At 43.7% G+C, this 144,179-nt stretch overlaps 5 protein-coding genes and 1 pseudogene across 7 annotated transcripts; 4 read left to right on the top strand and 2 right to left on the bottom strand.

Annotated features, from left to right (window-relative positions):
* Positions 1-17,140: 17,140 nt before the first annotated feature.
* On the top strand, positions 17,141-46,857 carry LOC109873751 (pecanex-like protein 3). Its single transcript, XM_031808794.1, has 34 exons — positions 17,141-19,154; positions 19,744-19,952; positions 20,148-20,253; positions 21,047-21,086; positions 21,209-21,304; positions 21,398-23,092; positions 23,552-23,669; positions 23,779-23,948; positions 24,301-24,358; positions 24,445-24,595; positions 24,735-24,892; positions 25,159-25,312; positions 25,502-25,534; positions 25,649-25,820; positions 25,921-26,031; positions 26,137-26,338; positions 26,485-26,590; positions 26,732-26,824; positions 26,945-27,095; positions 27,201-27,345; positions 28,083-28,260; positions 28,427-28,535; positions 28,720-28,849; positions 30,857-30,915; positions 31,016-31,231; positions 31,443-31,696; positions 31,806-32,036; positions 32,164-32,270; positions 32,656-32,803; positions 32,982-33,212; positions 33,905-34,179; positions 41,986-42,155; positions 42,323-42,705; positions 43,376-46,857. Exons 1-34 carry the CDS (start codon positions 19,002-19,004, stop codon positions 43,514-43,516), a joined length of 6,753 nt encoding a protein of 2,250 aa, XP_031664654.1. The 5' UTR covers positions 17,141-19,001; the 3' UTR covers positions 43,517-46,857.
* A 7,255-nt stretch (positions 46,858-54,112) lies between these two features.
* LOC109873863 (equilibrative nucleoside transporter 2-like) lies at positions 54,113-65,729 on the bottom strand (annotated as a pseudogene).
* Positions 65,717-76,202, top strand: LOC109873985 (complement factor B). 2 transcript variants are annotated; one of them, XM_020465722.2, is made up of 18 exons: positions 65,717-65,840; positions 66,347-66,559; positions 66,658-66,843; positions 67,036-67,218; positions 67,383-67,469; positions 70,714-70,856; positions 71,007-71,154; positions 71,289-71,417; positions 71,555-71,650; positions 72,898-73,035; positions 73,163-73,269; positions 73,720-73,849; positions 74,033-74,174; positions 74,317-74,396; positions 74,488-74,594; positions 74,680-74,815; positions 75,019-75,071; positions 75,290-76,196. In XM_020465722.2, the coding sequence occupies exons 1-18, from the start codon at positions 65,780-65,782 to the stop codon at positions 75,470-75,472; spliced, it is 2,322 nt and encodes a 773-aa protein (XP_020321311.1). In that variant the 5' UTR covers positions 65,717-65,779; the 3' UTR covers positions 75,473-76,196. The 2 variants fall into 2 exon arrangements, with proteins under 2 accessions (XP_020321311.1, XP_020321310.2); XM_020465721.2 differs by having other exon boundaries at positions 65,765-65,840; positions 66,338-66,559; positions 75,290-76,202.
* A 1,252-nt stretch (positions 76,203-77,454) lies between these two features.
* Positions 77,455-84,906, top strand: bbs1 (Bardet-Biedl syndrome 1). 2 transcript variants are annotated; one of them, XM_020465512.2, is made up of 17 exons: positions 77,455-77,640; positions 78,183-78,256; positions 78,411-78,445; positions 78,637-78,909; positions 79,131-79,177; positions 79,404-79,442; positions 79,524-79,596; positions 79,694-79,825; positions 80,066-80,172; positions 81,623-81,743; positions 81,858-82,016; positions 82,253-82,322; positions 82,471-82,629; positions 82,786-82,919; positions 83,030-83,164; positions 83,855-83,941; positions 84,080-84,906. In XM_020465512.2, exons 1-17 carry the CDS (start codon positions 77,612-77,614, stop codon positions 84,164-84,166), a joined length of 1,761 nt encoding a protein of 586 aa, XP_020321101.1. In that variant the 5' UTR covers positions 77,455-77,611; the 3' UTR covers positions 84,167-84,906. The 2 variants fall into 2 exon arrangements, with proteins under 2 accessions (XP_020321101.1, XP_020321102.1); XM_020465513.2 differs by lacking the exon at positions 77,455-77,640 and adding an exon at positions 77,684-78,051 and having other exon boundaries at positions 84,080-84,770.
* On the bottom strand, positions 84,905-92,217 carry LOC109873796 (calpain-1 catalytic subunit). Its single transcript, XM_020465511.2, has 22 exons — positions 91,948-92,217; positions 91,342-91,647; positions 91,171-91,240; positions 90,801-90,919; positions 89,805-89,938; positions 89,517-89,685; positions 88,296-88,379; positions 88,123-88,208; positions 87,884-87,958; positions 87,607-87,767; positions 87,363-87,523; positions 87,252-87,263; positions 86,878-87,089; positions 86,727-86,766; positions 86,550-86,615; positions 86,419-86,476; positions 86,259-86,323; positions 86,089-86,157; positions 85,864-85,942; positions 85,354-85,470; positions 85,200-85,258; positions 84,905-85,004 (listed from the first exon to the last, which is right to left on the bottom strand). The coding sequence occupies exons 2-22, from the start codon at positions 91,615-91,617 to the stop codon at positions 84,978-84,980; spliced, it is 2,139 nt and encodes a 712-aa protein (XP_020321100.1). The 5' UTR covers positions 91,618-91,647; positions 91,948-92,217; the 3' UTR covers positions 84,905-84,977.
* A 7,031-nt stretch (positions 92,218-99,248) lies between these two features.
* pacs1a (phosphofurin acidic cluster sorting protein 1a) lies at positions 99,249-118,428 on the top strand. The gene is made up of 23 exons (XM_020465185.2): positions 99,249-99,824; positions 103,240-103,327; positions 103,698-103,787; positions 103,932-104,057; positions 104,251-104,395; positions 105,254-105,345; positions 106,154-106,237; positions 106,340-106,557; positions 106,658-106,751; positions 107,620-107,697; positions 109,938-110,074; positions 110,674-110,809; positions 111,020-111,124; positions 111,250-111,356; positions 111,494-111,648; positions 111,998-112,108; positions 112,335-112,443; positions 112,530-112,572; positions 112,748-112,790; positions 113,162-113,294; positions 113,430-113,662; positions 116,628-116,747; positions 116,841-118,428. Exons 1-23 carry the CDS (start codon positions 99,670-99,672, stop codon positions 116,957-116,959), a joined length of 2,721 nt encoding a protein of 906 aa, XP_020320774.1. The 5' UTR covers positions 99,249-99,669; the 3' UTR covers positions 116,960-118,428.
* Positions 118,429-144,179: the final 25,751 nt, after the last annotated feature.

Raw genomic sequence — 144,179 nt, 5'->3', positions numbered from 1 at the left:
TTTAATATGACAGACCAGCTCGATCTACTGTCTCTATTATATTATGACAGACCAGCTAGATCTACCTTCTCTATTATATTATGACATAACAGCTATATCTCTGTCTCTATTAGATTATGTCAGACCAGCTAGATCTACTGTCTCTATTATATTATGACAAACCAGCTAGATCTACTGTCTCTATTATATTATGACAGACCTGCTAGATCTAGTGTCTCTATTGTATTAAATCAGACCAGCTAGATCTACTGTCTCTTTTATATTATGACAGACCAGCTAGATCTACTGCCTCTACCGCAATAGATCTAGCGCTGACAGAGATGGCCGCCTCGCTTCGCGTTCCTAGGAAACTATGCAGTTTTTTGCTTTTTTGCGTGTTATTTCTTACATTAGTACCCCAGGTCATCTTAGGTTTAATTACATACAGTCGAGAAGAACTACTGAACATATGAGCAGCGTCAACTCACCATCAGTACGACCAAGAATATGACTTTCGCGAAGCGGATCCTGTGTTCTGCCTTTCACCCAGGACAACGGAATGGATCCCAGCCGGCGACCCAAAAAAACTACTTCGTAAAAGGGGGAAACGGAGCGGTCTTCTGGTCAGACTCCGGAGACGGGCACATCGTGCACCACTCCCTAGTATTCTTCTCGCCAATGTCCAGTCTCTTGACAACAAGGTTGATGAAATCCGAGCAAGGGTAGCATTCCAGAGGGACATCAGAGACTGTAACGTTCTTTGCTTCACGGAAACATGGCTCACTGGAGAGACGCTATCGGAGTCGGTGCAGCCAACTGGTTTCTCCACGCATCGTGCAGACAGAAACAAACATCTTTCTGGTAAGAAGAGGGGCGGTGGCGTATGCTTCATGGTTAACGTGACGTGGTGTGATCATAACAACATACAGGTACTCAAGTCCTTCTGTTCACCTGATTTAGAATTCCTCACAATCAAATGTCGACCGCATTATCTACCAAGGGAATTCTCTTCGATTATAATCACAGCCGTATATATTCCCCCCCAAGTAGACACACCGATGACTCTGAACGAACTTTATTTGACTCTTTGCAAACTGGAATCCATTTATCCAGAGGCTGCATTCATTGTAGCTGGGGATTTTAAAAGGCTAATCTGAAAACAAGACTCCCTAAATTTTATCAGCATATCGATTGCGCAACCAGGGCTGGAAAAACCTTGGATCACTGCTATTCTAACTTCTGCGACGCATATAAGGCCCTACCCCGCCCTCCTTTCGGAAAAGCTGACCACGACTCCATTTTGTTGATCCCTGCCTACAGACAGAAACTAAAACAAGAAGCTCCTGCGCTGAGGTCTGTTCAACGCTGGTCTGACCAATCTGATTCCACACTCCAAGACTGCTTCCATCACGTGGACTGGGATATGTTTCGTATCGCGTCAGACAACAACATTGATGAATACGCTGATTCGGTGAGCGAGTTCATTAGAACGTGCGTTGAAGATGTCGTTCCCATAGCAACGATTAAAACATTCCCAAACCAGAAACCGTGGATTGATGGCAGCATTTGCGTGAAACTGAAAGCCCGAACCATTGCTTTTAATCAGGGCAAGGTGACTGGAAACATGACCGAATACAAACAGTCTAACTATTCCCTCCGCAAGGCAATCAAACAAGCTAAGCGTCAGTATAGAGACAAAGTAGAATCTCAATTCAACGGCTCAGACACAAGAGGTATGTGGCAGGGTCTACAGTCAATCACGGATTACAAAAAGAAAACCAGCCCAGTCACGGACCAGGATGTCTTGCTCCCAGGCAGACTAAATTACTTTTTTGCCCGCTTTGAGGACAATACAGTGCCACTGACACGGCCCGCAACTAAAACATGCGGACTCTCCTTCACTGCAGCCGACGTGAGGAAAACATTTAAACGTGTCAACCCTCGCAAGGCTGCAGGCCCAGACGGCATCCCCAGCCGCGCCCTCAGAACATGCGCAGACCAGCTGGCTGGTGTGTTTACGGACATATTCAATCAATCCCTATCCCAGTCTGTTGTTCCCACATGCTTCAAGAGGGCCACCATTGTTCCTGTTCCCAAGAAAGCTAAGGTAACTGAGCTAAACGACTACCGCCCCGTAGCACTCACTTCCGACATCATGAAGTGCTTTGAGAGACTAGTCAAGGACCATATCACCTCCACCCTACCTGACACCCTAGACTCACTCCAATTTGCTTACCGCCCAAATAGGTCCACAGACGGTCTCGACCCCGCCCTGTGCAACTGGGTACTGGACTTCCTGACGGTCCGCCCCCAGGTGGTGAGGGTAGGCAACAACATTTCCACCCCGCTGATCCTCAACACTGGGGCCCCACAAGGGTGCGTTCTGAGCCCTCTCCTGTACTCCCTGTTCACCCACGACTGCGTGGCCACGCACGCCTCCAACTCAATCATCAAGTTTGCGGACAACACAACAGTGGTAGGCTTGATTACCAACAACGACGAGACGGCCTACAGGGAGGAGGTGAGGGCCCTCGGAGTGTGGTGTCAGGAAAATAACCTCGAACTCAACGTCAACAAAACTAAGGAGATGATTGTGGACTTCAGGAAACAGCAGAGGGAACACCCCCCTATCCACATTGATGGAACAGTAGTGGAGAGGGTAGTAAGTTTTAAGTTCCTCGGCGTACACATCACAGACAAACTGAATTGGTCCACCCACACAGACAGCATTGTGAAGAAGGCGCAGCAGCGCCTCTTCAACCTCAGGAGGCTGAAGAAATTCGGCTTGTCACCAAAAGCACTCACAATCTTCTACAGATGCACAATCGAGAGCATCCTGTCGGACTGTATCACCGCCTGGTACGGCAACTGCTCCGCCCACAACCGTAAGGCTCTCCAGAGTGTAGTGAGGTCTGCACAACGCATCACCGGGGGCAAACTACCTGCCCTCCAGGACACCTACACCACTCGATGTCACAGGAAGGCCATAAAGATCATCAAGGACAACAACCACCCGAGCCACTGCCTGTTCACCCCGCTATCATCCAGAAGGCGAGGTCAGTACAGGTGCATCAAAGCTGGGACCGAGAGACTGAAAAACAGCTTCTATCTCAAGGCCATCAGACTGTTAAACAGCCAACACACTGACTCAACTCCAGCCACTTTAATAATGGGAATTGATGGGAAATGATGTAAAATATATCACTAGCCACTTTAAACAATGCTACCTAATATAATGTTTACATACCCTACATTATTCATCTCATATGTATATGTATATACTGTACTCTATATCATCTACTGCATCTTTATGTAATACATGTATCACTAGCCACTTTAACTATGCCACTTTGTTTACATACTCATCTCATATGTATATACTGCACTCAATACCATCGACTGTATCTTGCCTATGCCGCTCTGTACCATCACTCACTCATATATCTTTATGTACATATTCTTTATCCCCTTACACTTGTGTCTATAAGGTAGTAGTTTTGGAATTGTTAGCTAGATTACTTGTTGGTTATTACTGCATTGTCGGAACTAGAAGCACAAGCATTTCGCTACACTCGCATTAACATCTGCATGTCTACATGTGTATGTGACAAATAAAATTTGTCGCATACACACATGTAAAATTTGATTTGATTTGATTTATGACAGACTAGCTAGATCTACTGTCTCTATTAAATTATGACAGAGCAGCTAAATCTACCGTCTCTATTATATTATGACAGACCAGCGAGATCTGCTGTCTCTATTATATGATGACAACCAGCTAGATCAGCTGTCTTTATTATATTATGACAGACCAGCTAGATCTACTGTCCCTATGTCTCTATTATATTTTGACAGACCAGCTAGATCTACTGTCTCTATTATATTATGACAGACCAGCTAGATCTACTGTCTCTATTATATTAAGACAGACCAGCTAGATCTACTGTCTCTATTATATTATGACAGAACAGATATATATACCGTCTCTATTAGATTATGTCAGACCAGCTAGATCTACTGTCTCTATTATATTATGACAGACCAGCTAGACCTACTGTCTCTATTACAATATGACAGACCAGCTAGATCTACTGTCTCTATTATATTATGACAGACCAGCTAGATCTACTGTCCCTATTATATTATGACAGACCAGCTAGATCTACTGTCTCTATTATATTATGACAGACCAGATAGATCTACTGTGTCTAGGTCTCTATTATATTATGACAGACCAGCTAGATCTACTGTCTCTATTATATTATGACAGACCAGCTAGATCTGCTGTCTCTATTATATTATGACAGACCAGCTTCATCTACAGTCTCTATTATATTATGACAGATAAGCTAGATCTACTGTGTCTAGGTCTTATTATATTATGACAGACCAGCTAGATCTACTGTCCCTATGTCTCTATTATATTATGACAGACCAGCTAGATCTACTGTCTCTATTATATTATGACAGACCAGCTAGATCTACTGTCTCTATTATATTATGACAGACCAGCTTCATCTACAGTCTCTATTATATTATGACAGACCAGCTAGATCTACTGTGTCTAGGTCTTATTATATTATGACAGACCAGCTAGATCTACTGTCCCTATGTCTCTATTATATTTTGACAGACCAGCTAGATCTACTGACTTTATTATATTATGACAGACCAGCTAGATCTACTGTCTCTATTATATTAAGACAGACCAGCTAGATCTACTGTCTCTATTATATTATGACAGAACAGATATATCTACTGTCTCTATTAGATTATGTCAGACCAGCTAGATCTACTGTCTCTATTATATTATGACAGACCAGCTAGACCTACTGTCTCTATTATAATATGACAGACCAGCTAGATCTACTGTCTCTACTATATTATGACAGACCAGCTAGATCTACTGTCCCTATTATATTATGACAGACCAGCTAGATCTACTGTCTCTATTATATTATGACAGACCAGCTAGATCTACTGTTTCTAGGTCTCTATTATATTATGACAGACCAGCTAGATCTACTGTCTCTATTATATTATGACAGACCAGCTAGATTTGCTGTCTCTATTATATTATGACAGACCAGCTTCATCTACAGTCTCTATTATATTATGACAGACCAGCTAGATCTACTGTCTCTATTATATTATGACAGACCAGCTAGATCTACTGTGTCTAGGTCTTATTATATTATGACAGACCAGCTAGATCTACTGTCTCTATTATATTATGACAGACCAGCTAGATCTACTGTCTCTATTATATTATGACAGACCAGCTAGATCTGCTGTCTCTATTATATTATGACAGACCAGCTTCATCTACAGTCTCTATTATATTATGACAGACCAGCTAGATCTACTGTCTCTATTATATTATGACAGACCAGCTAGATCTACTGTCTATATTGTATTATGACAGAACAGCTTGATCTACTGGCTCTATTATATTATGACAGACCATCTAGATCTGCTGTCTATATTAAATTATGACAGACCAGCTAGATCTGCTGGCTCTATTATATTATGACAGACCAGCGAGATTTACTGTCTCTATTATATTATGACAGACCAGCTAGATCTACTGTCTCTATTATATTATGACAGACCAGCTAGATCTACTGTCTCTATTATATTATGACAGAACAGCTAGATCTACTGTCTCTATTGAATTATGACAGACCAGCTTCATCTACTGTCTCTATTAAATTATGACAGACCAGCGAGATTTACTGTCTCTATTATATTATGACAGACAAGCTAGATCTACTGTCTCTATTATATTATGACAGACCAGCTAGATCTACTGTGTCTAGGTCTCTATTATATTATGACAGACCAGCTAGATCTACTGTCTCTATTATATTATGACAGACCAGCTAAATCTACTGTCTCTATTATATTATGACAGACCAGGTAGATCTACTGTCTATATTATATTATGACAGACCTGCTAGATCTACTGTCTCTATTATATTATGACAGACCAGCTAGATCTACTGTCTCTATTATAATATGACAGACCAGCTAGATCTACTGTCTCTATTATATAACGACAGACCAGCTAGATCTTCTGTCTCTATTATATTACGACAGACCAGCTAGATCTGCTGTGTCTATTATATTATGACAGACCAGCTAGATCTACTGTCTCTGTGTCTCTCTTACATTATGACAGGCCAGCTAGATCTACTGTCTCTATTATATTATGACAGGCCAGCGAGATATACTGTCTCTATTATATTATGACAGACCAGCTAGATCTACTGTCTCTATTATATTATGACAGACCAGCTAGATCTACTGTCTCTATTATATTATGACAGACCAGCGATATATACTGTCTCTATTATATTATGACAGACCAGCTAGATCTACTGTCTCTATTATATTATGACAGACCAGCTAGATCTACTGTCTCTATTATATTATGACAGACCAGCTAGATCTACTGTCTCTATTATATTATGACAGACCAGCGAGATATACTGTCTCTTTTATATTATGACAGACCAGCTAGATCTACTGCCTCTATTATATTATGACAGACTAGCTAGATCTACTGTCTCTATTATATTAGCTAGATCTACTGTCTCTATTGTATTTTATCAGACCAGCTAAATCTATTGGCTCTATTATATTATGACACACCAGCTAGTGTCACGCCCTGGTCTTAGTATTTTGTGTTTTCTTTATTATTTTGGTCAGGCCAGGGTGTGACATGGGTTTATTATGTGGTGTGTTTTGTCTTGGGGTTTTGGAGGTATTGGGATTGTGGTTTAGTGGGGTTATCTAGTATAGTCTATGGCTGTCTGGAGTGGTTCTCAATCAGAGGCAGGTGTTTATCGTTGTCTCTGATTGGGAACCATATTTAGGCAGCCATATTCTTTGAGTGTGTCGTGGGTGATTGTTCCCTGTCTCTGTTTATTTTTCTCTCTGAGGTTTTGGCAGATTTGTTTGTTTGTTTATTTATTTATATATATTTTTTGTAATAAAAAAATAATTTAAAAAATGATTTTCCCATGATGTCAAGCAAAGAGGCAGTGAGTTTGAAGGTAGGACTTGAAATACATCCGCAGGTACACTTCCAATTGACCCAAACAATGTCAATTAGCCTATTAGAAGCTTCTAAAGCCATGGCATAATTTTCTGGAATTTTCCAAGCTGTTTAAAGGCAGGGTCAACTTAGTGCATGTAAACTTCTGACCCACTGGAATTGTGATACAGTGAAATAATCTGTCTGTAAACAATGGTTGGAAATATTACTATAATATGCACAAAGTAGATGTCCTAACAGACTTGCCAAAACTATAGTTTGTTAACAAGAAATGTTTGGAGTGGTTGAAAAATGAGGTTAATGACTCCAACCTCAGTGTATGTATATACAGTTGAAGTCGAAAGTTTACAATCTTGAACATGGACTTAAACTTGGATATGAACTCTTACGCTGAGAAATGTACCTGACCACATTTTTAAGTTTGTGCTGTGTATTCAAATCTAACTATAGGTTTCAGTGTGGTGTGCTATTTTTCATTGCGAGGGCAGACTTAATAGAAGTTGAACATGTTCTACTTTCACAGTTAGCAGTTGTGCAGACAGAACCAGTCTTTATGAGAACTCGACACCTCCCCTAATTTGAACACATGATACACATTTCAAGTAGTTATATGATGATTTGATAAAAGATACACAAGAAGAAGGGTTTATGTTCCAGGTCTAATGTTTTCTCCCCCCCCCCAAAAAAGGATCTATCTTGGTCTGGTCCACAGAATTATTACTGACTTAGCCCCCTATCAAATTATTTTACGTACACTACCGGTCAAAAGTTTTAGAACACCTACTCAACACTTTTCGGTTACTACGTGATTCCATATGTGTTACTTCATAGTTTTGAGTCTTCACCATTATTCTACAATGTAGAAAATAGTAAAACATGAAGAGAAAACCTTAAATGAGTGGGTGTGTCCAAACCTTTTGACCGGTAGTGTATGTTAGAGATGTCCACCAATACAACATCAGAGATGGATATTGTATGTTTTAAATGTAAGTATCAATCTGGTAAGAACACCTTTTTCTATATAGCCTTGGTGCTGTAGAGTGGAACAAACTACCACAGACTCAAAGCCATACCGACAATAAATTAATTTGAAAAGAATGTCAAAAGCTGGCTAATGATCAAACAATATAAATTGTTCATGTACGTATCTATGTTGTAAAAAAAAAAAAGGTTGCCCCTCACGTTTCTTCAGTTTCCCTTATTAAGTCCCGTTAGTTTGGCTGCTCAGCCGACCTTAGTTATCCCTCACCCATCATAGCCATGCCATTCCCGACCAATCAGAGTCCTTGTAAATATCCATCTGCACACTGCACCCGCCCACTCGGGTCAGAGTGTTATCGTCGTCCGATTGGAGAAGACTCATGTTTCTGAGGACTGTTTCATTGTCGACAGTAACACAAATGGGCGAGCTTCTAGAGTCATCCCAGACAGTTCTTGGAACTTGCTCATGCGCAGAGTAATTTACGACCCAGGTCTCAGCCTGGCAGATTCTCACACAACGCTGGAGAGTGAGGGTGCCATAAATCTTAGCCCTTTTGTCAATCCAAGTAATTAGATTCTCTCTCTCTCTCCAATAGGTAAATAAAGTTTGTTTATATTGATGCTGTGTTTATAGCCCTTTATAGACATGTTGTAAATGTAATGCCATTTGCCATTTCTTAATGTACATGTATATTCCATAGTTATAGCCCTTAACTAATACTGGTTACATGTGTGCATATCTTTATATTATAGAACCACAACAATAAGATTCCAAATCATTCAGATTACCACAATCATATCAACATCCTCAAATGGAAACACATGTGTGTGTGTGTGTGTGGTGGTGACTATCAAGAGTACAGTGATGGGACTCAACATTGTTTTAACTGGACAGCACTATAGAGGACAGAACCACCACAATCAGTTATAAGTATATAGCGGGTGATATAACCGTTTTTACATGGTCCTTCTAGATGGATTTAGTGACCAATAGTTTTGACATATGTCATGTATCTGTATCACAACCGGCCCTGATTGGGAGTCCCATAGGGCGGCGCACAATTGGCCGGTGTAGGCTGTCATTGTAAATAAGAATTTGTTCTTAACTGACTTGCCTAGTTAAATAAAATGGCATGTATCTGTACAATTCACCAAGAATAGGTGTCTGAACATGTTATTTAAATAAGAAATAATGGCTGTGGTATTTAAGCAAAGAATGGACATGAAAATGTGTCTTTAGGCCTATTCTGAGAATGCAGTATTTCCTAGAGTGAACCTGCAAGTACCCAGTTGATTGTACTGTGTACCATGTGTATTCTCTGCATATGACAAATAAACTTGACTTAAAGCCCCCGTGCAGTCTTTTAAAATCATTGTATGTCTAATATTTTATGAAAATAAAATATTTTGGCCCTTGAAATGCTCAGTGTGATCGTGTAGGTGTCTAAGGGTGCGTTCGTAAAATCACTCTCTCCTCTGATTTCAGAGCACTTCATCTGAGTGTGCCTGAGCGCAGAATAACTGATGAATTTACGAATGCACAACACCCGTTTGAATATGAGTAGCGTCCATGAACGTAGGCAAGTGTTTTATTAAATTGTTTCCAGCAGCACAGTTAGTCACCAATGGTCTGGATAACATGAAAACAGCCTAACCAGCTCTATTAGGGTGAGAAATGGTCAGTGTGAGGTGTTCTCATTTGTGTCTGGAAGTAGCTAGCAAACTTTAGCCAGTTAGCTTGAGTGTTTGGTTTAACCCTACTCCTCCACCAGTGTCCAGTGTGTTCTCTGATTTTACAAAAGGACAATCTGACAACGCTCTCAATTCACTAATGACCCAGAGCGCACTGACACACTGGATGCAATTTACGAACACACCCAAGGATGAAGATGACAAAAGTAAATCAGTCAAATATATTTAGAAAGCCCTTTTTACATCAGCAGATGTCAAAGTGCTATAGAGAAACCCAGCCTAAAACCCCAAACAGCAAGCAATGCTGATGTAGAAGCACGGTGGCTCAGAAAAACTCCCTAGGAAGGCCAGAAACCTAGGAAGAAACCTAGAGGAACCAGGCTCTGAGGGGTGGCCAGTCCTCTTCTGCCTGTGCCAGGTGGGGATTATAACACTACATGACCAAGATGTTACAATGTTCATAGATGACCAACAGGGTCAAATAAAGGGTGCAACATGTCAGTACCTCAGGAGTAAATGTCAGTTGGCTTTTCAGAGACGATTATTCAGAGTTAGCGACAGCAGGTGCGGTAGAGAGAGAGTAGGAAACAGCAGGTCTGGGACAAGTTAGCAAGTCCGGTGAACAGGTCAGGAAGAACAGTTGAAACTGGAGCAGCAGCACGACCAGGTGGAGTGGGGACAGCGATGAGTCATCAGGCCAGATAGGACCATGCCTCAGGACTAGGGCTCAGGTCCTCCGAGAGGGAGATGGGGAGAGAGATAATTAGGGGGAGCATACTTAAATTCACACAGGACACCGGATCAGACAGGAGAATTACTGTAACGGAATTCCTCATCTTCAGAGGAGTAGCAAGGATCAGACTAATGTGCAGCGTGGTAAGTGTCCATAATGATATATTTAATAAATCAACTGAACAAAATAACAAAAGACCGACCGAAACACTCCCGTATGGTGAAAACACTAACACAGGATACAACCACCCACAAAACACAATAGAAAACAGGCTACCTAAATATGGCTCCCAATCAGAGACAACGACTGACACCTGCCTCTGATTGAGAACCATACTAGGCCAAACACATAGAAATATAACAGCAGAAAACATAGAAAAACAACAGAATGCCCACCCCAACTCACGCCCTGACCAACTAAAATAAAGACATGACAAATTACACCAGGTATAACAGACTGACCCTAGCCCCATGACACAAAATATTGCAGCATAGATACTGGAGGCTGAGACAGGAGGGGATTATAATATCCCATTCTTTTTATTATAATTTTTGTACCCCTTTTTGTCACCGATTTCGTGGTATCCAATTGATAGTTACAGTCTTGTCTCATCGCTCCCGTACAGACTCGGGAGAGGCGAAGGTCGAGAGCCATGCGTCCTCCGAAACACAACCCAACCAAGCCGCACAGCTTCTTGACACAATGCCCACTTAACCCGGAAGCCAGCCGCACCAATGTGTTGGAGGAATTACCGTACACCTGGCAACCGTGTCAGCGTGCACTGCGCCCAACCCGCCACAGAAGTCGCTAGTGTGCGATGGGACAAGGATATCTCCGCAAATCTCTAGTGGCACAGCTAGCACTGCGATGCAGTGCCTTAGACCACTGCACCACTCAGGAGATCTCATCATTCTTTGCAACAATGGGACCAGCTATGCTAGTACGCATCGCCGCTGGTCCCAGATTTGTGATGACATTGTCTTAATCTGTATATTTTCGACCTTTAGGAAACAAATGTAAAGATATTTAAATACACAGCATCTGCTGGCCTATTATAATCAGATCACATTGTGACATCATGATGTTGGCCAAAAGTTCCATCCCACCTGAACATGCTGAAATTTCAGGCTTCTTTTTTTCAAACAGCTCTTTCACATAAGTGGTATTATCATTATTTTCACTATTGTAGAGTGTTACCTCAAAGTATGGAAATATCATGAAATAAGCAGAAAAATCGTGTTTGTAACTGCACTACCAAGTAAACATTGGTATGAATGGATCATACACGTACTTATACAGTGCCTTGCGAAAGTATTCGGCCCCCTTGAACTTTGCGACCTTTTGCCACATTTCAGGCTTCAAACATAAAGATATAAAACTGTATTTTTTTGTGAAGAATCAACAACAAGTGGGACACAAAGTTAATACTTTGTAGCGCCACCTTTTGCTGCGATTACAGCTGTAAGTCGCTTGGGGTATGTCTCTATCAGTTTTGCACATCGAGAGACTGACATTTTTTCCCATTCCTCCTTGCAAAACAGCTCGAGCTCAGTGAGGTTGGATGGAGAGCATTTGTGAACAGCAGTTTTCAGTTCTTTCCACAGATTCTCGATTGGATTCAGGTCTGGACTTTGACTTGGCCATTCTAACACCTGGATATGTTTATTTTTGAACCATTCCATTGTAGATTTTGCTTTATGTTTTGGATCATTGTCTTGTTGGAAGACAAATCTCCGTCCCAGTCTCAGGTCTTTTGCAGACTCCATCAGGTTTTCTTCCAGAATGGTCCTGTATTTGGCTCCATCCATCTTCCCATCAATTGTAACCATCTTCCCTGTCCCTGCTGAAGAAAAGAAGGCCCAAACCATGATGCTGCCACCACCATGTTTGACAGTGGGGATGGTGTGTTCAGGGTGATGAGCTGTGTTGCTTTTACGCCAAACATAACGTTTTGCATTGTTGCCAAAAAGTTCAATTTTGGTTTCGTCTGACCAGAGCACCTTCTTCCACATGTTTGGTGTGTCTCCCAGGTGGCTTGTGGCATTCTTTAAACAACACTTTTTATGGATATCTTTAAGAAATGGCTTTCTTCTTGCCACTCTTCCATAAAGGCCAGATTTGTGCAATATACGACTGATTGTTGTCCTATGGACAGAGTCTCCCACCTCAGCTGTAGATCTCTGCAGTTCATCCAGAGTGATCATGGGCCTCTTGGCTGCATCTCTGATCAGTCTTCTCCTTGTATGAGCTGAAAGTTTAGAGGGACGGCCAGGTCTTGGTAGATTTGCAGTGGTCTGATACTCCTTCCATTTCAATATTATCGCTTGCACAGTGCTCCTTGGGATGTTTAAAGCTTGGGAAATCTTTTTGTATCCAAATCCGGCTTTAAACTTCTTCACAACAGTATCTCGGACCTGCCTGGTGTGTTCCTTGTTCTTCATCATGCTCTCTGCGCTTTTAACGGACATCTGAGACTATCACAGTGCAGGTGCATTTATACGGAGACTTGATAACACACAGGTGGATTGTATTTATCATCATTAGTCATTTAGGTCAACATTGGATCATTCAGAGATCCTCACTGAACTTCTGGAGAGAGTTTGCTGCACTGAAAGTAAAGGGGCTGAATAATTTTGCACGCCCAATTCTTCAGTTTTTGATTTGTTAAAAAAGTTTGAATTATCCAATAAATGTCGTTCCACTTCATGATTGTGTCCCACTTGTTGTTTATTCTTCACAAAAAAATACAGTTTTATATCTTTATGTTTGAAGCCTGAAATGTGGCAAAAGGTCGCAAAGTTCAAGGGGGCCGAATACTTTCGCAAGGCACTGTATATATGTACAGTCGTGGCCAAAAGTTTTGAGAATTACACAAATATTAATTTTCACAAAGTCTGCTGCCTCAGTTTGTATGATGGCAATTTGCATATACTCCAGAATGTTATGAAGAGTGATCAGATGAATTGCAATTAATTGCAAAGTCCCTCTTTGCCATGCAAATGAACTGAATCCCCCAAAAAACATTTCCACTGCATTTCATCCCTGCCTCAAAAGGACCAGCTGATATCATGTCAGTGATTCTCTCGTTAGCACAGGTGTGAGTGTTGAGGAGGACAAGGCTGGAGATTACTCTGTCATGCTGATTGAGTTCGAATAATAGACTTGAAGCTTCAAACGGAGGGTGGTGCTTGGAATCATTGTTCTTCCTCTGTCAACCATGGTTACCTGCAATGAAACACGTGCCGTCATCATTGCTTTGCACAAAAGGGCTTCACAGGCAAGGATATTGCTGCCTGTAAGATTGTACCTGAATCAACCATTTATCGGATCATCAAGAACTTCAAGGAGAGCGGTTCAATTGTTGTAAAGAAGGCTTTAGGGCGCCCAAGAAAGTCCAGCCAGCGCCAGGAACGTCTCCTAAAGTTGATTCAGCTGCTGGATCGGGGCACCACCAGTACAGAGTTTGCTCAGGAATGGCAGCAGGCAGGTGTGAGTGCATCTGCACACACAGTGAGGCGAAGACTTTTGGAGGGTGGCCTGGTGTCAAGAAGGGCAGCAAAGAAGCCACTTCTCTCCAGGAAAAACATCAGGGACAGACTGTTATTCTGCAAAAGGTACAGGGATTGAACTGCTGAGGACTGGGGTAATGTCATTTTTTCTGATGAATCCGATTGTTTGGGGCATCTCCAATCAGCGCCAGAATCAGTCCTGTGTCATGCCAACAGTAAAGCATCCTGAGACCATTCATGTGTAGGGTTGCTTCTCAGCCAAGGGAGTGGGCTCACTCACAATTTTGCCTAAGAACACAGCCATGAATAAAGAATGGTACCAACACATCCTCAGAGAGCAACTTCTCCCAACCATCCAGGAACAGTTTGGTGACGAACAATGCCTTTTCCAGCATTATGGAGCACCTTGCCATAAGGCAAAAGGGATAACTAAGTGGTTCGGGGAACAATACATTGATATGTTGGGTCCATGGCCAGGAAACTCCCCAGACCTTAATTCCATTGAGAACTTGTGGTCAATCCTCAGGAGGCGGGTGGACAAACAAACAAACAACCCACAAATTCTGACAAACTCCAAACATTGATTATGCAAGAATGGCTGCCATCAGTCAGGATGTGGCCCAGAAGTAAATTGACAGCATGCCAGGGCGGATTGCAGAGATCTTGAAAAAGAAGGGTCAACACTGCAAATATTGACTCTTTGCATCAACTTCATGTAATTTTCAATAAAAGCCTTATGAAATGCTTGTAATTATACTTCAGTATTCCATAGTAACATCTGACAAAGATATCTAAAGACACTGAGGCAGAAGACTTTGTGAAAATTAATATTTGTCATTCTCAAAACTTTTGGCCACGACTGTATACAGTTTCTCTGTTATGACAGCAATGAAATAAATAAAGAGAAAAACAAAAGCTGCAACTATCTCCTCCTTAGCAGCTTTTGAAAGTAAGTGAATAACGGTAGAGGCAATCTAATTTGTCTATCAAACTAGCTAAACTGAACTGTCACATGACAATGTAACATCCCGTGTCAAGTAAGATTGTGTTGAGTCATTACATAAACTGACGTCAGCTTATGAGGGAATAATCAAATCAAATCAAATGTTATTTGTCACATGAGCCGATTACAACAGGTAGACCTTACCGTGAAATGCTTACTTACAAGCCCTTAACCAACAATGCAGTTCAGGAAATGGAGTTAAGAAAATATTTACGAAATAAACTAAAGTAAAAAATCAAATGGGGCCCCTCAGCAGGGTGACTAGCAGGATGGGTGGGTGACTAGCAGGGTGACTAGCAGACAAGGTGACTAGTGGTCAGGGTGACTAGCAGACAAGGTGACTAGTGGTCAGGGTGACTAGCAGACAAGGTGACTAGCGGGCAGGGTGACTAGCAGGGTGGCTAGCGGGCAGGGTGACTATTAGGGTGACTAGCAGGGTGGCTAGCGGGAAGGGTGGGTTACTAGCAGGGTGACTAGCAGGGAGACTAGCAGGTGACTAGCAGGCAGGGTGACTAGCGGGCAGGGGGACTAGCAGGGTGGCTAGCGGGCAGGGTGAAATATCAGGGTGACTAGCAGGGTGACTATCGGGCAGGGTGACTAGCAGGCAGTGGGCAGAGGGACTAGCAGGGTGACCAGCAGGTTAGTTAGAAGACCATTTTACCTTTAAAATATAACTCTCTAGTCTTTACAAACTAACAGATATAAGCCATTGCATCTGACTTTCAGGCTCAGGACTATAGGGTTGGAAGAGGGCAACCTACTGAAGTTTCTCTGATTGCATTAAAACTATGGATGGTTTGGGAGTGGATCCATTACCCCTGCTTCTCAGGATGTAATCAATCAGCACATAATACACATTATAGGTCTAGTTGAGCCTGCTTTATGTCTAGATACACATCACAGCCAGTGGCATATTGGAATGGGAACAGTGCCATCTGCAGCCCAAAACTGTAGGTTCATCGTCTCTCATTAGTCTCTTACTAGATGGCATGTTTGCAAGTCTGCTCCAATCTATTGTCTACTTCTTGAAGTGAGGCTTCTCAGTAAAGACAATCTCAGTTGACCCTTTATCTATCTCCACCTAATCAGTTATGTTCTAACATAACCATGATCAATGCATTGATACCTCATTTTTAAATTTTGCTGCAATTGTACAGACACTACAGAATATATTTCAGAGAACCATCAGATCAATTTACTGTCGATATAATGTCCTAAATCAACTAACAACATTGCCCATGATATTCAGGCACACGTTGCAGGGTTCACTGTAACACAGGAATCCTAGTAGGTCTATTTCAAAGGTATAGTCACAGAACAGGGGAAAGACAAATGGGGATGAAAGGCATCATGTGCTCAGTCATAGATATAAAGCCTATACGTGGTCTATGTGTGTGTTCACAGCTCAGTAATGTGAGAATAAATCAACAATAACCTTTTGCCCCTAACTTCCAGAGCTTCCAGACCTTTATTGTTGTTGAAAAGCAATAATATACAAATCAGGCAAGAATAAATATATCCAAACCCACGATACACATAAATAACATTAATAACAGAACAAGGAAAAGAGATGACAGATCACATTTCATCATCAACATTTGCATTATAATATTCTACTGTACAGATACTTTTACTATGTAATTTGAGGGAATTTAATCAAGCTAAACGTTCACGCACACTATAGAAGTTTAATTAATTCTTATTATTACATTAAGGCTTGAAATCTGAGGGTCTTTGAAAATGTACACTTGTGAAATTACTCATTAGTATCAAGACATTCACAATGAAATCTGACTTATTATTGTTAACAAAATGTTTTTTTTTTTTTTTGCTAGGTAAAGTTATAAATAGACTTGTTCGAGAAATATACAACAAGATCATCCCAGCATTTGGATATTACATTTACGTTCATAAAAAAAGGTGACACAATGACTCAGATGTATTACTTCAAAAGAGCCATTCTCATCCACATCTGTGAACTTCGTAATAAAGGCATTTGTTGAATATATATGTATATTAATATGAAATCCCTTCAGAATGATGGACCGCTAACCTTGTTTGGTATACAAAACCTTTAATGTATTAACCATGCCTTTTCCCAATCTACTTCCAATTAGTGAATGTCAATAAAACTTCCCTCTTGGGGCGACTCTCTTATCTACATGAGACCCACCCCGTTAGGTAGACCGGAACTTAACATTTTTTCAATGGTAAACGACCTGAGTGAACTATCTTCATTTATCCACCATCTTTGACTGTGGAATGTTGGTTTTTTGCTTTGCGTGTGGATAAGCGAGTGATCGTAGCAGTCGCGCAAACGAGGATTATTTTTTAAAGCTAGCTAACCAGTGGACACATGATAAGGGAAATGACGCAAATATGTACCAACTGCCCGTTTCTCTTAACCAACAAATATATATTCACTGTGTCTTTCAAAAGAAGAAAGACCATAATCATCTGAAAAACAATATTGTTAGCCATCTGTGGTAAGCTAGCAACCCGCTGTGGGAAAAAGGAAAAGGCATAGATTCTTTAGCGAACGTATAAAGAACTGCTCAACACTGAAGAGAAGAGGCAAATCTGGGCAGCATTGATTTAGAATAGTTTACAAACAATTTAATATAGCTATCACGATATCTTCCCAACTTTTTTTAGCTTGCTCTCTAGCCACACTCCGTCCCAAATCTGATAGATAGCGTTGGCTGTTTTATTTTTATGTGGCCTAGCTAGCATGCTAATCGAGCGTTCCTGTTTGTAAGCTGAAGTACTAGTAGCCCGTTTCTGTTCGTAACGTTAGTGGGGATCTTTCTTGATGCGATTGCTACCAAAACTGTCAGCGATTTGGTTTAATCCAACACATTATTTGGGGTTTATAAGTTTTATCTCGAAATTACACGTTTGTCTTGTTTTGGAAGCATAACGTTAAGTAGCTAGCTAACGTTAAATTGGTTAAGTAACAATGGTTCGCAGATAGCCAAATAGCTATAGCTAGTTAACGAACGTAGATGATTTATAAGATACAAACTGACAAGTTTTTCTGTTGACAAATCAGCTAGATAAGTAACGTTAGTTTTCTAATTTATGTCTGCTGGTGAAGTGCATTGGTTGGCAAATAATGTCTGCTGGAAATTGTGATGGCTAGCTAGAATAACATGTAGACAACTGCTAGCTAGCATGACCTAGCCAGCTAACTGTAGAAAACAGTAACGTTACGTTAGATTGTCTATCAATCACTAACTAGGTGACAGGATAGTTGAAGTAGGGTTGGCCTTGAAACTATACAGAGGGATTCATGAAAAATAGGATTCCTATCGAACTTAGCTGGTTTATAACAAGTTAATAGACCTAACTAATTGGTAACTAGCTTTCTGCATTGGCATATTCAGACAGATTATGTTAGTTGCTAGTATACATATCTATGGAGTATTTTTGCAGATGTTTATTTTGAAAATCTATCAGGATGCATAAAGATTCAGATGTCATGAGGTTGAGCACTCCCAATACATATCTGAATAATTTACACTTGGCCACTGAAGTTGGAACAGTCCAACACAGTTACAGCTCCAAGTGAGTAGGAGATGAGCATTATTAAGATTCTCTGTGACGTTAGACAGGTGTACTACAGCGTCTTGCTTTAAATGATGTTATCAGAAACCACTTTAAATTTACTGAAGTGCGACTTGAAATGTGTGAAGAAACCAACCAAATCAGTTGTGATTTTTCTTCAAAATGAATGTTGTTATTTAGTCAGTGGGTCACCACCAGTGTGCCAAAATATCCATCTCCAGATAACAAAGCAGGGATTACTTTTTTGCAAGAACTGCAACGCAAAGCAGCACATCCCTGAAAAAGAGCATGCATCTCCCTTGAGATACACTAAGGATTATAAACCAGAAAGTGAAGAGAACTGTGTTATTAACTTGTTATCCTCAATGGAAGTGCCCTTGTAGACACGTAACAGGGTGGCTACAACTGTGCCATTAGGAGCTCCAGCCTTAGAGGAAGCCTTGCAACCCTGGGTTGGCTGCTCTTAAGGGGACGATGGGTTCCCAAGCACTTCAGATACTGCGGCAGGGGGTGTGGGCTTCAATCACAGGAGGCTGGTATGTGGACCCCCACCAGAGCACATTCTCCAACTGCTTCCACCTGTACCTGTGGATCTTTCTCCTGGCCTTCCCTTTCCTGCTATACATGGTGAGGATTCATGGAGGTGACAATTTGGTTATTTCTAAAGATGGAAGAATTCCTGTTTTCTAGGAATTCTCTTTAAACTGGATGTCAAGTTAGTCAGGCACTTTACATACTGCACTAATAAATGTATATCAGACAGCCATTATTCAGATCAAATGAGAACTGGTTTTATCATAGAACGGAGGAGCAGAACCATGTTGGTAACAAAGTGGAACAGAGTAGGAGAGTACCGTTTTCCCCTCAGCATTAATTCAAAAGCTTATTTTCTTTCACACTTGATGTTGCTTCTCTTTACCTTAATGTTTGCTAGTAGTATTAGTATTTGCTACGCGTTAGTATTTGCTCTAGTGAAGAATGCTGCCTGGAAACCAGGCCTGTTATGTCCTCAAGCTGTCGTGTATGTGGTCCTTCCTGGTCTGTAATATGTCCAATATTCCCACGTGCTTGCCTATCTAGGGGAAGTGTTTGTTATGGTTCTTTTACTGGTATTGAGGACAGGGTGTTGTTTCTGTACCCTTATCAAGGGCTAGCCTACTTAATATTCCTATCTCTGGACTCACTCTTTCTTGTCCCCTCTGGTCATCCTGTCCAGTCTCTCCCCCCCAGCCTGGTTGTGGCAGCTGTTTACTGTGCTGTGGTGGCAGCCTTCTTCACAGCCATAAAGGCAGTGAACTTCCACCTCCATGCCATGTTCGACCTGGGGGAGATGGTGGAGAAGAGGCAGGTCTCGCACATAACCAACGCCCCACGGCTAGAAGAGGGGGATAATGGGTCAGGAGGCCACGATGGGAACCAGCATAGGTACTGACGGAGATTTCTATATCCTACTGGAATCATTTTTTGTCAAACTTTGTTTAAAAAAACGATGTTATTCTATGTACATCCAAGTGAAGAGGCTCATTTGTGTTGATGCTTTGAGGGCTATTATTTCACATGATTGTGGACAGATTTTGAGTCTTATGTTTTTTAATTCTGGTATTTATGCTCCCCTCTCAGGGACAGCAATGTTGGTGTGGAGATGACTGTGTTCAGAAAGGTCAACTCAACGCCTCCAGTTCGCTGCAGCTCCCAGCACTCTCTGTTTGGACTCAACCAGGTGTCGGTGAGAACTGACTTGCATTTACACAGCACACAAACGTACTCTCTCTTAACCCTTACCCTACAATTTCTGCGCCCCTGTGGACATCAAATTAACATAACAAAAAATCCCCATCAAAATCGGTCTGTTTAAGCTAGAGAATATATGTTTTTTCCCATGGGCTGTGTCTCAATACGCTGGTATCGCCCTTCTGCACCTGCGGTGAAAGGTGGCAGAGCTAGAGCGGTGTTTGTCAGACCATGAGACATCCTCAGATGTAGCGTCCAAACTGTTTGGCCTACACACTAATATGACCCCTCTGTGGACAAACACGATTTTGCTCTGACACTCACAAGACTCGTCTGAAGGTCCCTGGTACCAGCAAACATGCTTTATGGAAGTGTATATGGATACAATATATTGCCTAAATAAAGGATAAATGCATGTATAACAAAAACAAATGTTTCCTGATCTTTATTATTTCTCTCAGATATAGGACAGACACTTCAGAACAAACTTCCTTTTGATTTATTTTTGGACAATCTGTTGGTCCATGCTGTGAATCTGTTATTCAATGCATTTCTATTGGCAAATATCAGTAATGCCAAATTTAGTGTTTCATCCAATATTTTTATACATTATATCTTTTTTTATACCTTAAGGGGTCTTGAAATTCAAAATCAATTAGCTAAATGATCCTTGGTATGACCATCTTAAAATAATAGCATATGTTAGCTTAGAACCTCCGTATTCCCATGCAAATGATTTATATTCCTATGATATTCATTCTTAATCTAACAAATGTTTGTTTCCTCAGGAGTTTTTGCCCCAGCTTGATGACAGTAGAGGCTCCAAGGGTATAGTATATCTAATCTAACCTCACTTGTGGTTGGGTAAAGCTGATCTGACTGAAGGATGATCATTTTTTTGTATAACATGGTTAGCAGTCTAATTTAGGGACTGCTTCTTCTCTTCTCAGATATCAAGGATCTGATGCAAGAGCAATGCAGCAACAACTTGATTGTCACGTCAGCTCGCCGGGAGATCTTCTGCCACAGCTCCCAGGACCCCATCCGTAAGCATTACACTGCAAATAGACATCTCATATTTTGTCCATGTTGGTCTTTTCTTTGGCATGTGTGTACTAAGTTTGGGCTTTCACTTACAGATGTTGCCAACATGGTCCCATCCTGCTTGGCTGCTGCTGTAGGGGGAGAGTTCCCTGATCTAAGGGGAGTGGGAACAGGGATAGCAGGGGGATTTGGTAGCTTCCATCCTGGGATGTGCATCTCCATCCCCCCATCCCCCTCCAGTCAGGAAGACGGAGGAGAGAAGGGCCAATTGGAGGAGATTAAGGGCATGCTGGAGCAGCTGTCCCAGCAGAGTCCTAAGGAGCCCTACTCTCCCTTGGGCCCCTCTGCTGAGTCAGAGAGCCTGGGGGATGCTCCCATCAGCCCTCTCATAAAGAGCAGTCTGAGTGAGGAGCTAAGTGAGAACCTGCTTGGGCTGGGCCTTAACCCTGTGGCCTTTGCCCCGGGAACAGAGCACCCAGGCAGCCGCAGTGGGGTGGCCATGACTGCCGGCTCCACAGACAGCTGCTTCAGCGGGGGCGGGGTGACCACAGACCGTGAGACCCTCAGCACAGTCAGCAGCTACCGCAGTGAGAAGACTGACTCCACCCAGCTGGAGAGCCCTTCACTCAGCCTGCCACATAACATAGACTCCGTGGCGCCAACCTCTGCCTCAGCCCTTGGCACCAGTACCCTAGAGCCAGCAGAGGAGCCTGTACTGCAGGGGGGCAGTGATACTGATGATCTGTCGGACAGCGAACTACTGCGCTCCCCCTCCAAAGAGCTCTCTCTGGGCCAGGGGCTTGATAAGACAATAGTGGAAGGGGAAGATTTGCCACCTGTCCCCTCAGATATTACACAGCCCCCCTCCCTTCAGGACTTGTCTCCCTCCAGTAGTGGGCACTCGGAGGCATGTGATCTGGACAGGACGGTCCCCGTTCCCCCCCTCCCCCCTCCGCGGCAGGTTAACACGTTGCCGTCAGGGCTGGCCCTGGGTCTAGTGTCTTCTGAACCTGATCATCCTGTCTCCTCTATCCCCTTCCTGCCCTCTGAGCAGCCCTTTCTGCAGGCCCAGCAGGTGGTGCGCCCCAAAGACTTGAAGCTGCTGCGGACCGGTGGTGGTTGTGTTGGCCACCAGCCTGGCTGCAGGAAAGCCCCTCGCAAGCGAGGTGGCGGGAGAAGCAGCAGCTTTGACTGTGGCTCCTACAGGAGGCACCACGGACAGCACAGAGACTACATCCCAGTGCGCAGTCGGCTGGAGGCTAAGACTTACAGCGAGAGCCTGTTTGAGGACTCCAGTGACGAGGATGATGGCTCCAGTGTGGGCTCCCAGAGACACTACAGCTCTGACGATGATGATTCCAGCTCCTCTACCTCATGCTACTCCCCCGACCTCGCTAACACTGGCGTTACAAACCCGCCCCCCTCCACCCAGCTGCCCATCCCCAGGGAAGGAACGTTGTCTGAGACGTCTGGCCCCATCCTCTCCCAGAGGCCACAGAGGTCAGCCAGCACGGCTAGTGCTAAGACTCATGCCAGGGTGCTCAGTATGGACGAGGCCGGTGGGGGCCACACTAACACTGTGGTCCTTCCCTCCACCATGCTGACCACCTCCACCACCGCCCCACGGCCCCTCACCATCTCCAAGTCAGACCTGGAGGCCCGGACCAGCCACACAGACTGCTTCTCTGGAACTCACCACCATCGCCTGGACTCTCTGGGAGGCTCCTGGGCTGGCAACCAGATGGGCTGGAGGGACGGGGAACTGGTGGAGGAGGGAGCTGTGGGGGGAGGTGAGACACATACTATTCACGCTAACTTTGGCCCTGTATTCATAAAGTGTGCTAATCTAGGAACAGGTCCCCCCGTGTCCTTTCGTTATAATCTAAAAGGCCAAACTGATTCTAGATTAGCACTCCTACTCTGATAGTCCCATTCAAGATGGAAAGAAAGATGAACAAATAATACAACTTTAATTTACCTACTAGCACTGGCTTTGCTGATAACTACCTTATTGCGGAGAAATGTACTTACTACGACTGTGATATGTGTTTGTCTCACCTAACGGTCTTAAGATGAATGCACTAACTGTAAGTTGCTCTGGATAAGAGCGTCAGCTAAATGACTCAAGTGTCATTGAAAGATTGATTGTTTGTTGTATTTACTAGATTAATAAGGGCCAGGTTGGTATTTCTAGAACTCAACAACTGAAATGTACATCCTGGTACTAATGTGAGTATCTGCTGCCTCAGCCCTGGCCCCAGAGGAGGACTCAGTGAGCAGTGTGAAGAGGACCCAGGCCATCCGCAGGCGACACAACGCGGGGAGCAACCCCACACCACCCCCCTCTACCATGGGCTCCCCACCCAGGTTGGTCTGGTGTAACTCTTCCACACCATCCGCTCTAGCCGTGTCCCTTATGCCAATCACCTCTGTATGTCCATGCTACATAAAGGCCATCCCCTGTGTCTTCCTGTAGTCTCCAGGACCTCCAGCGTGCCCGTACCTCCTCACACTCACGGACCCGGACCCTGCCCTCTGCCTTACAGTTCGCCACCTCATTACTGCTGCCCCGCGCTGGGGTCCACGAGGCCTCTACCTTCGACGACACCACAGAGGGGGCTGTGCACTACTTCTATGACGAGGGTGGTGAGTGTTGTGATGTTAGACACTACTATTACGAGGGTGGTGATGTTAGACACTACTATTACGAGGGTGGTGATGTTAGACACTACAATGACGAGGGTGGTGAGTGTGTGGTGATGTTAGACACTACTATGACGAGGGTGGTGAGTGTGTGGTGATAGATTCTACTTCTATGACGAGGGTGGTGAGTGTGTGGTGATGTCAGACACTACTTCTATGACGAGGGTGGTGAGTGTGTGGTGATGTTAGACTGGGGCTAGGTTTAGGGAAGGGAATAGTTAGATTCTTTGGACGGTGATTCTGTACCAGTTTACACTAGTGAATGCTCCCCATTCATTGCTCTTCGTTTTTTCAGGAGTGAAGAGATCGTACACGTTTGGACCTGCAGGAGGCGGTTATGAGGACCCAGTGGTGTAAGTGTCTCTCTGATGAGCCTCAGACTCTTTGTTTGAAAGTGATGTTGATATGTCTTGGCCCCTCCCTCTTTTTCTCCTCTTAGGGAGCGGGAAAGACAGTCCCAGTCCTCCAGCTTCACCTCCAATGATGTCCAGGATGGGGCACCGGTGCTCACAGTGCTCCAGCCCAGGCCTGTGGTTCTGCAGGGCATGCAGGTGCGCAGGGTACCCCTGGAGATGTCAGATATGCCAGAGGTGAGACACCGTTAGAATCTGTTTCAGCAGCATATCATGTATTTTTTACAAATCAACCCGCTGGACATTTCTTGTATATGGCTTTGGTTTTTGTAGAATATTCATGATATTTATCTCAAACCCCCGCCCCTGTGTCTAGTTTGACCTGGACCATGAATCTCTGCATGAGTCCCAGGAGAACACGCTGATGATCGAAGAGAAGGTCAAGCCCAAACACTACTACCGCTTCTGGGTACTGCCAGGCAAGTGGCTGAGGGTGCGTTATGACCGTCTGGCCCTGCTGGCACTACTGGACAGGTGAGGCACAGCAGCTAGCTAGTTTATCTCAGTGGTAGTGTCATCCAATGAGGCACAGCAGCGAGCTAGTTTATCTCAGTGGTAGTGTCACCCAATGTTTGTCATCGTTATTGAGGAGAAAGCCATAGTTCCATTAGAGGTCTATACTGTGGAGAGACATTGTTCGGGTTTCAAAACTTCGGAATTTGGTAAAGTTACTGGAACTTTCCAACCCTAAACACTATAAATGACCTCCTACTGTATCTTCCATTGTGTGTCACCTGTAGGAACCGTGGTGTAGGGGAGAATGTGTTTGCAGTGGTGCTGGCCAGCATGGTGGCCTTCCTGGGGTTCCTGCTCCTCTTGCAGGGTTTCTTCAGGGACATTTGGGTGTTCCAGTTCTGCCTGGTCATCGCCAGCTGTCAGTACTCACTACTAAAGGTACGCAACACAAGTCGTAAGGAATCAAGTCCCTATTCAATTCCTATTCCCTTTTTTTTATTAATACAGGTATCTGGTCCTATTCATCAATTGCCGATGCATTTTAGTTAAAACTGTTATAGACCCGCGTTAACCTAAAGTGAAGTAATGTGTTCGTGTCTGAACTGACACTTTGGTCTCCTTCCTCAGAGTGTTCAACCAGATGCAGCCTCCCCAATGCATGTAGGTAGATGTCATCCAAACATCTGTCTTGGTCATTATCTAGTTTGTAACCGTTCCATTGTTGATTCTTGTTTTGATGGCACAACCTGATGACTGTCTGGTCTAACCCATCAGGGCCATAACTGGGTCATCGTGTACAGTCGGCCCGTCTACTTCTGCCTGTGCTGTGCTCACGTCTGGGTGTTCGACCTTGCTGGGCGCTCGGGCCACCTGCAGCCCTTCTCCCTCTACGGCGTCACCTTCTTCTCCGCTCACTTCCTGCTCTGTGCCAGGGACGTGCTCATAGGTCAGTCCGAGTTAGACTCTTCTAGCTGTGCGCTTTTGCAGATGTATTATGACCAACAGACCCACTCACACACTTTCTCCATCTCTTTCTTTCCCCCCAGTGTTGACCTTGTGCTTCCCCATCATTTTCCTGTTTGGGCTTGTACCTCAGGTCAACACCTTCATCATGTGTCTTCTGGAGCAGGTCGACATGCACATTTTTGGGGGAACGGGTAAGACGGGTCCATAACATTCGCTGTAATTCACAGTTACACACAACATACTGTCATTTGTTGAGTGATGCCTGTTGACCTTGGTGTGTGTGTTCCTCTCCACAGCCACCACTAGCCCCCTGTCGTCCCTGTACAGCCTGTTACGCAGTGTGTTGGTGACCGCGCTGCTCTATGGGTTCTGTCTTGGTGCTATCATTGCTCCCTGGGAACATCCCCATGTGCCAGTAGTGTTCTCTGTGTTCTGTGGTCTGCTCCTGGCCTTCTCCTACCACCTGAGCCGCCAAAGCAGCGACCCCATCATCCTGTGGTCTGTGTACCTCTACTACCTGTATATACCTAGTGGTACCTTGTCGTACATGTAGATAACATTCCCAGATCCTAGCTGTCATTTGAACAACCTCTCTATCCCTCTTCTCTCATGTTCAACATCTCCCTATATGTGTTTTGCTCTAGGTCTCTGGTCCGCTCCAAGTTCTTTCCTGAGCTGCTGGGTCGGACCCCTGAGGAGCCTCCTCTGGAGATCAAAGACCCCCTGCCTGAGAAACTACACAACTCTGTGGTAAGATGCGTCCCAAATGGCTCCATATTCACTATATAGTGCACTACTATTGACCAAGGTCCATTTGGGATGCATACCAAGACATCCCTCCCTGCTGTTGGTGTTCTGAGGTTTTAAAGCCTGTCTCTCTGTGTTTTACAGAAAGAGATGTTCCACTCTGACCTTGTCATGTGTCCCCTCATGGCTGTCATCACGTTTGCCATCAGTGCCAGCACTGTCTTCATCGCTCTGCAGGTCAGTCAACACCTGGTCGACCGGATATGGAAGAAATGGGATGTTTCAATGTATAGAGGGAGTCCTTCTGATTGGTGTGAGTGTGTGATCTCTGAGACCTGTTCCTCATCTCCCCTCCAGCCTGCTCTAAGTTACGTCCTGTACATGGTGGCCGGGGGGGTGGGCTTCCTCACACACTACCTGCTGCCTCAGCTCCGCAAGCAGCTGCCCTGGTTCTGCCTGGCCCACCCTGTCCTCCGTTCTCGAGAGTACAGCCAGTTTGAGGTCCGCGGTGAGTAGTGACCCACCCACCTCTAAACTCACTCACACATCCGTAAGAATTGTGTCAAGGCCTCAGGTTTGTCATAGATTTTTTGCTGTGCCCTGTTCCTCCCAGATGCCGCCCAGCTGATGTGGTTTGAGAAGCTGTATGCGTGGTTGCAGTGTTTGGAGAAGTATTTCATCTACCCGGCGGTGGTGCTCAACTCCCTCACTACAGAAGCCCAGCTTGTCAGCCAGAACCCAATGAAACTGGACATCTAGTAAGCAACCCAGCCCTCCCATACCAACCTCCTCAACATACATACACCCTCCTCTTCTGAATCTCATCCCATTCATCCATCCGTCTAATCAGAGTTCAATGAGAACACGCTTTGTATTTGCATCACATGTATTTTAATGTCTCCCTTCTCCTCACTCTCTCCCTTCTCCTCACTCTCTCCCTTCTCCTCACTCTCTCCCTTCTCCTCACTCTCTCCCTTCTCCTCACTCTCTCCCTTCTCCTCACTCTCTCCCTTCTCCTCACTCTCTCCCTTCCCCTCACTCTCTCCCTTCCCCTCACTCTCTCCCTTCTCCTCACTCTCTCCCTTCTCCTCACTCTCTCCCTTCTCCTCACTCTCTCCCTTCCCCTCACTCTCTCCCTTCCCCTCACTCTCTCCCTTCCCCTCACTCTCTCCCTTCTCCTCACTCTCTCCCTTCCCCTCACTCTCTCCCTTCCCCTCACTCTCTCCCTTCCCCTCACTCTCTCCCTTCCCCTCACTCTCTCCCTTCCCCTCACTCTCTCCCTTCTCCTCACTCTCTCCCTTCTCCTCACTCTCTCCCTTCCCCTCACTCTCTCCCTTCCCCTCACTCTCTCCCTTCTCCTCACTCTCTCCCTTCTCCTCACTCTCTCCCTTCCCCTCACTCTCTCCCTTCTCCTCACTCTCTCCCTTCTCCTCACTCTCTCCCTTCTCCTCACCCTCTCCCTTCTCCTCACTCTCTCTGTCCCCTCCTCCTCCAGTGGCCGTGCTCTGTTCATCTCTCTGGCGGGGATGAAGCTGCTGCGCTTGTCGTTCTGCGCCCCGTCCCTGCAGTACGTCACGTTGTGCTTCACCGCCCTCTTCTTCCTCTTCGACTACCCACACTTCTCAGAGACCTTCCTGCTCGACTATTACCTCATGTCTATCCTCTTCAGCAAGGTACCTGCCACCGCCTAGCTCCATGTACTCCTCCCTGAGACTTTGTTTTAGCACACATTCAACCAGACGAAAGCATCTGCACATACCGAACTGTGTGTAGTTGTAATGCACTGATTTCTGGCTGTGCTTGATTGCTGACATTGGATTGTGTGGTTTCTCTTGACAGCTCTGGGACCTGCTCTACAAGCTGCGTTTTGTTCTCACCTACATCGCTCCCTGGCAGATCACCTGGGGCTCCGCCTTCCACGCCTTCGCCCAGCCCTTCGCTGTGCCCCGTATCCCTTTACCCTGGCACTGTAGAAAACTGTTTGAACTTAACAAGGATGTCGTCTTTCTGCTCTACCACTTGCTCATTTGCCAGTGAAACAAAGTGTGTAATAACAGTAAATGCTGTGTCCATTGGCTGCACTGTGTGTTAGTGGTGTCTGTCAGAACTCCTTAACCCCCTCTGCTTCTCAGACTCAGCCATGCTGTTTGTCCAGGCTGTGTTCTCTGCTCTCTTCTCCACCCCCCTCAACCCTGTCCTGGGCAGTGCTGTGTTCGTCACCTCCTACACCAGGCCTGTCAAGTTCTGGGAGAGAGACTACAAGTGAGTTCTTCCCTTTTCCAGGAGTCAGGGAGATGTAGAGATGTAGCTTCAGGCAGATGTGGGCATTGTCCAGGATACCAGCTGTTGATGGGCTGGTTTTTTTGCAGTTAAGAGGTTAATGTTAACCAGATGAAGGTGATTAATGCCATGTCTATATCCATCTGTTGCAGTGATAGCTAGCTGACTGCATTATCCTTTTACACAGCCGCCACCTGTCTCATGACTAGTACAACAAATGCTGACACTACACTTCCAAGTATATCTGACCAAATTATGAAAGACAAGCATTGTATTTTGAATTCCGTAAAGTAATTGTGGAAGAGCTGAAACTGACAACTGGAAAATGAAAAATTACTGAGGATAATAGCAGACGATATTGCCACTACTATTTGCCATATTTCCAATTTAAGCCTAATATAGAAAGTTTGTGCCCTCAGGCCTGGAGGGAAGCAAAAGTTATTCCCCTACATAAAAATAGTAAAGCCCCCTTAACTGGCTCAAATAGCCGACCAATCAGCCTGTTACCAAAACATTTGCTATTTTTGCTATACAATGCTATTATACAGTAAACAAATTGACAACAGACTTTCAGCACGCTTATAGGGAAGGACATTCAACAAGCACAGCACTAAGACATGACTGATGGAGAAAAAAAAAAGATTGTGGGGGATGTTAGACATCAGTTTGGCTTTTGACATTATTGATCATAATCTGTTGCCGGGAAAATGTATGTGTTGTGGCTTTACACCCCCTGCTATATTGTGGATAAAGATTTAGCTGTCTAATGGAAGCCTCTCCAACAAAATCCAGGTAGAATCAGGAATTCACCAGGACAGCTGTCTAGGCCCCTGACTTAAAAAAAAAACTTTACTAATGACCTGCCACTGGCTTTCAGTAAAGCCAGTGTGTCTATGTATGCGGATGACTCAACACTATACACGTCAGCTATTACAGCAACTGAAATGACTGCAACACTTCATAAAGAGCTGCGGTCAGTTTCAGAATGGCTGGTAAGGAATAAGTTAGTCCTAAACATTTCAAAAAGCATTGTATTTGGGGCAAATAATTCACAGACCCTAAACTTCAACTAAATCTTGTAATGAATAATGTGGAAATTAAGCAAGATGAGGAGACTAAACTGCTTGGAGTAACACTGGATTGGAAATGGTCATAGTTAAAACATATTGATGCAACAGTAGCTAAGATGGGGAGAAGTCTGCTCTGCATTATTAACAGCACTATCAACAAGGCAGGTCCTACAGGTCCTCGTTTTGTAATACCTGGACTACTGTTCAGTCGTCTGGTCAGGTGACACAAGGACTTAGGAACATTTCAATGGGCTCAGAACAGCATGGCTGGCCCTTGGATGTACACAGAGAGCTAACATTAATAATATACATGTCATAATATGCATGTCAAAGTGGAGGAGAGATTGAGTTCATTACTACTTGTATTTGTGAGATGTATTAACGTGTTGAATGCACCGAGCTGTCTGTTTGAACTACTGGCACACAGCTCACACCCATGCATACCCCACAAGACTTGCCACCAGAGGTTTCTACTGTCCCCGGGACAGACTATGGGATGTGCACAGTACTACATAGAGCCATGACTACAAGGAACTCTATTCCACACCAAGTAACACACGCCAGCAGTTAAATTAGATTTAAAAAGCAGATAAAAATACACCTTATGGAGCAGCGGGGACTGTGACGCAACACAATAATAGACACATGCATACACACACACAATAACATACGCACTATACACACATGTACACATGGATTTTGTATTATAGATATGTGGTAGAGTAGAGGCCTGAGGACACACACTTAACATGTTGTGAAATCTGTTATGAATGTGTTGTAATGTTTTTAAAATGTATAACTGCCTTCATTTTGCTGGACCCCAGGAAGAGCAAGGCAGCAGCTAATGATCCATAATAAATACTGTATAGGAGTTGCTAGAGCCTCTGTCACCCAGGTAACATCATGTCTGTCTTTCCAGCACCAAGCGGGTTGATCACTCCAACACTCGACTGGCCACCCAGCTGGACCGCAACCCAGGTCAGCTGCTACTACCACAACCTTCCCTCATCGAACGCAAGTCCTCATTCTTTAAAAGGACTCTGTTCTCATGCCTGTGGTCTCCACTCCTCTCTTCCAGGTGCTGATGACAACAACCTGAACTCTATCTTCTATGAACACCTGACGCGCTCTTTGCAGCACAGCCTGTGTGGTGATCTGTTGCTGGGCCGCTGGGGAAACTACACCACAGGAGACTGCTTCATCCTGGCCTCCGACTACCTCAATGCCCTGGTGCACATCATCGAGATCGGCAACGGCCTGATCACCTTCCAGCTGAGGGGGCTGGAGTTCAGGGGTGAGCATGGAGTGAGGTGGTGGGAGAGGGAAGGGGTTTGGGGTAGAAGGAACCTTTATGGAACTGAGTTCAGTGTAGTAAGCTTTGATGGTTTGAACATGAGATAGTGTTTTGGACTTGTCTGAATGCTATTATTTTTCATTCTGTTGTCTCTCTCATCGCTCTCTCTGTATCTCTCTCTGTCATCCCCCTCTCCCTGTCTCTCCCCCAGGTACTTACTGCCAGCAGCGGGAGGTGGAGGCCATCACCGAGGGGGTGGAGGAGGACGAGGGCTGCTGCTGCTGTGAGCCAGGCCACCTGCCTCACATGCTCTCTTTTAACGCAGCGTTCGGCCAGCGCTGGCTGGCCTGGGAGGTGGCTGCCACCAAGTACGTCCTGGAGGGCTACAGCATCAGCGACAACAACGCCGCCTCCATGCTGCAGGTGTTCGACCTGCGCAAGATCCTCATCACCTACTACGTCAAGGTGTGTGTGATCCACACTGATCTTACAGTTAACTATAACATGAGATCCAATAGCAGTTTATTTGAACAGTAGGTGGCCTGGTCTGTAACACGTGTTTCCTCTACCACAGAGCATTGTCTACTACGTCAGTCGATCTCCTAAACTGGAGGAATGGCTGGCCAATGAGATGGTGCAGGAGGCGCTGCGGCCCTGCCTAGGCCCCGCCTACGTGGACAGTGACCCGACCTTCAACCTGAACATAGACGAAGACTACGACCACAGGGCCTCTGGCGTCACCCCCAGCTCCTTCTGTGTGGTCTATCTGGACTGGATCCAGTACTGTAACAGCAGACGCCAGACGGTCAGTGTCCCTTGTCATGTTACTATTGAAAAGGTGACATATTGATTTGACCATTACTTCCCATATGGAGTTAGTGTCATCAGCAGACTAACTTCACGACGTGCTTCATGTGTGTTTTCTGTTGTAGCCGGTGGAGGAGAGCGAGAGAGACTCTCCTCTGGTCACCCTGTGTTTTGGCCTGTGTGTCCTGGGGAGAAGGGCTCTGGGCACAGCCTCTCACAGTATGTCTGCCAGGTAAGACTCAGAACTAAACATTCTGTCTGCACTCTAACTGGAGGGAGTATGTCTGTCAGGTAAGACCCAGGACTAAACACTGTCTGCACTCTAACTGGAGGGAGTATGTCTGTCAGGTAAGACCCAGGACTAAACACTCTAACTGGAGGGAGTATGTCTGTCAGGTAAGACCCAGGACTAAACACTCTGTCTGCACTCTAACTGGAGGGAGTATGTCTGTCAGGTAAGACCCAGGACTAAACACTGTCTGCACTCTAACTGGAGGGAGTATGTCTGTCAGGTAAGACCCAGGACTTAACACTCTGTCTGCACTCTAACTGGAGGGAGTATGTCTGCCTCTGTGATACTGTATACCAAATGTGACTGTTTGTGCCCTGACTTTCAGCTTGGAGCCTTTTCTGTACGGCCTCCACGCCCTCTTCAAGGGGGACTTCCGCATCACTTCTCCCAGGGATGAGTGGGTGTTTGCAGACATGGACCTGCTGAACAGGGTGGTGGCGCCCGGGGTGCGCATGTCCCTCAAACTGCACCAGGTTAGACATACTGGCATGACTCATTACAAACACTATAGTAACCAGCTTAATGACTTCAATGTAAAGAATTGACTGATTTCTAGAGATATTATGGTGGACGGGGCTAAGACGAAGAAGCTTAATGATGACATCACCCACACTAAGCTCATCGCTCTGCCCCCCCCCCCCCCCCCAACAGGATCACTTCACGTCTCCAGACGAGTACGAGGACCCGGTGGTTCTGTACGACGCCATCACGGCCAATGAAGAGAACATGGTGATCAGCCACGAGGGCGACCCGGTGTGGCGCGGCGCCATTCTGGCCAACATGCCCTCGCTGCTGGCCCTGCGCCACGTCATGGACGATGGCAGCGATGAGTACAAGATCATCATGCTCAACAAGAGGTTCCTCAGCTTCAGGGTCATCAAGGTCAGCTACTGTAGAGACTCCCACAGTCACAGCTTGTTAGTGGTGTACACTGAAATGCCAGGAGGACAATGGAGGCATTGCTGTAGCAGGACCATGGATCACATTGAGATTGATTAATATCAGTAGATAGATTTGCCAGAAATGTTCTAGTGCTCTATTGTTAACGCTGCTTCTATCTCTAGTTGTGTGTCACCAGTTCTGGGTCAAATCAAATTGTATTTGTCACATGCGCCGAATACAACAGGCGTACCCTTACTGTGAAATGCTCACTAACAAGCCCTTAACAAACAATGCAGTTTTAAGAAATATTTACTAAATAAACTAAAGTTTTAAAGAAATAAAAATAACAATGAGGCTATATACAGGGGTTACCAGTACTGAGTCAGTGTGCGGGGGTACAGGAGGTGTTGAGGTCATTTGTACATGTAGGTAGGGGTGAAGTGAATATGCATAGATAATAAACAGTGAGAAGCAGCAGTGTTAAAAACAAGGGGGGGGGGGGGTGGTAATGTAAATAGTCCTGGTGTCCATTTGATTAATTGTTCAGCAGTCTTATGGTTTGGGGGTAGAAGCTGTTAAGGAGCCTTTTGGTCCTAGACTTGGCGCTTTAGTTACTGTGCGGTAGCAGAGGTTATTTGCATATTTGTGACTTCTTGTGCTCCTCCCCCTGCTGACCCACACTGTCCTGCCAGGTGAACAGGGAGTGTGTGCGTGGGCTGTGGGCGGGCCAGCAGCAGGAGCTGGTGTTCCTGCGGAACCGGAATCCAGAGCGTGGCAGCATACAGAACGCCAAGCAGGCCCTGAGGAACATGATCAACTCGTCATGTGACCAGCCAATCGGCTACCCCATCTACGTGTCACCCCTCACCACCTCCTTCGCAGGCGGGCACACCCAGCTCCGCTCAGTCTGGGGTGGGCCTGTCAGCCCCCATAACATCTACGCCTGGCTCATCAGCAGCTGGGACAGGTACACTTACACGACACAGCCTGTGCTAGTCATGCTAAGGCTGTGAGATACACTATATGTAAATGCACAGTTGAAGTCAGAAGTTTACATACACCTTAGCCAAATACATTTAAACCCAGTTTTTCACAATTCCTGACATTTGATCCTAGTAGAAATTCCCTGTCTTAAGTCAGTTAGGATCACTACTTTATTTTAAGAATGTGAAATGTCAGAATAATAGTAGAGAGAATGATTGATTGATTTATTTCAGCTTTTATTTCTTTCATCACATTCCAAATTAGTATTTGGGAGCATTGCCTTTAAATTGTTTAACTTGGGTCAAACGTTTCGGGTAGCCTTCCACAAGCGCCCCACAATAAGTTGGGTGAATTTTGGCCCATTCCTCCTGACAGAGCTGGTGTAACGAAGTCAGGTTTCTAGGTCTCTGCTCGCTTTCCTTTATCAGTTCTACCCACATCTTTTTGAGGTCAGGGCTTTGTGATGGCCACTCCAATATCTTGACTTTGTTGTCCTTAAGCCATTTTGCCACAACTTTGTAAGTATGCTTGGGGTCATTGTCCATTTGGAAGACCCACTTGTGACAAAGCTTTAACTTTCTGACTGATGTCTTGAGATGTTGCTTTAATATATCAACATAATTTCCCTGCCTCATGATGCCATCTATTTGTGAAGTGCACCAGTCCCTCCTGCAAAGCACCCACACAAAATGATGCTGCCACCCCCGTGCTTCATGGTTGGGATGGTGTTCTTAGGCTTGCAAGCCTCCCACTTTTTCCTCCAAACATTATGATGGTCATTATGGCTAAACAGTGCTATTTTTGTTTCATCAGACCAGAGGACATTTCTCCAAAAAGTACGATCTTTGTCCCTCCCCATGTGCAGTTGCAAACCATAGTCTGGCTTTTTTATGCCGGTTTTGGAGCAGTGGCTTCTTCCTTGCTGAGCGACCTTTCAGGTTATGTCGATGTAGGACTCGTTTTACTGTGGATATCGATACTTTTGTACCTGTTTGCTCTAGCATCTTCAAGGTCCTTTGCGGTTGTTCTGGGATTGATTTGCACTTCTCGCACCAAAGTACGTTCATCTCTAGGAGACAGAACGTGTCTCCTTCCTGAGCGGTATGACGGCTGCATGGTCCCATGGTGTATATACTTGCATACTATTGTTTGTACAGATGAACGTGGTACCTTCAGGCGTTTGGAAATTGTTCCCAAGGATTAACCAGACTTGTGGAGGTCTACAATTCTTTTTTTATGAGGTCTTGGCTGATTTATTTAGATTTTCCCATGATGTCAAGCAAAGAGGCACTGAGTTTGAAGGTAGGCCTTGAAATACATCCACGGGTACACCTCCAATTGACTCAAATGATGTCAATTAGCCTATCAGAAGCTTCTAAAGCCATGACACAATTTTCTGTAATTTTCCAAGCTGTTTAAAGGCACAGTCAACTTAGTGTATGTAAACTTCTGACCCACTGGAATTGTGATGCAGTGAATCTGTCTGTAAACAATTGTTGGAAAAATGACTTGTGTCATTCACAAAGTAGATGTCCTAACCGACTTGCCAAAACTATAGTTTAACAAAAAAAATGTGGAGTGGTTGAAAAACAAGTTTTAATGACTCCAACCTAAGTGTATGTAAACTTCCAACTTCAACTGTATATACCTCCTGATGAGGTGGCGGATGGTCTCCTGAGGGAACTCCTCCCAGACCTGGACTAAAGCATCCGCCAATTCCTGGACAGTCTGTGGTGCAAAGTGGCGTTGGTGGATGGAGCGAGACATGATGTCTCAGATGTGCTCAATTGGATTCAGGTCTGGGGAACGGGCGGGCCAGTCCATAGCATCAATGCCTTCCTCTTGCAGGAACTGCTGACACACTCCAGCCACATGAGGTCTAGCATTGTCTTGCATTAGGAGGAACCCAGGGCCAACCGCACCAGCATATGGTCTCACAAGGGGTCTGAGGATCTCATCTCGGTACCTAATGGCAGTCAGGCTACCTCTGGCGAGCACATGGAGGGCTTTGCGGCCCCCCAAAGAAATGCCACCCCACACCATAACTGACCCACCGCCAAACCGGTCATGCTGGAGGATGTTGCCGGCAGCAGAACGTTCTCCACGGCGTCTCCAGACTGTCACGTCTGTCACATGTGCTCAGTGTGAACCTGCTTTCATCTGTGAAGAGCACAGGGCGCCAGTGACGAATTTGCCAATCTTGGTGTTCTCTGGCAAATGCCAAAGTCCTGCACGGTGTTGTTCTGAAAGCACAACCCCCACCTGTGGACGTCGGGCCATCATACCACCCTCATGGAGTCTGTTTCTGACCGTTTGAGCAGACACATGCACATTTGTGGCCTGCTGAAGGTCATTTTGCAGGGCTCTGGCAGTGCTCCTCCTTGCACAAAGGCGGAGGTAGCGGTCCTGCTGCTGGGTTGTTGCCCTCCTACGGCCTCCTCCACATCTCCTGATGTACTGGCCTGTCTCCTGGTAGCGCCTCCATGCTCTGGACACTACGCTGTCAGACACAGCAAACCTTCTTGCCACAGCTCTCATTAATGCGCCATCCTGGATGAGCTGCACTACCTGAGCCACTTGTGTGGGTTGTAGACTCCGTCTCATGCTACCACTAGAGTGAAAGCACCGCCAGCATTCAAAAGTGACCAAAACATCAGCCAGGAAGCATAGGAACTGAGAAGTGGTCTGTGGTCACCACCTGCAGAACCACTCCTTTATTGGGGGTGTCTTGCTAATTGCCTATAATTTCCACCTGTTGTCTATACCATTTGCACAACAGCTTGTGAAATGTATTGTCAGTCAGTGTTGCTTCCTAAGTGGACAGTTTGATTTCACAGAAGTGTGATTGACTTGGAGTTACATTGTGTTGTTCCCTTTATTTTTTTGGAGCAGTGTGTGTATATATATGTATATATTACACAGAGTCAGGTATTCCTGCAAACTGCACATATCTCACACATGCCACTGTCCTCTCTCTCTCTCACACAGTGCATTCGGAAAGTATTCAGACACCTTGATTTTTTCCCCCCACATTTTGTTACGTTACTGCCTTATTCTAAAATTGATGAAATACATGTTTTCCCTCAATCTTCACACAATACCCCATAATGACAAAGTGAAAAACAGGTTTTTAGACATTTTTGAAAATGTATTAAGAATAGAAAGTATTTAGACCCTTTGCTATGAGACTCTAAATTGATCTCAGGTGCATCCTGTTTCCATTGATCATCCTTGATGTTTTTACTACTTGATTAGATAGAGCCCTCCTGTGGTAAATTTAATTGATTGCCACAGTAGACCAGTCCATGTCAGAGCAAAAACCAAGCCATGAGGTCGAAGGAATTGGCTGTAGAGCTTCAAGAGAGCATTGTGTCGAGGGACATATTTGGGGAAGGGTACCATAACATTTCTGCAGCATTGAAGGTCCCCAAAAGCACAATGGCCTCCATCATTTTTAAATAGAAGACGATTGTAACCACCAAGACTCTTCCTAGAGCTGGCAGCCCAGCCAAACTGAGCAATCAGGGGAGAAGGGCCTTGGTCAGGGAGGTGACCAATAACCCGATCCAGAGTTCCTGTGTTGAGATGGGAGAACCATCCAGAAGGGCAACCATCTCTGCAACACCACCAATCCGGCCTTTATGGTATAGTGGCCAGACAGAAACCACTCTTCAGTAAAAGGCACGTTATAGCCTGCTTGGAGTTTGCCTAAGGACTCTCAGACCATGAGAAAAAATATTATCTGGTCTGATGAAACCAATATTGAACTTTCTTGCCTGAATGCCAAGCATCATGTCTGAAGGAAACCTGGCATGCTGTGGGGATGTTTTTTGGCGGCAGGGACTGGGAGACTAGTCAGAATCATGGCAAAGATTAACGGAGGAAAGTACAGAGATCCTTGATGGAAACCTGATCCAGAGCGCTCAGAACCTCGGACTGGGGCAAAGGTTCACCTTCCAATAGGACAACGACCCTAAGCACACAGCCAAGACAATGCAGGAGTGTCTTTGGGACAAGTCTCAATGTCCTTGAGTGTCCCAGCCAGAGCCCAGACTTGAACCCAATCGAACATCTGTGGAGAGACCTGAAAATAGCTGTGCAGCGACGCTCCCCATCCAACCTGACAGAGCTTGAGAGGATCTGCAGAGAAGAATGGGAGAAACTCCCCAAATACAGGTGTTCCAAGCTTCATACCCAAGAACGCTTGAGGCTGTAATCGCTGCCAAAGGTGCTTCAACAAAGTACTGAGTAAAGGGTCTGAATGCTTATGTAAGTGTCATATTTACGATTTTTGTTTTATATTTGCAAACATTTCTAAAAACCTGTTTTTGCTTCGCCATTTTGAGGTAGTGTGTAGATTGATGAGGGAAAAAACAACCATTTTTAATCCATTTTAGAATAAATCAAATCAAATCAAATCAAATTTATTTATATAGCCCTTCGTACATCAGCTGATATCTCAAAGTGCTGTACAGAAACCCAGCCTAAAACCCCAAACAGCAAGCAATGCAGGTGGAGAAGCACGGTGGCTAGGAAAAACTCCCTAGAAAGGCCAATACCTAGGAAGAAACCTAGAGAGGAACCAGGCTATGTGGGGTGGCCAGTCCTCTTCTGGCTGTGCCGGGTGGAGATTATAACAGAACATGGTCAAGATGTTCAATGTTCATAAATGACCAGCATGGTCGAATAATAATAAGGCAGAACAGTTGAAACTAGAGCAGCAGCACAGTCAGGTGGAAGTTGAAACTGGAGCAGCAGCATGGCCAGGTAGACTGGGGACAGCAAGGAGTCATCATGTCAGGTAGTCCTGGGGCATGGTCCTAGGGCTCAGGTCAGTTGAAACTGGAACAGCAGCATGGCCAGGTGGACTGGGGACAGCAAGGAGTCATCATGTCAGGTAGTCCTGGGGCATGGTCCTAGGGCTCAGGTCCTCCGAGAGAGAGAAAGAAAGAGAGAAGGAGAGAATTAGAGAACGCACACTTAGATTCACACAGGACACCGAATAGGACAGGAGAAGTACTCCAGATATAACAAACTGACCCCAGCCCCCCGACACATAAACTACTGCAGCATAAATACTGGAGGCTGAGACAGGAGGGGTCAGGAGACACTGTGGCCCCATCCGAGGACACCCCCGGACAGGGCCAAACAGGAAGGATATAACCCCACCCACTTTGCCAAAGCACAGCCCCCACACCACTAGAGGGATATCTTCAACCACCAACTTACCATCCTGAGACAAGGCTGAGTATAGCCCACAAAGATCTCCGCCACGGCACAACCCAAGGGGGGGGGGGGGCCAACCCAGACAGGATGACCACAACAGTGAATCAACCCACTCAGGTGACGCACCCCCTCCAGGGACAGCATGAGAGAGCCCCAGCAAGCCAGTGACTCAGCCCCTGTAATAGGGTTAGAGGCAGAGAATCCCAGTGGAAAGAGGGGAACCGGCCAGGCAGAGACAGCAAGGGCGGTTCGTTGCTCCAGAGCCTTTCCGTTCACCTTCCCACTCCTGGGCCAGACTACACTCAATCATATGACCCACTGAAGAGATGAGTCTTCAGTAAAGACTTAAAGGTTGAGACCGAGTTTGCGTCTCTGACATGGGTAGGCAGACCGTTCCATAAAAATGGAGCTCTATAGGAGAAAGCCCTGCCTCCAGCTGTTTGCTTAGAAATTCTAGGGACAATTAGGAGGCCTGCGTCTTGTGACCGTAGCGTACGTATAGGTATGTACGGCAGGACCAAATCAGAGAGATAGGTAGGAGCAAGCCCATGTAATGCTTTGTAGGTTAGCAGTAAAACCTTGAAATCAGCCCTTGCTTTGACAGGAAGCCAGTGTAGAGAGGCTAGCACTGGAGTAATATGATCAAATTTTTTGGTTCTAGTCAGGATTCTAGCAGCCGTATTTAGCACTAACTGAAGTTTATTTAGTGCTTTATCCGGGTAGCCGGAAAATAGAGCATTGCAGTAGTCTAACCTAGAAGTGACAAAAGCATGGATTAATTTTTCTGCATCATTTTTGGACAGAAAGTTTCTGATTTTTGCAATGTTACGTAGATGGAAAAAAGCTGTCCTCGAAATGGTCTTGATATGTTCTTCAAAAGAGAGATCAGGGTCCAGAGTAACGCCGAGGTCCTTCACAGTTTTATTTGAGACGACTGTACAACCATTAAGATTAATTGTCAGATTCAACAGAAGATCTCTTTGTTTCTTGGGACCTAGAACAAGCATCTCTGTTTTGTCCGAGTTTAATAGTAGAAAGTTTGCAGCCATCCACTTCCTTATGTCTGAAACACATGCTTCTAGCGAGGGCAATTTTGGGGCTTCACCATGTTTCATTGAAATGTACAGCTGTGTGTCATCCGCATAGCAGTGAAAGTTTACATTATGTTTTCGAATAACATCCCCAAGAGGTAAAATATATAGTGAAAACAATAGTGGTCCTAAAACGGAACCTTGAGGAACACCGAAATTTACAGTTGATTTGTCAGAGGACAAACCATTCACAGAGACAAACTGATATCTTTCCGACAGATAAGATCTAAACCAGGCCAGAACATGTCCGTGTAGACCAATTTGGGTTTCCAATCTCTCCAAAAGAATGTGGTGATCGATGGTATCAAAAGCAGCACTAAGGTCTAGGAGCACGAGGACAGATGCAGAGCCTCGGTCCGATGCCATTAAAATGTCATTTACCACCTTCACAAGTGCCGTCTCAGTGCTATGATGGGGTCTAAAACCAGACTGAAGCATTTCGTATACATTGTTTGTCTTCAGGAAGGCAGTGAGTTGCTGCGCAACAGCCTTCTCTAAAATTTTTGAGAGGAATGGAAGATTCGATATAGGCCGATAGTTTTTTATATTTTCTGGGTCAAGGTTTGGCTTTTTCAAGAGAGGCTTTATTACTGCCACTTTTAGTGAGTTTGGTACACATCCAGTGGATAGAGAGCCGTTTATTATGTTCAACATAGGAGGGCCAAGCACAGGAAGCAGCTCTTTCAGTAGTTTAGTTGGAATAGGGTCCAGTATGCAGCTTGAAGGTTTAGAGGCCATGATTATTTTCATCATTGTGTCAAGAGATATAGTACTAAAACACTTGAGCGTCTCTCTTGATCCTAGGTCCTGGCAGAGTTGTGCAGACTCAGGACAACTGAGGTTTGGAGGAATACGCAGGTTTAAAGAGGAGTCCGTAATTTGCTTTCTAATAATCATAATCTTTTCCTCAAAGAAGTTCATGAATTTATCACTGCTAAAGTGAAAGTCATCCTCTCTTGGGGAATGCTGCTTTTTAGTTAGCTTTGCGACAGTATTAAAAAGGAATTTCGGATTGTTCTTATTTTCCTCAATTAAGTTAGAAAAATAGGATGATCGAGCAGCAGTAAGGGCTCTACGGTACTGCACGGTACCGTCCTTCCAAGCTAGTCGGAAGACTTCCAGTTTGGTGTGCCGCCATTTCCGTTCCAATAAGGCTGTAATGTAACAAAATGTGGATAAAATGAAGGGGTCTGAATACTTTCCAAATGCACTATACATACTGTTAAGTTCATGTTTTAAGTATCCCAATATTTCTGTTATTACGGGGCTATCACTAAGTCAAGAGTGCACAGGGAGTCTGGTGGTTGATGGACTTAGCCTAGAGTGTAATGGCGACCTTTTGAGGGTGTTCATATGGTATAGTAAACTTTGTTCAACTGGAACCTTGTCGTTGTGTCATTTCGAATTAACACATACAACACACACTGACCGTGTGTGATAAGACTGTTCAAAGCCCTGTGTTTCTCCTGCAGGTTACAGAAGGGTTGTGGAGCTGGCTGTAACAGTGGGGGAAATATTGAGGACTCTGACTGCGGCGGCGGCTCCACATTCGTCTCCAACAACCCATCGGCTCACACCACCCAGAGCACCCCGGCCTCCAGCCTTCCCCAGCCCCACTTCACCTTCATCCACCTACCCATGGGTGAGCCCAGGACCCCACCACTCCTCTACAACCTCTGATGTCCACTGTTTAGCTGCAGCTAGCTATTATAACAATATCAATACTGACTGTATGCTGATAACACAGCAATGGTTGTATAATGATATTTTTGAATGAAGTGAATGAAATAAGTTGCTTTGTCTCCGTAGGAACTGACAACCCTGTGGGCCCCACCCCCACCTGGCCCCACCACCCTCAGCCCCTCCCCTTGGCTCTGCTCAGCCAGTCAGAGGGCAGGATGGACGCTGGACTAGTTACTTCCCTCCACCGGACCTCATCCATCCAGGGTCTCCTGGGTCAGCACCTGTCCAGCTCCCAGCTGTCCTTCAGCAGCTCTGTGGTCATGGCTCCCCTGCCTGGCCCAGGCAGCTTCCTGGACGGAGGGCACAGAGGGTCCGGGCGGGCAGGACTGGGACATGGCCTGCCCTACGAGGGTCTCTACGGGAAGTGGAGCATGTCCGGCAGGAAGGGCTTCAACGGGCCAGCCGCAGCTGAGAGTGACGGTGGAGCTTCTCAGTTCATACGGACACAGGTGAGGATGGTGAAACGGTGTAACATGTTGAGTGAAGGTAGAACAGACACTGCGTGTACAAAACATGACCAGGTGAATCCAGGTGAACGCTATGATCCCTTATTGATGTCACTTGTTAAATCCACTTCAAACACTGTAGATGAAGGGGAGGAGACAGGTTAAAGAAGGATTTTTAAGCCTTGAAGAAATTGAGACAAAATATTTGCCTTTTCAATGAGATATGGTAGTAGGTGCCAGGCGCACCAGTTTGTGCCAAGAACTGCTAGACTGCTGGGTTTTTCACGCTCAACACTTTCCCGTGTGTATCAAGGATGGTCCACCACCCAAAGGATATCTAGCCAACTTGACACAACTGTGGGAAGTATTGGAGTCAACATGGGCCAGCATCCCTGTGGAACATTTCGACACCTTGCAGAGTCCATGCTCTGATGAATTGAGGCTGTTCTGAGGGGGAAAAGGGGGGGGCAGGGCGCAACTCAATATTAGGAAGGTGTCCTTTATGTTTTGTACACTCAATATATAGTCTGTTGGAAGGTGGAGTATGCTGTCAACAGCATGAAAATAATGTAGCGACATGACCTCTTACAACAGGATGTTATGGCTTTCAGATCAACTTAATGATGGTTGTTTGTTGTGATGTTAGTTGCGGATATTTACATCTTTGTTTCAGTCTACTCCTCCTGCACTGCCGCCTGGGGCCAGCCCAACACAGGACCCCCTGGGGGTCACCCAGTCCACTGAGACCACGCCCCCCAGCCCTGCGCCCGGGGAGGAGTCCACCGAGCTGCCTTTACTTGAGCACCTGGGCTGAGTCTGCTCTGGAGAACCCATGAGAACCCCTGCAGCCAAAGCACAGCACCACCATGGCCAGTTCTAGAGTGGGCCTGACCGGACCTATTCCAGCTTCCCAGAGTCATTCCAATGCTCTTCTCTCTCTCTAAAAGAGACTGGACTCTGAGGTCTGTTACGTCTCTGATGGCAAATCACAACATCTCAACATGTTTTGGAGTACATTTATTTTAGAGCCTTTGCCATGCTGGATGGATCTGAGGTCTAAATATGTTCCTGTTCTCCTCAGTGAACCACCACAAGGATGCATGTCAAAACTAAATATACGCCCCCAGCCCACCATCTCCCCTCCCAGGACAGGATCTCTATTTGATAGGACCTATTCCCTCAAGAGTTTCTGTAACAATGGTAACCCTAGCAAGCCAAAAAGCCAGTGCAATTGTAAGGGAGCTTTTTCCTTATGTAATGTTTAGTTGTTTTTATTCGTTTAGTTCGTTTGTCTTCTCCTTCACCTGAGACCTACCACAACAGCATAATGACTCAGAAAAGGGAACTCTAATATCCTTGTTGCTGTATGTACAGGTGAAGCCAGAGTTACTACCATAACAAGCCTTGTTCTTTGCCCACACTGCCCATCCATGCTGCACCACTGTAGAACTAGTTCACGTTCACAACTGTGGGGATATCCACTCAAACTGCAAGGGTCACATCAAATGACTTGAACAGCTACAATATGACAGGGGTCGGCAACAGGCAGATTTGAAACATTTTATGAGCAAAAATATAAATAATATATGTGTGAGTTTTGGGTCAAAAGACTAAAATCACCAGGAATTCAGAAAAAATATAACAAATATTTAGGATATCTGTTCCCAAGTATTCTAACAAATAAAAAGTGTCAATGTAATTTTGTATGACATTTTCAAATACAATCTCTTTTTGGGCTTAGTTTTTGTCAATTTGCAGAGTACAAATTATTAAAATTATTTTCCGCCATTCTCTCGCTTACCCCTGCCATATGACCAGTCAATATCAACTCCCCACATCACTAGCATAACACACACATTCCAAAACTAATCCAACACCCTCCCTGTAAAAACATCTTCATACTCATTTGGATATTTATTAGAGGCACTTGACCACAATCAACAATCTCAAGTGTTCTGTCAAAGAGCTTGTTTCAGGGATAAGACTCCCGCCTACTCCTACCTTTCCCAACATTTGGTGCTTTTTCCCAGTGGAGTTTACAGTCCTGTCAGGCCTGGACAAAAGTTCTGAATTTGGGGAGGTTTAATGAGATTGGGTGGGGGGTGACTCTGGACAGCTGATGGACCAGGACACAGAATGAAAAGAGAAGAGATGCTCACCAGGCAGGGACATTGTTCAGACCACAGGATTCTAAACTGGGGAATCTTCTTTCTAAAGCCTTTTAGATTTTTGTGTCCTATTTTTGGGGTGAGTGGAATGTCTTTTTACTTTACTTGAAGAATCACAACTTCCTCAGTGGCTATAGGCCAGCCCACTGAGTTGCCCTAGTGACCAAACGCTCCCTCCCTGACCTGATCCAATCAGCTGTGGACTCTATGCAGTGGGAGGGGCTCAGACAGCTCTGTGTGGAATAGCCACCAGCAAGAGGCCCTTCTGCTTTCCTTGGCTCCAGGCAGCTACTACTAAACTACAGCCCCTCCTACTACTACTACTACTACTACTACTACACTTACAACTACTGTTTGCTACATATACCTCCAGCGTTTTAGTTGGAAACCAAGTTAAATAAATACTGAAAAACAAAGATGGCATATTTTTTATTGGATTTCTTGATAACGTCTGGAAGACTGTTAAAAGGGTTTGTCTATTTGACATGCTGATGTGATACAGAAATGTGGAGATTGGACTTGCCTCTTAATTGTAATTTTTTGCCACACGTTTGGTATCATTTGACATGTTTCACTAAGGTTTCTCTTCTAAGGTGTGTAATGTAACTGGAAGTATTCCTGAGAAGTCACTTTAAAATGTTTGCTCCCACTCCTGCATTTGCCAAACTCTGCTTTAAGGGTCAAATGAAGGCCTTGATGTACTTCTGAGTAGAGTCCTGCTCCAATGATTTTCTCGCTCTACCCAGAGCACATATCAGACAAGCTGCCTGTCCAACTCTGTTCTGTCCTGAGAGCTATAGGTTCTTACAGCACTACAGTAATCCACATGTCTGTCCCCTGGCCAGCTGTGACAAGTCTTTTATATCAATGGTAGAGCTATCTGGAATAACCTTGTGCCATGGTGTAAAGCTGGACCTAGAAGCCTTGTATGCTCCCCCCACCTAACCATCTTAGTAGTTTGTCACCTGTTTAGTTAGACTGAACTGTCTACTAAACTTTCTCTTAGATCTGTCCTTACAGGATGAAGGACAACTAATAGGTGGAAAAGGGCATTCACATGGTCTCCCATTGGGAAAGAATTGGAGGCAGTGGAGTCTGCTGGGAGGAGCTATAGGAGGACAGCCTCATTGTATTGGCTGGAATAGGACCGTATCAAACACAGGGAAACCACATGTTTGACTCTATTCCGTTCATTCCATTACAGTGAGCCTGTCCTATAGCTCCTCTCACCAGCCTCCTCTGCAGTCAAGGTGATTCCATTCAGGCTTAGAACCATCTTGAAACACATCTTAAGGACTTGGAACGAGCACTGTGCTAATGTAGATCTAGTCTCTTTGTTTGTCAGATCATTGGATCTAACTCTGTCATTGGGGATTGTTGAGGAGGAGCTGGCACCAACCAGATGTTGACATGTGTCCACCCTAGGCTTAGGAAAAGCAGAGCCATTTTCTGGTTCTCTTTTCCCCTCGTTCTCAGTGTAATATCCAAAGCAACAGGGAGTACTTTTATTACTGGGAGAAAGGATAGCACTGGACAGACCTGGGTGTCAATATTAAAAGGGATTTCTTAATCTCTGCCATTTATGTACAGCATGTTTTGTATATAAATATACATTTAAAAATATATATAAATCTATTTTATTATTAGTGCATTTCTGGTTCTTTTTCATGGAAGACACTATGTTGAGTCTTAGGGGGTTCTCTTATGTTTACCCCTCAGAAGAGATCTGGCTCCTGGGTGGAAGGGCACTTCATATTGAATCATGCAGTTTGGGGAGAATTGATTTCATACATACTTTGCACTAATGCTGTATACTAGTACACCATCCCACATGTTTTTTAAAAAGTTATTATTTTAGTCATTTGGGGGGATGTTTTATTTAAACTGTCCCGTTGACATTTAAAGTTCTGTACAGTTTTTTTAAAAGTTTTGTGATCCCACTCCCTATTTAAATTAAAGATTTTTGTTTAATCATTTGCAAATTAAATGCTGTGAGTGCTTTCATTTACCTTTGGCAGGCAATGTTATCATTCAGAACTTAGCAACGAACTGGTCTTGAACAGAAACAAACACATTTGATTCCAATGAGACATTGAACATTTGTTTCAAAATGATGTATTAAACAAATTGTATAGTTATCAGGCATTCTATGCTGGAAATGTTTCAATAGCTTCTATGTGATTGCCTGCCTCAAATGGAGTGAAATGGAAGCTAGTGTCTACCTGCAGGGCACAATGAGGTGACCAATGGAATGCGTGTTCATTCTTAATACTTTATGAAACAAACGTTCAGTTGAATGAGTTTTTCTACAATGTCAATGAGTTTTATCTTATTTGTAGAATGTGTACAGATGTTTGTCTTTCTTAGATTGAGGGATCAAACAAAGGAAGCGTTTGATCAGAGAGGGAGTGTACCTTACCTCGTAATAACACTCCCCACACACACACACACACTTCCTCTCCTGGCCAGAGCGGTGGACCCACAGCAGCACCAGGGCCATGGACCCGGAGAATCCCAGGGGAACTGTCTGGAGCTGCAGTAAGAGCACAGCGAGTGAGCAGTACTCAGACTCCAAACACACAGCGCACCCAACGCAGTAGTTAAAGTAGCTCTGACCGGTTTAATCAACATCCCAAAATCTTTCTGAATGCCTTCTATGAATGTGTATGATTTGATAAGTAATTGGTAGGTAAGAGAACTGAAGAGCATGTGGACCATGCAGGGACTCTCAGCTGTATATGGACAGGTTGACGTAACAGTTGTGGGTGGTGCAGCGTTACTGACCAGAGTTCCCAGGTGAGATGTTGACTATCTGGACAGAGCCTGATAGGTCCCCTGTCAGAAAAACAGAGGTTATTGGACACAAACATCAGTTTGTATTTACGATCAAACTACTGTTTTGAGTCAGAGAAGCGTGTGAAGGTCCAGATGATGTTGAGTCTGGACAGGGGACTCATGGTGAAGGAGCAGAGCAGGGTCACAGAGTCTCTGTGAACCACCTCCAGACTGGTCTCTCAGGGTCATCCTCACTGCACCTGCACAGTGGAAGAGCATAAGGCAAAAACTCTTATCATTGGGCCAAGTAGGCACATTCCTCTACTCAAATTCCTCTCACATGTGAGATATCCTATGGTTAATACAAGGTAATACATTGGCATGAATGAGACACTGCAGCACTGGGTTTTGTTGTGTAGCAGTTCAATGAAAACACAATGATAACACAACAAATACAGTTTCTTGTGTTTCTTTAAAAGGTACAATTATTTGTCCAACGCACTCCTAATCTCTGGTCTAGCAGGCAGTCCCAGACCAGCCCCTCCCCTTCTTTCATTACTGGAATAATGCACCTTCCCCATCCCCAGGCCCTTTGTATGTGTGGGAAACTAGTGTGGATACTGGGCACTAATTACTGTTGATAGCTTAGACCAAGCAGCCAAACACTCTGACAGATGTGGGTAAAACAAGCCTTATTCACCATGTAGTGAAAACCTACCACTAATCCAATTTAAACATTTTGATTTGTCTTTTTTTTTTTTTTACTGCCATATCAAATGCCTGCCATCCTCAGAAGCAGGCTATAGCTTCTATTTTAGTTCTGATTTTTATAACAAGGAGTATTTATGAAACGGTAATTTAAGCATCTTCTCTTTAACAGATTTTGGGGGAGCTACGTCATTACATAATGAGTAATGAATGGTTACACATAGTCAAAACATTTATCCAACTTCAGAAAAACTCATTATCCTTACACTTCTAAAAAAAAAAAAAAACATAATTAGCATAGCAAATGATAATCATGCACCAGTGAAATGATAGCCTACTGAGAGGCAACAAAACATAAAATCAGGTTTGGTTATGTATATTTTACAGTTCCCTTGTTCCTATTAACCCCACAGCTCAACTCAACATACTCCAAGGGGGGAGACACCAGGCACATAACCCAGACCAGCCACCCTCCAGTGCAGCCCATGTCTGAGAGGAAGAAAAGTTTCCTACTCTGGGTCCATCATATAACAGCAGTGTCAGTAGCCTACCGTTCTGCTAGGTTCACATGCAGAAGCATTGACTGGGCAAACATAATTCATATGTTGAGTGTCTAATTCCCCCAACCCCTGCACGCTCACTCTCTCTCTCTTTCACTCTTTCACATACACAAACAAAAAAGTGTCAAATATGTATTTTAAACTTAGTACTTACGATTAGGATTTCATATTCAGTCGAGAGAATCAACACAATGTGGTACAAGACAACACAAACATAAGTAAACATGAACAGAAGGCTGGCAGAGGATATTCATTTCAATGTGATACAATTGAGAAAAAGTCCAATGCTTTCACAGATATTTTGCTCTTGTAGATTCATTTTAAAAATTGTGACAGCTGAAAATCACTTGAAATTGTTTTTCCCATGTGAAATAACGTGCCAGGTGATGTTCTGTGTGTTCTATTTCTCAAAATAACAAGTTGTTCCAAGCAGCGAGAATGGAGTGATAAGAGGTAGAAAGATGTGCCCAGCTGGCTACTCGTCGCCTCCTTCCAACGAGAGTGGAGAAGAAGCTCACATTCCATCCCATCATCAACCGGACCACATCTGACTTAGGGAGGTTGCAGGGAATGTATTCCACTGTGTCATAGCCTTTCAGTTTCCCTGGTGAATGCTGCAGGGGATCAGGCTGTCAGTACATCTAAGGAAACCCTGAAGAATGTCAAGAAGACCCCATACCCGGGGGTGAAGTGGGACCTAGCTAGAATTATGTCCAGCTCACAAAGACTTACCTGCAGTGTTACGAGAGAAGGCAGTGAAGTATGTGAATTTCTGATAAATTCTTAACTTCATTTAAATACTTTTTAACTGTGGAAGGTTTCTATTTAGACTAATGATAACATATTCTTCTCTGATTACATGATTACAAGCAAGTAGCAACGAGCGAGGAGAAGACGCTGAGAGCAGAGAAGCAGAAGTCAGAAGCCAGGTGTAGGGTTCAGAAAGAGGTGTCCAAGTAGCTCAACGTCAAGACACATCACAGCACTGCCAGGGCACAGTGGCAACAACAACTACAGGTGTAACTGTATCTGAAGATCATGGGGGGAGGGGAGCTCAGCTCACAGAAGAATACTGTGCTGAACAATATTCAGCCCTCCTTTTGTGTGACTTAGGAAGGAGATGAGGGTGCATAGCGCTGAGTATCAATCTGAGCTGGCAGAGGTGATTGGAGAATGTCAACAGCAGACCACTGCTGCTCCCGCACCACTGGCAGGTCAGAGTTCAGCATAGAGTAGCAACTCTGCTGATATCCCTCCTTACCAGTAATCACTATTCAGCCAGAGTTAAGCACATCTAAAGTCAGGTACCAACAACGGTATAATGTCAGTGCCCGGTCTCAGGAAGTGGAGATGACATCAAAGGGTTGTGTGTCCTGTGTCAGGCCCGGAGGGAGGCAGAGCAGTGTTTCTCCCTGATCCTGGAACAGGCTGGGCTGGACAAGGTTCTGCTGTGGAGCAAGGCTCTGCTCCAGGAACAGAACTTACAGCTAGAGGAGGACACACAGGAGGCCTGGGAGGATACTGATCTCTATGAGGAACCTGCAGACTCCCCTGAGGTGGCATAACTCTATGGGAGGATACTGATCTCTATGAGGAAGACTCCTCTGAGGTGGCATAACTCTATGAGAGGAACCCTGACAAAGACAACATGGTTTTACTACTGTGTTAAATGAGTTTGATCACATTCAAAAAAAAAAAAAAATCATCTCTTTACCATCCTATATTAGTGCATGATTTGAGAAGTTACGCTTTCGATACACGTTTAACTGTCCTCTTGTCAGGACAAGCATGTAATGGCTCCTAGGATAAGAGCACATGGAGTTTGATATTAGCTACCATATTTACTCTTATTATGTTCTATCAGAGTAAATAACCCAAGAACACTGGAGAAGCTTAACCAAGTTTAATTCTCCCCAAAGGGTCGATACAGCTGTATTCATGGCGTTAAAGACATGGCTTCCACTGTGGTGGTATTCATACCCCACTGTGGGTGGAGTCTCCTCCTGATCTCTAAACATTGCTTCCTTCATGCTAAGCAGGGAACTAAGTGACATGAGCCTTCAACAGTTTCTCCCCCTGATCAGTACTGCCACATGCAATTGTTTCCCCTGCATTCAACACATTCCAAGCTTAGTTGTCTTACTACAGAGAACCATTACCTTCTCACTCCTTTAAATAATATGTGTTTGATCTATCATGTCTTCAATATCCCAATGTTCAAAGTTTACCCCGAATCCAACTCCCCTGCTGCCTGCATTAGCTCACAGGCATGGAAGAGAGACAGAGGAGAAACATTCTTTGTCTTTCTGCAAACGTTTTTATTTAATTTATTAAACCATCGAAACGTCAGACAGTGACAAAAAATGAATGGAATACATGATATCTATGTGCCATAGACCCCAGACTTTTCCCGTAAAAATAGTCTTGACAGAGGCTGAAATATTGTGTAGGAAATACCTTTAAATGATCATGAAATGCAATAACAATATAGTGAAAAGGAAAATGATAAATACAGTATAAAAATACAAAAGTAAAATCCTCAACCAGAACAAAATACTTCCATAAAAAATATATACAATACCAGTTAAAAGTTTGGACACACCTACTCATTCAAGGGTTTTCTTTATTTTGACTATTTTCTACATTGGTTGGTTGAGAGAATGCCAAGAGTTTGCAAAGCTGTCATCAAGGCAAAGGATGGCTACTATGAAGAATCTCAAATATAAAATATATTTATTTAACACTTTTTTGGTTACTACATGATGCCTATGTGTTATTTCATAGTTTTGATGTCTACAATGTAGAAAATAGTAAAAAATAAATAAAACCCTTGAATGAGTAGGTGTGTCAACTTTTGACTGGTACTGTACCTTATATACACTGAACATAAATATAAACACAACATGTAAAGTGTTGGTCCCAAGCTTCATGATCTGAAATAAATGATCCCAGAAATATTCCATATGCACAAAAAACTTATTTCGCAAAAATGTTGTGCACAGATTTGTTTAGATCCCTGTTAGTGAGCATTTCTCCTTTGCCAAGATGATCCATCCACCTAATAGGTGTGGCATATGAAGAAGCTGATTAAACAGTGTGATCATTACACAGGTGCACCTTCTGCTGGGGTCAGTAAAAGGCCACTTTAAAATGTACAGTTTTGTCACACAATACAATGCCACAGATGCCTCAATTTTGAGGGGAGCATGCAATTGTCACGCTGGCTGCAGGAATGTCCACCAGAGCTGTTGCCAGCGAATTGCATGTTCATTTCTCTCCTGCCAAATTCTCTAAAATTATGTCGTACATCCATCGGCCTCACAACCACACCAGCCCAGGACTTCCACATCCGGCTTCTTCAACTAAGAGATCGTCCAAGACTAGCCTCCCGGACAGCTGATGAAACTGTTGGTTGGCACGACCAAAGATTATCTGCACAAACTGTCTGTGTGCTCATTGTCCTGGGCAAAGCTCACCTTCGATGGCTACTGTCACGCTGGAGAAGTGTGCTATTCACAGATGATTTCCGAATTCAACTGTACTGGGCAGATGGCACGACGTCGTGTTGGCGAGCTGTTTGCTGATGTCAACGTTGTGAACAGAGTGCCTGCCCCATGATGGTGGTGGGGTTATGGTATGTGCAGGCATAAGCTACGGACAATGAATAATTGCATTTTATTGATGGCAATTTGAATGCACAGAGATACCGTGACAAAATCCTGAGGTCCATTGTCGTGCCATTCATCAGCCGCCATCACCTCATGTTTCAGCATGATAATGCCTGGCCCCATATCAAAAGGATCTGAACATAATTCCTGGAAGCTGAAAATGTCCCAGTTCTTCCATGGCCTACTGTAATGGGAATTTTACAATTCCTATGTGTTCATTAACCAATTCAATTAAAATCATTCTGTCTGTTTCTGAGAATTTGTAAGATCCTTATTTGCATAAAATAAGGAGAGACCAGTCTATCAAAAAAATTTGCCAATAGCATTTATTCTCAGAGCGCGCTGCCCATAGAACTATGTACAACAGCTTATATCACATGACATCATAGGTTATAAAATGTATCTCCTCCTCTCGACCAGGATAAAGCAGGTTCAAAAGTTCATTCTAACCTACTAGCGCACACTCATGACACACACTATATATGGATTAACTCCTGAAGTCTCACCATAATTTATCACTACTTAGCAGACAGTTCCAGATACGGAAAACCTGGAGGGGCTCTCGCTGTCTTATTTGATCGCCACAGAGTTATAGCTGAGTCGGTTCAAACATAGGTTAATGACCCTCTTTGCTTAGTTAAGACACACACACATTCCTTCCTACACAATGGTTATCATTTCCAATTACCCCTTATCTGTTACGGTTTTCTTCCGTCGAAGGAGAGTCGGACCAAAATGCAGCGTGGTTAATAATATACATCTTTAATGAAGATAACACGAACAATACAAAAACAATAAACGTAACGTGAAAGCACCAGTTTAGGCTGGTTCAGTTAACACAGAGACAGGAACAATCACCCACGAAACACACAAAGAATATGGCTGCCTAAATATGGTTCCCAATCAGAGAAAACGAGAATCACCTGCCTCTGATTGAGAACCGCCTCAGGCAACCATAGACTTTGCTAGAACACCCCACTAAGCCACAATCCCAAAACCTACGAAAAAAAACCATACATAAACACAACACAAAATAAACCCATGTCACACCCCGGCCTGACCAAATAAATAAAGAAACACAAAATACTAAGACCAGGGCGTGACATTATCCATGCTACATAACCTCTTTCTTAGGAACTAACATTATAAATCAGATATAGTAAAACTGGGTAGAATTCAATTAGTTATAGTTAAATGTATACATTGTTTAACCATTATTCATAAAATTCATAACACCTACATACTCACCAGACATGTCACCCATTGAGCATTCTTTGGATGCTCTTAATCGACGTGTACAACAGCTTGTTACAGTTCCTGTCAATATCCAGCAACTTTACACATTGAAGATTGGGACAACCTTCCACAGGCCACAATCAACAGCCTGATCAACTCTATGCAAAGGAGACGTGTTGCGCTACATGAAGGAAATGGTGGTCACTAGATACTAACTGGTTTTCTGATCCATGCCCTTACTTTTTTTTATTATTAGGTATCTGTGACCAACTAATGCAAATCTGTATTCCCAGTCATATGAAATCTATAGATTAGGGCCTAATGATTTCCTCATATGAACTGTAACTCAGTAACTCTTTGAAATTGTTGCGTTGATATTTTTGTTCAGTGTAGATCAGTGTACCTTTTCAGTATAACCTTTTCATTTTAAATATCCATATTTAAATATCCATATAATTTTGCATTGGCATTTTGGAAGATGTGTCTCATCTATTTCCCTTCAGTGAGTAAATCATAAATATTCATAAAACCTTTTTGTGAGGGGCCAGTTGCTTCTAGAGCAGGTTCCTCAGGAGGAAAGACAGCGCTGCCCCTAGAGACAGACCCAGAGCCAAGAAGGTCATCAAGGCCCCCGCTGTCTTTAGCCCTCACCAACCTGGGGAAGAGAACAGGTCAGATACTGTGGAACATACTGACCAAATTGTTACTACAACATAATAAGTTAAATTGAATTAAACAAAAACAGAATGACAAAATTGTGAAATAAATTCAGGTAGATATCAATTTGGTGACTCACTGAGGTGGGTAAGACATGCAGAGACAGATGAAATATCCATTGGATAAGGCGAATAATGTCATGATAACAAGGCAATGTCATGGGAGAACAGGACTGGCAGGTACTGGCGGTTGTCAGTGTTGCACAGCATGATGAGAGGGAGACGGGAGACCACGAGCACAGGGAACAGACCGCTTCTCTTTGAGGGCTGTGGATGGATAAAGACAAACAGAGACTGTTAGGCAGGAGAAACATTGAGTTATTGGAGCAGCTATTTATTGCAGTTACTGGTAGTAAAGGAAGGGGACAGAGGGCAGACGTCACTCACCCACTGAACCATAGAGGTGACACTGCGGCCAATCAGGTCCATGACGTTAAAGACCATGAAGCAGCAGATACAGAGAAAGTATCAGTCTGAAAGACAGACATACAGGTGTGATCCAGTTTGTTCAGCATAGCAAGCAGCCAATCGGGTTACGGCTGCAGCAGAGCCATGCTAAAAAAAGTTCAATCCCACGCCCTCTCTGCTGTATTCAACCACAACTGTCTTAACGGGGCATAACTAGGCTATTATTATTATCCCGACTGTTTGCTCACCCCATTCCTTGTTTCCATACACACTCTTCACTTTTACTGTGACAGCAGGGAAAACGGACAGTGTGACAGCCAGCACACACGTCACACAGAGGGCCATCACCCAAATCTGTACAACAGTAACAAACAAAATGTTAGGGAAATGTTTGAGAAAAGAATTTTATTTGAATTGAGATTTGAATGACAGCGGGATAGAGGGAGGACAAGGCACCTTTTTGAAGACTGCCAGGACAGATGACCTGCTGTGACTGTCAGTCTGCTGCATCATGAACAGGGCTTTGGTCCCACTGGCCTCAAAATCACCATTGGTTATTATGGGTTTATTGTTGAAGCCATTTTGGTCGCCATTGACCAACGCTAATTTTTCTTTGTCTTTCAGAGGAAGTGAGAAAATAGTCAGTACTTAGTTAAGGAAAATCACTGCACATGAATGAATGAATTATTAATAGCTCCTCTATAAGGTATTTGTTAATCATTTATTTTGTTAATTTTTTTACCCCTTTTTCTCCCAAATTTCATGATAGCCAATTGGTAGTTACAGTCTTGTCCCATCGCTGCAACTTCCGTACGGACTTGGGAGAGGCAAAGGTCAAGTGCCATGCATCCTCCAAAACATGACCCTGCCAAGCCGCAATGCTTCTTGACACTGCTCACTTAACCTGGAAAACCGTACACCTTGTGGCGGGACCTGCCCGCCACAAGGAGTCACTAGAGCGCAATGGGACAAGGACATCCCGGCTGGCCAAACCCTCCCCTAACCCAGACGACGCTGGGCCAATTGTGCGCCGCCTCATGGGTCCCCCGGTTGCGGCCGGCTGCAACACAGCCCAGGATCAAACCCGGATTTGTAGTGACGTGCCTTACATGTTGACCACACTGCTCGCGCACACAAAATACATTTACACATACATGTTATTCCATCATTGCACCCACACTGCTCGCGTGCGCCAACGGGCGTCTGCGTTGCCAGGCGCTAAAATAGAAGTTGCTTTCATTTGTGGTGCAGAACGCGCTGCAAGTCCTGCCGCTCTCATCTTCTCATTGGCTTTTAGAAGCAATTGCCCACGTGCTATCTCTTCATTGGCTATACCCACTTGGGTGACTGAAAGATGAATGGAGGTCGGTGGTGGTAATACACTTTATGAAAGTTCATTGCTAATCGCCATATTAAGTCCAAAGAAGAAAAAGACTGGAAGGAGGAGAGATGACTAGAAGCTATTCAGTTTACCGTTTTATGTGTGGATTAATTGTCGGAGTAGAGGACCGTGTGCATTTCAGGTAAAATAACAGCTCAATGTTTATATCACAGGATAAATTAGATCGCAAAAAGCTAGCAACTGCAAGCTAGCTAGATAAATTGACATAATGTGTAATGCTTTTCGACCTGTCCTAAAATTAATATAATTGGTTCAGAGTTTGCTTAGATATTTCAACCTGCGTGTCGTGATCGCGTTTGGTGTGGGGGGGACTAAATCAATTTGCCCACAATGGCGCACGGTTTGGGTATGGTGTTAAGACATCCTGCGCCACTCGGGAAGCCCCGTTAATAGTTTTAAATGTTGACATTTTAGTCCATGTGTTAAACTCATTCCACGAAGTGCAGTGTCTGCTGGTTTTCACTGCACCCTTGATGAATTAATGTCACTGACTAGTAACGCCACTCACCTGGTGGTCTAGGTCTTAATTGAAAGGGAAAAACCTGCACACTAGGCCCTCCATGGAATGTTTGACACCCCTGTTTAACCATTTAGCTGACGCTCTTATCCAGAGCAACTTAGTCATCTTAAGATCGCTAGGTGAGACAAACACATATCACAGTCGTAGTAAGTACATTTCTCCTCAATAAGGTAGTTCTCAGCAAAGCCAGTGCTAGTAGGTAAAGGGAGTGCATGTTTTGGGGGGGAAATAAGACAGATGTATTATTTAAGATACTCTTTTTTTTATGTCTTATCTTGTAGATACTCTTAGTTGACAGATGGAAGATAGTGTTCAAACCTACCGGCTCCCTTGAGAAGCTTGTCTGTGGTCTCAGGTTGGTCGTGGTGACACTTACTTTTCACAAAGTAAAACTGGGCAAACTCCTAGAACACAACAGAAAATGTTATGAGTACATTCCTCTAATATCCTAAGCAATAGTAGTTGAACTGCCTGTTTCCTGTCATGAAACTGCTGTAGCCACTCACCAGGTGTGGCAGTAGTAAGTAGCTAAGCAGGGTGATCAGTGTTGCCACACAGGGGGTTATGAAGTACCCAAGAGCAGCACTGGCCCTGTCTGCTTTACCTACACAGAGAATGTAGAGAAACTCAGCATTAATCAGGATGAAAACACAATTGACATAATAACAAGGTAAAGGTGAAAGTATGTAAATGTAGTACTCAGAGGATAGAGAACAGACTAGTGTAATGAAGTGCTATTTCCTATGCAAATGATCAGCTTACTGCTATTGCATTGCTATAACTGAGACAACACATAATGTATTTTCACAGTAAAACATGTTAGGGCTCATACAGGATCTCACACACACTCACTTAAATCATCCACAACACTGTCAAAACAGGATACATCCTAGCCACAGGTGCTAGCCGTCAGTTCGGCCACAACATCTCAGGACTGCAAGAACGCACACACATACACACACTCACTGCGAGGACACACAGACTTGCCAAGACAGGAACGCATACACACACTCACTCCCTCCCCTGGGAATGGGCTCCAAAGACAAAGAACTCTTCCAACTGCCAATGGGACGGCGACACCAGTCTGGAGGGAACTGCCAATCGACTACCAGCAACCTACCAGAGGCCTGAATCTACCAGAATCTACCTACGTCATACCCATGGATAAAATGAACAGCACACAATGTATCGGGGCTCTTTTCTGAAGGTTCCCTATGAGCCAGATGAACGAGAGTCCGTGCAGCACGCTATGCCAGATATCTCTACTCTGTAAAATAAACTGCCTTTACTATACCTGATCCACCCTGTCCAGTGTTTCAACTTGGTCTCATGTATCGATTCATCAACACTAGCCATGGCAGCAAAGATCCCTGCCAATCCCTGACCACTCATAAACAATGTGCTGTACCTCAGGGGGAGCAGACCCACCAGCCCAAACAGACTGCCCTGGAGCACTGCTCCAAAAGCTATAGAGGGAGAGGGGGTGTGAGAGAGAGAGAGAGAGGGTGTGAGAGAAATTAGTGTATTTACACATGAAAAATGTGTTCCGAGGAGTTATCAGGTAAAATAGTGATGCTACTACTTACACTACCGTTCAAACGTTTGGGCTCACTTAGAAATGTCCTTGTTTTGGAAAGAAAATATTTTTTTTGTCCATTAAAATAACATCAAATTGATCAGGAATACAGCGTAGACATTGGTAATGTTGTAAATGACTATTGTAGCTGGACACGGCAGATTATTTCATGGAATATCTACATAGGCGTACAGCGGCCCATTATCAGCAACCATCACTCCTGTGTTCCAATGGCACGTTGTGTTAGCTAATCCAAATGTATAATTTTAAAAGGCTAATTGATCATTAGAAAACCCTTTTACAAGGATGTTAGCACAGCTGAAAACTGTTCTGATTAAAGAAGCATTAAAACGGTCCTTCTTTAGACTAGCTGAGTATCTGGAGCATCAGCATTAAGGTTTGATTACAGGCTCAAAATGGCCAGAAACAAAGACTTTCTTCTGAAACCCGTCAGTCTATTCTTGTTCTGAGAAATGAAGGCTATTCCATGCGAGAAATTGCCAAGAAACTGAAGATCTCATACAATGCTGTGTACTACTCCCTTCACAGAACAGCACAAACTGTCTCTAACCAGAATAGAAAGAGGTGTGGGAGGCCCCAGTGCACAACTGAGCAAGAGGACAAGTACATTAGTGTGTCTAGTTTGAGAACCAGACACCTCACAAGTCCTCAACTGGCAACTTCATTAAATAGTACCCGCAAAACACCGGTCTCAACGTCAACAGTGAAGCGGCGACTCTGGGATGTTGGCCTTCTAGGCAGAGTTCCTCTGTCCAGTGTGTGTGTTCTTTTGGCAATCTTAATCTTTGCTTTTTATTGGCCAGTCTGAGATGTCTTTTTCTTTGCAACTCTGCCTAGAAGGCCAGCATCCCAGAGTCACCTCTTCACTGTTGACGTTGAGACCGGTGTTTTGCGGGTGTCTACTCTACATTTCTGATCAATTTAATGTTATTTTAATGGACATCAGCTTTTCCCTCCAAAAACAAGGACATTTAAAAGTGACCCCAAAATTTTGAACAGTAGTGTATATGATGACTAATTACATTATATACAACCGGACCCATAGACATGAAGACTGGTGGGAACCAACTCACAGTTGATGAACCATATAGTTGCCATGGTGATAGAGAAGAAGCTGTGAGGCTGCATGGGCACTTTGACCATGATGGCAGTGAGGAGGAAGAGGATGGAGACCATACTGACAGCAATTCGGACCTTCTCTTTGATACTACCGCCACACAAGATAGAGGTGGAAACAACAGTAACACACATAGAACCCTGTAGTTGTTGCTCACTGCTGATACAGGAAGGAGTTGGCCAGGGTGAAGAGGAGGAGGGGTAACTGGGCTAGAAGAGTCATCCAGCTGGCAAACTTGTAGTCTTTAGTAACCGGGGTGGTTCCGTTAGTAACCGGGGTGGTTCCGTTAGTAACCAAGGTCAATCCGATACTTGACACGGTCCCTTTGAGGCGGTCGTCAAAATACTTCAGCAGAAAACAATGGGAGAACAGAGGTGACACAAGCCCCCTACTCTCAACACAGAACAAACTAATATTAGACAGTATTGCCTGAATGTGTAATATTAATCCATGTCAATCAGTTAAGATTTTTGTTGTGAGTCTGTGTGACAGGTTGTGAGGAGGTAGAGAAGCTGTGGTACCTCCACGGCAGTGATGCTATGTGGGTGGGTATGACATAGAAGCTGTGGTACCTCCACGGCAGTGATGCTGTGTGGGTGTGACAGAGAAGCTGTGGTACCTCCACGGCAGTGATGCTGTGTGGGTGTGACAGAGAAGCTGTCACGGCAGCTCCGGACAGACGGGAGAACCTGGAGGGAGGGGAGACCTACAGGAGGCCTGGTGCGTGGAGGCACCGGATGGACCGGGTTGTAGGGGAGCACTGGAGCTCTGGTGCTCAGCCTTGGCACCACTCCTCCAGGCTGGATGACCACTTTAGCCCGGACCCTCCAGAGTGCAGGCACAGGTTGAACCGGGCTGTAGGTGAGCACTGGAGATCTGGTGCATACCACTCGCACCTCTCCCTTAGGCTCAATACCCACATTCGCCCGGCACGGGCGGAGCGCAGGTATAGGACGCACTGCACCCTCCCAGCGCCCCAGAGACACAGCACGCAGAGCCGGCGCAGGATACCCTGGGCCGTAACGGCGTACCGGAGACAAAACACGCTGGGCCGGCACACTCTCATATGGCACTTGCGGGGGGCTGGCCTATAGCGCACCGGGCTATGAGCGCGTACTGGCGACACCGTGAGCTTGACCGCATAACACGGTGCCTGACCAGTACTGTGCTTCTTCCGGTAAGCACGGGGAGTTGGCTCAGGTCTACCGCCTGACTCCGCCAATCTCCCTGTGTGCCCCCCCCAAAAAAACATTTTGGGGCTGCCTCTCGTGCCTGTTGCGCTGCCTTGCCTCATATCGCCGCCGCTCAGCTCTCACTGCCTCCAGATCTTCCTTGGGGTGGCGATATTCCCCAGCCTGTGCCCAGGGTCCCTTCCCTTCCAGTATCTCCTCCCAAGTCCAGGAGTCCAGAACCCTCTGCTCCTGGTTACCACGCTGCTTGGTCCTTTTTTGGTGGGTAGTTCTGTAACGGTCGTCGTATGAAGGTGTGGACCAAAGCGCAGCGTGGTAAGTGTTCATGTTATTTTTATTTAAACTGAACACAAAACAAAATAACAAAGAGAATGAACAAAAACTAAACAGTCCTGTCAGGTGCAAAAACAGAAAACAACTACCCACAAAACCCATGTGGGCAAGAGCTACCTAAGTATGTTTCTCAATCAGAGACAACGACAGACAGCTGTCCCTGATTGAGAACCATACCCGGCCAAAAACAAAGAAATACAAAAACATAGAAAAAGCAACATAGAACGCACACCCTAGTCACACCCTGGCCTAACCAAAATAGAGAATAAAAAGCCTCTCTATGGCCAGGGCGTGACACTTTGACATCTGGCTGTGGGAGTAAAAAAATATATTGCTTGCATTGGTGTGCAGGCAATTTCATTCACCTCACTAAAAACCTACTATTTTTTAGGAGACTATAAAACCATAATTTGGTCAAACAGTAAAGTACCTTATCCTCATGATTCCTTTAATGAACGTGTCTGCTTGCCTGCCCTTGTACCTGATTTGCTAGGGCCTACTGCTATGTTGACTCTCTCTCTCCTATACCTTGGAGAAAAATGTTCTGATTGTATAACATTCTAAAATCCAATTGCTGGGAAAACCCAGCTTTCCTCTTGTCACAGGTGGAGAGAGGATAACCCAGCTTTCCTCTTGTCACAGGTGGAGAGAGGATGTCTCAGCTTTCCTCTTGTCACAGGTGGAGAGAGGATGTCTCAGCTTTCCTCTTGTCACAGGTGGAGAGAGGATGTCTCAGCTTTCCTCTTGTCACAGGTGGAGAGAGGATGTCTCAGCTTTCCTCTTGTCACAGGTGGAGAGAGGATGTCTCAGCTTTCCTCTTGTCACAGGTGGAGAGAGGATGTCTCAGCTTTCCTCTTGTCACAGGTGGAGAGAGGATGTCTCAGCTTTCCTCTTGTCACAGGTGGAGAGAGGATGTCTCAGCTTTCCTCTTGTCACAGGTGGAGAGAGGATGTCTCAGCTTTCCTCTTGTCACAGGTGGAGAGAGGATGTCTCAGCTTTCCTCTTGTCACAGGTGGAGAGAGGATGTCTCAGCTTTCCTCTTGTCACAGGTGGAGAGAGGATGTCTCAGCTTTCTGTAGCTTTACCTTTGATTTCACGACTCTCAATTATGAGCTCAATAGCAACTATTTTACAAAGATAGTTCATATGGATTTGAGATATGCACCGAGCAAAATGTTCATTGGCCATTGTGAGTGCATTGGCCTCCTTGGAAGGTATGCTACAACTGCAATGTTCACTTATTCAGGTGCTGAAATAGCCACATATATACATCCTATGATATTAGATCACATAAAGATGCAGGCAATTTCCTCTCTATTGAAAAAAATTAAAAAGAATAATTCAGGAGCCCTGTTTTAACAGTAAAATATAACAACAATAGCATAATTGTCTACCCACACAATGCATGACAATCACTGGATTAGGTTGCACATAAAAATATTTAGAACCACAACATCACAAAATGATGAAATAAAATATTTTCTTCAATACCATCTCAGTAGTTTATTACACTTTTTTATAAAAACACTGAATTACTTTATAACATTAGATTTTGAGAAAATGAACAACTAAGGAATAATTTTCCACTTCTCAAACTCCAACCTCCGTCCTGGTCTGTTTCCTTCCCCAAAAGTCTTCCGATGTTGCGTCTCTGGGTTTAGAATCTGTGTCTATTCTGTATATACTGGCCTATTTCAGCCATATTTATGGTATTACTTTGAGACTGTTGTGGCTATAGAGAGCAATAGTAATAGTGTATTCTTGTTTAATATCAGACAGTTATCTCATAGAACAAATGTATAAGATATCACAAGCCTGTGTTAACCTCAGACCTTATTTTCAGATTTTATAGAGTACCACAGCATGAGTCATAATACCCATAACAGGTAGCGGTCAAACAATAACATAACATTATGACACCACACACACACACTCACATATAGACACACTTTCACACTCTTCACATACGCTGCTGCTACTCTTTTTATTATATATCCTGACTTCCTAGTCACTTTTACCCCTATCAACATGTACATATTACCTCAATCACATCAACTACCTCGTACCCCTGCACATTGATTGACTCGATACCGGTACTCCTTGTACAAACCCTCGTTATTGATATTGTTGTTTTATTTAGTTACCATTTCCTTTTTTTATTGATTATTTAAAAAATCATATTTTCGTTTTAGCACATGTTTCTTACTTTTTAACTCAGCATCGTTGGGAAAGGGCTAGTAAGTAAGCATTTCATGTTCATGTCTGCACCTGTTTTATTCGATGCATGTGACAAATAAAGTTATATTTGATTGATTTGATTTTTTTATTTGAGATATCTTAGACTTGTTCTTGCTGGACAGACCTGTGGTGGCTGAACCCTATCCATTGACACCTAATAGCTCTACTAGTGCCCGTTCTACATGGGTCCTCCTGGGTCAGCCCGTTAGTATTTTTCAAGAAGCCTTTTCAAACCTCAAATAACTTACAAGTTTTACATTTCCTGCATTGTAGGAAAGTTCTCCTGCAACAGGTTGATCAAATGTATATCATATATCTGCAGGTAGGTTACCTGTATGAATTCAACTGCAGTTTAACAGAGGAATTATTGATCCGATAGACGCATACGTCTATTGGTGGTGATTAGGGTGAGTTAGCCTCATGCAACGTAAAGTACTTTGAGTCTTAGAAGGGAAAAAAGCACTGCATAAACGCAAATCATTAAATCATTACACTTTGGATGGAGCGCCAAGGAATTACGGGAAAAGCTGTAGCCTATGTGTACTCTAGCTTGTTTACACTAGCCTCGTCTGTCAGTTGGGGCGGCAGGATAGCCTAGTGGTTAGAGCGTTGGACTAATAACCGGAATGTTGCAAGTTCAAATCCCCGAGCTGACAAGTTACAAATCTGTCGTTCTGCCCCTGAACAGGCAGTTAACCCACTTTTCCTAGGCCGTTCAAAATAAGAATTTGTTCTTAACTGACTTGCCATAATCAATTAAATAAAGGTTAAACAAATATTTAAAAAATTACAGGACACGACTTGTTGTTTACCTTAAAGGGGAATGCCCCAAAAAATCCCTATGTTGTTTTGACATGGCAGGAGGCCTTTCAGCCTATGATGATGTGAGATGATTAATAGTGACCCTAAACGGACCGGTCATAGAATAGGGGGTTTTGGTTTCAGGGAAAATGTATGGAGTAAAAAGTACATTGTCTTCTTTAGGAATGTAGTGAAGTGTTGTGTCTTTGGCTTTGCCGGATTAAGTGATATGACATGCTATTCTATAGAATAATTTCTCCGTAATTAATATCACCTGATTGAGCTAATCATGTAAATGTAATTAACAAGAGAGTCGGGCACCACAAAATAATATTTATAGAGCTGTTATCTTCTGAATAAACTCTTAAAGACCTAGTCATATTTTACATCAATAGCAGTCAATATTAATCCTCATCTTAATTCAGTCTCATCCGTCCCTAGCGGGCGGAATAGATATGACAGCTTGTTACACAAAGGAAAAGGGCTGGGTTTGAGTGAAAGAGCGGGAAGACTGAGGGACACAGGGAGAAGCTGTGCTATCGTAAATACAGTATCTGATGCATTCTAAATTACCGCCCATTTGGAAAAGGAAAATGCAATAAATATTTACTCTGAGCTGCGCTTCGGTAGGTTGGTGGAAGGCCGCGTTGCCAAACCGAGTCCTTTGAAGAATGTCTCTGGTTGTCAATTGGATACGTTGTAGTAACGTCGTTGGGTGATAGACGGATTACGTCATTGGGTGATAGACAGGATACTCTGTCTGTTTTTCCTAACCCTCGTTGCATCTGCTGTTGCTAACACAACGGCAAGGAGGTATCACTTCTGTAGTGAATAAGAGTTCAATTTCATACCATTCGCAACCAAAGCTCACACTAATGTTGGCTTCGTTCTGTAGTTATTATCTGAACCATTCTGACATATAAATCTAGTGTCAATATTGTGAAAATCTGAAAATCTGATTTCCCCCCAGCTAATCATTGTCTGCAGCCAGTGCCACAAAACCATGTGGTAGGGGACATGTTGATATCCACGTTTATAACCACATGTTTGCTACAGTTATTGTTATTTATGGTGGTAATAATTATTTTTGGAGTTAATTTTATAAGGGTGGAGGGTGTGGAAATGATTTTACAGTACAAGGGGAGGGTCATGTGAACATATTTTTACGCTGGGGGGTATTTTAAAAATAAGTTGTATTTACTGGAATTATCCACAGACAGTTGGAGAGCTGAGGCTAGTTTTACTTACTGGAATACACACTAAGACCTTTGACCTTTTTGGTCTAAGCTGTTGCAAAATAAACTGTACTCGCTACGAGTGGTTTTTCAAAGTATAAATCATTTTCATAAAATAAAGCTGATAGGTAATTCTCGGTCACAGGCTCGGATTTAAAGAACGTGTGTATATATATATATATATATATATATATATATATATATTTGTAGAAGTATGGGAAGTTTTTGGACATTTTGTGAGTTTGTGTTTGTTTCTCATTGTAGGTCATTGATCTTCTTTTATTTGACTTTAGGTTAAACAGTGACGGCAAGCTTTTAGTCATACCTTCCCCCTTGTCCTTCCTACCTTCTCCATATAAACATGCACCCTTCTGCAGATTGTTTTACTTTGACCTGTGAGCCACCATGGAGTTGTCTGTTCTCTGGGGTTTGTCTGTAGCACTGCTGATATGTCCTCTTTATATGGGTGAGTGTCTTGACATGGCTTTTATATTCAAACTGCTGTTGTTGGCTTTTCTTACCTTTTTAGAAACATTTGTCCCATATGCTCCTGTATTCTGGATAGTATAACAATGGATGGAAAATAAAATGTATGTACTCAACATAAATATAGCCAGGAAGGATTTGTTTTTAACCACGTGTGTTGTTTTTGATAGGATTCACTGTCAGTACTTTTTGACTGGGTGTTCATCAAAGTGGGACTTTATGTTTGGGGTGATTATATTAATATGGTTGAATATCATAATATTCAACATAAATTATAATTAGGGTCTTAAATTTCACTCGTGTACCTACACACACATGTTCAGCTTTGACTCCATCCATTAGGGTTCTGTATACTATTAAGAATTCTGTGTTGGTAAAACTCGGATGTGTTCTGGTATTCTAGCCAGAATCCCAACATGGCCCAGGCCATTCATACAGGCATGTACGTGTAAAATAAATGGACATTTTCCCACACTGACCCCACAGGTGTAGGTGTTCTGTGTGAAGTCACCTGTAATGAGGAGAGAATGGGCATGGAAGGAGGTAGTTACACTCTCACTAAGAAGCTTGAGTATGGCAGCATTATGATATACCACTGTCCAGAAGGGTACTATCCACATCCTGCTTTAACTCGCTCGTGCCTGAAAAGCGGAACTTGGAAGCCACCACCAAAAAGAAGACCTCCTCAACAGTGCAAAAGTAAGTGACGATGCCTGATATCTTCCACGAAGACAGTATTTGAAATAAGAGAAATGCTACTGAAACAGGACCATCCATTTTGTTTTCTTCTTCTTTAGTGATCGAATGCCCCAACCCCTTGGTTTTAGAAAGTGGTTCTGTCTTGCCTGTACAATCGCAATATTTTGTCAACAATAAGACCACGTATGAGTGTTATTCGGGATACTCACTGCGCGGCTCAGCCTCCCGTGTGTGCCAAGTCAATGGGAAGTGGAGTGGGGGCACACCCATATGCAGCCGTGACTGTGAGTAGAAAACTGTCAACTGTCTCTCAGTCTTTCTCCTCAGGACCCTCTGGTCGGAATGACACATTATAAATGGCGATCAGTGCCACAGCCTACACAATAACTACCTATGCAACATGCTATACTCTTCCTGCCTCCCTGACACCCTCCCTCTCCATTTGTCTCTGACTTTCTCCCACCCTTCTCTTACAGCAGGAAGTGAAGATCGCTGTGCTGACCCTGGGATTCCAGCAGGTGCTAGGAGGTCTGGTTCCAGTTTTGGCATTGACGACATATTGTCTTACCGCTGTGACGACAGCTTACATTTGTTGGGGTCAAAGACACGTGTATGTCAAGAGAGTGGCCAATGGACTGGGACTGAGCCTCAATGTTACTGTAAGGCCCAGAAAGACACCCAAAACAATAACAGTTTTCCAAGCAACACAACGCAGTCACGACTAGTCCATTGCTCAAAGATGCCAAAAGATTGTCATGTACAGTCCACTGTGAAAAATAGAGATTTATCCTGTGGTTGTCTGATTCTTTTGTTCTTGTTGCAGACAAACACACGTATGACACTGCACTGGAGGTCACGGAGGCCTTCGGCAGTGCTATCAGAGAGAGCCTTCAGATGGCAGCGCCCGTTGGTAGGTCTTCATAACACCTAATATATCATCAATTGTTTATTTGTTGAAGTCTTTATTCCATTTTCATTATCACCATAACTTTATCGGTATACAGTGCATTCAGAAAGTATTCAGACCCCTTGACGTTTTCCACATTTTGTCACGTTACAGCCTTATTCTAAAATAGATTACATTGTTTTTCCTTGTTAATCTACACCCAATACACCATAATGACAGAGAAAAACTGTTTATACATTTTTTCAAAATGTATAACAGGTAAAAAACTGAAATATCACATCATTATTCAAACCATTTACTCAGTACTTTGTTGAAGCACCTTTGGCAGCGATTACAGCCTTGAGTCTTCTTGGGTATTACACTACAAGCTTGGCACACCTGTATTTGGGGAGTTTCACCCATTCTTCTCTGCAGATCTTCTCAAGCTCTGAGGTTGGATGTGGAGCATCTCTGCACAGCTATTTTCAGGGCTCTCCAGAGATGTTAGATCAGGTTCAAGTCTGGGCTCTGGCTGTGTCACTCAAGGATATTCATAGACTTGTCCCGAAGCCACTTCTGCATTCTCTAGGCTGTGTGCTTAGGGTCATTGTCCTGTTGGAAGGTGAACCTTCGCCCCAGTTTAAGTTCCTGAGCGCTCTGGATCATGTTTTTTAAAATCAAGGATCACTCTGTACTTTGCTCCGTTCATCTTTCCCTCGATCTTAACTAGTCTCCCAGTCCCTGCCACTGAAAAACATCCCCACAGCATGATGCTGCCACACCATGCTTCATCGTGACAGTTGGCATTCAGGCCAAAGAGTTCAATCTTGGTTTCATCAGACCAGAGATTCTTGTTTCTCATGGTCTTAGAGTCTTTGGGTGCCTTTTGGTCAATTCCAAGCGGGCTGTGCCTTTTACTGAGGAGTGGCTTCCCTCTGGCCACTCTATCATAAAGGCCTGATTGGTGAAGTGCTGCAGAGATGGTTGTCCTTCTGGAAGGTTCTCCCATCTCCACAGAGCTCTGTCAGAGTGACCATCAGGTTCTTGGTCACCTCCCTGATCAAGGCTCTTCTCCCTCGATTGCTCAGTTTGGGCGGGCGGCCAGCTCTAGAGAGAGTCTTGGTTGTTCCAAACTTCTTCCATTTAAGAAAGCCACCGTGTTCTTGGGGACCTTCAATGCTGCAGACATTTTTTGGGACCCTTCCCCAGATCTGTGCCTCAGCACAATCCTGTCTCAGAGCTCTTCGGACAATTCCCGTCGACCTCATGGCTTGGTTTTTGCTCTGACATGCACGGTCAACTGTGGCACCTGATATAGACAGTAGTGTGCCTTTCCAAATCATGTCCAGTCAATTGAATTTACCACAGGAGGACTCCAATCAAGTTGTAAAAACATCTCAAGGATGATTAACGGAAACAGGATGCACCGGAGCTCAATTTCGAGTCTCATAGCAAAGGGTCTGAAGTCGGAAGTTTACATACACTTAGGTTGGAGTCATTAAAACTTGTTTTTCAACCACTCCACAAATTTCTTGTTAACAAACTATAGTTTTGGCAAGTTGGTTAGGACATCTACTTTGTGCATGACACAAGTCATTTTTCCAATAATTGTTTACAGACAGATTATTTCACTTATAATTCACTGTATCACAATTCCAGTGGGTCAGAAGTTTACATACACTAAGTTGACCCTGCCTTTTAAAAAGCTTGGAAAATTCCAGAAAATGATGTCATGGCTTCAGAAGATTCTGATAGCATAAATGACATAACTTTAGTCAATTGGAGGTGTACTTGTGGATGCATTTCAAGGTGTACCTTCAAACTCAGTGCCTCTTTGCTTGACATCATGGGAAAATCTAAAGAAATCAGCCAAGACCTCAGAAACTAAATTGTAGACCTCCGCAAGTCTGGTTCATCCTTGGGAACAATTTCCAAATGCCCGAAGGTACCACGTTCATCTGTACAAACAATAGTATGCAAGTATATACACCATGAGACCACGCAGCCATCATACCGCTCAGGAAGGAGATGCGTTCTGTCTCCTAGAGATGAAAGTACTTTGGTGCGAAAAGTGCAGATCAATCACAGAACAACAGCAAAGGACCTTGTGAAGATGCTGGAGGAAACGGGTACAAAAGTATCCATATCCACAGTAAAACGAGTCCTATATCAACATAACCTGATAGGCCGCTTAGCAAGGAAGAAGCCACTGCTCCAAAACAGCCATTAAAAAAGCCAGACTACGGTTAGCAATTGCACATGGGGACAAAGATTGTACCTTTTTGGAGAAATGTCCTCTGGTCTGATGTAACAAAAATAGAACTGTTTGGCCATAATGGCCATCGTTATGTTGAGGAAAAGTGGGAGGCTTGCAAGCCGAAGAACACCACCCCAACCGTGAAGCACGGGGGTGGCAGCATCATTTTGTGGGTGTGCTTTGCTGCAGGAGGGACTGGTGCACTTCACAAAATGATGGAAACATGAGGTAGGAAAATTATGTGGATATATTGAAGCAACATCTCAAGACATCAGTCTTGAGTTAAAGCTTGGTCACAAATGGGTCTTCCAAATGGACAAAGGCCCCAAGCATACTTCCAAAGTTGTGGCAAAATGGCTTAAGGACAACAAAGTCAAGGTATTGGAGTGGCCATCACAAAGCCCGGACCTCAATCCTATAGAGAATTTGTGGGCAGAACTGGAAAAGGAAAGCGAGCAAAGAGAACTACAAACCTGACTTCGTTACACCAGCTCTGTCAGGGGGAATGGGCCAAAATTCCCCCAACTTATTGTGGGAAGGTTGTGGAAGGCTACCCAAGTTAAACAATTTAAAGGCAATGCTACCAGATACACTCAATTAGTATGTAAAATTCTGACCCAATGGGAATGTGATGAAAGAAATAAAAGCTGAAATAAATCATTCTACTATTATTCTGACATTTTACATTCTTAAAATAAAGGTGGTGACCCTAACTGACCTAAGACGGAATTTTTACTGACTTCAACTGTAAATAAGGTATCTTTTATTTTTAATACATTTACAACCATTTCTAAAAACCTGTTTTTGCTTTGTGTGTGTAGATTGATGAGGAACTGTTTTTATTTAATCCATTTTAGAATAAGGCTGTAACGTAACAAAATGTGGGAAAAAATGAAGGGGTCTGAATACTTTCGGAATGCACTGTATTTGCTAAACCTTTCACATATCCTCAAATATCCTCCTTTTCCACCTGTGATTGTCAAAGTAATATATCCTGCTGGTGCCTTTCAGATGACACAGATCAGGAAGGAAAGAAGATCACAATAGATAAAGGTGGAAAGCTTAACATGTACATTGCTATGGACATATCTGACAGCATTGCGGAGACAGACTTTAACAGTTCAAGAAATGCTGTCAAGAAACTTATCACAAAGGTATGTCACGAGTCACTCACAAAGTATGTTATGTAGCTGATAGAAATGTCTGACAATATGGAATCAGTTATTGGTTTACCACAGTATTCCTCTCACATTCTTTGACAGATCATTAAACATTATCCTGTTTTGTGTCTTCACCTTTCACAGGTTAGCTCCTTTTCAGTCAGCCCAAATTACGAAATAATTTTCTTCGCCTCTGACGTATTAGAGGTTGTCAACATAATAGATTTTTCTGGAGATAAAAGAAAACCACTTGAGAAAGTCTTGACTGACTTGGACAACTTTAAATATGATGGTGAGCAAAACATTTACCATATACTGTATGTACTTACATCATCATTGCCCAAACAACACACATATCCAGTGGCTAGGTCAAATGTAATGTGACAAACAGTGTGTTTATGTGTGTGGGCATATACTTTTTCACAGCTAGAGATAATGTTGGGACCAATCTCAACCTTGCATTTAAAACCATCCTGGAACGCATGGCTATCCAAAAACTTCGAAATAAAATGCTATTCATGGAGATCCACCATGTCCTCATTTTCTTCACAGATGGTACTGTATTGCTATTATTCATGTATATTTGTATGGAAAGTATTTGAATGTATTGCAATTCGTAGTTTTTTTTTTTAAAAGCTTTTGTTCACCTTTGGTCAGCTGAGTAATAATCCCTTGAATCTCTTTACTTGCAGGTGCTTACAACATGGGGGGTAGCCCTGAAAACACAATGGACAAAATTAGGGACTCGGTGTACATGAATAACAAGACAAAACGGGAAAAATATCTTGGTGAGGTCAAAACTTTGTGTGGTCATAACATTTAACAACAACCTGACATTCTACTCTCAACTATTCTCCTCCTTTTGAAGGCCCTCAGATCAAATTACTCCAAAAATATTTTAGGAACTGTCACGATCGTTGGAATAAATGGACCAAGGCGCAGCGTGCGCAGAGTTCCACATGTTTTAATAAATGAAACTCACCAAAAACAATACAGAACAAACAAAACGTGAAGTAAATGCAGTATTCACAGGCATTACACAAAAACAAGATCCCACAAGCAACAGGTGGGAAAAGGCTGCCTAAATATGATCCCCAATCAGAGACAACGATAAACAGCTGCCTCTGATTGGGAACCATACAAAGAAATAGAAAACATAGATTGCCCACCCTAGTCACACCCTGACCTAACCAAATAGAGAATTAAAAGGATCTCTAAGGTCAGGGTGTGACAGGAACTGTCAGGATCTTAACTTACTGTTCCGAGTTAAAAATAGTAGAATACACAAGGTTGTAACGGCGTTCTTCGTTTGTCGAAAGAGAGTCGGACCGAAATGCAGCGTAGTGGTTAATCATGACTTTAATGAACAAAGTGACACATGAAATAACTAAACAAATACGAAAACAACAAACGGACCGTGAAACCTAATTACAGCCTATCTGGTGAACCTACACAGAGACAGGAACAATCACCCACGAAATACAAAGTGAAACTCAGGCTACCTAAATACGGTTCCCCATCAGAGACAACAAGAATCACCTGACTCTGATCGAGAACGCCTCAGGCAGCCAAGCCTACACTCGACACACCCCTAATCAACCACAATCCCAATGCCTACAAAAAACCCCAATACGACAACACAATAACCCATGTCACACCCTGGCCTGAACAAATAATTAAAGAAAACACAAAATACTAAGACCAAGGCGTGACAAAGGTGGAATTTGTTTGTGCATCAGCAGTTTCTCTTGTTATGTCAGTCACTGATAGTCAATTAGCCCACCCCTAATAAAGTTGCCCATCCCTGGTGGCTTTCTAGCTATAGACTGAGCAAGGCCACACACACACACACACACACACACACACACAAACCAGTTTGCTCAGGAATAAATCAATCATTTCTGAACAATGATTTGTGGCACTCAGCACTCAGTACAATACTCAAATTCAAGCCAGCTATTGTCTCAAGTAGGTTACCGTTCTCGATTCATCTCATGCTTAATGTTTTTGCCACTTCCTCTTGTTTTCTTCTTAGATGTTTATGTTTTTGGTGTCGGAAGTGACATTTTTGATGAAGATATCATGCCACTAGTGACAAAAAGGAACGGCGAGAGGCATTATTTTAAACTAAAGAATGTTATTGATTTGGAAAAAACCTTTGATGATATAATTGGTAAGAGTCCTAAATTAAACAACAATATAGAAGAATGTGTAGATTTCTATGCGTCTCTGCATGGATATTATTCTGTATTTTGGTGTCTTTGTATCAGTGTGTTGAGTCGCCTCTCTCCTCCACATAGATGAAAGCCAGGTTGTGGGTGTTTGCGGACTCCATAAAAACTATGATGACAATACCCCAAGCACCATACGTCAAAGATACCCCTGGATGGCACGGATTGACAACATGGTAACAACACAGTGCCTGATTTTCACCCTTGATTATTTCATCAATGACCCAGTGGCCTTTCTGTGGCCTTCATGTTCAGATTTGATTTAGTGTGCACTGTCATTACCAATACATGACAGATATACTAACTTATAATTGATTCGATTTCATTTAAATTATAATATTTAAGTTAGAATTTGATTTGATCGCTAACAGTATACAGTAGACCTCGCCTGTCATTTAAGTCCTGAATTCAATCATCACTCGTAGTGTGTTTCTGCAAAGCAATGTTTCAGGTTATTTGTGCTATGGGAGTGACAAATGGCTGACACACACCTCCCATACTCTTATCTCATCCCAGTGCACAAAAAAATTTAAATCCTGTTGACATTTAAATTAGATATTGATGCAAATGCCTGCCTGTTGTCATTTACTGTATGTATGTTCAACCTCTCTCTCCTGATACCATAGCATGAGGTAGGAAAAGCTAGTAAATGCATGGGGTCTCTGGTCACTCGCCGCTTCATCTTGACTGCTGCTCACTGCTTCAAGTTCGATGACAAGGCAGACAATATCCGTATTGCAATGGGGGAAAATCAAGGTATAACCAGCCCCCCCCCCTTCAAAAACATTTGCACTTGAATAATCTTGTTTTTTAAGTGATTATCATCATTACCAGGAAATATGTCCGGATGCCACATTTACTTGAACAAGTAACCTGGTGATATTGTAAGTTGTAAGCAACATGTTTGTTGAATTACACTCTAGTCCTGCCTCTCAACAGTTATAAAGGGAGCATCACGTATAATATTACATCCTGATTATAATATCAACGGTAAAAAGAATGACGGGATAAACGAGTTCTATGATTACGACGTAGCTCTCATCCAACTGAAGAATGATGTAGATGTCTCTATCCACATAAGGTAAGACTTCTGATATTATGCTGAAGGTAACCAGATTGAATATGATGACACAGCCCTTCAGATCTGAATCTAAATCATCTCTAGTAACGTGTGAAGCACACGTTGTTTCCTTTACGCATTCTTGCTTTACTGTGTTCCTCAGACCAATTTGCATCCCTTGCACAAAGGAAACAAGTGGCGCTTTAAGACTGGTAGGAGAGGCTATCACCTGCAAGCAACAAGGTACAGTTACAGCACACACAGCCTATCCACCAAGATACAAGGTTCATCTAGTCACTGTATGTTGCCTTGCCTCATATTGTTATCCTTGCAGAACAGCTATTGTTCACAAATCCATTAGAAGAAGTCAGTTTCATTTCATATGATAAAAAGGAACAAATGGATCAACGTAGCGATGCCAAACTAAAGCTTCAGGATCAGGTGAGTGCTTGTATGATGTCTGACCACACACACACACCAATGGATGATGCCCATATGTGCGCCTCTCATATATTTTTCTCTTTAGTTGAGGGACAATTGTATCGAAATGGCTGTTAATGAGGTAGAAGGCATAACACCACTTAATCTAAAGGATATTGTGACTGATAACTTCCTGTGCACGGGTGGGAGACAACCTACTAGAGATAATGTTGCCTGCAAAGGTATGTTAACAGTTCATGGAACATTAGATGAGGAACTCACTGTTTGTTTAGATCTGTTCTCAATGTAATGTGAACCTTGTGATTTGAATTAGTATTATTGTAATAGAAGTATTGTAAATTGTTAAAGATGAAAAGGGTTCTCTATTACTTTGTCTTACCTTTTTATTTGTTTGCATGTGTGTACTTGTGTGTGTGCTGTGCAGGTGACTCCGGTGGAGCTGTGTTTAAGGACTATGATAAACACCGCACCATCCAGGTGAGACATTCTGGCCATATCTACAGTACATGCAGCAGAGAAACAGGCTCTAGCAAAGTGGCAACTTTCTATCTACTTTCCACATACTTTTTGTGCTTTTCTTTTTTCTACAATGATTATTCCATATTTATTTCTGTAAAATGTATTTGCAAACCTCTGGGGTCTTCATAATCGACAGGTGATTAGTACTGTACTGACACCTCTTCCATTGTTCATAGGTTGGCGTGATCAGCTGGGGAACCAAGAACCTGTGCCCTGGTGGTAACAGTGATATCAAACAGGAATCTAGTGAAACGTCCAGAGATTTCCACATCAACCTCTTTAAAGTTGTGCCGTTTCTGAAGAAGTATTTGGGGAATGATACAGAAGATTATCAACCTCTTGAGTTTTTAGAGAATTGAAGAGTTTCATTCCAAAACACTCTATTTTCAGAAATGTTGGTTAAGTATCTTTTCTGTTTAAAGAACTTACCAAAGAGATTGGTGTGTTTTTCACTCTACTTATGGCATGGGGTTATTCAATGACAGGTATTTGTTTCAAATCGATCACTTGATGGTTTCATTTCAGAGAAACAAATGATCATGTTTTTTTGGCAAAACTTTTTTTTTTACACAGTCAAATGTAAACACGAACTGTACAAATGAAACATTTGTAACATCAATATAAAAATGAAAAAAAATATTCAAAACAGTAATATGAGATCTATATGTAAAACATTTACATTTGACATTTAGTGGATGCTCATATCCATAGTGACTCAGTCTACTTAAGATAGCTAGGTGAGACAACCACATAGCATAGTCAAATTGAGTAAACAAACATTCCATTCCAACTAAACAATGGATATATACTGTAGCTTTTAGCAAAACACCACATTTTAATACATATCTACAATCTATTAATTTAAAAAATCTGATGAGTAATATTTTTCACACACACACGAAAGTATGTGTATACAACGTTTAACAAATAGAGACCGTGATAAAGATGTCTTAACAAAAGTTGATTTACAATCATGTATCTACTGCACTGAACAGACACGTCGTACAAAAATAGGTTGTTGAATCGAACTCTAGTTATCAATGTGTTCTTAACTAATGATAATTAATAAACTCATTACCTTACCTTCAAGCATTTCCTTTCTGTAGTCCATCCATGTATAATGCCTGTTTTAAAGCCTCTTGGTCTTTTCTCATTTGAAAAAAAGTCCGTCCTCCACCCTCTCTCTCTCTCTCACACTCTTCTGTCCTCTCTCCTCCATGACCCAGAAACCAATCAGTGTTTGAGTAGTATGAGACCTTTTCTCATTTGGGAAAAGTCCGTCCTCTCTCCTCCATGACCCAGAAACCGATCAGTGTTGAATGGTCGAGGAGTGTGTCAATTTGTTATTAATATTGAGTTACCTGACCTTTTGTCGTCAGAACAGCCTCAATTCATCGGGACATGGACTCGACAAGGTGTCGAAGGCGTTCCACAGGGTTGTTGACTCCAATTGCTTCCCACACTTGTGTCAAGTTGGCTGACTGTTGTTGAGCGTGAAAACCCAGCAGTGTTTCAGTTCTTGACACTCTCAAACCAAGGCACTTAAATATTTTGTCTTGCCCATTCACCCTCTGAATGCACACATAGACAATCCATGTCTCCTCCACTTCATCTATACTGATTGAAGTGGAGGTAGGGGATCATAGCTTTCACCTGGTCAGTTTGTCATGGAAAGAGCAGGTGTTCCTAACGTGTTTTGTACACTCAGTGTATACGATCAAAGACCGAGACGTCACAGTGGCCATTTAATAAGCAGAACTATTTATTGAGGAATTGGCTATTGATGATATCTGCGTTTTCTGTGAAAAAGGTGAGAATCTGTCTCACTTGTTCTTTGAATGTAAATTTGTGTCTGAATTTTGGGAAAACCTTGCAAAGTACTTATTTACCATTATGAACACTGCCTATAATTTTAACATAAAATATATAATATGTTACTATTGCGATGATAACAAAACCACTGAAATGATTGTTAATTTTTTTATGTTGCCAAATACTTTATACACAAACAAAAATTCTATACCAAAATTACCAATTTTTCTGATTGAATTTAATTATCTTATTAAAACACTAACCCTAATGAATAACAAAAAGAATAACATCTTCATGACTCATTATAATAAGATATTTTCAGAGTGAATATAATTGCACTTAAATTGTTTCTTTTTTGTGTTTTATTTATATTTGTTGTATGTTTGAGCATTGTTAATACCTGTGTTTGGTTTGCTAGACATGTTTGATGTAGCAATGTAAGTTGATTTTTGTATTATGAATAATAAAAAATAAATTTAAAAATAAATATTTTTAAAACTGTTTATTGAGGAATCTTTTCTCTGTTGCTCCTTCCTTGCTGCCATAGAAACGGGAAAGCATTAATCAGATCGGCTAACGTAAACAAACAGGCGAGCTAACGTTAACCAGCTAGCTACCTCAGTGGCACAAAAAAATTGCATCACAGGATATCCTTGCAATATTAATTGAGGAATATCATATTGGACATGTCTTCTGTCTCACAGATGAAAGAAAAGTAAGTTACATTAGCTAGCTACAGGAACGCAAACCTTTCAGCTGACGTTACGTTAACTAGCTACGTCTAGCAATCAAGCAAGCCAGCTAGCAAACGTTAGCAGGATATCAAGCAGGCCAACTTTGCTATCGCTAACGTTAGCGAGCTAATCGCATTAGCTAAAAAAACTGGTTGAATCAATGTTTACACATAATTTCAACCTCAAAACATCTATGTAATGACGTTGAATCAACGTAGAAAACTGATTATATCTGCAAAAAGTCAAACATTTAAGGGAATTTCGTCTTTTCACCCAACTTTGACCTAAATCCTATGATATAACGTTAGTGACCTGTTTTGTCGAATTCACATTCACATTCAAATGTAAATCAACACTAAGTTAGACGTTGAAATGACGTCTGTGCCCAGTGGGTAAGTTAACTAACGTTATTTGACTGATTTTCTACATACGCCCAGCAACACTAACGTTAGCTAGGCTAAATTCTGGAGTAAAAATTGTTGCCTTGCTTCAAAACAAATAACTTTACTCTGTCTCTTAACAGCTCTGAGACCAGTAAATGGTTAGATGCACACTACGATCCAGTGGCCAATCTCTATACTTTTTCATCGTGCATTGGTAAGATTTCACCTTAGCTACCACCAATTTCTAATTTCTGTCACTAGTCTTGTTAAATATACATTTGCTCAAGTTTTGTGCATATATATGTATTAACAAATTGACTATTTCCTCAGACAATGAATTTACCCGGGCCTGTGTATTTATTTTACAGCTCTTGCAGACCTGCATGGGGATGGTGAGAATAAGGTAAGAATAATGTTGCTACACTCAGCGATTTCTTAATCTGCCACTAATCCTTTTTCTCATAGGAAGAAGCTCTTTACGCATGTTTTTTGGTTGACTCCTTTTGTTCTGTGGGTGCATGTACGTGTGGTGTTTGATTAGTATGCCTTTGATTTCTGTGTACAAGATGAACATTCTCCTTCTTTCTGTTCTAGTTGGTGGTGGGGGACCTGGGAACTGGTTCATGCAACATGAAGCTGAAGGTGTACCGTGGAACTGGCCTGATGAGTGAGAACACGTTGCTCGATCTGCCCACTGGCTTGGTTTCTTTCCTCATGGACCAGCATGAGCCACGCACGCCTGCCATCGCTGTGGCTTCCGGCCCCTTCATCTATGTCTATAAAAACCTGCGGCCCTATTTCAAGTTCACTCTCCCTCCGTTAGAGGTCAATGCCCTGGAACAGGACGTCTGGAACCAGGCAAGGGAGGTGAGTGGAGCTGCAAAGATTTCAGCAAATAAAAAACAAAAAATATATATAATTTCCCTCTATACTGTTAGAGCAACAACCTTTGAGATGTTTTCAATTTTTGACTTGCTGTACTTTTTAAAATCTGAATTGGCGGGTTTTATGCACCAGCCAAGCTTCTGGGAGAGCACCATGATTCTCTTCTGATTGGCCTGCTGTACTAACCCTTCTCTTTTCACAAGGACATGATTGACCCATTGAGCTTGAAGGAAATGTTGGAGGGCATCCGGTACGTTCCTGCTAATATCATGCGTCGAGTTATGTTCCCAATTGACTGTTGATTTGATTTAATTGCCTATGCTTGATTTTCTGACCGTCTTACAAAGATATATATGAAACCATTCAAAAGACTGTACCATGATCAAAACTGGTTACTCTGACAAAATGGCATTATGATCATGGATTATGATCAGGGTCATGGTAATAATTAGTGCTACTCTCCTGCCTTCACCTAGAGACAAAGCTGATGTTCCACTCTCCGTCAGATCTTTGAGGTAACAACTCAGTTATATAAGTAACTGCGGCTGTTTGTGTGAGTGAAGTGTCATCACCAATGATCCCTTCTATTTGTCAAGGTTCCTCATGTTGGACCCACAAGACACGGAGGCTTTTGTGAACCTTCATAAGGCGCAGCCAATACGAAGACAGGTAGCCTTCCTCACAGCAGTGATTGACTTGAGCAATGTTACACACACAGACACACACACACACACACACACAGTCAACTGTTTGTATGTGCTCTTAGACTGTTATTACATGCATCGGCACCCTGAAGAAGAACATGGCTGATGAGGATGCAGTCAGCTGTCTGGTTATTGGCACTGAGAGTAAAGATGTCTATATCCTGGACCCTGAGGCCTTCACCATCCTCTCGAAGGTCTGTTCAATACATAAAGGGTCATTTACAATGACGGCTCAATCATTGGTTCGATGTGATCTGGGAGGAAGAGCATGACAGTGGCTAGTGTAAGAGGGGCTTTTGCTTCAATTCCATACGGAGATTTGTATGAGACTTAACTTTTTTGTTGTTGAATTATCCAGATCCAGTCATGTTGTTGAATTCATATGGTTTACTCTCCCATTCCCTCTGTTGACATCCATATTCTTGTTGCCACAGATGTCCGTCCCCAGTGCTCCCACTCAAATGGATGTGACTGGTCAGTTTGATGTGGAGTTCCGGATCACTGTGGCCTGTCGCAATGGGAATATCTACATCCTCCGCAGGTATGGCAAACACTAACCAAAATATACCTTTGTCTCTATCCTTTACAGACAGACTGTACAGTATGTTGCCTGTAAAAAAAGAAATCTGGCAATGTCTTTTTAGAACCCAATTAATACAGTCCCATTTGACCACATTCTTGCTGGGATAAGCCTTTTATATATCCCGTGCACATGCCAGCAAGTTTAGGAGTGGGAGCATAGCTGCGAGAAGTAAGGGTGCTGCAGCACCCCCTGAAAAGTCTAGAGAATAAATAATATATACAATACATTTATTTTAAATCCTCACAAAAGTAGTGCACTGGGCCTTTACTAGTCCAATATTAGTGGAAGGATATAGCTGTCTGTAGCACGGGTCAGTTCTTATTTTTCCCTACACTTTGAGTATCTTCATTATGATACCAATAGAAAATAATAGCAATATATATTTTCAAAACATATGAGTCTCGTGTTCATATTTCACAACCTCCGCAGGTTTTTGGAGTTGCTTATACATAATCGAGCAAAATAATAGGCCTACACTTGATTTAGGCTACATTGTTGCATGCTAAATGTTTCTGATCGATGATAGATGACCCAACTAATAGATGAGCTACCACCTCTACTTATTTGTCCAGCCAGAGAATTAACCAAATATACACATAGATTGATTAAGACAAGTCACAGGCTTTTTGGTTGGGAGTAGGCTTAGGGTACTAAGTGACTACAAGTGAAAAGCAAAATAATCCCCTTGTTAATTAAGCTACATACAGTAACATGCTGGCAAAATGTTCTGCTCAGTGTTATTAAATGAGCCAACTAGACCAGAGGATCATGAGCAGCACTCACCTCAACTTAGCTAACATTTCAACAGTCTAATTGTAGCCTAATATCCAAACAGATTTAGTGAAAAGAAAAATGTGACAAATATTTATCAAGAGTCCCCACACTTGTCTCAAAACAGTGCTAAAATTGTTGAACACGCGTTGGGTTTGCCTACTTTATTCCAATATTTTCGTCATTCAGTTATATTTATTCCCACACTAATTCTTTCTGGATCCATCCAGTAGTGGTTAGAAAACAGTGCATGTGGTGGGCAGACAAAGTTTACAACTGCCAGGATAGTGGTAACGGGCGCTGCCTAGCAACCATCAAGAGCATAATGCATGCCAATTCCACCTCAGCATTACTAAGTTGTAGGCAGAACTTTACCTCAATCATGACTAGGTCGGTTTGCGGAAATAAAAGTTTCGGCTTTGATACCGACAACATTTTTGAGATATAAAGAAAAGGTGGTTTGAAAGTTGTATATGTTTTGAGGATGAAATCACACATTGGCCTGTCATAGGGATGACCCTCCCCCAAAACTTGAAGTTTAAACGTATTACATCTGGCCTGAGTGTATTATTGCTAGCCAATGTTTCTTTTCAGAGGAAATCGCTGGAAATCATTTTGTTGTGCTCTGTGTTTGCAGGGACTCTCCCAAGCCCAAGTACTGTATTGAGCTGTCTTCTCACCCTGTGGGGCTGGTGAGGATGGGGAAGAGTGTGGTGGTGGGATGTGCCCAGGAGACCCTGCAGGGCTTCACACAGAAGGTAGGTAGCACCCTCTCTCACCTACACTCAGTCAATTCAGTAGAAACTGCAGCTGTGTGACGTGATAGTTGGAAGAGGCCTGTGTGTGAGTCTTGTCCTATCCTCTGTGTCCAGGGGAAGAAGCTGTGGACGGCTTGCCTGCCAGCCCCTGTCACTACCATGGGCGTAATGGACCTCCCCACCAGGGGCTTCCAGGCTGTGTTAGTGGGCCTGGCTAACTGTGAGGTCCACCTCTACAGAGACAAAAACCTCATCAGCACCATCAAGACTCCGGTAAGACACCATGGCTAGACAGGCCAATAGGTTACCAATAGGTTAGTAGCTACTTGATTCTGATGAAACACTCTTTTAGAAACAAATTCCCATGCTTATTTCCTGCTTGTTTTAGTTTTATCTGGACTTGGCACACAAAAGAGATGTGGGAATGTTTTTGGAAAGATGATTTAGGTTTGCTAGGTTTGTACCCTACTGCCATGATTAGTTGTGACTGTCAGTCCTCTGTGTTCCAGGATGTAGTGACCAGCATTTGTTTTGGGAGATATGGACGAGAAGATGGAACCCTTATAATGACCACCAAAGGTACAGATCACCTGTTCATTTAGGATAGTATCTTGGGATTGGAAGTATTGTTTAAAAGAGAGTCCTCTAGTCTAGGATGCTCAGTACAATGGACAGATGTTGAAATGAAGTCCCCTGCCTGATTTCAGAGTGTGTCCCTGTTTTGTAGGAGGTGGTCTGATAGTAAAGATCCTGAAGAGGACAGCTGTGTTTGATGACAGGGACTCTGCCCCAGGTCCCCCTCTGGCACAAAGCATCCGCCTCAATATCCCCAAGAAGACCAAGCTGTACGTGGACCAAACCATGAGGGAACGGGAGAATGCTGTGGGTACGTATGTCCAACCAGAACTGTAGTCTAGCCTGGCCAGTGGCCACCACCTCCAGACTAAACAATGGTTTGCTTGTTTCTCTGCGGTTTTTGGAGAGAGTTTTGGGTTTGTGGGTCAATTTGTGTAATGTTTGGTTTGGGCCGTGTGCTTTCCAGCAATGCACAGGGCCTTTCAGATGGACCTGAGTCGTCTGCGTCTGGCTGCAGCGAGGGCCTACGTTAAAGCCCTGGAGTCCAGCCTTACACCCATGTCCTCCAGCCTGTCTGAGCCTCTCAAGATGAACGCAGTGGTGAGTCTGGTGTCTGAGGGAATGTCAGTGTCTCCAGTAGAATCACAGCCACGGTTTAGCGCACAGTCAGAACTCCTGGTTGGGTCTCTCTCGTCCTGTCTGTGTTTTAGGTGCAGGGCCTGGGCCCATCCTTCAAGCTAACTCTGAACATCCAGAACACAGCCGCATGCCGTCCTGTCATGCACTTGGCCATCAGCTTTCTGTATGATGAGAGCCTGTATAGTATGAGGACAGCCTTCTTTAAGGTGACCTTTCTTTTTAACCCATCATATATCATCACATGACCAGTGATATTTACTGTACACCTCACTAATGTCGCTGGTATATCTCACTAGTCACCCCCAAAGCCAATTCCTCCTTTGGCCGCCTTTCCTTCCAGTTCTCTGCTGCCAATGACTGGAACGAACTGCAAAAATCACTGAAGCTGGAGACTCATATCTCCCTCACTAGCTTTAAGCACCAGCTGTCAGAGCAGCTCACACATCACTGCACCTGTACATAGCCCATCTGTAAACAGCCCATCTGTTTACCTACCTCATCCCCATACTGTATTTATTTATCTAGCTCTTTTGCACCCCAGTATCTCCACTTGCACATTCATCTTCTGCACATCAATCACTCCAGTGTTTATTGGTATATTGTAATTACTTCGCTACTGTGGCCTATTTATTGCCTTACCTTCCTTATCTTACCTCATTTGCACATGCTGTATATAGTCAATAATACAGTAGAAAAAGTCTGTTTGTTTATTCCATGTGTAACTCTGTGTTGTTATGTGTCGAACTCCTTTGCTTTATCTTGGCCAGGTCGCAGTTGTAAATGAGAACTTGTTCTCAACTAGCCTACCTGGTTAAATAAAGGTGAAATAAATCAAATCAAATGTTATGTTCACTTTGGCTAATTGCCTGAATATTACTGAATGTGTTTCTCCACAGATCCCCCTACTGGTTCCTGGGCTCAACTATCCTATTGACACGTTTGTGGAGTGCCTGAGTGATAAAGGAATCTCTGACATCATTAAAGTATGCATTTCATTTCTCTGTTACTCTATTTTTCCATTCGGGAACTTCACTGTGTAGCCATTTCAGTGCCTCCTTGAACATAAAACCAATGTGAAAGTAGAAGGTAAGCTGTTGTTGACACGCGTTGTGTAATTACAGGTGTTTGTGCTGCGAGAGGGCAAGAGTGCACCCCTGCTGACTGCCCATATCAACATGCCCGTCAGTGAGGGACTGGCACTCAACTGAGAGAGGGAGAGCGAGCGAGCTGCATCTTTAGGCCCTGGGCTGGCCTCTATGCTCTCACCCTGTGCTTCTAGCCCCCTCTAGTGGCAGGGATGACTCAAGGTGACTGGGACGTTAACAGGATCAGCTTGTGTTGGCCCCAGAGGTGGTTAAAAGCCATGTGTAGCATACGTACGGTAGGACAGGAAGTAGGGCTATTTGTCCTTAGAGAGAACTCCATAGACAGAAATGGGTTTATGATTGTTTCACAGGATTTAAAATCCAAACGTAAGTGAAATGGTAAGCTGTGTGTTGGTGGATAGAGATGTCAGGACAATTATCGTAGTTATGAATACAAGTGTATAAAGTCATTATATATATAAATCAGCATTATTTATTGCTCTTTAAAGTTTGTTAAATAATTGCCGGGAAAAAAACAGATGTGCTGCTAATTTTTTAATGTTCAGATTATGACAGATGTTCAGATCATTCATTGCGCTTTATTTTCAAAAATGAAAGATAACAAAAATCCATACATTCTGGAGAAGTGCAGCAGTATCCAGAAAGAGTTGGCTTTTCAAACAAATATATTTAATAAAACCTTTAAATTGCTTTTATGTTCACTCCACATTTCAAGGCGCTTTTTGTTTATTGAGGTTAGAATCTGTTTTTTTTATTGTCTTCAAACTAAGGCTTTACATTATTGACTTGTGTCAGAATATATATCCAACAGCTTGTTTCACAAATAAAAATCACTGATCACATATTCTATGGCCGTTGGAGTCTGGGTGACGCCACCAACACAAACAGTAGCAGGCCAAGGCCATCCATCTGTCTAGGCAAACATGGTGAGGGAGATCCACTAAAGGAAAGAGAGCAAAGACTTCAACACCTCCATAACACATTTAACAGCTTAAAGTAGTCACACTTCGATGACACCACTAAAACATTAAAGGAACTGTTGTGTCTGGGCTCAAAAGCAGTGTTTGATATTAACACTCCACAAGCTGCTCTCCCTGAAAATAAGAAGGCTGTCTTTCTGATGGTGGTGACATACCTGGAAGAAGCTGAAGGAAACCACCCCATCTACATCAGTGTCCATTTCTTTAAAGGTCTCTAGAATGGTGGACAGAGAGCGGTTTGTTCAGTCTACTGGTGTTAGTAGCATTATGACATGTATCACTGCTGTATTCAAGGTGAAGTCCACTCACTGAACATGGTCTCCAGACGGATGAGACAGTTGACAAAGTTATCAAAGTCCACATTCAGGTCTTCCTTTGCGTAGCGTAGGATGATGAGTTGGAACAAGTGGTTGGTCAACTTGAAGCCTGGCATAGAGAAAGGGAGAGTGTGAACAGTACATCAAACAGCTCTTATGATCTCTCACCTAGACAACTAGTCTTGTCAGCAAAACTATTTGAGGCTTTTTGCCTGGTGACACACAGGGGTAGCTTGTCATGGTAGTACTAGGTAGAGACTTGTCTCGTGTTGGATAAAGTGACCAGAGGCAGAGCTGGTCATGTTATTGTGCACTTAAAAGGCCTCTAGTCAATACATATTGCGGATGTTCAACGTTACAGTTTGATTGAAATTGAAAGGAAATGTTCTCACGTTAGAGGAGACTGCATTCACAGTAAACACACAGTAAACTCTGTGCTGGTTATATTATTGTGCTTTATACATTTTGTGAGGATGCTACTAGAACAGGAATTAAATGGTACCAGCTGATTCCAGTGCCATCCGCATTTCATAGGAGCTCATGGTGCCAGATTTATCCAGGTCAAACTTCCTAAACACAGTCTGAAGTGGTGGAGGAGAGGGAGAGAAGAGTGGAGAGAGGTTATTTACAAATGTTGGCAACAGCAAGCATGGTGTGGAAATCATACCCAACAATAGCTTGAAAATCTCAGAGGTCTATTTAGAAGAGTAGGACATGTTTGACTCACCAGGTACCGTTTGATCTTCTCCCACAGCACATGGAACTCTGTCAAGCCCAGCTTCCCAGTGCCGGTGGTCTGTCAAATCAATGTCAAGGACAGACAGAGGAATAAAGAGGAAGCACAGTGATAGTTGACACACATCAGGGCGGGTATAAAGAAGGTGTAGTTAAGGATACATCCATGAGAGTTATCATGCAACGACACGCCTCCTTGCCAAAGCCGTCTGTCTTCAGGTCCTTATCTGTGACATAAAAAGTGACAGTGAACACACCATACAAGTGTTACCTCACATGCCTTTCCCTTTAACCAAAAGAGATGCCAGTATAACAGACTCACGCTTGCTGATGATTCTGTTTAGGATGGTCTGAAGCTTGGAGGCACTGATCTCCATTTCCTGTGAGAATAAAATCAAGTAAGAAAGGACTACAAGTACCATGTATCCCACCAAAAATGTAGTTTTCTCTCACCACTCCAGCGAGCTGTCTGAAGAGACCCTTGAAGCCTGCATCAATCTGGCTCTCGTCCAGCTCTACCTGCAGCAGACACACACAGACAGTTTAGTTGTCTGTCACCTGTACAACTGTGGTATACTGATTAGTCAATAGATTAATATTGGTTTGAATTAGTTCAAAATCATTTCTCACCTCCTCAGGCAGATCAGCTGTGATGTCATCATCCAATTCCCTGTTAGGAGAGGATCAAGTCTTTAGCCAGTTTCATTGGCTTGAGCTTTTCATATGTCTCTCTCTCCCTCTGTCCTACCCAACCCAACCCACCCCACCACCATTCACTCACTGTGAGTCAGCTGGCTTTTCAGAGAACACCCTGAGCACAAAGTCTCCGTCCTTCTGGGGCTCGAAGGTGGAGGGGATGACGATATACTCTCCCTGGGGCAGGCAGAAGCGGGTGCTGACTTCTCTCAGGTTGATGAAGAGCTCTGACCGGGCACTGGAGCCGTGGGTCAGGAAGAAGTCCCTCTTTAGATGCACCCCGGCCCGACCTGTAAACTGTCCAGGAGAGAGGAGGAGAGGAAAGGAACAGCGAAAGAAAGAAGGAAAGAGGATGATAGGAGATAGTACAGAAATGAGAGGACCAATATTTGTGGGTAGAGATTGCTGTTATGGTCTCATGCAGAGATGGACTCCTAGCATTACCAGAATGTGTCATACCTCTTCTGGAACCTAGAAGAGAGAAAGAAAGGTATTTAAGTCACAGAATTCTTACAGATTCTTAACTTCACTGTTACCAAAGACAAATAATTACTGAAGTAAATATCTTGCCTCATAGATGGTGAATCCAATGGTCTCCATGTCTTTCCCCTCACGCCGTTGCCGACGACGATCCTTCTGCATCAGCGCCACCAGGAAGCTGCAACCTGATTGGCCATCTGTGTCTGGGTGCTGAAGGGCCACTTTGAATTGAGGGTTGAGCCAGAACGTTGCTGTAGAGAAGATGGGAAAACATAAAAACCCTAATCTATTACTCCTTGTACCCCTTCTCTCTCAATTCATTATCCTAATGTACCTGGGTAGTTCCTGCAGCCCCCTGCAGTGCTGCCTCTCCTCCACTCTCCAGGGTAGAGCGTTGAGCTCCACTTCTTCACTTGGCTGGCCTGCAGGGCGTCTGCTGTCAGATTACAGATTTCCAAACGGCTGAACTCACGCAGAAAGTCACGGAATGACATCCTGTGTGGGAGGGTTTATGGGAGAGGCAGAGAGACTGGTTTTGAGGGTACTATTGGCTTAATATTGTGTTAGGATAAAAATATAAAATATTTAAAAACTCTTGACAAACTACTTACCAGAACTCGCCATCTTCGCTACGGTTGTACAATCTAGCTCTGACCGATGGGTCAACTCCAGCCCACTCTCTTGAACTGAAACCACAAAGAAAGACTGACACATCTCTTAAAATACATGTCACCAGCCCAAGTTGACTCAAGACTGAACTTTTCCTGAACTAACTCTTACCCAATTTTCCTCCACCTCATTCCCCTCTAGTTATCTCACCTCTTATCTCTCCCTCCCCCTCTTCTCTCACTTGTCACTCCAGGCTCCGGTCCACTCCACCTCTCCCCAGGGGTTCCTGATCCGCAGGAGCTTGGTGGGACTTCCTTTAAACTCCACCTAGCCAATAAGAATGAGTTGCTGTCTGTGATATAACTATATGTGTATTGTTCATCAAAACTTTAATTATCCAGGTCATTCTCTCACCTCCTCCACACCTGTCACAGAGTAGGCATGGCCTTTCACCAGCTTCTTGAATGTCATCGCCTCCATTTCAAAAACACCAGAGATCTGAAAGAATTAGAGAAAAAAATTTTCTATATCGCACAAAGAAGTTGTTTCTTAAAGAAAAGTGTGTGTGTGTTTGTGTGGTATGTGTGTGTTTATTTAGAAGGCCAGCATCCCGGAGTCGCCTCTTTACTGTTGACGTTGAGACTGGTGTTTTGCAGGTACTGTTTAATGAAGAAGCCAATTGAGGACTTGTGAGGCATCTGTTTCTCAAACTAGACACTCTAATGTACTTGTCCTCTTGCTCAGTTTTGCACCGGGGAATCCCATTCCTCTTTCTATTCTGGTTAGAGACAGTTTCCTCTGTTCTGTGAAGGGAGTAGTATGCAGCGTTGTACGAGATCTTCAGTTTCTTGGCAATTTCTCGCATGGAATAAATACCCTTAATGTCAAAGAACAAGAATAGGCTGACAAGTTTCAGAAGAAAGTTATTTGTTTCTGGACATTTTGAGCCTGCAATCGAACCCACAAATGCTGATGCTCCAGATACTCAATAGTCTAAAGAAGGCCAGTTTTATTGCTTCTTTTCTTTAATCAGAACAACAGTTTTCAGCTGTGTTAACATCATTGTTAACATCATTTTCTAATGATCAATTAGCATTTTCTAATGATAAACTTGAATTAGCTAACACAGCGTGCCATTGGAACACAGGAGTGATGGTTGCTGATAATGGGCCTCTGTACGCCTATGTAGACATTCCATAAAAAATCTGCCGTTTCCAGCTACAATAGTCATTTACAACATTTATACCAATGTCTACACTGTATTTCTGATCAATCTGATATTATTCTTTCAAAAACAAGGACATTTCTAAGTGACCCCAAACTCTTGAACGGTAGTGTATGTGAATGCGTTTTAACTATACTTGTGGGGATCAGAAGTCCTCACAAGAATGATAAAGAAACACATTTGACCATCTGGGGACATTTTGTTAGTCCCCACAAGGTCAAATGCTATTTCTAGGGGGTTAAGGTTAGAATTAGTGTTAGGGTTAGAATTAGGGTTAAGGTTAGTTTTTCAGTTTAGGGTTAGGTTTAGGGGTTAGGGAAAATAGGATTTTGAAGGGGACTGAATTGTATGTCCCCACAAGGTTAGTTATACAAGACTGTGCATGCGTGCGTGTGGTGTGTGTTGCTAACATCTATGGAGCATCCCAGCAGGGAACCTCGCTCCACTGCTCTACTGATTATGCTGAACAGGTCTGGATGGGCCTTCTTCAGCTCAAACATCTCTGTCACGCCCCCTGTGAAGTCCTCAAACCCCTCCGATGTACTGCCCCCTGAGAGGGCCTCGTAACAGCCATTGAGCCTGTAACACAGACAGACAGACAGTGGCGTCTCGTAGCAGCCATACAGTTCTGTTATAACAATTTGTTATGTTGTGTCTGTACAGTAAATTGTCTTTCTCTCGCCATCCATTGTCCTTACTTTGCGTAGGCCTTCTCCAGCAGGGCGCTCCAGAACTCAGCCCCCTCTGCTGAGTGGAGAAACAGCAGCTTCCCATCCTTCACTGGCAGCCTGTCATCAATCACCACATCCACCCACTCCCCAAACTGCCAGAACTACACACCAGGTGCACATGGGAAACGAGCAAAACTGCTACAAAATAGTCTTTGGTATACACACCATATAAATGCAGTAATGTACAACTTCTGTGATTTAAGGATGGTTGTGTTTATTATGCTGCATTCATTGCTGGGAGAGGCTCTGCTGCAGACCTTTCTGCATACTGCATTGCACAGAGTCAGGTTGCCAGGGACAGAGGAGATTGCTTGGCAACAAGACAATTGCAGTTCAACTGACTCCCCAGAGTGTTTGTCCAAAACCAAAGAGGTAAACCCCGCTGTGCTCTTTCAGTTATGAGTCCTTTGCCTCTGGTGCTAAGTGAGTGCCCCAGATCTTTATCCATTGTCGCTCTCTTTGGGTGGCATGCTAAAGGGGCTAGGCTGGCTGGTGGACTGTGGGACTAGCCTGGTGCTCCCTGTAGGAATCTGGCAGCAGGGTGCTTTAGCAGCCCTTCCCTGCCTTTCTGAGTGACACTCTGTTTACGTCCACCTATAAATACTGGCAGTAATTATAGCAACATGCATGCAGCCTGTGGGGACAAGACTGACTGGAGGAGTTGGGGGATGTGGGGCAGTGGCACTCCCAACACTGTGCTGGGTAGTGGGGAATTTAGGGTGGAGGGCCAGATCGGTTACAATAGCTAGTATATTGTAAAGGTCTGTGCATTTGGGTGTACAGTCTACTGAAATAAAGGGCATTAAGTCACAGCAGACAAACTGGATATTGAGCTGGAGATGGGTCAAATATTTCAATATGTGGGAAAACAGGAGTAGCTCTGGACAGGACAGATATAGCCGGGTAAAAGTGGTAAGGACTGATAGGAGTGGTACGGGGGAAGGTAGTGAAGTGTAGAAGTACCTGGAAGTGAAAGATCCCAGCATACTGTTGGTGGAAGCTCTGCCCATGGGGCACCACCCGATGCAGTAGAGTCTCATTCAGTGTAAGTGAAGCAATCGCTGCCAGCAGCCAACAGTCACCTGGCCCACAAAATATACCACATGACATTACGTTAGGTGTGCCTAAATAACTTAGCTATGATAATCAAATCATGGTTTGAGAAAACTCAACTTTGAGAAAGGTAGAGGTATTGTCATCATGTAAGTCTCCGTCTCTCTGTTTATCTATCAGTTCATGTCCTTTCGTCAGCATTGCACACAAGAGTCCCAAAGCCCAGCTCCATAGCACAGTAGGGCAGAGGTTCGGCACATTGTGGGCAATCTGAACTCACCCAGAGCTCCCTGGCAGACGTCTGTGCGAGTGGCTCCGTCTACGATGAAGTGAGGGTCAGAGCAGAACTCCTGAGGAACACAGAGAGTTTCTATGGGTGAGACAAATATCAAGATGGATAGGAGCATCTCTGCTGTAGAAAGTCAAACCTGCAGATGTATCTCTCCCTCACCGTGGGGCGCATCCATCGGACCCCCTGTGTCTTTGTAGAGCGTGACCCCAGCTCCTTGAAGCCCAGCGACGAGATCTGAGCAGGGAATGCATCATCCTCAAACAGCCGTCTGCTCTGCAGACTGTGGGACCGGAGATATTCAAAGTCTTGGCCTAAGAACTTCAGGGCCTTGTCATTCTGACCGATGCCCTCATTGCGGTCCCACTGGCTCCTCAAACGAGCAGCCACTCCAGAGGCAAACACACGTTCAATAACCTGCTCCATCACCTGCTCCATAGCTTCCTCCCCAACTCCACTCAAAAAAAGCTGAATAAGGCAAACATTGACAATATGTTATAATTGATAAGACAGTGCTTACACACACACATTCACACAGCGAGAGAGAGTAACAAAACAGTTATACTCATATTATAGCTCATCTATTTTTTAACACGTTGGGTAAATCTCAGGCAAATCCTATAAAGTGTTCACCACTTATTGACTGAATGCATCAGATTATTGATAACAAAAGCGACTCAATGCATTTTTGCGAGTGTACGAACACAAATGGATCTATCCATTCCTATTTGTCATTTATTACAAAAACAATATATATTTTTTAAATACCTTACAGACGTGTTTACGCCGAGATTTTTTGACCGCCACGGTTAAATGCCTCGCCGTGCTTCATTGAACTAAAAAACTGGGTTGGTTTTCTGGCTGCCACTCAGATTCTCCCACCGAACGTCCCATAGAAGATTCCTCTAGGCCTGCGCAACGCATTTTGCATTACTCAGCACATATCTTGCGAATTCAACAAAAGAAAACGTGTTTGATGAGAGGTGCTTTTCCATACACACACCACATGATATTATATAGCCCAAGTATATTCTAAAATATGAGATGCAATTTAGCAGGTGGCTTAACTTGATTTGAAACGGATTCGTCAGTCCAATTAATCTAATTAAGGCCACTGAATAGGCATGGACCATGTAAAGATATGAAGTCGTTTTAATGTACATGTTTCTGTGAATCCCCTTTGCTGTTTACAACATAACTTCACAAAAGTGGCATCAGCTGAGTTGTTTTACTGTAACAATGCCTCCATCTAGTGGCAATAGATCAGGCATACAGTAACACGAAAACCAAGTAGGCCTACACTGTAAAATTTTGTTATTTTGACACAATAAATCGAACAGTAAAGTACCATATTCATTATTTACAGTAAATTGCAATGTGTGATTTTAGCCGTAAATAGTGCATGATACCGTACATTCTAAAGATGTACACTCCTACCCATATAGGCCTACTGGTTGAAAAGGAACGTCAGTTAAGAACACATTCTTATTTTCAATGAGGGCCTACCGGGGAACAGTGGGTTAACTGCCTTGTTCAGGGGCAGAACGACAGATTTTGTACCTTGTCAGCTCGGGGATTCGAACTTGCAACCTTTCGGTTAATAGTCCTCTAACCACTAGGCTACCTGCCGCCCCAAACATGGAGTTTGAACAGTAAATGACGTCAGAGCTCAGGCCGCGTTTCACAGCTCTGTGTTGGTTTTGACTGACTGACTGACAGCAGTTCTGAATTTGAGCAGCGCGCGATAAGAAGATCTCTCCTATCCCTTCTGGTAATTGGGCAACTTTTGCAAACGTTTTCTTGTCTGAGTGAGGGAAAGGCTGTATATTAAAATGACTTGATATATTTTGAAAGATGAGACGTTGAAGAATAATAAATAACGCTTTGGTGTCATTCAAGCAAGCCTTCACATTTCCATATCATAAAACTCATGTCATATACAGTGTCAGCGTTTATGATCACTATGTTTGATGCACAGTTACAAGACGACATGGTATCACCCTGGGTTGTTATGAACAAATGAACAAATAAGTCTATGATTGTTTATTGTGAAGAACATTTGCAGCGGCACACGCACCTGAATGCACTCTTGACTCCTTTCTGTGCGCACCATAATTACGATTTGTTTCTTTGAATTGCCTTGTGAAAGCATAACACTGTAAGATCGTATTTTATAACTTAGCTAGTGATGTTGCCAATAGAAGAACATTTAAAATCATGGCCACCTGACCCAGACTGCGATTTTTTAATGGATCGTTTTTGGATTGCGTAAACAACAACAGTAATTGTGTGATGGCGGGGATGCAGGGCTGAGTTCCAAACAAAACAACTACAAGTGTGCTTGCTCCAGTTCTTCAAAGGCAGAGCCAGAAGTAAAAGTACCCAATAATTGAAGACTTCTTTGAGTTATAAAAGTGCATTAAAATGACTTAGGATCTGTGCACACTCTGGAGAGGTGTGTGGCCACTAGGAGACACCAGTTAGTCTACTAACTCAAACCCGTGTTATTTTTTGTCTTATGTTGTACCTACCCCACATTTTCCAGGAATAGTCTTATCATGTTACTGAATGTATCCCGAGTATTTTTTTTATCAACAAATGCGTTGAAAAGTACAGTAAATGTAAAATGCATATAAAAACAACAGTGTAATGTTTGGATTTGGTCTTGTGTCAGGTGAACTGTTGTGTCCTCACCTTCGGTCTAATAATTTCCCCATTAGCTCCAAACGGTTCCCTTTCAATTGCTACCATAGTTATGCATATTATGCATATTCTTTAAATATTTCTTCTGCATTTCAAATTAGCCCTATCCATATAGGCCAATTCCAACAGGTGTGCAGGGAGGTACAGTACATTACTGTAACCGCACATCATTATGGGATGGGCAACTGGCAACTTCTTCAACATTCTGAGTGATAGGATAGAGTGACATCAATGTCTGAAGTGAACAAACCAAACAGGGTGTCTACATGTATTTATATGATTTACAAAGCGAATTACACTGAACATTACTCTGTTATGGAAAATTGTGATTTATACAGTAAATGTGTACATTTATCAACACTAAATTACTGTAAAGCATTATTCTGCAGCATACACAAAATTATGGTGCACTGGGAAAATGAAATCATTTCTGTATTTCAAAAGATACTGTAATTCCACCCCACAGTACCGTACCCTATTTTTGGAGTGTCAATAACATTTTGACCACTAGTTGTGTGGTATTGTTGTGTCTGGCTTATTAACATATTTTGAGGCGTGCGTTGTGACAGGCTACATTTGTGCCACCCGTTACTGAGAGTTCTATACCAATTTATTGTAGGTGTAGTTGTGCCACAACAAATAAATGTGTATAGGCGACAGATTGGAGTGGCAGCAAGTCTCAAACCATTAGGGATAGTTCACCCAAATTACACAATTATCCTGTAAGCAGTCTATGGACAAGGTATGACAGCAATCCATGCTTTGGTTTACTTTCTCTGGCACTGTTTCCAAATCATCAAAAAATATCTCAAATTGATTGTGAAGTGCACCAAAAGTAACTTATAGATGATTTGAACATGATGTGCAGAAAATGCTAATTTCGGTCCCATGACTTGAATGGGATTTGTGTCAACAAATGCTAAAACATTAGCATTTGGAAACAGTGCCAAGGAAACTAAACTAAAGCATGGATTGCTGTCATACCTTGTACATAGACTGCTTACAGGGTAAGGAAACCAATGTGTCATCTTGTAATTTGGGTGAACTATTCCTTTAATGGTTCAGTATTTGCCATGTCCTTTGGTCTGTTTTGCCCTGTAGTCACTGCTAGTTTTGAAGCCTTTGTTAAGGCCTCTCGAAGTGTGTTAGAGTCCTTAACAAAGGCTTCCAAACTGGCATTCATTGATATTCTGTAATATGTAAAAACATGACCTACAAGCCAACCTTGCTTATACAAACAGGCTTATATTTTGGGTTCTATTGGGGTATGACAGTTGAACTAAGCTCATGAGCATTTATAAGTTATATTCTTCAAGAATCAGTGGGTTTATATCATCAATTTAAAAGTCAAAAAAAAGCATGTAGCAATCGCAGATTGCCCCTTATATAGGAAGAGAACATTCAACTCTATAACGAAAAACAACATTTGGAGGACCATGGTCATGAAGAAGAAGCATCATGACTGACCAGGATGTAAAGGGTCCAAATCAACATATCCCTGAGCAGTTGAATTAAAAGACTAGAAATGTATATAGAAGTGGCAGATCGAACCTTTTTAAAGGAAGAGAACATTCAACTGTATAATGAAAAACAATGTTTGGAGGATCATGAAGAAGGAGTCCAAGATCGTAACTGACCAGGATGTAAAGGCTCCAAATCAACATATCCCTGAGCAGTTGTGCAGGCAGGGTGCCATAGACAGCTGCTCCTAAACCCCACAGGAAGACAACATGCTGTCAGAATAAATAATTATACAGCACATACTGAGTAGAAGCAACATAAACGATTGGCTAATTACTTCTGCCTACGTACGCTTACGGAGTACGGACTGCTGCTGAGCCGGGCCTACACTTCCATTATGAATAACAGATTATGGCAATGTTACATTTATGAATATTGTTACATTTATTGCTCTTCTTTTTAAAATAGCAGTTTGTAATGATTTGGGTGAATTCACTATTCTAAAACCTTGACCTTGTGTAACCTCCTATATCAAGACATGATGTACTCAGGGATACATCTACTGCTGATACCTACTAAGTCTCCTGATGTATTCACTACAGTGCTACAAAACAACACTAGTGTGCTATAGCTAGCCTGTCAAACTAAAGATTACTTTACCATCTAGTTAAATCTCTCTTACTACACTGTAAGATCCATTACAAGTTTAAGGTAAGCAATAGCTGATGGAACCCAGAGTAATCAGGTTTGTCATTCCAGTTCATATAGTCTGCAGATGTGTTCTCTTGCATCTCCCAGTATCAGGTTACACTGAATGTAACAGAGACCTACGGTCGGATGCACAATGAGAACCAAGTAGAACAAAAGGCATGTAACTCAATAGAAGCTATGCTCCTCTTGGTGGCAGTTCATTACAATCCAGGCTACTACCACATTCATCCCTGTCACTCTGAACATTTTACAGCCTATTCTGTCGGTGCTTGTAGAAGCTTGTAGTTCTTAGCTCACATATTATTTTTATTGTCTGTATATCCTGTTTATCGTCTGTCTGTATATCCTGTTTATCGTCTGTATATCCGATTTATCGTCTGTATATCTTATGTATCGTCTGTCTGTATATCCTGTTTATCGTCTGTCTTTATATTCTGTTTATTGTCTGTATATCCTATTTATCGTCTGTCTTTATATTCTGTTATTTGTCTGTATATCCTATTTATCATCTGTATATCCTATTTATCATCTGTCTTTATATTATGTTTATTGTCTGTATTTCCTGTTTATCATCTGTAGAAGCTTGTAGTTCTTAGCTCACATATTATTTTTATTGTCTGTATATCCTGTTTATCGTCTGTCTGTATATCCTGTTTATCGTCTGTATATCCGATTTATCGTCTGTATATCTTATGTATCGTCTGTCTGTATATCCTGTTTATCGTCTGTCTTTATATTCTGTTTATTGTCTGTATATCCTATTTATCGTCTGTCTTTATATTCTGTTATTTGTCTGTATATCCTATTTATCATCTCTATATCCTATTTATCATCTGTCTTTATATTATGTTTATTGTCTGTATTTCCTGTTTATCATCTGTATATCCTGTTTATCGTCTGTATATTCTGTTTATCAACTCAAATTGTATTAATCACATGCACCGAATAAAACAGTGAAATGCTTACTTACAAGCCCCTAACCAACAATGTAGTTTAAAAAATACAAATAAGAATAAGAAATAAAAGGAACAAGTAATTAAAGAGCAGCAGTAAAATAAAAATTGTGAGACTATATACAGGGGGTACCGGTGGTACAGAGTCAATGTGCGGGGACACCAGTTAGTCGAGGTAATTGAGGTAGTATGTACATGTAGGTAGAGTTATTAAAGTGACTATGCATTGATAATAACAGAGAGTAGCAGCGGCATACAAGTAAAAGAGGGCGGGGGGGGGGGGGGGGGGGGGGGGGTAATGCAAACAGTCTGGGTAGCCATTTGATTAGATGGGGGAAGAAGCTGTTTAGAATTTGATTAGATGGGGGAAGAAGCTGTTTAGAAGCCTCTTGGACCTAGACTTGGCGCTCCGGTACCACTTGCCATGCGGTAGCAGAGAGAACAGTCTAAGACTAGGGTGGCTGGAGTCTTTAATAATTTTTAGGGCCTTCATCTGACACTGCCTGGTATAGAGGTCCTGGATGGCAGGAAGCTTGGCCCCAGTGATGTACTGGGCCGTACGCACTACCCTCTGTAGTGCCTTGCGAGTCGGAGGCCGAGCAGTTGCCATACCAGGCAGTGATGCAACTAGTCATAATGCTCTCAATGGTGCAGCTGTAGAACCTTTTGAGGATCTGAGGACCCATGCCAAATCTTTTCAATCTCCTGAGGGGGAATAGGTTGTGTTGTGCTCTCGTGCTCTCTCTTGCTCTCTGTCTTGGTGTACTTGGACCATGTTAGTTTGTTGGTGATGTGGACACCAAGGATCTTGAAGCTCTCAACCAGCTCCACTACAGCCCCGTCGATGAGAATGGGGGCGTGCTCGGTCCTCCTTTTCCTGTAGTCCACAATCATCTTCTTTGTCTTGATTACACTGAGGCTTTGTTCTTGTCCTGGCACCACACGGCCAGGTCTCTGACCTCCTCCCTATAGGCTGTCTCGTCTTTGTTTGTGATCAGGCCTTCCAGTGTTGTGTCATCAGCAAACTTAATGATGGTGTTGGAGTCGTGCCTGGCCGTGCAGTCATGAGTGAACACGGAGTACAGGAGGGGACTGAGCACGCACCCCTGAGGAGCCCCTGTGTTGAGGATCCGCGTGGCGGATGTGTGGTTACCTACCCTTACCACTTGGGGGCGGCCCATCCGGAAGTCCAGGAACCAGTTGCAGAGTGAGGTGTTTAGTCCCAGGGTCTTTAGCTTATTGGTGAGCTTTGAGGGCACAATGGTGATGAATGCTGAGCTGTAGTCAATGAATAGCATTCTCACATAGGTGTTCCTTTTGTCCAGGTGGGAAAGGGCAGTGTGGAGTGCAATAGCGATTGCATCATCTGTGGATCTGTTAGGGCGGTATGAAAATTGGAGTGGGTCTAGGGATTCTGGGATAATGGTGTTGATGTGAGCCATGACCAGCCTTTTAAAGCACTTCATGGCTACAGACGTGGGTGCTACGGGTCGGTAGTAATTTAGGCAGGTTACCTTAGTATTCTTGGGCACAAGGACTATGGTGTTCTGCTTAAAACATGTTGGTATTACAAACTCGGACTGAAAATGAAAATGTCAGTGAAGACACTTGCCAGTTGGTCAGCGCATGCTCACAGTACATGTCTTGGTAATCTGTCAGGCCCTGCAGCCTTGTGAATGTTGACCTGTTAAAGGTCTTACTCACATTGGCTGAGGAGAGCGTGATCCCACAGTCTGCATATCCTGTTTATCATCTGTCTGTATATCCTGTTTATCGTCTGCATATCCTGTTTATCATCTGTCTGTATATCCTGTTTATCATCAGTATATCCTGTTTATCGTCTGTATATCCTGTTTATTGTGACAGCACCATTTCAACAAGTCAAATTCATATATGCAAATGTGTTTGCCAAATAAAGGTGATTCTGATCCGATAAAGTAAATTTTGCTTTTCCGGATCATTCATTTTCTTAATCTAACACAGCCACTGCTTTAAAGTTCCACAATCACATGTTGGCTATCTCAACCTTATAAGCAATAAATATCCTAATAAGATTTGTAGGTTTCTATTGGGTGAAACCTTGTTTTATTAAAATGACATGAAACATCGAATATCTTATAAGATGTCTACGGGGTCATAATGGGCATTGTAAGATGTAGGCTATAATTATCAACGAGTAGGATACACTGATGTTCCAATTGGGTTGACTCTGCTGGTATCATGCCTCCTCTCCTTTCCTTAGTGTGTGTGGCAGCTCTGAGACGCTGGCGTTACAATAATAGCTCTCTATGCGGGCGTGTGTGAGAGAGAGAACGCACGCACGCAAACCATATGCACCTGCTCTGACGCCCTAACTCTCACATTAATATTATTGAGAAGAACTGTTGCCAGGACTGGAGTGCATCTTTAACGAGAGGCGTAGCTATTCATTTGTGCCCCCCGGAGAACAAATTTCCGCTTCCTGCTATGAAAAACGTCGAACTTTTGACCTAATCGCATCAAATGTGGACTGCAGAACAGAAAAACAAGCGAGAAGTAATAATGGAATTCTGTTTTATGAAAGCGCAATTTAAAGCATCCGAGTGTGCTGAAAATATCGGTATGCACAAGTCGGGAAACTGAATGAAAGGTATTTTTCTTCCACATTTAAAACACCTTCAATATGTCGGAGAGAGGGGGTCTCCCGCGGATTGGGGGCACGCCATCTCCACATATGCAGCCGTCCAAGACAGTAACTATCTCCCCGAACCGTCCGGTTCAAATGAACCTGTATGCAACCTGGGAAATTGATCGCTCTTCTCCAAGCTGTGTGCCCAGGTATGACCGTCTAAAAACTATGGCTTGGCGTTTTGAAGTGCCCTGATAACATCTGATTCTGACAGTCAAGGTTTTTTACAATCGTAATCGAATGACATTATTATAAAGAAGTTGCTACATAGTATCGGCTTCTGCGGTCAGACGTAGTCTAGGTATACTGTTGAATCAGTGGGACGAAGTCACCTGTTTCCCCACCACGAGAGAAGTTATGTAGACCTAGGTAGAATACAAGTTCAACAAATTAATGAGTTCATGAAAATAACATCATATAATAATATTATTCAAGTTCAACAGCAGAGGCCTATTTTTGTATTTGATTTTGAATAATACAACTTGCAGTGCTGCAATTGACTGTAAATATCAATATTCAGGTGACTTGCCTGGTTAAATAAAATAAAAATGTCTGCAAAGTGTTGTAGTCACATTGATACAATTAGCGGGTTGTGGTAGGCTGCTGGTAGTGAATATTAGGGAGTGTCTTTAAAGGGGAAATCCTAAATTCAAACCATAATAAAGTGAACACCCCACCATTGTTTTGGAAAACAGTAGAGGGATGGGGCTCAAATTCATAGACAGCTATGGATGCAAGGACTTATCATCAATGAGAACAAAATGATAGGTTTAACTCTGTTTTGAGGCTATACAGTGTTTGTTCACAATTACATTGTTTACAAACTATAGAATTATCAGGCTTATATTTTGGGTTCTGATAGAATATGACAGTTGAGATAAGCTCATGAGGCATTTGAGTTATTCTTCAACACAAGAATCAATGGGTTTATACTGTGCAGTGCATTTGGAAAGTATTCAGACCCCTTGACTTTTTTCACATTTTGTTACATTACAGCCTTATTCTAAAATTGATGAGGGATTTTTTTTAAATCAATATACACACAATATCCCATAATGACATAGCAAAAATGTTTTTTAGAAATGTTTGCTAATTTTATTACAAAAAAATATATAAAAAAAGACCTTAATTACCAAAGTATTCAGACCCTTTTGTATGAGACTCGAAATTGAGCTCAGGTGCATCCTGTTTCCATTTATCATCCTTGAGATGTTTCTACAACTTGATTGGAGTCCACCTGTGGTAAATTCAATTGATTGGATATGATTTGGAAACACACACACCTGTCTATATAAGGTCCCTCCAGTTGACAGTGCATGTCAGAGCAAAAACCAAGCCATGAGGTCGAAGGAAATGCTAGACCGGATTGTGTCAAGGCATAGATCTATGGAAAGGTACCAAACAATTTCTGCAGCATTGAAGGTCTCCAAGAACACAGTGGCCTCAATCATTCTTAAATGGAAGAAGTTCGGAACCACCTAGACTCTTCCTAGAGCTGGCCGCCCAGCCAAACTGAGCAATCGGGAGAGACGGGCCTTGGTCAGGGAGGTGACCAAGAACCCAACGGTCACTCCGACAGAGCTCCAGAGAGTTCCTCTGTGGAGATGGGAGAACCTTACAGAAGGACAACCATCTCTGCAGCACTGCACTATTCAGGCCTTTATGGTAGAGTGGTCAGACGGAAGCCACTCCTCAGTAAAAGGCAAATGACAGCCCGCTTGGAGTTTGCCAAAAGGCACCTAAAGGATTCTCAGACCATGAGAAACAAGATTCCCTGGTCGGATGAAACCAAGATTGAACACTTTGGCCTGAATGCCAAGTGTTATGTCTGGAGGAAACCTGGCACCATCCCTACTGTGAAGTATGGTGGTGGCAGCATCATGCTGTGGGGATGTTTTTCAGCGGGGGGGACTGGGATACTAGTCAGGATAGAGGGAAAGGCGGAGCAAAGTACAGAGTGATCCTTGATGAAAATCTGCTCCAGAGCGCTCAGGACTTCAGACTGGGGCGACGGTTCACCTTCCAACAGGAGTTATGACCCTAAGCACACAGCCAAGACAACACAGGAGTGGCTTCGGGACAAGCCTCTGAATGTCCTTGAGTGGCCCAACCCGAGCCCGGACATCTCTGGAGAGACCTGAAAATAGCTGTGCAGCGACGCTCTCCATCCAACCTGACAGAGCTTGAGAGGATCTGCAGAGAAGAATGGGAGAAACTCCCCAAATACAGGTGTTCCAAGCTTCATATCCAAGAACGCTTGAGGCTGTAATCGCTGCCAAAGGTGCTTCAACAAAGTACAGAGTAAAGGGTCTGAATACATATGTGATTTATTTTGAATAAATTAGCAAACATTTCTAAACCTGTTTTTGCTTTGTCATTATGGGGTATTGTGTGTAGATTGATGAGAGAGAGAAAATGATTGAATCCATTTTAGAGTAAGGCTGTAACGTAACCAAATGTGGAAAAAGTCAAGGGGTCTGAATGCACTGTATATCATTGATTTAAAAGACTAGAAATGTATATAGAAGTGGCAGATCGAACCTTTTTAAAGGAAGAGAACATTCAACTGTATAATGAAAAACAATGTTTGGAGGATCATGAAGAAGGAGTCCAAGATCGTAACTGACCAGGATGTAAAGGCTCCAAATCAACATATCCCTGAGCAGTTGTGCAGGCAGGGTGCCATAGACAGCTGCTCCTAAACCCCACAGGAAGACAACATGCTGTCAGAATAAATAATTATACAGCACATACTGAGTAGAAGCAACATAAACGATTGGCTAATTATGACTTCTTCCTACATGTATACGCCTACAGACTGTTGCTAAGCAGGGCCTACTCATCCATTACGACTTCTAACAGATTTAAATGTTACCAATGCTACACATTTTTCTGATACTGCTTTTTGTCTTGTAGCAATAGAGAAGAGGGGGTAGGAGTGGGGGTGGTGTGTGGACTGTAGACGGACCCCTCCGAAGGGTCAAGGCTGCCTGCGGGGTTGCTCTCTGGCAGGGAAAATGGAGAGAGGATGTGTGTGGATTTGAAGAAGAGCTGGATGAAAATGATTTGTTTCTCTTAAAATGGTCCGTGCACTCTTTTTATAGTATGTTGAAATGTTTTTCTTTCTTTCTTTCATGTATAGAACCTTGAAGCTGGGCTTTTGGCCTTGACTTGATGCTGGGGTAACTCTTGTTTCCTCCCTCTAGTTCTGATTCTCAGTAAAGTCCTTATTTAAAGGAGAATGCACCTCATCATATGTTATCAATTTGTACAAATGCAATTAAGAAGGAGCCTGGGTGGCTTATAATCACTTTATCTATTTCTATTTAGCCTCCAGTGCCATGTCTTTGGCATGGTTTTAGGAAATATATAAATTATTACCCAGACATCTCCTAACCCAATCAGCTGTTCACTGGTAACCCTCACCTGTCTCTCTCTCTCTCGAATGCTTTAGTGAGTAAAAACACATGTCATTGTCAAAGACTAGACTGATACTTTCTTCCCTCATGTAGTTGGTTCAGACTAAACAGATACATATGAATATCCCCTTTTCTCCAAACCCAGGCTCTTCACTGTTACCCTGAAGAAGCTGCTGATGCTTCAGGAGCTGGACAGAGACCTAACCTCTGTTGTCATTGCAGTCAAACTCCAGGTGACCCTCTTCACATTCCCCCTTCCACAAAGTATACATAGATGTAGAGTAGTAGGATGTTTTGCAGAAGTACTTTCTTTAGTGTTTATAACTCTACACAAGTGACTAGTCAGAACTTGTTGATCCATGGAGATGTATAAGGAGATGTATAACGATGTATAAGGATGTATAAGGAGACGTATAAGGAGTCGTATAAGGAGACGTATAAGGAGTCGTATAAGGAGACGTATAAGGAGTCGTATAAGGAGTCGTATAAGGAGACGTATAAGGAGACGTATAACGACGTATAAGGAGACGTATAAGGAGACGTATAATGAGACGTATAAGGAGACGTATAAGGAGATGTATAATGTGTGGAATATCCTCTTAGGGATCAAAGCGCATTTTGCGTTCCAATGAGATCCTGTTGGCATCGGCTGGACTTACTGAGACTGATCTTCAGCTGACATTCTCCTTGCAAGTGAGTTACCCTGGGGGTTTTGCACAGACAGTTATGCGTATGCAAATGGTGTGTGGACGAGAGGCAGATGCTTTTTAAAATTTCCAAAGACTATATTTCCAGTGCCTCTGATTCTGTCAACCTCACCATCTTTACTTCCTCCAGTATCCACATTTTTTGAAACGAGATGCCAACAGATTGCAGATCATGTTGCAGAGGAGGAAGAGGTACAAGAACCGCACCATTCTGGGCTATAAGACCCTGGCTCTGGGCCTTATCAACATGGCAGAGGTAAGAGGGCTTCACCTCACCCCAGCTGTTAGCTGCAATAATTACGATCATTGAGGCTTTTGTTTGTATAAAACGCCATTCTGCATCTACACTACTGTGTCTCTTTCGTCTCCTGTCGTTTCCCTCTCTCCCCCTCTTTTGTAATTGTTACCCCCCATTGTCTCTCTCTCTTCTCCCCCCACCTCCTCCCCAGGTGATGCAGCATCCCAGTGAGGGAGCCCGTGTGTTGGCTCTCCACACCACAGTGAAGGACACGGCTGTGACTGTGGCTGAGATGAGGGTCTACTCGCTCTCCAGCCAGCCCATCGACTACGAGGTGTCCAAGGCCAAACTGTCAGGTAAGGTAAGGGAGACCCAAAGAGAGCATAGGAGACAAACTGTAGGGAAGTAAGGCCTTCAACATGGACCCAAGAAATATTTTTAACAATGGGCAATGTGCTTGTATAGAATTGTTTGTAAGTATCCACAATATCAGTGTATTGAACAGTTCAACATGTAGGTACCAGTACCACACCATGGTCAGTCAGTGGAATCATCCAATAAGCCACGGCCTTACCCACATAACACCAGGTTTAACCATCCAATCAGGCACTGCCTTACTCACATAACACCAGGTTTAACCATCCAATCAGCCACGGCCTTACTCACGTAACACCAGGTTTAACCATTCAATCAGCCACTGCCTTACTCACGTAACACCAGGTTTAACCATCCAATCAGCCACTGCCTTACTCACGTAACACCAGGTTTAACCATTCAATCAGCCACTGCCTTACTCACGAAACACCAGGTTTAACCATCTAATCAGCCACTGCCTTACGCACGTAACACCAAGTTTAACCATCCAATCAGCTACTGCCTTACTCACGTAACACCAGGTTTAACCATCTAATCAGCCACTGCCTTACCCGCGTAACGTCAGGTTTAACCATCCAATCAGCCACTGCCTTACTCACGTAACACCAGGTTTAACCATCCAATCAGCCACTGTCTTACTCACGTAACACCAGGTTTAGCCATTCAATCAGCCACTGCCTTACTCACGTAACACCAGGTTTACATACTATTCTCATCATAATGTATTCACGTCCCCTCCCCCTCATCATTTTCTCCTCCCCTTTCTTCCCCTCCCCCTCATCTCCTTATCCTACACCTATACATTACGTATCTCTTCTCTGGCTCCCTGTAACTCACAGACCGCTCCCCTGACATTGACAACTACTCTGAGGAAGAGGAAGAGAGCTATTCATCAGAGCAGGACGGGAGTGATGACCCTGCTCACATCCAGGTGAGGAGGAGGAGGAGGGAGAGGAGGGGGGGGATGGGTTTGGATGGAGTGTCTGTCCAGTTTGATGGAGTGTCTGTCCAGTTTGATGGAGTGCCTGTCCAGTTTGATGGGGTGCCTGTCCAGTTTGATGGGGTGTCTGTCCAGTTTGATGGGGTGTCTGTCCAGTTTGATGGGGTGTCTGTCCAGTTTGATGGGGTGCCTGTCCAGTTTGATGGAGTGCCTGTCCAGTTTGATGGGGTGTCTGTCCAGTTTGATGGGGTGTCTGTCCAGTTTGATGGGGTGTCTGTCCAGTTTGATGGGGTGCCTGTCCAGTTTGATGGGGTGCCTGTCCAGTTTGATGGGGTGTCTGTCCAGTTTGATGGGGTGTCTGTCCAGTTTGATGGGGTGTCTGTCCAGTTTGATGGGGTGCCTGTCCAGTTTGATGGGGTGCCTGTCCAGTTTGATGGGGTGCCTGTCCAGTTTGATGGGGTGTCTGTCCAGTTTGATGGGGTGTCTGTCCAGTTTGATGGGGTGCCTGTCCAGTTTGATGGGGTGCCTGTCCAGTTTGATGGGGTGCCTGTCCAGTTTGATGGAGTGCCTGTCCAGTTTGATGGGGTGTCTGTCCAGTTTGATGGGGTGCCTGTCCAGTTTGATGGGGTGCCTGTCCAGTTTGATGGGGTGCCTGTCCAGTTTGATGGGGTGCCTGTCCAGTTTGATGGGGTGCCTGTCCAGTTTGATGGGGTGTCTGTCCAGTTTGATGGGGTGTCTGTCCAGTTTGATGGGGTGCCTGTCCAGTTTGACCACTAAGTTGATCCTCCCTCTGTTTCAGTATCTGTTCGACGAAGAAGATGACATGAGGAAGAAGAAGCACAGACGCAAACTCACCTCTGCAGCCTCCATCACCAGAGGTCATGTAAGCATTAAGTTTACTGATCTGTCTGTCTTTGCTGTTGTGACTACCTGCCACTCTTCTAGTCACACCATTTCATATCTATGTGTTCCTTTAACCCGGCAGCCCAACATCAAGCAGAAGTTTGTGGCCTTGTTAAAGAGGTTTAAAGTGTCTGATGAGGTGGACTTTGGCCTGAAGCATGTGTCCCAAGAGCACATCCGTGATGTGGAGGAGGACCTGGATGAGCTCTATGACAGTCTAGAGATGTACAACCACAGTGACAGCGGCCCAGAGATGGAGGAGACGGACAGCATCCTCAGCACACCCAAACCCAAGCTCAGGTCATGACACACCGGACTTATCTGTAGCTAACACATGTATGTTCTCACAAACATCCACCTAACAGAACTCTGGTGACCTCTACTCTCTCTGACCGTCCAGGCCCTTCTTTGAGGGCATATCCCAGTCCAGCTCGCAGACCGAGTTTGGCAGTCTGAACAGCAGGTGCAGTCTGCCCAAAGACACCCTGAGCCCAGTGAGTACAGTTGGAGCAGAGTATGAGTACAGTTGGAGCAGAGTATGAGTACAGTTGGAGCAGAGTATGAGTACAGTTGGAGCAGAGTACAGTTGGAGCAGAGTACAGTTGGAGCAGAGTACAGTTGGAGCAGGGTAGAGTACAGTTGGAGCAGAGCAGAGTAGAGCACAGGTAGAGTTAGAGTACAGTTGGAGCAGAGTACAGTTGGAGCAGAGTACAGTTGGAGCAGAGTACAGTTGGAGCAGGGTAGAGTACAGTTGGAGCAGGGTAGAGTACAGTTGGAGCAGAGCAGAGTAGAGCACAGGTAGAGTTAGAGTACAGTTGGAGCAGAGTACAGTTGGAGCAGAGTACAGTTGGAGCAGAGTACAGTTGGAGCAGGGCAGAGTACAGTTGGAGCAGAGTACAGTTGGAGCAGAGTACAGTTGGAGTAGGGTATAGTACAGTTGGAGCACAGGTAGATTAGAGCACAGGTAGAGTACGAGTAGAGTACAGGTAGAGTAGAGTACAGGTAGACTAGAGCACAGGTAGAGGAGAGTACAGTTGGAGCACGGGTACAGTACAGTTGGAGCAGAGTAGGGTATAGAGCACAGGTAGAGTAGAGCACAGTTGGAGTAGGAGCAGAGCACGAGTGGAGTACAGTTGGAGCACGAGCAGAGTACAGGTAGAGCAGAGTACAGGTAGAGCAGAGTACAGGTAGAGCAGAGTACAGGTAGAGCAGAGTACAGGTAGAGTACGAGTACGAGTAGAGTACAGTTAGAGTTGGAGTAGAGTTGGAGCAAAGTACAGTTAGCTGGTCATCTAAGTCCACTCCCATTGACCACTGTTTTCCTGCTGTCTGACCACTGTTTTCTTGCTGTCTGACTTGCAGCAAGGAGATCCGCCCCAATCAGGCAAGATGAACTGCACTCGCTCACGCAACCTGGATGACTCTAAGACAGACACTCAGGTGAGACCATCCAACTCCCCACATACACTCTTTTTCTCTGCTCTCTTACTCTCCCTCTCTCATTTGTGTCCTGTGCATTTCAGTGTTATGTGTTGCTGTCTGTCTGTCTGTCTGTCTGTCTATTGGTTGTCTGTCTGGCTATCTGTTGTAGTGATGTGCAGTTCGCAAACAACTCTTTTTTTTTTTACCGGACTCTAGTCATGATTCGTTTTTTATTATAGTAGTTAGTTTGATTTTCTAGTCGTACAGCAGGGTTAATACACGCTCCTCCAACAGCAGCTCCAGAGACCTGCTCCTACCATCAGCTGTCTGTCATAGATGCACAGAAAAAGAGATCATGAGCATAGAGAAGAAAAATCTGTTAAGAACTGATCATTGATCGCATGGTGCAAGAATTACTGATCATTGATCGCATGGTGCAAGAATTACTTCAAATATTAGATTATTGAATGTTATGAGGGACACAGCTTTGTAAAACCGAAACATACACAGCCTCTGCTCAACAAGAACGTGGGAACAAATATTTTGGGGGGCTGAAATTTGCATTCCACCAAGAGTCTAGACCTTGTTTTAAATGCATCTTTAATCATCTGATCTGAATACCTTACAATCAACAGATGTACATTGTTTAAAGTCTCCGTCACAAATGACAGCTCCAACAAAGGCCCCTATGGTGAACAACATGTGAACGAGCGTCTGAATGTTAAAACTTCTTATGGCTGGGGGCAGTATTGAGTAGCTTGGATAAATAAGGTGCCCAGAGGTTCCCAGAGTAAACTGCCTGCTACTTAGTCCCAGTTGCTAATATATGCATGTTATTAGTATATTTGGATTGTTTCTAAAACTGTTTGTCTGTGAGTATAACAGAACTCATATGGCAGGAAAAAACCTGAGAAAAAATCCAACCAGGAAGTGGGAAATCTGAGGTTGGTCGATATTCAACTCATTCCCTATTGAAGATACAGTGGGATATTGGTCATGTTGCACTTCCTAAGGCTTCCACTAGATGTCACCCGTCTTTAGAAACTTGTTTGAGGCTTCTACTGTAAAGGAGGGGCTCATGCGGGCTCTTTGAGTCAGTGGTCTGGCAGAGTGCCACAAACTCGTGGCGCTCGTTCACGTGAGAGGTAGCTCCCGTTCCATTGCATTTCCGAAGACAAAGGAATTCTCAGGTTGGAACATTATTGAAGATTTATGTTAAAATCATCCTAAAGATTGATTCTATACATCGTTTGACATGTTTCTACGGACCGTAATGGACATTTTTGACATTTCGTCTGCAACTAGTGAACGCGCTTCGTGACTTTGGATTTGATTACAAAACGCGCTAACAAAAGTAGCTATTTGGACATAAATGATGGACATTATTGAACAAAACAAACATTTATTGTGGAACTGGGATTCCTGGGAGTGCATTCGGATGAAGATCATCAAAGGTAAGTGAATATTTATAATGTTATTTCTGACTTCTGTTGACTGCACAATATGGCTGATATCTTTTCGGCTTGTTTGGGCTCTGAACTATGTACTTAGATTATTGCATGGTGTGCTTTTTCCGTAAAGCTTTTTTGAAATCTGACACAGCGGTTGCATTAAGGAGAAGCTTATCTAAAGTTCCATGTATAACACTTGTATTTTCATCAACATTTATAATGAGTATTTCTGTAAATTGATGTGGCTCTATGTAAAATCGCTGGATGTTTTTGGAACTACTGAACATAACGTGCCAATGTATACTGAGGTTGTTTTATACAAATATGAACTTTATCGAGCAAAACATACATGTATTGTGTAACATGAAGTCCTATGAGTGTCATCTGATGAAGATCATCAGAGGTTAGTGATTAATTATATTTCTCATTTTTGTGACTCCACTCTTTGGCTGGAAAAATGGCTGTGTTTTTCTGTGACTTGGCTCTGACCTAACATAATTGTTTGGGGTGCTTTCACTGTAAAGCATATTTGAAACAACAAGATTACCTTTAAAATGGTATAAGATACTTGTAAGATACTTGTATGTATGAATTTTAATTATGAGATTTCTGTTGTTTGAATTTGGCGCCCTGCACATTCACTGGCTGTTGTCATATCGATCCCGTTAACGGGATCTCAGCCCTAAGAAGTAATGACTCAAATGAACGAAATGAGTCGAAAGATCTGTTCTTTTGACTGAATGAGTTGAAAAGACCGGTGTCAGTAAAGAGCCGAACTTCCCATCACTAGTCTGTTGGTTTGTTTAGGAGCTGATTGATCCGAAGGGGTTACTGGAGACAACCGCCTGCATCACTGTCTCTGTCCCAGAGAAGCTACCCAGGACCCCGACGAGGGAACTGAGGAGCAGCAACAGTGAGAGCCACACCACCATGCCCTCCCCCAGGTCAGTCTAAAATCTTCCACATGCTTTGGTTCGCTGGCGCCTAAAACTGAACGAGTGTGCTCGCATACTCCCTTAAAATACGTTCGCCTGAAATTTTTGAAAAAAGTGTCAATAGTACTGTTTGTCCATCAAGTAATCTGTCATTAATTTTGAAGTTTTTGCAGAGGAGATCGTAGTCGCACAATTTTACATCTAACTAAGATGTTTGGTACAGTATTTCTTAATGAAAATATTTGCATGAAAACGAGTCGTCTCGAGTTGAATGACAACAAAGACTTTATTGAAGAATCCCTACTGTTGACCAATGACTGACGGAGGGGCGTCAACTTTGGTTTCTGAAAAAACCCTTGCTGGAGACCAAAACAAACAAAAACGTCACAAAATGTCATCTTAATATATGCACCAAACTGTTCCAAACTGTTTTGGATGGGAAGCATGTGGAGACACACACACACACACACACACACACACACACACACACACACACACACACACACACACACACACACACACACACACTACCTGTCAGTGCCACACATGCACTCCACACTTTCTGTCATAGTGTCTGTGTGGGCACTGACTGTGTGTGTGTGTTCCAGGTTGAATGGTGGGCACACACCCAGGCAGAGACGTGGGACGCCAATGAAGGAGAGGCGAGCGCTGTCCAAACCACTGAGCGAACGCACCAACAGCTCTGACAACGAGAGGTCACCAGAGCTCAGCCGCACCCCACAGGTGACCCCTAACCAGAGCCAGTCCACTAGTCCGTACCCATACTCACCCTGGAGTCTTTAAGTCTTTAAATGGGGATTCTCTGTTTGCAGGGGGTGATTCTGACTGGTAGTAATTCTGTTGTGTTGATCTATTTCATTGAAGCATGTGTGCGTCCAGTATTTGACTGGTGAACGTGTGTGTGTGTGTGTGTGTGTGTGTGTGTGTTGGTAGGTGCCCAGGAAGGCTGTGTATGACCAGCTGAATCTGGTCTTCTCCTCAGACACTGCCCTACCAGACAGCCTAGTCCTGGTCAACACCAGTGATTGGCAGGGACAGGTAATTACCATCCCTGCTGCTCTTCAGCATTGTCCCTCACTTCTCCACTCCCTGTGGACATATTTACTTGCACATTTGTGTTAATCTGTGTCTGTATGTTTGTGTCCTCTGGTAAACGTGTGCAGTATGTGTGTGAGGTGCTACTGGCCCAGAAGCAGCCAGTAGTGTGTACCTCCTGTGGGGTGGAAATTCAGGCTGTCCTCACCACCCTCCTCACACGCATCCAGAAGTTGTGAGTAGCCAAATAATCAATACTCGCCGGTTCAATTTCGACACACTTTGTGTGTGTTGAATTCATTGTGTAGTAATGGCGACCTATGATGAGCCTCTTCTATACATGTGCTCCAGTAACCTGACCCCTTCCTGCAGCTGTAACTGTAACTCGTCCACGCCGCCGCCGGTCAAGGTGGTGGTGGTAGGGGGACAGAGCTACCTGGGGGCCGTCCTACACGTCTTTGTCAGTCAGCTGGCCAACAAAACATCCGATTGGCTCAGCCTCATCCACTTCCTGGTTGTCCCCCTGGGTAAGAGAAAGGGAGAGATGTTTAACACAATGCTTGGGTCTAGAAGATATACAATGTGACTGCTGTGAGACACCGTATGGTACATATCTAGAGTTATGTTTATGAAATGATTATTTATAAGCCTGTTCAGGTGACGCATAAACAAAGATTTACAAAAACACCCACTCTCATGTTCTGATAACTCCTCCTGACAGTGAGTTGCTTCACTCATTATGCCCCATGCAGCTGAAGCTCAGTACAGTGGGCTGCTCAGTGCTGCAGTAGAGTGGGCTGCTCAGTGCTGCAGTACTGAGAGGGTTGGGTGTATGAACCGTGACTCACTGTGTGGCTACCTCTACTCTGCCTCCAGGCTGTCACCCTGTAGCCAAGCACCTGGCCTCCCTGGACCCTCGCTACAGTTCTGTGTTCCTGGACAATTCCTGGAAAGATCTGTTCAGCGGCCTGGAGCCCCCTCGCTCCAGTAAATCTCTCTCTTTGTCTCTCTCTCTCTCTGCACTTGTCTTACTGAGCTGGTAGTATTCAAGCATGTGCCTTTGGGAACTTGATCAACATATCAATTAGACTAGAAAACAAGTGCAAGCTGCCCCACATCTTCTTTAGCTTGGGGACAGTTGAGATCCAGTCAGGCTTGTTCTCCCTACAGATTGACTCAGCCTTACTGTCTGTTCCCCTCCCGTCGGCTCCAGCTGCAGACGGAGTGGACGTGGCAGCAAGGATCAGGCAGTACATCAGCAGCGTCTCTGTCACACACCAGTTACCTATCGCTGAGGCCATGCTCACCTGCGAGAACAAGAGGTGGGTGGACTGTCCTACGTACTTATATGACCTTAATGTTAACCAGGAAGAACATATTTTATTGGCCATTATTTTCACCCTACCAGATATGACGAAGACTCTTACCAGAAGTTTGTTCCCTTCGTTGGGGTAAGTAAATCAGTACTGATGGTTTTCGGCGATACTGATGTTGCAAATAATGCCTGTAGCCTGAATTTTTATTTAAGCAATGTAAAGCAACAGATAAGGGATATCCAAAATATTCTCAAGTCATCCCTGGAGTGGTATGCTGATTCTAACTAACTGGTCCCTGTGTGTGAGACAGGTGGTGAAAGTAGGGTTGATTGAACCGACTCTGGCGTATTCAGGTGGGTTCATATTTCTGGACTACCTATTTAAGTAATAAGGCCTGAGGGCCAATATACCACGGCTAAGGGCTGTTCTTACACACAACACAACGCGTCGTCCCTGGATACAGCCCTTAGCCGTGGTATATTGGCCATATACCACAAACCCCCAAGGTGCCTTATTGCTATTATAAACTGGTTACCAACGTAATGGAGCAGTAAAAATAAATGTTTTGTCATACCCGTGGTATACAGTCTGATATACCACGACTGTCAGCCAATCAGCACTCAGGGCTTGAATCACCCAGTTTATAATGTCTGTTAATGTTTAACTTTCTCTCCCCAGACTGTCTCTGGGCAGTTTTAAGGACCGTGTTGATTTGGGCCTACAGGTGGAGACACTGAGGAGGCTGTTAGTGTTAGCTTGGCTGTTCCCTCTACCTCCCCACAATCTCATGGATCTCCCACAGGGATGCCCAGAGAAGCTTCCACACCCCCATCTCCCTCCCTGAGCAGCGGACTGGTGTAAGACAACCACAGCGTACAACAGTCAGACATGAACAGTTCATTACCATCCCTGCTGTTAAACCCATGTTTTTAGTACATTGTTGAACAAGAGTTGTTTCTTCCACTCTCTACCTCTCGCTCTCTCTCAACCAGGAGCCCTAATATGTCCCATGGGGTGGACACCATTGGGCTGACGGTGGATTATTGGGTAGCGACATGCTCAGAGCGGAAGAAGGATGGGGAGCGGTGTGACAAGGGCTCCAAGAACACGCTGAAGAGTGCCTTCTGCTCCCTGCAGGTCAGCAGGCTGCCAGGAGGGGGCTCCACTGAGAACCAGCCCAACACCATGGCCATGACCATGGTCACCAAGGAGAAGAACAAGAAAGGTGAGGAGAACGGCTGGACTAGGAGTAGGGAAATAGCGGACTGTCCTTCACATGCAGTTTGTCCAAATCAAATTTTATTTGTCACATACACATGGTTAGCAGATGTTAATGCGAGTGTAGCTAAATGCTTGTGCATCTAGTTCCGACAATGCAATAATAACCAACGAGTAATCTAACTTAACAATTTCACAACAAATACCTTATACACACAAGTGAAGGGATGAAGAATATGTACATAAAAATATATGAATGAGTGATGATACAGAACGGCATAGGCAAGATGCAGTAGATGGTATCGAGTACAGTATATACAGTGGGGAGAACAAGTATTTGATACACTGCCGATTTTGCAGATTTTCCTACTTACAAAGCATGTAGAGGTCTGTAATTTGTGTCATAGGTACACTTCAACTGTGAGAGACAGAATCTAAAACAAAAATCCGGAAAATCACATTGTATGATTTTAAGTAATTAATTTGCATTTTATTGCATGACGTAAGTATTTGATACATCAGAAAAGCAGAACTTAATATTTGGTACAGAAACCTTTGTTTGCAATTACAGAGATCATACGTTTCCTGTAGTTCTTGACCAGGTTTGCACACACTGCAGCAGGGATTTTTGGCCCATTCCTCCATACAAACCTTCTCCAGATCCTTCAGGTTTCGGGGCTGTCGCTGGGCAATATGGACTTTCAGCTCCCTCCAAAGATGTTCTATTGGGTTCAGGTCTGGAGACTGTCTAGGCCACTCCAGGACCTTGAGATGCTTCTTACGGAGCCACTCGCCCTGGCTGTGTGTTTCGGGTCGTTGTCATGCTGGAAGACCCAGCCACGACCCATCTTCAATGCTCTTACTGAGGGAAGGAGGTTGTTGGCCAAGATCTCGCGATACATGGCCCTATCCCTCACCTTCCTCATGATCATTGATGCCCCACGAGGTGAGATCTTGCATGGATACCCAGACCGAGGGTGATTGACCGTCATCTTGAACTTCTTCCATTTTCTAATAATTGCACCAACAGTTGTTGCCTTCTCACCAAGCTGCTTGCCTATTGTCCTGTAGCCCATCCAAGCCTTGTGCAGGTCTGCAATTTTATCCCTGATGTCCTTACACAGCTCTCTGGTCTTGGCCATTGTGGAGAGGTTGGAGTCAGTTTGATTGAGTGTGTGGACAGGTGTCTTTTATACAGGTAACGAGTTCAAACAGGTGCAGTTAATACAGGTAATGAGTGGAGAACAGGAGGACTTCTTAAAGAAAAACTAACAGGTCTGTGAGAGCCGGAATTCTTACTGGTTGGTAGGTGATCAAATACTTATGTCATGCAATAAAATGCAAATTATTTACTTAAAAATCATACAATGTGATTTTCTGGATTTTTTGGGAAAACCTGCAAAATCGTCAGTGTATCAAATACTTGTTCTCCCCACTGTACATATGAGATGAGTAATGTAGGGTATGTAAACATTATATTAAGTGGCATTGTTTAAAGTGGCTAGTGATACATTTTTACATCAATTTTTCAATTATTAAAGTGGCTGGAGTTGAGTCAGTATGTTGGCAGTAGCCACTCAATGTTAGTGGTGGCTGTTTAACAGTCTGATGGCCTTGCGATAGAAGCTGTTTTTCAGTCTCTCGGTCCCTGCTTTGATGCACCTGTACTGACCTCGCCTTCTGGATGATAGCGGGGTGAACAGGCAGTGGCTCGGGTGGTTGTTGTCATTGATGATCTTTATGGCCTTCCTGTGACATCGGGTGGTGTAGGTGTCCTGGAGGGCAGGTAGTTTGCCCCCGGTGATGCATTGTGCAGACCTCACTACCCTCTGGATAGCCTTACGGTTGTGGGCAGAGCAGTTGCTGTACCAGGCGGTGATACAGCCCGACAGGATGCTCTCGATTGTGCATCTGTAAAAGTTTAGGTGCTTTTGGTGACAAGCCAAATTTCTTCAGCCTCCTGAGGTTGAAAAGGTGCTGCTGCGCCACCTTCACCACGCTGTCTTTGTGGGTGGACCATTTAAATTTGTCCATGATGTGTACGCCGAGGAACTTAAAACGTACTACCCTCTCCACTACTGTCCCGTCGATGTGGATAGGGGGGTGCTCCCTCTGCTGTTTCCTGAAGTCCACGATCATCTCCTTTGTCTTGTTGACATTGAGTGTGAGGTTATTTTCGTGACACCACACTCCGACGGCCCTCACCTCCTCCCTGTAGGCAGTCTCGTCGTTGTTGGTAATCGAGCCTACCACAGTAGTGTTGTCTGCAAACATGATGATTGAGTTGGAGGTGTGCATGGCCACGCAGTCGTGGGTGAACAGGGAGTACAGGAGAGGGCTCAGAACGCACCCTTATGGGGCCCTAGTGTTGAGGATCAGCAGGGTGGAGATGTTGTTACCTACCCTCACCACCTGGGGGCGGCCCGTCAGGAAGTCCAGTACCCAGCTGCACAGGGTGGGGTCGAGTCCCAGGGTCTCGAGCTTGATGACGAGTTTGGAGGGTACTATGGTGTTAAATGCTGAGCTGTAGTCGATGAACAGCATTCTCACATAGGTATTCCTCTTGTCCAGATGGGTTAGGGCAGTGTGCAGTGTGGTTGCGATTGCGTCGTCTGTGGACCTATTGGGGCGGTAAGCAAATTGGAGTGGGTCTAGGGTGTCAGGTAGGGTGGAGGTGATATGGTCCTTGGCTAGTCTCTCAAAGCACTTCATGATGACGGAAGTGAGTGCTATGGGGCAGTAGTCGTTTAGCTCAGTTACCTTAGCTTTCTTGGGAACAGGAACACTGGTGGCCCTCTTGAAGCATGTGGGAACAGCAGACTGGGATAAGGATGGATTGAATATGTCCGTAAACACCAGCACCTTATGTAGTGTAGAAAATGTAATAACTAACTACAATGAGAACCTTGCAATTGGTACATGCTGTTAAATGTTTTGGTTTGACCCCCTCCCCCTCTGTGTGTTATCCACAGTCTCCACCATATTCCTGGGCAAGAAGCCCAAAGAGAGGGATGTAGACTGTAAAAGCCAGGTGGTAGAGGGCATCACCAGACTCATCTGTTCTACCAAGCAGCAGCAGACCAGCCTAAAAGGTACGCTGAACCCGTCTAGGGTCAGCTTCAACATGATTGGTTGTTTTTAGGTGCTTGTAGATGGGAGTCGTGGAACTATTGGTTATTTTTCAGTGTCTGTTGACGGTGTGGAGTGGACTGATGTCAAGTTCTTCCAGCTGGCTGCCCAGTGGCCCACTCATGTGAAGTACCTGCCAGTGGGGCTGTTTGGTTACAACAAGACAGCCACCTAGAGGCCAACCCAGACAAGCCCGCCCCCTAGAGGCCAACCCAGACAAGCCCGCCCCCTAGAGGCCAACCCAGACAAGCCCGCCCCCTAGAGGCCAACCCAGACAAGCCCGCCCCCTAGAGGCCAACCCAGACAAGCCCGCCCCCTAGAGGCCAACCCAGACAAGCCCGCCCCCTAGAGGCCAACCCAGACAAGCCCGCCCCCTAGAGGCCAACCCAGACAAGCCCGCCCCCTAGAGGCCAACCCAGACAAGCCCGCCCCCTAGAGGCCAACCCAGACAAGCCCGCCCCCTAGAGGCCAACCCAGACAAGCCCGCCCCCTAGAGGCCAACCCAGACAAGCCCGCCCCCTAGAGGCCAACCCAGACAAGCCCGCCCCCTAGAGGCCAACCCAGACAAGCCCGCCCCCTAGAGGCTAACCCAGACAAGCCCGCCCCCTAGAGGCCAACCCAGACAAGCCCGCCCCCTAGAGGCCAACCCAGACAAGCCCGCCCCCTAGAGGCCAACCCAGACAAGCCCGCCCCCTAGAGGCCAACCCAGACAAGCCCGCCCCCTAGAGGCCAACCCAGACAAGCCCGCCCCCTAGAGGCCAACCCAGACAAGCCCGCCCCCTAGAGGCCAACCCAGACAAGCCCGCCCCCTAGAGGCCAACCCAGACAAGCCCGCCCCCTAGAGGCCAACCCAGACAAGCCCGCCCCCTAGAGGCCAACCCAGACAAGCCCGCCCCCTAGAGGCCAACCCAGACAAGCCCGCCACCTAGGGGCCAACCCAGACAAGCCCGCCACCTAGGGGCCAACCCAGACAAGCCCGCCACCTAGGGGCCAACCCAGACAAGCCCGCCACCTAGGGGCCAACCCAGACAAGCCCGCCACCTAGAGGCCAACCCAGACAAGCATTATTGTTACAGGACCAAGGAGAGTTGTTACAGGACCAAGGAGAGTTGTTACAGGACCAAGGAGAGTTGTTACAGGACCAAGGAGAGTTGTTACAGGACCAAGGAGAGTTGTTACATGATGACATGGATTGACGCCACTAAGAAGAGGCCATAATCTCTGTTATTTGATGCTGGAGGGATGAGGAGTTTCTCTTCTTCTTCTTGCCATGATCCTAATAGTTGGACCTGTTTTCAGAAAGCCTTTCATAATTTTTCTGTGAGATACTTTTTTGTGTGTGTGGCACAAGCGTGTGTGTGAGCACCCCAAACTCTTGTGAATTTATGTGCATATAGGCATGGGTTGTCATAGAAACAAAAACTTAAAACACTACAGAAATCTAAAATATTTAGTTTACTTCAAAGCTTGTGGTGGTCAAACACGTATTTTTATAATGGTACATGTACTATAGTGTGAGCACTGCAGATGTCCTTTTGTTACTGATATGCTTGAAATGGAGCTTCGGTGTCGTCCATTTTTAGGTAATCTTAAAAAAATATTGACATGTCCTTTTGACCTGAAGAAATAAATTATCACAACTTATACACTTGTTTTCCTATTGTTTCTTGGACTATTGTTTAACGATGACTCATTGTGAGAGATGGAAGACTGTCTAGTCATTTAAAGCTTAAAGTTGGAAACTTGCAAGGAGTTCAAGACAAGGAATTATGACTAATCACGTCAATAAATCAAATGCATCCTTGTATCTACTAGTCGAAAACGTGTCTGATGACAAGTGGATCTTACTTACACTGTGGTGTAAGGGGTCAGATGATATCTTCAGAGCCAAACACCTCATGCTCTTGTTGAAGCCTTGCACCAGAGGCAATCCAATGACCTTTCCTTTCCACGTTATCTTCAGAAGACTGAGGGGGTGGGCTCGTTTAAAAAAATAATAAAAATAATAAGAATTTTTAAACCGGTAAGATTCAAACTACCACCAAGGATCAATGTCAAGTATCTGTTAAAGAGGAATGAGTACTGCAAAAGAGGTAGAGATAGTGTGTACGATGCATGGGTTGGGAAAATGGAAGCTATTGTATAGGTGGGAGATTATGGGATGGCATAGAATGACCGCAACTAACAGTAAGTACAGTAAGAACCAGGAGAACATGAGAACAGTTTTGCTCAAACACTTTATTCAGTTGAGATGCCTATCACTAGATATCACTCTGCATCTCCATCTGTACATTTCTCCAACTTTCTGCTACTCACAACCAGAGGATTCCACATGCTACTTTGCATGCATATGACGTGATGAATTGAGCTTTATCTCATTGTCCCTCTTTATCCCATATGTTCTAATACAGTAATGTTCTACCAGATGCTGAACCTCTCAACTTACACCCTCTCCTACAGCCTGCTCTATTCTTCTCCACAGTTGGATTTGACCAGTGGAGGAAGAACAATATCTAATATAGTACTTCATCATTTAGTCTCCTCTAGCCTCAGTTCCCCCCCACACTGTCTTGGCCAGAACACACTAATACATTAATTTAGTCTCCTCTAGCCTCAGTTCCCCCCACGCTGTCTTGGCCAGAACACACTAATATATTCATTTAGTCTCCTCTAGCCTCAGTTCCCCCCACACTGTCTTGGCCAGAACACACTAATATATTCCGGACGATACCCCAAGATACTTTACATCTGCAAGTAGTAAAATTTGATTTAGTGACTTGACCCCAAAACCTGACATTTGACAGCGATGATCACACAGCTCAGTAAGACAAGAGAGTTGGATGGATCTAGTGACATAAATAGATGGCATCTGCAACATTCACAATCAGCAACATCTGACACCAAATCCCCAAGTACTTTATTTATTTTTTCCTGAGTGGGTATGAGAGGTAGGCTTTGCTCCTTGTGCCCTAATCAATGAGAATAAAAAGCACTTTTTAAAAGTCCTGATACGAGTGCTTTAGCTTAACTACTCTCACTGTAGTGGAACTAGTGACCTAACATTGCAAATCATAAACTGCAGACAGTGATGCATATAAACTCAGCAAAAAAACTAGACGTCCCTTTTTCAGGACCCTGTCTTTCAAAGATAACTGGTAAAAATCCAAATAAATTCACAGATCTTCATTGTAAAGGGTTTAAACACTGTTTCCCATGCTTGTTCAATGAACCATATACAATTAATGAACATGCACCTGCGGAACAGTCGTTAAGACACTAACAGCTTACAGACCGTGGGCAATTAAGGTCACAGAAAATTTAGGATAGTAAAGAGGCCTTTCTACTGACTCTGGAAAAACACCAAAATAAAGATGCCCAGGGTCCCTGCTCATCTGCGTGAACGTGCATTAGGGTCCATCATGGTCTGGGGCGGTGTGTCACAGCATCATCGGGCTGAGCTTGTTGTCATTGCAGGCAATCTTAACGCTGTGCATTACATTGAAGACATCCTCCTCCCTCATGTGTTACCCGTTCTGCAGGCTCATCCTGACATGACCCTCCAGCATGACAATGCCACCAGCCATATTGCTCTTTCTGTGTGTGATTTCCTGCAAGACAGGAATGTCAGTGTTCTGCATCTCAATCCCATTGAGCACATCTGGGACCTGTTGGATCAGAGGGTGAGGGTTAGTGCCATTCAAATCAAATCAAATTATTTCTCCACTGTGCCGGGTGGAGATTATAACAGAACATGGCCAAGATGTTCAAATGTTCATAGATGACCAGCATGGTCAAATAATAATAATCAGAGTAGTTGTCGAGGGTGCAGCAAGTCAGCACCTCCGGAGTAAATGTCAGTTGGCTTTTCATAGCCGATCATTAGGAGTATCTCTACCGCTCCTGCTGTCTCTAGAGAGTTGAAAACAGCAGGTCTGGGACAAGTAGCACGTCCGGTGAACAGGTCAGGGTTCCATAGCCGCAGGCAGAACAGTTGAAACTGGAGCAGCAGCACGGCCAGGTGGACTGGGGACAGCAAGGAGTCATCATGCCAGGTAGTCCTGAGGCATGGTCCTAGGGCTCAGGTCCTCCGAGATAGAGAAAGAAAGAAAGAGAATTAGAGAGAGCATACTTGAATTCACACAGGACACCGGATAAGACAGGAGAAGTACTCCAGATATAACAAACTGACCCTAGCCCCCCGACACATAAACTACTGCAGCATAAACACTGGAGGCTGAGACAGGAGGGGTCAGGAGACACTGTGGCCCCCTTCGATGATACCCCCGGACAGGGCCAAACAGGAAGGATATAACCCCACCCACTTTGCCAAAGCACAGCCCCCACACCACTAGAGGGATATCTTCAACCACCAACTTACCATCCTGAGACAAGGCCGGGTATAGCCCACAAAGATCTCCGCCACGGCACAACCCAAGGGGGGAACCAACCCAGACAGGAAGATCACATCAGTGACTCAACCCACTCAAGTGACACACCCCACCTAGGGACGGCATGAAAGAGCACCAGTAAACCAGTGACTCAGCCCCTGTAATAGGGTTAGAGGCAGAGAATCCCAGTGGAGAAAGGGGAACTGGCCAGGCAGAGACAGCAAGGGCGGTTCGTTGCTCCAGAGCCTTTCCGTTCACCTTCACACTCCTGGGCCAGACTACACTCAATCATATGACCCACTGAAGAGATGAGTCTTCAGTAAAGACTTAAAGGTTGAGACCGAGTCTGCGTCTCTCACATGGGTCAGCAGACCATTCCATAAAAATGGAGCTCTACAGGAGAAAGCCCTGCCTCCAGCTGTTTGCTTAGAAATTCTAGCGACAATTAGGAGGCCTGCGTCTTGTGACTATAGCGTATGTGTAGGTATGTACGGCAGGACCAAATCAGAAAGATAGGTAGGAGCAAGCCCATGTAATGCTTTGTAGGTTAGCAGTAAAACCTTGAAATCAACCCTTGTCTTAACAGGAAGCCAGCGTAGGGAGGCTAGCACTGGAGTAATATAATCACATTTTTGGGCTCTAGTCAGGATTCTAGCAGTTTATTTAGTGCTTTATCTGAGTAGCTGGAGAGTAGAGCATTGCAGTAGTCTAACCTAGAAGTAACAAAAGCATGGATACATTTTTCTGCAACATTTTTGGGCAGAAAGTTTCTGATTTTTGCAATGTTATGTAGATGGGAAAAAGCTGTCCTTGAAACAGTCTTGATATGTTCGTCAAAACAGAGATCAGGGTCCAGAGTAACGCTGAGGTCCTTCACAGTTTTATTTGAGACGACTGTACAACCATCAAGGTTAATTGTCAGATTCAACAGAAGATCTCTTTGTTTCTTGGGACCTAGAACAAGCATCTCTGTTTTGTCTGAGTTTAAAAGTAGAAAGTTTGCAGCCATCCACTTCCTTATGTCTGAAACACAGGCTTCTAGCGAGGGCAATTTTGGGGCTTCACCATGTTTCATTGAAATGTACAGCTGTGTGTCATCCGCATAGCAGTGAAAGTTAACATTATGTTTTCGAATGACATCCCCAAGAGGTAAAATATATAGTGAAAACAATAGTGGTCCTAAAACAACCTTGAGGAACACCGAAATGTACAGTTGATTTGTCAGAGAACAAACCATTCACAGAGACAAACTGATATCTTTCCGACAGATAAGATCTAAACCAGGCCAGAACTTGTCCGTGTAGACCAATTTGGGTTTCCAATCTCTCCAAAAGAATGTGGTGATCGATGGTATCAAAAGCAGCACTAAGGTCTAGGAGCAGGAGGACAGATGCAGAGCCTCGGTCTGACGCCATTAAAAGGTAATTTACCACCTTCACAAGTGCAGTCTCAGTGCTATGATGGGGTCTAAAACCAGATTGAAGCATTTAGTTTACATTGTTTGTCTTCAGGAAGGCAGTGAGTTGCTGTGCAACAGCTTTTTCAAAAAATGTTGAGAGGAATGGAAGATTCGATATAGGCCAATTTAGTTTTTTATTTTCTGGGTCAAGGTTTGGCTTTTTCAAGAGAGACTTTATTTCTGCCACTTTTAGTGAGTTTGGTACACATCCGGTGGATAGAGAGCCATTTATTATGTTCAACATAGGAGGGCCAAGCACAGGAAGCAGCTCTTTCAGTAGTTTAGTTGGAATTGGGTTCAGTATGCAGCTTGAAGGTTTAGAGGCCATGATTATTTTCATCATTGTGTCAAGAGATATAGTACTAAAAAACTTGAGTGTCTCTCTTGATCCTAGGTCCTGGCAGAGTTGTGCAGACTCAGGACAACTGAGCTTTGGAGGAATACGTAGATTTAAAGAGGAGTCCGTAATTTTCTGTCTAATGATCATGATCTTTTCCTCAAAGAAGTTCATGAATTTATTACTGCTGAAGTGAAAGCCACCCTCTCTTGGGGAATGTTGCTTTTTAGTTAGCTTTGCGACAGTATCAAAAATACATTTTGGATTGATTGAGGAGAGTCTGAGGGAAGGACTGAACATGCAAAGAGGAGAGTCTGAGGGAATTACTGAACCTAGAGAGAGGACAGTCTGAGGGAAGGACTGAACCTAGAGAGAGGACAGTCTGAGGGAAGGACTGAACCTAGAGAGAGGACAGTCTGAGGGAAGAACCTAGAGAGAGGACAGTCTGAGGGAAGGACTGAACATGCAGAGAGGTGTCGTGGAAATGTCCTCTATTTACCAAATCATGGGAGCAAACCACACACACGTCAGAGTTAGTTATAAAAGTCCATCTTTAATTATACGAGCTCTATCATAATCCTGTGACTCTCAGATAAATTCAGTGTCTCCCCCTGAATTCTCTAAGAGCCCCCTTACAATGCAACTGAGTTCCTTTTAATAGCAAAGACACACATAGTCAGACAGCATAGACATAATTCATCGTTCAGCTTTGTCTCCTTTCCCAAACCCCAGAACCATAAACCAAATCCTCCATATCAACAGGCATATATCAAATTGTCATTTATATACAACCCACTCTAAATACCAACTCCTGGACAAACTCACGGAGAGGAGGGTGAGGCTATAGGTTAAGATAGAAACAACATAAGAGGGAGCATAGAATGATTCCAGACACAGCAACCCTTCTTTCCCCTCTAGAAAAGGTAGGGAGTAAAAGATATGTTTACACATGATGACACTTTGACCTCTCCCCTCTCAGCGGCCCATGCAACTTAGTTTTGACATAGAACAGATAACTGCAACCTCACCACAGAATTACACAAAAATACCATTCTGATGAGAAGTAAATTACACACATTTGATGAATATTACACAGCTTACAAATGTTACCAACAAATTCTGATCCTTCCACGACAGAGGAGAGTCTGAGGGAAGGACTGAACCTAGACAGAGGACAGTCTGAGGGAAGGAGAGATAGTGATAAGGAAAGAGGGAAAAATCGAGAGAGAATGAGAGAGAGAGAGAGAGAGAGAGAGTAAGTAAGGTTCAACTCATCATATGATGGGGAGAGATCCCTCTCTCCCTCGCCCTTCTCTGTGGCTGGAGCGTTGCTCTGACTTTTTTTGACGCCATTTCCGGTCACAACTTGCAGACTTGTTAACGTGTTGCTATGCGTTTTGTGCGTTTTGTTGCCAACCTTACTTTGCTACCTGACAACTTTACGGTTTTTACTTTTTAATTACCGTGTATATTTTTAGTTTTTCCTTCACTCAACTTTTTTTCATTCAATTTTTTCACTCCGGATGCTTTATCTGGACATGGTTCGTCAGGACCTCCAACAGCCGAAGCCAAGTAGTAACATTAACATGATGCCTTCTAATTGCAGTCGCTGTACTCTTAATATACAGGAGAATGATCGCCTTATGGCGAGGATAGCTGTGCTGCAATCTCAGATTAAGACACAATCGTTAGACAAGGGTAATTTCAGTGTAGGAAAGGATGAAACTGCGTCTCTGCCACCAGTAAGTACAGATAGTAACGTTAGTACAAATCCCCTCGCACGGTCCCCGCAGCCGGACAACTTTCTCATGGTTTCTGGAGGGAAATGCTGTAGGAATGCTTAAGCAGCGAGTCGGAGTCTGAGGCTGAGCCTTCTCTTGTCTCTACTCCTCCCATTACGGGGTCTGAGACGCCGAAGCTTCCCACCATTAGCTCTGACAAATTGAAAACCCTGGTCATTGGCGACTCCATTACCCGCAGTATTAGACTTAAAACGAATCATCCAGCGATCATACACTGTTTACCTGGGGGCAGTGCCACCAACATTAAGGCTAATCTGAAGATGGTGCTGGCTAAAGCTAAAACTGGTGAGTGTAGAGAGTATAGAGATATTGTTATCCACGTCGGCACCAACGATGTTAGGATGAAACAGTCAGAGGTCACCAAATGCAACATAGCTTCAGCGTGTAAATCATCTAGAAAGATGTGTCGGCATCGAGTAATTGTCTCTGGCCCCCTCCCAGTTAGGGAGAGTGATGAGCTCTACAGCAGAGTTTTACAACTCAATCGCTGGTTGAAAATTGTTTTCTGCCCCTCCCAAAAGATAGAATTTGTAGATAATTGGCCCTCTTTCTGGGACTCACCCACAAACAGGACCAAGCCTGGCCTGCTGAGGAGTGACGGACTCCATCCTAGCTGAAGGGGTGCTCTTATCTTATCTACCAACATAGACAGGGCTCTAACTCCTCTAGCTCCACAATGAAATAGGGTGCAGGCCAGGCAGCAGGCTGTTAGCCAGCCTGCCAGCTTAGTGGAGTCTGCCACTAGCACAGTCAGTGTAGTCAGCTTAGCTATCACCATTGAGACCGTGTCTGTGCCTCGATCTGGGTTGGGCAAAACTAAACATGGCGGTGTTAGCATTAGCACTAGGATAAAGACCTCCTCCATTCCTGTCATTATTGAAAGAGATCGTGATACCTCACATTCAAAATAGGGCTACTTAATGTTAGATCCCTTACTTCAAAGGCAATTATAGTCAATGAACTAATCACTGATCATAATCTTGATGTGATTGGCTTGACTGAAACATGGCTTAAGCCTGATGAATTTACTGTGTTAAATGAGGCCTCACCTCCTGGCTACACTAGTGACCATATCCCCCGTGCATCCCGCAAAGGCGGAGTTGTTGCTAACATTTACGATAGCAAATTTCAATTTACACAAAAAAAAAAAGAAGTTTTCGTCTTTTGAGCTTCTAGTCATGAAATATATGCAGCCTACTCAATCACTTTTTATGGCTACTGTTTACAGGCCTCCTGGGCCATATACAGCGTTCCTCATTGAGTTCCCTGAATTCCTATCGGACCTTGTAGTCATAGCATATCATATTATAATTTTTGGTGACTTTAATATTCACATGGAAAAGTCCACAGACCCACTCCAAAAGGCTTTCGGAGCCATCATCAACTCAGTGGGTTTTGTCCATCATGTCTCTGGACCTATTCATTGTCACTGTCATACTCTGGACCTAGTTTTGTCCCATGGAATAAATGTTGTGGATCTTAATGTTTTTCCTCATAATCCTGGACTATCGGACCACCATTTTATTACGTTTGCAATTGCAACAAATAATCTGCTCAGACCCCAACCAAGGAGCATCAAAAGTCATGCTATAAATTCACAGACAACACAAAGATTCCTTGATGCCCTTCCAGACTCCCTCTGCCTACCCAAGGACGTCAGAGAACAAAAATCAGTTAACCACCTAACTGAGGAACTCAATTTAACCTTGCGCAATACCCTAGATGCAGTGGCACCCCTAAAAAACAAAAACATTTCTCATAAGAAACTTGCTCCCTGGTATACAGAAAATACCCGAGCTCTGAAGCAAGCTTCCAGAAAATTGGAACGGAAATGGCGCCACACCAAACTGAAAGTCTTCTGACTAGCTTGGAAAGACAGTACCGTGCAGTATCGAAGAGCCCTTACTGCTGCTCGATCATCCTATTTTTCCAACATAATTGAGGAAAATAAGAACAATCCAACATTTATTTTTGATACTGTCTCAAAGCTAACTAAAAAGCAGCATTGCCCAAGTGAGGATGGCTTTCACTTCAGCAGTAATAAATTCATGAACTTCTTTGAGGAAAAGATCATGATCATTAGAAAGAAAATTACGGACTCCTCTTTAAATCTGCGTAAGCCTGTGTTTCAGACATAAGGAAGTTTTGATGCAGAAAATTAATCCATGCTTTTGTTACTTCTAGATTAGACTACTGCAATGCTCTACTCTCCGGCTACTCTAAAGCACTAAATAAACTTCAGTTAGTGCTAAATACGGCTGCTAGAATCCTGACTAGAACCAAAAAATTGTATCATATTACTCCAGTGCTAGCCTCCCTACACTGGCTTCCTGTCAAGGCAAGGGCTGATTTTCAAGGTTTTACTGCTAACCTACACATTTTTACATGGGCTTGCTCCTACCGATCTCTCTGATTTGGTCCTGCCGTACATACCTACATGTACGCTATGGTCACAAGACGCAGACCTCCTAATTGTCCCTAGAATTTCTAAGCTAACAGCTGGACTCAGGGCTTTCTCCTATAGAGCTCCATTTTTATGGAATGGTCTGCCTATCCATGTGAGAGACGCAAACTCGGTCTCAACCTTTAAGTCTTTACTGAAGACTCATCTCTTCAGTGGGTCATATGATTGAGTGCAGTCTGGCCCAGGAGTGTGAAGGTGAACGGAAAGGCCCTGGAGCAACGAACCGCCCTTGCTGTCTCTGCCTGGCCGGTACCCCTCTCTCCACTGGGATTCTCTGCCTCTAACCCTATTACAGGGGCTGAGTCACTGGCTTATACTGGTGCTCTTTCATGCCGTCCCTAGGTGGGGTGTGTCACTTGAATGGGTTGAGTCACTGATGTGATCTTCCTGTCTGGGTTGGTGTCCCCCCTTGGGTTGTGCCGTGGCGGAGATCTTTGTGGGCTATACTCGGCCTTGTCTCAGGATGGTATGTTGGTGGTTGAAGATATTCCTCTAATGGTGTGGGGGCTGTGCTTTGGCAAAGTGGGTGGGGTTATATCCTTCCTGTTTGGCCCTGTCCGGGGGTATCATCGAAGGGGGCCACAGTGTCTCCTGACCCCTCCTGTCTCAGCCTCCAGTATTTATGCTGCAGTAGTTTATGTGTCGGGGGCTAGGGTCAGTCTGTTATATCTGGAGTACTTCTCCTGTCTTATCCGGTGTCCTGTGTGAATTTAAGTATGCTCTCTCTAATTCTCTCTTTCTTTCTCTCTCTCGGAGGACCTGAGCCCTAGGACCATGCCTCAGGACTACCTGGCATGACGACTCCTTGCTGTCCCCAGTCCACCTGGCCGTGCTGCTGCTCCAGTTTCAACTGTTCTGCCTGCGGCTATTGAATCCTGACCTGTTCACCAGACGTGCTACCTGTCCTATTATTTGACCATGCTGGTAATTTATGAACATTTGAACATCTTGGCCATGTTCTGTTATATTCTCCACCCGGCACAGCCAGAAGAGGACTGGCCACACCTCATAGCTTTGTTCCTCTCTAGGTTTCTTCCTAAGTTTTGGCCTTTCTAGGGAGTTTTTCCTAGCCAACGTGCTTCAACACCTGCATTGCTTGCTGTTTGGGGTTTTAGGCTGGGTTTCTGTACAGCACTTTGAGATATCAGCTGATGTACGAAGGGCTATATAAATACATTTCATTTGATATGATCGATCATAATGATCATCATAATGTTTTATTCACTTTGTAAATTGAATAACATAAAACTAGTGCTACAAAATGCCCAAGATCTCTGGAAAGAATGTTAATATGGAATGTGCATAACAGAGGTGAAGAGCATAACAGCAAAAATTCTTAGAGAAATGAACAAGAAACAGATTTAGACCAAAGTGGCATTCATACTGGTACAACAATGCCCTATCCCTACCTAACACCAACTTTATTGTTGAGAAAACTCAAGGCAAAAGCATAACAAATGGTGAACTACTATTTTTCTGAGTAACTAATTTCCAAATGTCCATATCTATTGCACATAAAGCCACAATAACAAACAAGACTTTACCACAAAACTCATGTCTCAATGAACATCGTCTGAAGGTCAAACACTAACATTATATTAACTCACATAAGACAACGTCCCACGGCAGCACACAACACCATTCAGTAACTGAGTAACTCTTTCTCTAGATGAGAGTTACTGTATTAAACCATGATTATATTACTATCAGAACTAAGGTGTTAAAACAACTTCCAGGCTAAAACATCATTTACAAAAAGGCTAAACTCCACCTGAAACTACGCCTGTTGCTGTCACTTAGGACTATAGCTTCTCCAATGTATTAGCTAAAACCAGAGTGAACTATGAGACAAATACAGTGGCTATTATTATGGAGCCCTGTTGGCTCCAGGTTGTATAGCATGTCTGAAGCTAAGGTTGTGCCATGTCATCCTTCCAAGTCTCATTTATCACTTGAATCTAAGGAAGCCTGGGAAACAGAGCTACGTTTGGGGGTTAAGGTCAGTGAGAGACTGTGGCCCAGAGCCTGGCACTCCCAGTTGGCTGTAGGAGACTGTGGCCTGGGCATGGGACTTCCAGGGGACTGTAGGAGACTGTGGGCTGAGCCTGGGACTTCCAGGGGACTGTAGGAGACTGTGGCCTGGGCATGGCACTCCCAGTTGGCTGTGGGAGACTGTGGCCTGGGCATGGCACTCCCAGTTGGCTGTAGGAGACTGTGGCCTGGGCATGGGACTTCCAGGGGACTGTAGGAGACTGTGGCCTGGGCATGGGACTTCCAGGGGACTGTAGGAGACTGTGGCCTGGGCATGGGACTTCCAGGGGACTGTGGGCTTGGCCTGGGACTTCCAGGGGACTGTAGGAGACTGTGAGCTGGGCCTGGGACTTCCAGGGGACTGTGGGCTGGGCCTGGGACTTCCAGGGGACTGTAGGAGACTGTGGCGTGGGACTTCCAGGGGACTGTAGGAGACTGTGGGCTGGGAATGGGACTTCCAGGGGACTGCAGGAGACTGTGGCATGGGACTTCCAGGGGACTGTAGGAGACTGTGGCTGGGCCTGGCACTCCCAGGAGGCTGTATGAGACTGTGGCCTGGGACTTCCAGGGGGCTGTAGGAGACTGTGGCCTGGGTCTGGGACTCCCAGAGGGTTGTAGGAGACTGTGGCCTGGGTCTGAGACTCCCAGAGGGTTGTGGGAGACTGTGGCCTGGGCTGGCACTCCCAGGGGCTGTGGGCGACTTTGGCCCTGGGCTGGCACTCCTATGGGGGCTGTGCTGGCGCTGGGATTAGCACCCTCCACAGACACGCAGGACTGAGTCCCTGGAACATCAGGCAGGGGCCCACCAGCTCTCTACTAACAATTGTTGTTAGTTGGCAAGCATGTGGGGCCTGCTCCCTTAACATAGTGGTATGGAACACGCAAGCCCAAGGGCTCAGACAGAGGAAATAGACAGGCATCTGCACGTGGACGCACACACACAAGAAAATTGTGATTTATGCTTACATTTCAACCAAAACACTTTAACAATGTTTTATATCATATAAAGAGCAACACAATATACTTTTGTGTCTGGCATTTAGCCAAATAACACAGATGTCACCACATACATAAAATGCATAGCTCCCATTATGCAACAAATGTATGTACTGTGACCATTTCCATGACTACCAGTTACCTTTGAGTTGGCAGCATAGACTTCTATAACAAACAGTTGCCAGTCCCTTTCTGCTTGAATTGCTTTATTTGACACCCAGCGTCATAACACGTTCTGACACAGTCATAACCATGTCATAATCTGTCATAATAGCTGACATCACGTGTCATAACCTGTTATAATATGGTCATAACACTGTCATGACACATATATTTACACCTGTCGTGACATATATGGAGTTATTTTATGTCTCGTATGACACCTACATAAGAGTGTCAAAACCCACAAAACCTACCAGACGAGGCAAAACATTCCATTACTCTCTTCTCTGTATACATCAATGAGGTCGCTCTTGCTGCTGGTGAGTCCCTGATCCACCTCTACGCAGACGACACCATTCTGTATACTTCCGGCCCTTCTTTGGACACTGTGTTAACAACCCTCCAGGCAAGCTTCAATGCCATACAACTCTCCTTCCGTGGCCTCCAATTGCTCTTAAATACAAGTAAAACTAAATGCATGCTCTTCAACCGATCGCTACCTGCACCTACCCGCCTGTCCAACATCACTACTCTGGACGGCTCTGACTTAGAATACGTGGACAACTACAAATACTTAGGTGTCTGGTTAGACTGTAAACTCTCCTTCCAGACCCATATCAAACATCTCCAATCCAAAGTTAAATCTAGAATTGGCTTCCTATTTCGCAACAAAGCATCCTTCACTCATGCTGCCAAACATACCCTTGTAAAACTGACCATCCTACCAATCCTCGACTTTGGCGATGTCATTTACAAAATAGCCTCCAATACCCTACTCAACAAATTGGATGCAGTCTATCACAGTGCAATCCGTTTTATCACCAAAGCCCCATATACTACCCACCATTGCGACCTGTACGCTCTCGTTGGCTGGCCCTCGCTTCATACTCGTCGCCAAACCCACTGGCTCCATGTCATCTACAAGACCCTGCTAGGTAAAGTCCCCCCTTATCTCAGCTCGCTGGTCACCATAGCATCTCCCACCTGTAGCACACGCTCCAGCAGGTATATCTCTCTAGTCACCCCCAAAACCAATTCTTTCTTTGGCCGCCTCTCCTTCCAGTTCTCTGCTGCCAATGACTGGAACGAACTACAAAAATCTCTGAAACTGGAAACACTTATCTCCCTCACTAGCTTTAAGCACCAACTGTCAGAGCAGCTCACAGACTACTGCACCTGTACATAGCCCACCTATAATTTAGCCCAAACTACCTCTTTCCCAACTGTATTTAATTTCTATTTATTTATTTATTTTGCTCCTTTGCACCCCATTATTTTTTTATTTCTACTTTGCACATTCTTCCATTGCAAAACTACCATTCCAGTATTTTACTTGCTATATTGTATTTACTTTGCCATCATGGCCTTTTTTGCCTTTACCTCCCTTCTCACCTCATTTGCTCACATTGTATATAGACTTGTTTATACTGCATTATTGACTGTATGTTTGTTTTTACTCCATGTGTAACTCTGTGTCGTTTTATCTGTCGAACTGCTTTGCTTTATCTTGGCCAGGTCGCAATTGTAAATGAGAACTTGTTCTCAACTTGCCTACCTGGTTAAATAAAGGTAAAATAAATTTAAAAAAATAAATAAATAAATTACACCGTAGCCTATATCAATAGTATGCTTATGTTATATACATTTTTTATTTAATTTACCATATTATTCATTGTAATTGTGCACACATAGACTTCAGGAGCAGTTCAAGAACCCCTCTTTTTGACTGATGTCTGATATAAGGACATGTATGCAATAGGACTATCTGGCTTATATGATGATCATAATGCTTCTTGACTGTGTCATAAAGTGCATTTTTTGGGGTCCAAGCAAAGTGACATAGGATGGTCATAACACTTGATGACAGTGTCATTTCTTAAAGTTATTTAAAATATTATGAAACCATTTTTTTAAAACATTCATTACAACAACAAAGCATTTAAGAAAAACACATTTAAAATTTAAATAAATATCTTGACAAGAAAAAACAAGTGTTGGTTTTGAGACTCTTATGTAGGTGTCATAACTAGTCATAAAATAACGCAATATACACTATTTATACAAAAGTAGGTGGACAACCCTTCAAGGTAGTGTATTCATCTATTTTAGCCACACCTGTTGCTGACAGGTGTATAAAACAGAGCACACAGCCATGCAATCTCCATAGACAAACCTTGGCAATAAAATGGCCCGTACTGAAGAGATCAGTGGCTTTAAAATGTGGCACCGTCATAGGATGCCACCTTTCCAACAAGTCAGTTTGTCAAATTTCTTCCCTGCTAGAGCTGCCCCGGTCCACTGTAAGTGATATTACTGTGAAGTGGAAACGTCTAGGAGCAACAACGGCTCAGCCGCGAAGTGGTAGGCCACACAAGCTCACAGAACGGGGCCGCCGAGTGCTGAAGCATGTAGCATGTAAAAATCGTCTGTCCTTGGTATCAACACTCACTCACGAGTTCCAAACTGCCTCTGGAAGCAATGTCAGCACAATAACTGTTCGTAGGGAGCTTCATGAATTGGGTTTCCATGGCCGAGCAGCCGCACACAAGCCTAAGATCACCATGCGCAATGCCAAGCATCAGTTGGAGTGGTGTGAAGCTCACCGCCATTAGAGAACGCTACCTGCCCAAATGCATAGTGCCAACAGTAAAGTTTGGCGGAGAAGGAATAATGTTTTTCATGGTTCGGGCTAGGCCCCTAAGTTTCAATGAAGGGAAATCTTAACGCTACAGCCTACAATGACATTCTAGACGATTCTGTGCTTCCAACTTTGTGGCAAAAGTTTGGGGAATGCCCTTTCCTGTTCAGCAAGACAATGCCCCAGTGCAAGAAGCTTTTTGGTCATGTAGAGTACATTACAACAGGTGTAAATATATGGGTCATGACAGTGTTATGACCATATTATGACAGGTTATGACAAGTTATTTAAGCTGTTATGACATATTATGACATGGTTATTACCGTATCATAACATGTTATGACACTTGGTGTCAAGTAAAGCGTTACTGCTACAGTAACACTAATCCAGACTCCATTATTTTGGTATTTTATTAGGATCCCCATTAGGGAAAGGGGGATACCTAGTCAGTTGTCCAACTGAACATATTCAACTGAAATGTGTCTTTGCATTTAACACAACCCCTCTGAATCAGAGCAGTTGGGGGGGTGGGGGGCTGCCTTAATCGATATCCACATCTTCGGCACCCGGGGAACAGTGGCATTAGCTTTTGCTAAAGCAGCAGCTGCTCTTCCTGGGGTCCACACAAAACATGAAACATGACATAATACAGAACGTTAATAGACAACAGCAGCTCAAGGACAGAACTACATCCATTCTTTTTAAAGGCACATGAAGCCTACATATCAATACATAAACACTAACTATCTAAGTCAAATAGGGGTGAGGCGAAGTGCCACGAGGGGTTGCTTTATCAGTTTAAAAAACAAAACAGGTTTGCTGTTTATTTGAGCAATATGAGATGGAACGGCGTTCCATGCAATAATGGCTCTATGTAACACTATACGCTTTCTTGAATTTGTTCTAGATTTGGGGACTGTGAAAAGACCCCTGGTGGCATGTCTGGTAGAGTAAGAGAGAGTGGTGGAGAGTGGTGTCAAAAAAGCAGAGCATCTCTTTATTACGGCCAGATCTCTCCCCATCTTTACAACCATTGAATCTATATGTTTTGACTATGACCGTTTACAATCTAAGGTATCGCCATGTAATTTAGTCTCCTCAACTTGTTCAACAGCCACACCATTCATTACCAGATACAGTGGAGGTAAAGAACTTAGGGAATGGATTTGTACAAAATACAAAGCTCTTAGTTTTAGAGATGTTCAGGACCAGTTTATTACTAGCCACCCGTTCCAAAACAGATTGCAACTTAGAGGCTTCACTGACTTCATTAGCTGTGGTTGATGATGCATATATGGTTGAATCCTCAGCATATATGGACAGACATGCTTTGTTTAATGCCAGTGGCATTAGCGGAATTACTTTGGCTTCCCTCCAGGCCTGAGGACAAAGACTTCCCTCTAGGCTCAGATTAAAAATATGACGGATAGAAATGGCTATAGAGTCAGCTACTATCTTCAGTAGCTTTCCATCTAAGATGTCAATGTCAGGTTTGTCATTATTGATAGATAACAATAATTGTTCAAATTGGCAAAGTGGGCAAACTTAAGCAGGAAATGCCAACAACGAACAGTGAGCAATCGTACTCATGCATAAAAAATACTAGAAATGAAAGAAAAGCATTGCAAGTTTGAATTTTGTAAAGTTAAAACTTGCAATGCTTTTCTTTCATTTCTAGTATTTTTTATGCATGAGTACGATTGCTCACTGTTCGTTGTTGGCATTTCCTGCTTAAGTTTGCCCACTTTGCCAATTAAGTAATCATTAAAATAATTGGCAACATCAAATGGTTTTGTGACGAATAAGCATCTGATTCAATAAAAGATTTTGTCTTTCTGCCCATAATTTCATTTAAAGCACTCCAAAGTTTTTTTCCATCATTCTTTATATCATTGATATTGGCTTCATAATAGTTTCTTCTTCTATTTGTTGAGTTTAGTTACATCATTTCTCAGTTTGCACTAGGTCAGCCAGTCAGATGTGCAGCCAGAATTATTAGCCACTCCTTTTGCCCCATCTCTTTCAACAATACAGTTTTTCAATTCCTCATCAATCCATGGAGCCTTAACAGTTTTAACAGTCAGTTTCTTAACAGGTGCATGTTCGTCAATAATTGGAAGAAGCAATTTCATAAATGAGTCAAATTCGCTACCCTGGCGGCAGGGTAGCCTAGTGGTTAGAGCATTGGACTAGTAACCGAAAGGTTGCAAGTTCAAATCCCCGAGCTGACAAGGTACAAAATCTGTCGTTCTGCCCCTGAACAGGCAGTTAACCCACTGTTCCAAGGCCGTCATTGAAAATAAGAATTTGTTCTTAACTGACTTGCCTGGTTAAATAAAGGTAAAATAAGAAACTAAAATCAGATCAACAAATATTTTTTACATCATCCACATAAGAATCATAGCAAAATCTTTTGAATGATCTCTTATACACTATTTTTGGCCTAGCTGTCGGAACTTTGGCTTTCCTGGATATAGCCACTAGATTGTGATCACTGCATCCAATGGGTACGGATACAGCTTTAGAACAAAGTTCTACAGTATTAGTGAAAATGTGATCGATACATGTGAATGATCTTGTTCCTGTAGTGTTTGTAAACACCCTGGTAGGTTGATTATTAACCTGAACCAGGTTACAGGCACTGGTTACAGTAAGCTTCCTCTTGAGTGGACAGCTTGATGAAAACATGTCAATATTCAGGTCCCCAAGAAAGTAGACCTCTCTGTTTACATCACCTACACTATCAAGCATTTCACACGTTATTTAGATACTGACTGAATGTTCACACTTGGTAGCCTATAGCAACACCCCAAAAGAAAAGGCTTTAGATGGGCCAAGTGAACCTGCAACCACAACACATCAATAACACCTGACATAAGATCTTCTCTAAGCATTACAGGGAAATGGCTCTGAATATATACAGCAACACCTCCCCCATAAGCATTTCTGTCTCTTCTATAGGTGTATCCTTGTACTGCTACTGTTGTATCATCAAATTAATTATCTAAGTGAGTATCAGAAATGGGTAATATATGAATGTTATCTGATGTTAGCAAGTTATTGATTTCATTAACCTTATTTCTAAGGCTACATATATTATTATGGGTTATTTACTTTCCTGGGTAGCCTATCAGAGATAGACATATTACTGAAAACAGCAAAGCCTAATAAAAAATATATACATTCAGCAGTCCATTAATCAGTTGGTGTGTGTGTGTGTGTGCTGCGGGGTTGAAGCTACGAACCCATAGGCTTGGCTCTCATTCCTTCCAGATTGAAAACAACAAACAGCAGGGACCTAGACAGCCACAAACCTGGGACAATCCACGGTCCCAGCCACAATGCCTAACCGCGTCGCAGACAGATCAAGCCCTCAAGAAAACCCTGCTAGTTTGATATGCAGCTAGCTAGCAGCTAGGCTTGCTGCAACGCCAAATAGCTCCTCAGACCCATCCTTGGTAGGCAGCATCACTGGACAGAGACTAGCAGTCCCCAGCAAATGACCAGCAATCCGGAGTCGCCTCTTCACTGTTTTACATTGAGACTGGTGTTTTGCAGGTACTATTTAATGAAGATGCCAGTTGAGGACTTGTGAGGCGTCCTCTTCTCAGACTAGACACTCTAATGTACTTGTCCTCTTGCTCAGTTGAGCACCGGGGCCTCCTACCCCTCTATTTATTCTGGTTAGGGCCAGTTTGTGCTGTTCTGTGAAGGGAGTAGTATGCAGCATTGTAAAAGATCTTCAGTTTCTTGGCAATTTCTCTCATGGAATTGCTTTCATTTCTCAGAACAAGAATAGACTGACGAGTTTCTGAAGAAAGTTATTTGTTTCTTGCCATTTTGAGTTTCGAACTCACAAAAGAAGGCCAGTTTTATTGCTTCTTTAATCAGAACAATAGTTTTCAGCTGTGCTAACATAATTGCAAAAGGGTTTTCTAATGATCAATTAGCATTTTAAAATGATAAACTTGGATTAGCTAATTAAGTGATGCTTGCTGATAATGGGCCTCTGTACGCCTATGTAGATATTCCATAAAAGATCTGCTGTTTCCAGCTACAATAGTCATTTACAACATTAACAATGTCTACACTGAACTTGTGATCAATTTGATGTTATTTTAATGGACACATTTTTTTGCTTTTCTTTCAAAAACAAGGACATTTCTAGGTGACCCCAAACTTTTGAATGGTAGTGTATGCTGAGCACTTGTTGGCTGCTTTTCCTTCACTCCAACTCGTCCAAAACCATCTCAATTGGGTTGTCGGGTGATTGTGACCGGGTCATTTGATGCAGCACTCCATCACTCTCCTTGGTCAAAGAGCCCTTACACAGCCTGGAGGTGTGTTTTGGGTCATTGTTCTGTTGAAAAACAAATGATAAGCCCAAACCAGATGGGATAGCGTATCGCTGCAGAGTGCTGTTGTAGCCATGCTGGTTAAGTGTGCCTTGAATTCTAAATAAATCACAGACAGTGTCACCAGCAAATCAACCACACACCATCACACCTCCTCCTCCATGCTTTACATTGGAAACCACACATTCAGAGATCATCCGTCCACCTCCTCTGCGTCTCACAAAGACACGGCGGTTGGAACCAAAAATATCAAGTTTGGACCAAAGGACAGATTTCCATTGTTCATGTTTCTTGGCCCAAGCAAGTCTCTTCATATTATTGGTGTCCTTTAGTAGTGGTTTCTTTGCAGAAATTAGACCATGAAGGCCTGATTCACGCAATCTCCTCTGAACAGTTGATGTTGAGATGTGTCTGTTACTTTAACTCTTTTTGGGGGGGCTGCAATCTGAGGTGCAGTTAACTCTAATGAATTTATCCTCTGCAGCAGAGGTAACTCTGGGTCTTCCTTTCCTGTGGCCGTTCTAATGAGAGCCAGTTTCATCATAGCGCTTGATGGTTTTTGCGACTGCACTTATTGAAATGTTCAGTATTGACTGACATTTCATGTCTTAAAGTAATGATTGTTGTTTCTCTTTGGTTATTTGATCTGTTCTTGCCATAATATGGACTTGGACTTCTACCAAATAGGGCTATCTTCTGTATACCTTGTCACAACACAACTGATTGGCTCAAACGCAAGAAATTCCACAAATTAACTTTTAACAAGGCACACCTGTTAATTGGAATGCATTCCAGGTGACTACCTCATGAAGCTGGTTGAGAGAATGGCAAGAGCGTGCAAAGCTATCATCAAGACAAAGGGTGACTACTTTGAAGAATCTAAAATCCATTTAGATTTGTTTAACACTTTTTTGGTTACTACATGATTCCATATGTGTTATTTCATAGTTTTGATATCTTCACTATTATTCTACAATGTAGAAAAGAGTCTAAATAAAGACAAACCCTGGAATGAGTAGGTGTGTCCAAACTTTTGACTGGTACTGTATGTCTGCCAGCATTTGTGAGGGCTCCAGAAACCCCAATGACTATTTATAACTGCTAAAGGGCTAACATCATCAGCATAATTAGTAGGTCTTTTGGTGTCCAAAGTACAGTCTTCTAAGACTGTACAGACAGACTGAGGCTTCCATCCAGTGATGGATGACGCTTCATGGTGTCTACTGAAAGGTACACAAGGATTTATAAATGCTGCTTACAATGTCATCCATTTCGTATTGAATATTTTGTTTGTTATTATAATAATTTTCTTGCAATTCGTATGATATGTTACAAATTCCAATTCACACGTTACAAATTGGTAGACAGTCCTGCAGCTGTCAGGATCCAGAGACCACAGGCAGGATCAGGCAGCCCTCCATAAACATTGACTAGGCCTAATCCCTGGACTACACCTCTGAGCCAGGGGAACACCCAACTACGTGTTACATCATCAAACAGAAGTCTAAAATAGATAAACGTGGCGATCTACAGTACATACAGTGGGGAGAACAAGTATTTGATACACTTCCGATTTTGCAGGTTTTCCGACTTACAAAGCATGTAGAGGTCTGTCATTTTTACCATAGGTACACTTCAACTGTGAGAGACGGAATCTAATACAAAAATCAAGAAAATCACATTGTATGATTTTAAAGTAATTAATTTGCTGATTTGATCACCTACCAACCAGTAAGAATTCCGGCTCTCACAGACACATGGTTTTTCTTTAAGAAGCCCTCCTGTTCTCCACTCATTACCTGTATTAACTGCACCTGTTTGAACTCAGTAGCTGTATAAAATACACCTGTCCACACACTCAATCAAACAGACTCCAACCTCTCCACAATGGCCAAGACCAGAGAGCTGTGTAAGGACATCCGGGATAAAATTGTAGACCTGCACAAGGCTGTGATGGGCTACAGGACAATAGGCAAGCAGCTTGGTGAGAAGGCAACAACTGTTGGCGCAATTATTAGAAAATGGAAGTGTACAGCTGCAGCGATCGGTAAGCTGCTCTGACAGCTGACGCTTAAAGTTAGTGAGGGAGATATAAGTCTCCAACTTCAGTGATTTTTGAAATCCGTTCCAGTCAAGATGACGGTCAATCACCCTCGGTCTGGGTATCCATGCAAGATCTCACCTCGTGGGGCATCAATGATTTAAAAAAAAAAAAAAAAAAAAATTATTTAACCTTTATTTAACCAGGTAGGCTAGTTGAGAACAAGTTCTCATTTGCAACTGCGACCTGGCCAAGATAAAGCATAGCAGTGTGAGCATACAACAAAGAGTTACACATGGAGTAAACAATTAACAAGTCAATAACACAGTAGAAAACGAAGGGGGGGTCTATATACAATGTGTGCAAAAGGCATGAGGAGGTAGGCAAATAATTACAATTTTGCAGATTAACACTGGAGTGATAAAAGATCAGATGGTCATGTACAGGTAGAGATATTGGTGTGCAGAAGAGCAGAAAAGTAAATAAATAAAAACAGTACGGGGATGAGGTAGGTGAAAAGGGTGGGCTATTTACCAATAGACTATGTACAGCTGCAGCGATCGGTTAGCTGCTCAGATAGCTGATGTTTGAAGTTGGTGAGGGAGATAAAAGTCTCCAACTTCAGCGATTTTTGCAATTCGTTCCAGTCACAGGCAGCAGAGTACTGGAACGAAAGGCGGCCAAATGAGGTGTTGGCTTTAGGGATGATCAGTGAGATACACCTGCTGGAGCGCGTGCTACGGATGGGTGTTGCCATCGTGACCAGTGAGCTGAGATAAGGCGGAGCTTTACCTAGCATAGACTTGTAGATGACCTGGAGCCAGTGGGTCTGGCGACGAATATGTAGCGAGGGCCAGCCGACTAGAGCATACAAGTCGCAGTGGTGGGTAGTATAAGGTGCTTTAGTGACAAAACGGATGGCACTGTGATAGACTGCATCCAGTTTGCTGAGTAGAGTGTTGGAAGCCATTTTGTAGATGACATCGCCGAAGTCGAGGATCGGTAGGATAGTCAGTTTTACTAGGGTAAGCTTGGCGGCTTGAGTGAAGGAGGCTTTGTTGCAGAATAGAAAGCCGACTCTTGATTTGATTTTCGATTGGAGATGTTTGATATGAGTCTGGAAGGAGAGTTTGCAGTCTAGCCAGACACCTAGGTACTTATAGACGTCCACATATTCTAGGTCGGAACCATCCAGGGTGGTGATGCTAGTCGGGCATGCAGGTGCAGGCAGCGACCGGTTGAAAAGCATGCATTTGGTTTTACTAGCGTTTAAGAGCAGTTGGAGGCCACGGAAGGAGTGTTGTATGGCATTGAAGCTTGTTTGGAGGTTAGATAGCACAGTGTCCAAAGACGGGCCGAAAGTATATAGAATGGTGTCGTCTGCGTAGAGGTGGATCAGGGAATCGCCCGCAGCAAGAGCAACATCATTGATATACACAGAGAAAAGAGTCGAGGAAGGTGATCACGAGGAAGGTGAGGGACCAGCCCAGAACTACACGGCAGGACCTGGTCAATGACCTGAAGAGAGCTGGGACCACAGTCTCAAAGATAACCATTAGTAACATACTAAGCCTTCATGGATTTAAATCCTGCAGCACATGCAAGGTCCCCCTGCTCAAGCCAGCGCATGTCCAGGCCCGTCTGAAGTTTGCCAATGACCATCTGGATCATCCAGAGGAGGAATGGGAGAAGGTCATGTGGTCTGATGAGACAAAAATAGAGCTTTTTGGTCTAAACTCCACTCGCCGTGTTTGGAGGAAGAAGGATGAGTACAACCCCAAGAACACCATCCCAACCGTGAAGCATGGAGGTGGAAACATCATTCTTTGGGGATGCTTTTCTGCAAAGGGGACAGGACGACTGCACCATATTGAGGGGAGGATGGATGGGGCCATGTATCGCGAGATCTTGGCCAACAACCTCCTTCCCTCAGTAAGAGCATTGAAGATGGGTCGTGGCTGGGTCTTCCAGCATGACAATGACCCGAAACACACAGCCAGGGCAACTAAGGAGTGGCTCCATAAGAAGCATCAAGGTCCTGGAGTGGCCTAGCCAGTCTCCAGACCTGAACCCAATAGAAAATCTTTGGAGGGAGCTGAAAGTACGTATTGCCCAGCGACAGCCCCGAAACCTGAAGGATCTGGAGAAGGTCTGTATGGAGGAATGGGCCAAAATCCCTGCTGCAGTGTGTGCAAACCTGGTCAAGAACAACAGGAAACATGTGATCTCTGTAATTGCAAACAAAGGTTTCTGTACCAAATATTAAGTTCTGCTTTTCTGATGTATCAAATACTTATGTCATGCAATAAAATGCCAATTAATTACTTAAAAATCGTACAATGTGATTTTCTGGATTTTTCCTCTTAAGGTTGAAGTGTACCTATGATAAAAATTACAGACCTCTACATGCTTTGTAAGTAGGAAAACCTGCAAAATCAGCAGTGTATCAAATACTTGTTCTCCTCACTGTACATAGTGGAGTGGGCTCCGACAGGTAAATAAATAATGCCCAGAATTATTTTTACAGGTAAATACCATTGCAAAAGGTGACCATACTCAATGCAATGAATTCTCAAAAGCCACAAAATAGGGGGCCCTAAGTGTTTACTAAGTGCAGTAAACAGTCTCTGACGATCATAGCTGATTTGGTTCTGGGTGCTGAGATTAATGCATTTCTATCCGAGCATCCTGACTATACAACTGGCAGCAACAACAAACAAGGATATTATAAGGCCCTCTGTGACAATCATTTCCCTTGGCTTATGTGGAGTAAGTTAGTGAGCACATTTGTTCTTGAGTATTTGGCAAACACCGTCGCTTAGTACTTGAAGAGGAACTTCTAGTCTTTCTGGTCAGATGCCTGCACTCCAAAATCAGGAATTCAGGCAGCTGTTCTAGAGTATTAAAGCTGTATGTTGTCATACCGACAAATGAGATCTATATATATTTTTTTAACTGTCAGAATCTCGAGGTTATTACCTCAAAAGTTTTAGGGCCATTATTGGATAAGACAAGTCTACCATGGTGTATTCTCATAAAACCCCAGAGAACGATGAAGAGGCAAAATACTTGCAGTTGCAGTGGGATTGATGGGCTGTAGGAATATGATATAGGGGTTGTGGTGGGCGGGTTAAGCATGTATAGTTCATTAGTCTATTTGGGGGTCTGAAATACAGTAAGCTCTCTTGCCTCTCTTACGTCTCCCTGTCTTGGTGTTGTCATCTGCTGCAGTCTCTGCAATATAGGAATTGAGAGACTTATATTTGGCTCAACTACCCTCACACTGATGGGAAACCAATGTAGGCTAGGCTACCCCTGTCAATGACCACTGTAATAAGACAGACAGTTGAAAATAGGTTGAAGTACATATAAACTGGTATGTGCAATGAATCTTCCCAAATCAAGCAAGTGAATGGCCAGTATTCAATTAGATCAGCCAAGTGAAAATGTGATTCAGGCATCCTCCACCCTACCTGTAGCTGGTCTACACTATGATGACCATTTTACCCATCCCCAAAATGGAATTGTACAAGCAATCATTTAAATCAATAAGTTCACTGGCAACTCATTCAAATTGTTATCAGAGACCTTAAGCGGTACAACAGATATACAGTGTACAAAACATTAGAACCACCTTGACAGATTGACCAGGTGAACCTAGGTGAAAGCTAACATCCCTTATTGATGTCACTTGTTCAATCCACTTCAATCAGTGTAGATAAACGTGAGGAGACAGGTTAAGGATTTTTAAGCCTTGAGACATGGATTGTGTGTGTGCCACTCAGAGTGGGAAAGGGCAAGACAAAATATTTAAGTGCCTTTGAATGGGGTATGGTAGTAGGTGCCAAAGCACACTGGTTTGTATGTGTCCAGAATTGCAAGAACTGCAACTCTGCTGGGTTTTTCAGGCTCAACAGTTTCCCCTGTGTATCAAGAATGGTCCACCACCCAAAAGACATCCAGCCAACTTGACACAACTGTGGAAAGCGTTGAAGTCCACATGGGTCAGAATCCCTGAGGACAGCTTTCAACACCTTGTAGAGTCCATACCTCCAGCTCAGTTGGTAGAGTCCAGTGCTTGCAATGCCAAGCTAGTGTATTTGATTCCTGGTAAACACGTAAAATGCATACAATTACAAAGTTGCTTTGAATAAAAGGAAATGGCATATCATGTATACATTATTAAAGCAATATGGCACATCGGGGGTTTGTGGTATATGGCCAATATCCCAGGTTCAGGGCTGTTCTTATGCACGACGCTATGTGGCGTGCCAAGATATAGCCATTAGCCGTGGTATATTGGCCATATACCACAAACCCCAGAGGTGCCTTATTGCTATTATAAACTAGTTCCAGAAGTAATTAGAGCAGTAAAAATAATTTGTGTCATACCCTTGGTATATGGTCTGATATGACACGGCTTTCAGCCAATCAGCATTCAGGGCTCGAACCAGTTTATAATATAAATATAATTGAGGATGTTCAAAGGGGGTCAGGTGCAACTCAATATTAGGAGAGTGTTCCTAATGTTTTGTCCACTCAGTGTATATCCAGAGGGTATATATCCTGCAGGCTACATAGGTACCAATCATTCATTTTGTAAATAGTAACGCCATGCAAAATGTGGGCCAAATCCCCTTGCGCTGCTGTTTCTCCCATGCGGGGTCCAATAGAAGGTCCCTGTCCCAATCATCCTCTTGGTTCATGTAGACGTGCTCCGAG

Source organism: Oncorhynchus kisutch, linkage group LG29, assembly GCF_002021735.2.
Source record: "Oncorhynchus kisutch isolate 150728-3 linkage group LG29, Okis_V2, whole genome shotgun sequence".
Taxonomy (NCBI): domain Eukaryota; kingdom Metazoa; phylum Chordata; class Actinopteri; order Salmoniformes; family Salmonidae; genus Oncorhynchus; species Oncorhynchus kisutch.
Note: the sequence above shows the minus strand (reverse complement) of the source record. Positions and strands in the feature narration are given on the sequence as shown.

What these genes read in the sequence shown, in the direction of transcription:
- LOC109873751 (XM_031808794.1), top strand. Translation starts at nt 19,002, where the DNA reads ATGGGTTCCCAAGCACTTCAGATACTGCGGCAGGGGGTGTGGGCTTCA. An exon ending in CTCATCAGCAGCTGGGACAG is followed by an intron (nt 34,180 to 41,985) that starts GTACACTTACAC and finishes TTTCTCCTGCAG; the next exon opens with GTTACAGAAGGGTTGTGGAG. An exon ending in CTTCATCCACCTACCCATGG is followed by an intron (nt 42,156 to 42,322) that starts GTGAGCCCAGGA and finishes TTGTCTCCGTAG; the next exon opens with GAACTGACAACCCTGTGGGC.
- bbs1 (XM_020465512.2), top strand. Translation starts at nt 77,612, where the DNA reads ATGTCTTCTGTCTCACAGATGAAAGAAAA. An exon ending in TACTTTTTCATCGTGCATTG is followed by an intron (nt 78,257 to 78,410) that starts GTAAGATTTCAC and finishes TTTATTTTACAG; the next exon opens with CTCTTGCAGACCTGCATGGG. An exon ending in GAAATGTTGGAGGGCATCCG is followed by an intron (nt 79,178 to 79,403) that starts GTACGTTCCTGC and finishes GCCTTCACCTAG; the next exon opens with AGACAAAGCTGATGTTCCAC.
- pacs1a (XM_020465185.2), top strand. Translation starts at nt 99,670, where the DNA reads ATGTCGGAGAGAGGGGGTCTCCCGCGGATTGGGGGCACGCCATCTCCA. An exon ending in CCAGTGATTGGCAGGGACAG is followed by an intron (nt 111,125 to 111,249) that starts GTAATTACCATC and finishes AAACGTGTGCAG; the next exon opens with TATGTGTGTGAGGTGCTACT. An exon ending in CTCACCTGCGAGAACAAGAG is followed by an intron (nt 112,444 to 112,529) that starts GTGGGTGGACTG and finishes TCACCCTACCAG; the next exon opens with ATATGACGAAGACTCTTACC.
- LOC109873985 (XM_020465721.2), top strand. Translation starts at nt 65,780, where the DNA reads ATGGAGTTGTCTGTTCTCTGGGGTTTGTCTGTAGCACTGCTGATATGT. An exon ending in ACCTCCTCAACAGTGCAAAA is followed by an intron (nt 66,560 to 66,657) that starts GTAAGTGACGAT and finishes CTTCTTCTTTAG; the next exon opens with TGATCGAATGCCCCAACCCC. An exon ending in GACTGAGCCTCAATGTTACT is followed by an intron (nt 67,219 to 67,382) that starts GTAAGGCCCAGA and finishes TTCTTGTTGCAG; the next exon opens with ACAAACACACGTATGACACT.
- LOC109873796 (XM_020465511.2), bottom strand. Translation starts at nt 91,617, where the DNA reads ATGGAGCAGGTGATGGAGCAGGTTATTGAACGTGTGTTTGCCTCTGGA. An exon ending in AGCGAAGATGGCGAGTTCTG is followed by an intron (nt 87,768 to 87,883) that starts GTAAGTAGTTTG and finishes CCTCCCACACAG; the next exon opens with GATGTCATTCCGTGACTTTC. An exon ending in AGAAGATCAAACGGTACCTG is followed by an intron (nt 85,943 to 86,088) that starts GTGAGTCAAACA and finishes CCACCACTTCAG; the next exon opens with ACTGTGTTTAGGAAGTTTGA.